The following is a 144,179-nucleotide window of genomic DNA, read 5'->3' on the forward strand; positions in this document are numbered from 1 at the left end:
GGAGTTCACGTGATTGAAGAGTGAACGTCAGCCTAACGTTCAGGATACTTTCAAATGATTTTGCCAGGCAACTTGTGTGGGCTATAGGCCTATAACTACTAGGGGCGGTTGGTGGTTTTGCAGGTTTCAGGAACGGTACAATCACGGCTTTTTTCCAAGCCTCCGTAATTTTTCCGTTACCCATATTTTATTGAATTGCAGAAGCGCGTTCACAGCAGCGTCTGAGAGGTGAGCGAGCATTTCGTAATGTATTTCATCAGGGCCGGGTGCCGTCTGTTTACCTGCGGACAGTACCGTTTGGATTTCGTGAAGTGTGATTAATGTATTATAGGACTCATTTGTACAGCCACTTGTAGGAAGTTTTTGTTTTTCAATTGTATGTTTTTGCTTCCTGAACGATTTAGTGTAGTGTGAGGAACTTGAAACATTAGAAAAGTGTTCCCCTAGTACGTCTGCCTGTTCCTGTATATTTGTTTGTGTGCCAGGAGCTGTTAAAAACGGAATTGTGACAGGGGAGAAGCTGCCATTTAATTTATGGACTTGTTCCCACATTTTTTTGGATGTGGTTGAACTGTTGATAGATGGTATGTAGTTCTTCCAGGAGGTTTTCTCAGCATCGCGACGGACGCGGCGTGCGTTGGCTCTTGCCTTTTTAAAGTTTACGAGATTATCATGGGTTCGGTATCTACGGAATATGCCCCACGCTTTGTTTTGTTTCTTTTTTGCTTCCCTAAATTCTTGCGTGTACCAGATTTTATGATTATGTCGAACCACTCCTGAGGACTGAGGAATAGCTAGCCGCACGGCATTAATAATACAGGTTGTGAACAATTTGTTTTGATCGTCGACATTTAAATCTTTTGAGCAACCTTTTTCCAGGCTGGCCTGTTCTTGAAACAGTGCCCAGTTTGCTAAGTGTAGCTTCCAACGACTTGGTTTGCTTGGGATGATCTGTGGTGGGGATGATAAGTTTTACAGGAAGGTGATCACTTCCGTAGGGGTTGTCAACAACATCCCATTTAAAATCTGTAAAAAGTGATGGAGAACTAAAGGATAAATCTAAGCAGCTCATTTTTCCAGAGCTCGGAGAGCAATATGTGTGTTTTCCTGTATTGAGCAGGCAGACGTTATTCGATAAAATAAAATCTTCTAGGATACGGCCTCTAGTGTCGGTTTGGTCACTCCCCCAAAAAGATGAGTGTGCATTAAAATCCCCTACTACTAAATATGGCTCTGGTAGTTGTTTAAAAAGTGCTTCTAAATCATGAAGTGTAACATTTAGCTGTGGTTCCAGATACACAGTACATATGGTAATTGTTTTAAAATCAAGGACGGTCACTGCTGCAGCTTCATATTTCGTTTGAAGCCTGATTTCGTGAGTAGCAGCACCATTTTGGACTATAATCGCGACACCACCAGAGAGCCTACTCGCTTGCTCTCTGTCACAACGAAATACTTTGTAGTTTTTTAGAATGTTCTTATGTTGTGGTCCTAAGTTCGTCTCTTGTAAACATAAAGCCACAGGAGAAAAAGTGTTTAGGATATCTTTTATGTCGCTATAGTTTTTGATAAGTCCACGACAATTCCAATGTATCAGGAACGCCATGTTTGATTATATTGTAGGGGTGTGGCTATAAATGATTAGGTTCCTCGTGTTTGAGGACCCGTTATTGGGGTTCTTCCTTTTTTCTTTCTTTCAAGAGAATTTTGCCTCCGCGGTTGCGGGGGCGGGCTGGAAGTTGTCTCCATGGCCTCTCCTGAGGCGCTGGAGTTCCGCGACACCGCGGGTGTGTGTGTTTGAGGCCTCTCCCGTTGGAGAAAAACCTCTTGGGCGGCCGACTTTATGGCCGGCGGGCCCGGATTAGTAGGTGGCAGGGCAGCTTGCGCTGTCTCTGCCTGGGGCGTGGGTGGCTGTGCTGAAGGCCCGGTAACTGTTGCCTCAGCAGCCGCCGAAGGTTGGTGTGGCGCTACGCCCCGTCGCACCACATCGGCGAAGTTACTTCTTCCATTGAAGGAGAATGTGTTTGTTAGCGCGATTCGCCTTCTCGCTTCTTTGAATGAAATATTTACTTCGGTTTTCAGCGTGATAATTTCTTTTTCTTTTTTCCAGGACGGACACGCCCTGGAGTACGCGGCATGTTCTCCTTCGCAGTTTACGCAGCGCGCCGCACCGTTACAGTTTTCAGTAGCATGTTCTCTTGAAGCACATTTGCGCAAGTTTTGCGGCCCCGGCAACTCTGTGAGCCATGGCCGAACCTCTGACAATTGAAGCATCTGCGGGGGTTGGGAATGTAAGGCCTTACATCTATTTTCAAGTAGCCGACTTCTATTTGTTCAGGGAGTCTGTTGCTGTTGAAGGTGAGGATCAGGTGTTTCGTGTCGATTTCTTTGTTGTCCTTCCGAATTTTGATCCGGTGAACGTCTATGACATCTTGGTCGGTGAGTCCTTCAAGCATTTCTTGTTCTGTTAAGTGTATGAAGTCGATTTCTGATATTACACCGTGGACAGTATTGAGGGATCGGTAGGATGTAACGGAGACAGGGATGTCCCCAATGGACGCAAGGTTTGACAGTTTGGTGTATTGCATGTTGTCTCGAAGTTCGAGCAGCAAATCGCCACTAGACATTTTTGACAGCTTGTAGCCAGAGCTGAGGGCTTCTGTCAAGGACTTTGATACTGTGAATGGGGACAAGATTCCTGCTGGCTTTTCTTTTACTTCACTGTGTATTACATGGTATTTTGGGAAGGCTAGTTTTCTTTTCTGGAAAAATTTAGTTGCTTCGGTCCGCCCTCTTTTGTAAGAGGGGCGATCATTTTGGGGGAAAGGAGGAGCCATAGGAAAAAATTGTATTGTTCAGCCACGGTGCTAGCCGCCCACCATGGAGCCCAACGAGGGGACGCGACAGGAACATGCGAACAAGTCCTGCACATGCCAGCTGTACATCGAGACTATAACCTAATAGGACGTAACCAAGGCAGGTTAGTCCCACAAGGTTAACCCTTGCCACGTACGAAAAGATGAAGTGAATAGAAGATACAAGAAGACAGGACAGGTGTGAAAGAAGAGGGTAAAGAAAAAGCGTGTGGAGGAAGAAGACAGGAAAAGGTGACTGCCGATTTCCCCCGGGAGGGTCAGTCCAGGGGTGCCGTCTACGTGAAGCGGAGGCCAAAGAGGTGTGTTGCCGCCACCGGGGGGCCGTAAAGGTCCAAACACCCGGCATTGGCTCAACCCCCAGGATCCCCTTTTCCCCGGACACGGCTAAGCCGCACACGGCTACACGCGGGAGGGTCCAACCCTCGTGTGCTCGGGTACGTGGTGTCGCAACGCCCCAAACGCCTGCTGACGCAGACGCCCCTGCGTGGAATTCTAGTGTGAATCTTTTCATTTGCGTAAAACAAATTGGTTCTGAATCCGAGTTTTCTTTTCGATCATTTCACCATATGTCTTTCTGATCTGTAAGTTGGGCAATACTAATAATGCCTGATTGTTCGTCTCAAGACAATCAGTTATGCACATTAAAGGCACAGATAGCACAACTGCGGGCTCAATGCACCTTTCGAAAAGCCCACCATCAGCCTGAATAGACACAACCACATTCGGCTATGAACGGCAAATTTGGCTTTGTGATCGTGGGTTCGTTCCTGAGCGCGAATGTCGCGTAATGCCGCGTTCAGGCTACGTACGGCACGTGCGGATCATTCGCACGGATCGTAAGCGTAAACGCAAAAAGCGCAACTAGTTTGTTCACACTACTGTTGCATTGAGCGGAAAGTACGCAACATTCGCAACCAGCCTGTGCGTAAATGTTCGAGTACCCCCTACTTTTAGGACAGGCACAGATACGACTGTTACGACGCCGCCAGTGCGCGAAGCAGTTTCGGTTTGCATCTTCCGGTCACGGAGCTTCCGGCCTCCCCAGATTCCGCGTTTTCATCCGGTGCCCGCCATCCCAGCAATCCGAATTGCACCGTTGTTCTTTGTGTGTCTATGCGGTTTACCGGTTTTATTGTGCTGTGTGTGCCCGTGGCTGGTGATGATACTAGCTTCGGAAGCCTCAGCGTGATCGCCATCCCAGCCATCCGGCGTGGCAATGATGTTCCTTGCTGCTGCTGCCGACTCCCTCCGCCTTTTCCCTGGTTCGCGCCGAACGCGCGCGGTGTCCCCGAGTGCGGTGCGGTTTTCCGGTCTCATTGTGTTGTGTACACTGCCCAGCCATCCGACGTTGCAACGCTGTTCCTTGCGTATGTTCGTATGTTCATTGCGTGTCAGTGCGGTTTGCCGATCTCATTGTGTTGTGCACACTGCCCATGGCTAGTGATGATGCTAAGTGCGGACGCTTCTTCGCTGTGCAGCGATGAATTACTAATTGAAGTGCGACAGAAGCCGATACTCTATGACCAGCGCCTGAAAACCTACCGGGACAAGCAACTGCAAAACGGCACCTGGTTAGAGATATCGAACGCATTGAAACAAAGCGGTGTTCTTTATTTTTGCATGTGCGCGAAACTCGTAGCAATCCACCGCTTCCTTTTGTCAAGAGAAGTGCAATTTGGGCGCTAGGCGAGCATTGGCAATGTTGACAACGGTGCGCTGTCCGTTTCGTCCCAGCGCATTGTTGCAGCCGATGCGTTACGTCGCCGTAGTATCAAGTGCCGCGCCTACAGCGATAGTTTTATGTTAAAGAGTCATCTAGACGTTTTCTCGGCGTTGTGTTCTCGCGTCACGCTCGGTGAAGCGGCACATTCTGGGGCAAAAATTGTAGGCCCTGAAATTGTCGCAGAAGTGTGGGATTGACTGCGTTCGTATCTGCGTCACACCTAGCACGGAATTGCGAGTTGTAGCTTGCACCAGCCGTCTGTCGGGAGGCGAATCATCAACCAACACACGCAAAAGTGTCTGTGGCAGTGGGTCACATTTTTAGTGTCTATGCGGACCAACTACGCTATCGCATTGTGACGCGTAATCAGTGATTAAGTGACGCGCTCTGTTTTTGTTGCTACCATCGCGCCGAACGCAAGCTGGCAGGCCGTGAAAAATTTTTCGAGCTAACTTACACGGCTGTGTGCACAAGTGTTCATAAACCTCATGTTGACCTATAAAAATGAGACCAGCGTAATATCACAGGAGTTAGGTTTCATTAGACGAACGTGTTTTTATCGTGTGCAATGTGCCCTTTATAATATGTGAACACCTTCGTTTCCTATGTGCAATGGAGTGGCAAAGTTGCAGCATCGCTGAAATTGTCTTTGACAAAAGTGCCTTCGACTACGAAAGACATACACCAAGTCTGGCAGCGGCGCAGCGGACGTTGCTAAATCATGGCTGCTGATATGCCCCATCTCATGTTCCTGGCAAACGCTATACAACGTCGAAGGTAAAAGGCAACTGTTAGCTTATTTGCTACTTAATAGGCGTGGCGTTTTGTTGATAAGCATGGATTATTTTGAGTACCAGCTGCGGTGGCCATATTTTGATGAAGTAAATGCAAACACAATCGTTTACCTGCACTTTCGCGTACGCTAACTCGCGCTCAGGTGTACAAAAATAATCAGTAGTCCACAGAACGACATCCTCTGCAGTCTAAATGTGGAATTGGGCCTTCGTAGGCGATCTGTTAATGGCACGTTCATTGTGCGTGTGTAGTAGTTGAATTTCTTGAGCCGCACCCATTGTTCCTACTTAACTGCCAGCACGTCAGGTGTAGAATGAACTACCAAAACACGAAAATGTCATTACTTGGGAATTTGTTAATTATTCAGGCAACATTCAGGCCCGTTTATCCCGTTCCTGCCGCATTTATAATATTTTACTGCTTTGTAGTTCGCATTCGTAGTTGCATTCAAGTGTTAAAAGAAAATGTTCACCAGCAGTACAAGTAACCGGAGCAGTGGTTTTTTACTGCAACTTACAATATTCCAGAGTCCTCGGGTAGTGTTTCTGCTCCATTCTGCCCTGACAGGGCTATCAAGACCAGAACAATATTCAGAAGCTAAACCCAGTATGTAAAATGAGGCATCATTTACTTGTCAGTGTTAACAGGAAGCTGTATAAAGAGCCCTGTGTGCCACAACATTGCATGTGCTGTTCTCTTTGTAATGTTCAATTGCTTCAGTTTATGCACGAATATAAGCGTTTCATATGATGTTTTTTTTTCCTCTGCCATCCACAGTCTGGCGAGACAAGGTACCTCAGCTGCTCTGTCTCTAGGTCAGTCAATCTAGTCAGCCAGTGACTCAACATCGTCGGTGGAGGGATTGTGCCGCACATGCTACATTGACAGTACACAAGATGCATCAGTGCCTCACGAGGTGCTTCAAGTTTTGTCCACTCCAGACGCTTCGTCAGACCCAAGCAGCAAGGTGGATTCACGGCCTGTCGCCAGCGCACCAGTGACATCATCAGTGTGTTCAGACAAAAGTTATGCGCAACCTAATAACTCAAACAAGCCTGCGAAAAGAAAACAAAAAGACCTTGATAATTTGATGATCACGACACTCGCGGCCAATCGCCAGCTACTGAATGAATTGACGACACCTGCAACGTCAGCAGATGAGGATGAATATTTTCTGTTGAGCTTGAAAGGTCTTTTAGATAAAGTAGATGGCTGCAAGAAGGAGCACGTCCAGCTGCAGATATATAGCCTATTAGTTGAAGCAGCATACCCTACACATGCTAGATCCATGAGCACATACTGTAGGCCCGTACCTCTCATGCATTACAGCTGATATTTGTGGCGATTTTTCATGCCCTGCTAGGTGTAAAGCCGACTTACTGACATCGTAATCAGTTCTTTGCTCTGTGTATTGAAAAGGAATGATTCAGTGGAAGCTTGTAATGTTTTTCCTGAACCACTGCAATGTTCAAGGTGAAATGGGCAATAAACATTCTGCGGAACAAATTTCTCTGCATTATTTTCACAATTCTTGTTAACTAGACACTCCTGTATGTGTGCTAGCTACTGGGGAAAAATAATGGTTCTAGTATTGCTGGTGCTTTAGGAAAGGGGCGTAATGTTGGAAAAAGTGATGTTAGATCATTGACTTTTACGTGAACAAAAAGAAATTTATTACAATATTGCTCTCAACTTATACCCGTTGATATGATTCAAATAGCCAGCAAGTAGCAGGGGCGTCGCCGGGGGGGGGGGGCTTATGGGGCTTCAGCCTCCCCCCCCCCGGAAATGTTTTCGTGTTGCCATGCACCGCCGACCAAAACAACGCCTGGCGCCGGAAATCATTCTGGCTTTTGTCTAGAATGTCCTTTTCACGCTCTAATAGGCATTTCAGCGCGAACATTGAGAAATCGGGCTGGATTTCGTGGCAACGCCCATGCACGGGAGTCACGTAAAGGCTAAACCCCACGAGAGCGATTTTGTGCGCGACAGCGATGAGCGCCGGTTTCGACCGACAAAACGGGCCGACGCTTGAACAGATCGCTCGGTGTTGTCGCTCGATCGCTGGGTTCTGCAAATCTAGAATTCGCCGCTCGTCGCCCGGAAGTGCTATGAGCGACTAGCCAATAGCGCGAAGCCGGAACTGGATGTACATCACTCAAATACTATCGATTGTCGCACGGAGCGAGCAAACGATTGAATTTTTATAGTGCAAGGAAAGAACCTACTGCAAGACCCTCAAACATGTTATGCTGCCTTTTACAGTAAAATACGTCAACTTAAATTAATCAAGCACACGTCACGCAAGTTTCGGCGCGTATATTGCTGCCCTCCTACCGGCCACACCGGGTAGACGTCGCTCAAAATCGTCGCTCGCATGGGGTATGACTTGTAGGCGACGCGCCAACGCGACAGCCATCTCCGTCGCATCGCTTGTCGCTGTTGCGCGCAAGATCGCTTGCATGGGGTTTACACTTGAAGCAAGGAGCCCCATTCGAGCCCGTCCGTCTGCAGGCTTTATTGGTGCCGAGCGTGATACTGTTCAGATATGCCATGCATTACAGTCCAAGCTTCGCTAGCTCAACCCCATGTGCTTGGCCCTTTCCTTTGTCTTCAAGGCGTGCCACAATTTCCAACAGGCCTATCACTAATCGGTCAAAAACCATTCACTCCTTTCATCAAAAAGGTCACAAGTAGTTATAATGCAAACATCACAGACTTGTTAACAACATAATAATTCGAGTTCTATTTGAACAAGTTGATAAGCTTGGAGTAGCTGCATGCTGGTCATCGCATTATGTGTAGAAATGTGTGAACCTGAGCCTCTTGAGACTGTTCATTTCATCAGCAGGAAAACAGTAATCAATGTCCTTCACTGAACGAATTATTTCTAATGACAAGTGATGTTTTACCATGAATTAAGTATGTGAATGAAACCTGTAAATTGGCCCTGGTCAATGAGAAACAACCCCCCCGACTTCAAATTGGCAAGTTCCTACAGACACAGATGTGCAAAGTAACGCAGCAGCATACACATCACGAAAAAACTTGATAATACAAACACTACACAAAAAAGCTTGTTCTCTCCCGAGACTTCAAATGCATATAATGTTACCATATTTCTCATCTTGGGACAATGTTTCTGCCAAGGTACAAGTCCAGCATGTAAGGCTGAAACTGGCCTGTAGCTTCCATCATTTGCAACTGCCCTGAACATTTAACGCAAAAGCAGTATGTATGGCGATCAAAATGTTCAATTTCCATAATTCTTGTTAGTACATAAAGCTTGCCTCTTGCAACAAAGAGAGACTCAATTCTGTAAAACTCTGGGCCTGCATTTTGTTTCATAAGGACGCTTCGACATCTGTAATGGCAACGGTCAAGGGTTGCACGGTGCACTTGATGAGCAGTTGGCAAAACCTCTCGCACACTCTGGAAGAGCATACCACACAACTTGCTTGCTCTGTACTGTCGAAAGGCCCTCATACAACTGATAGCTGTGCATTTGGTAGCTTTGCTTCAGCTGGTGCTGCATAGCAAGTGTAAATGTAAAGTTCTTAAAATTTTTTACGGCTGCGGCCAGCTTCTTGAACTGTTGATGACTTGCCCCAAACCTCATCGACCACATATGTTTAAGAGGTCCCACCTCACACAAAAATCTTGGGTAGTGCACAAGAAAATGCAACTTTGGTATCACTGAAGCTCGGCCATAGCACTTCACAAATTCAGTGAGTAATGCCTGCACCAGCACACTCAAGTATGCGAGGCTTTCAGCTGGGATTTCTGGTGAAAACACAATGTCAAGCATTTCTCTGAACTGCAACAGAAGCTCCCAGTCCTCATTGCTCTCTGGTATCTTTCCTCCCAGGATCAATGTAATTAACCTGAGCAGGCACCACTTATTTGAAGCTGTTCCTGTTAAACCAGCATTTCCAGTGATGAAAGTCATGTTAAACGGCAGGGGCTTGTTTTTCAAGTCATTAGGACCATTCAAATGCAGACAGATCAAACAAGTCTTGCTTGGAGAGCAAGCCTGAAGAAAGAAGTCATTTCAGACCATGACGCAGCACACACTCTGCTCCTCCTTCTAAGATGTCATGCATTATATCTGGGGCTTTGATTGATTGATTTGTAGAGTTTATTGGCGCAAGGGCCAGATGTGGCCAAAGAGCGCCAAGTCGATGATCCGTGCTTGTCAATGTTATGTGAGTGTTGATTGTGGGGAGTATATGATACACGGCTGCATAGTGGCCTAAAATATTCGCTAAAAGGTGGAAAATATACATATGGTGCAATGTGACTGTAACAGGGCCTAAAATTTATTCGCTCTGAAGTGCGTAAAATACAAGCATAAAAAAATGACAGTGATTGATGGTGTCTGCGATGAAAATAGATATTTCACGAGATATGTGATGGCTGTAGCACTAGTGTCTCAGCAAGGCCTTGAAAGCAAGGGCTGGGAGGCACGTGCTCTAGAAAATGCTTTCATTGCAGCTACGACCTCCAGGTGGAGGCCGTGCTACAAGTAGCCTGGCCAAATTACATTTAAGGTGTCAGTTTCAGTTAAAAAGTTTAATACTGTTCTAAAAGTAAAAAGGGGTTCATTGCTCAGAAAGAATGCTGGGTGTAATGGTGTGTGTTGGAGATAAGCGGAGGGTAAGTACTTTTTCCTTTCTGCCTCTATTTCAGTGCATTGGACAAGAACATGAATAACTGTAAGCCTGTTGCCACATTTGGTACATGTCGGAGGTTCGCTTCCCGTCAAAAGGTAGGTGTGAGTGGCGTACGTATGTCCTATTCTTAATCTACACAGAAGTATTTCCTTATGTCTGGCTGTTCTTTCAGTTATCCAGTTCCCTAATTTTGGTTTGATAACGTGTAGCTTATTCAATATTGCATTATCCCATTGATCTTGCCAGTACTTCCTCAATTTATGGCGTAAGAAGGGCTGAAGTTCTGTTGCTGCTATGGGTCTATTCACATCCGTTTCATTAAAGACGACTGACGTTGCACTTTCGTCAGCAGCTACATTGCCTTTTATGCCCCTATGGCCAGGTACCCAACATAGGACGATGTTTTGGTTGTACAGTAATGCTAGGCATAGTTGTGTGTATAGTTCATTAAAAACAGGGTTCTTATGTTTTCGAAAACTCATTAAGGCCCTCATTACGCTTAACGAATCTGTGAAAATGATGGCCTTATTCAGATTTGTTTGTCTGATGTGCTCTACAGCTGAGAGTATTGCGTACGCTTCAGCCGTAAAAATACTTGTGTTAGGATTTAGAGTACCGGAGGTGGAAAAAACTGGCCCAACAGCTGCATACGCGACACCAGCAGATGACTTCGAAGCATCCGTGTAAAACTCGGCGCAGCAGTACTTCGCTTGGAGTTCGAGGAAGTGTGATAGTATGTGTGCCGCAGGTGCATGTTTCGTTATTGCAACAAAAGAGATATCGCACTCCATGGTCTGCCATTCCCAAGGCGGTGGAAGGCGAGTGGGAGGCACTAGAATATTTTCTGGGAAGTGTATGTCTGTTTTTTCTGGCATTGCTTCCAAGCGCAGGCTCAAAGGAGTTCTAATAAGTGGGCTGTTATGGTAAAGTCTGGCAGCGGAGAGGTCGCTAACGATGGAATGGCATGGATGTTCGGTGTCTAATTTTACCTTAGTGTAGTATGGTAAACTTAGGAATGTTCTGCGTAGATGTAAGGACCATTCGTTGGACTCAACATAAAGACTTTCAACAGGGCTCGTTCTAAAGGCGCCTGTTGCCAGTCGTATACCGAGGTTGTGGACTGGGTCAAGACTCTTTAGCGCAGTCTCTGTTGCGGAGTGGTACACCACGGCTCCGTAGTCGAGGCGTGATTGTACGAGACTCTTATACAGGCTAAGCAGACACTTCCTGTCACTGCGCCAAGTTGTTCGAGAGAGCAGCTTGAGGAGGTTCATGGTCTTCAGGCATTTTTCTTTAAGATATTTTAAGTGGGGAATGAAGTTAAGCTTTGTGCCCAGGATAACACCTAAAAATTTGTGTTCAGGACTAACAGTTAGTCTTTCTCCATTAAGGTTAATGTCTGGTTGTGGTAGTACACCTCTCCTGTTTGAAAATAAGACATGTGCTTTTTTTGGGGTTCAACTTGAAGCCATTCTCGTCCGCCCACCTTGAGAGTCTATTCAAGCCAAGTTGTAGCTGCCTCTCGCAAATGCTAGCATTGCATGACCTGAACCCTATCTGTACATCGTCCACATAGACGGAGTAGAAGAGCGTGCGAGGCAATACGGTGTGGGGGGAGTTCATTTTAACAATAAATAACGTACAGCTCAGTGGTACACCTGTCTCCTGCAAAAATGGTCGAGAGTGTACGTTGCCAACTCTAACACGAAATGTCCTGTCAGAGAGATAGCTTTCAATTATTCTCAGCAGGTTGCCGCGAATGCCCATTGCAGAGAGATCCCGAAGGATTCCGAAGCGCCACGTAGTATCATACGCCTTCTCCATGTCAAGAAACACTGATAACACAAGCTGTTTGTGGAGAAACGCTTCCCTGATGTACATTTCCATGCGTACAAGCTGATCTGTCGTCGATCTGCCTTCTCTAAAGCCACATTGATATGGGTCTAATTTCTTGTTAATTTCTAGATAATGTACCAGTCGACTGTTTACTATCTTCTCAAAAACTGTGCATAATCCTATTGAAAATCCCATCATTGCCCATCATGAAATTTATGCTGGGCATGATGTAAAATGTGCTGAGTATGGTGGAAAACATGGTGGGTATGATGGAATTCATCATGGGTATAGTGGGTGGATGGTGGGTACAGTGGTACATGGTGGGATGTATTGGTGGGATACATACTGGGTGACTTGTCTCAATGCTGGGCGTGTTGGGTGAATGGTGGCTACATACTGGGTGAATGGTGGGTACATACTGGGTGACCTGTGTAAATGGTGGGTGAATGATGGATGTGCTGGGTGAATGGTGGATGTACATAATGGGCATCGCGGAAATGATGGGTGAATGGTGTGTGTGCTGGGTGAATGGTGGGTGTACTCGGTGGATCGTGGTACACTTAGTGGAAGGAAAATGAGCGAATATATGTGACAGTGAGAACATAATAGGCGTCAATGGTATATATATAGCGACACACGCAGCGATGATGGCGGGCGCCTAATGTGTATACCTGGTTGTCTGATTTGCCAAATGGTAGCACTGCATGTAGTCCCATTTCTTACTTATATAAACATGCATGCACATGTATACTTTTCTATATAATAACATGTGTTATAATGTTCCAGCATAATATTTCATGATGCATTCCTAATTATTAACTATTGTACCCTGGCTGCTTACCTTGTGTCTAGTATTTGCTGCTTATTTTATTAATTATGTTAATGATTTGAGTTTAAAGAGACCTACATTGAGTTTAATTCAACTTGAACATTGATGGTGATGGTAAACCATGACATGTCTGTGCTACGTACTATACTGTACTGGCTATGGTAAATTGCATATATCCATCAGCATAGTGCGAAGCACTTTCTCAGTGTTGGGAGACCAATAGCAAGCATGGAATCCTTATGGCAGACTGAAACTTAATTCTTGCATAACTTATGTCTAATGGGTACAAATGACAATCATACATGTGTGCCATATAAAACATGCGATGTTGAAGTTTTCAGACGGGTAGCACATATAGTGACCAACTAAAATTATCAAATAGTTGAAGCACAATGTCCTTTAGGGCAGCCATTTGTAAAAAGTGTGTTGTCAAATCGTCCTGCAGGCTGTATGTACATCAGCAAAATTACATAAATCAGGTTGGCTGCAATATGCTTTTTTTCAATGCACGGTCTGGGCCTCTACATGTATAGTTTCAAGGTGCCAAAAGAACAAAGTGCTACAAGGATGTTTATCTTCGGACAAATAATGTCAAGTATTGAAGCTCTTTAGTCCTTTATTTTGTACAGTAATTAATGATACACAATTCAAATATGCTACATTTCACACGAATGAATCTTGCTCGTCGATGCAATGGATGATGATGATATGTGGTGTTTAATGGCGCAAGGGCCAGGTTTGGCCAAAGAGCGCCATAACAAGTGGTGATGTTGACGATGTATTATGGAGATGTGACTTGGCTGTAAACTGGCCTAAAAATTGTCGCTGTAAAGTGCGTAAAATCTACGTGCTATAAAATTATGGCGATGACTCATGACGAATACTTTGAACATTAAAATCCATCGTAAAAGTATGATGCAGAATAGAAGATATATGAGATAGTAAAATTACCTGGAGCACTGCTGCCTCACCGGAGCCCTTGAAGCACAAGGGCCTAGAGGCGCGTGCTATACGAAAGAGCTATCGCAGCGGCATCCTCTGAAGAGAGGACCCGCTACGAACATGTGGGGCTAAAAACATGCAGGACAACATCTTTCAGGAAACTTAGAACTGCGTTGGTGTCAAATAGCGGTTCTGGGCCGAGTAACATTACCGGATGTAGGGGGATGTGCTGCCGGTATGCTAGGGAAAAATGTTTCCTTCTTTCAGGTTCGGCTGCCCGACACTCCAGGAGGACGTGCAGGACGGTCAGCCTCTCCCCGCATCTACCGCAGGTTGGAGGATCATTTTCAGTGAGTAGAAAGTTATGCGTGCCAAATGTGTGTCCTATTCTCAGGCGACAGAATAGGACATTTGTTCGCCGTGATTTTGTTACGGGGGGCCAAGAACCTAACTGTGGTTGTATCACGTGCAGTTTGTTATTTATTCCTGCGTCCCACATACGTTGCCAGTGATTTCGCAGTTTCCTTCTTAAAAAAGGCTTCAGGTCTGTGACAGGGACCGAAGCAGCAGGATTAACTGTATGCAAGGAAATTGATGTGGCCATCTGGTCTGCTAGAACGTTACCCTCGATGCCCCTATGTCCAGGCACCCAGCATACAATGACATGCTGGTTAGACATATACGCTCTACAGAGAATGGAATAGAGCTCAGTAATTACGGGGTTTCTGTGTTTATAGTGTGACTGCAAGGCTTTCACTACGCTTAGGGAGTCTGTAAATAAAATTGTTTTTTGAATATTTGATTTTCTGATATGTTTCACAGCCGACAATAGAGCATGGGCCTCAGCCGTAAATATACTTGTTTCAGGGTGCAGTACACCGGATTCCGAGAAGGATGGACCAATGGCTGCGAAGGACACCCCGGCATGCGACTTAGAAGCGTCTGTGTAAAACTCTGTGCACGAGTACTTGTACTGGAGCTCCAAGAAATGCATTTTGATATGTGTCTCTGACGCATGTTTAGTGACCTCTACAAACGATGTGTCACACTCTATCAGCTGCCACTCCCAGGGCGGTACTAGCTTAGCTGGAGGCATTACGCGTTGTTCGAGAATTGGGACATCCATTTCCTTGCTAAGTTCTCTTGCACGCAGTGAGAAAGGAAGTCTCATAGAGGGTCTGTTATTAAAAAGTGTTTCACACGTAAAGTCGTTAATGGTTGTGAAACATGGATGTTCCTTATTAGAGCGAACCTTGAGAAAATACGTTAAGCTGATGTTAGTTCGCTGACGATGGAGTGGCCACTCATCCGACTCTACATATAAACTTTCAACAGGGCTTGTCCTAAATGCGCCAGTGGCCAGACGGATACCCAGATGGTGTACGGGATCTAACATCTTAAGCGCGCTCGGTGCGGCAGAGTGGTATACTACGGCACCATAATCTAACCGTGATCGAACTAGGCTCCTGTAAATATTCAATAAACACCGTCTGTCGCTACCCCACGTTGTGTGGGATAGTATTTTAAGTAAGTTCATTGTTCTAAGACATTTTTCTTTAAGATGTTTTAAGTGAGGAACGAAAGTGAGCCTGGAGTCAAGAATAATACCTAGGAATTTGTGTTCTTTGTTGACAGGAATTTGTTGTCCGGCCAGTTCTACACAAGGATCGGGGACCAGGCCTCTCTTTCTTGTGAAGAGAACACAAGAACTTTTGTGGGGGTTGACCTTAAATCCGTTTTGGTCTGCCCATTTGGACACTTTTTTTAATCCCTGCTGTACCTGTCTTTCGCATACTGCGAGGTTGCAGGATTTGAAGCCTATTTGTATATCGTCTACGTATACAGAATAAAAAATGGCAGGTGGTAGTGAAGCACGTAGTTTGTTCATCTTAACAATAAAGAGAGTGCAGCTGAGCACGCCTCCCTGGGGTACACCAGTTTCCTGGGTAAAGGGACGTGACAGTGCATTGCCGACTTTTACACGGAAGGTTCGATTGGACAAATAGCTTTCAATTACTTTCAACATATTTCCACAGATGCCCATTCCCGACAAATCTCGCAAGATCCCGTAGCGCCATGTTGTATCATATGCCTTCTCCATATCGAGGAATATGGAGAGGAAATACTGTTTGTGTACAAAGGCATCGCGAATATATCCTTCAATGCGCACAAGATGATCTGTTGTTGACCGCCCTTGTCTGAAGCCACACTGATAGGGATCGAGTATATTGTTGAATTCAAGGAAGTGTATGAGTCTGTGATTAATCATTTTTTCGAAGAGCTTACACAAACAATTTGTAAGAGCTATTGGGCGATAACTTGCTGTCAAGGAGGGGTCTTTTCCTTGCTTCAGGACAGGAACGACAATCGCCTCTTTCCATGTAGATGGGAGGTATCCCGTAGCTAAAATAGTGTTGTAAAGTGTGAGTAGTGTAACTTGTGTGTCAGCATGTAAGTTTCTGATCATATCATACATGACTCTGTCAGGTCCCGGTGCAGTATTTTTGCTGAAAGGCCGGTTATAGGGTTCATTCTGCCTGGAGTTTCTAATTATTGGCTTACATTCTTCTATTTGTTTATATTTGAGAAAGGACTGAGAATAATGGGTTGAGCTCGAGACGCCCTCAAAGTGCTCCCCAAGTGAGTCTGCCTGAGCTTGCAGGGTATCGCCTCGTGTGTTTACCAGAGGGAGTGATTGTGCTTGTCGCCCTATTATCCTAATAACCCTGCTCCAGACTTTGGCCTCATCTGTGTACGAGTTGATGCCCGATAAAAACTTCTGCCACTTTCTCTTCTGGCCTGTCGGCGGGTTCGCCTGCCTTCGGATTTTACTTTTTTAAAGTGGATAAGATTTTCTGCAGTGGGAGAAGCGCGTAGCAAACCCCACGCTTTATTCTGTTTTTTACGTGCGATCCTACAATAGTCGGTCCACCACGGGACACGCCGTTTGCAGGACAGGCCATTTACTTGTGATATGCATTTAGATGCGGCATCTATTATAAAGGCTGTAAAATACTCCACAGCTGCTTCAATTTCTAACGAGGAGATGTCATGCCATGAGATACCAGTAAGAGTTCGAAATTTGTCCCAATCAGCTGTCTCAATCTTCCACCGAGGTGCCTGTGGTGGATATTCGTTTTCTTGCGGCGTTCGTATTAGTATGGGGAAGTGATCGCTTCCGTAAGGGTTCTTTGTAACTTCCCATTCGAGTTCGGGCAGAATAGAAGGAGAGACTATGCTGAGATCGATTGAAGAAAAGGTTCTGTTTGCTAGAGAGTAATATGTGGGTTCCTTCTTATTCAGAAGGCACGCACCACAAGAAAAAAGGAACTGTTCAACAAGACGACCTCGCGCATCAATACGAGAGTCGCCCCACAGGGAGCTGTGCGCATTGAAATCGCCAAGGACAAGATAAGGTTCCGGCAATTCGTCTATAAATGACTGAAATTCATGTTTGTTTAATTTGAAGTGTGGGGGTACATAGAGCGAGCAAATGGTGACGAGTTTGTTTAAAAGAACAGCTCGAACAGCCACTGCTTCAAGGGGCGTTTGTAGCTGCAAACGCTGACAGGAAATATTTTTATGAACCAAAATGGCAACACCGCCTGATGATACGACAGCATCATCGCGATCTTTGCGAAACGTGACATACGGTCGGAGAAAGTTTGTGTGTTGTGGTTGTAAGTGTGTTTCCTGTAGACACAGCACTTTTGGATTGTGTTTTTGGATAAGCTCTTGCACGTCATCAAGGTTCTTGAGAAGTCCTCTGACGTTCCATTGAATTATTGGTGTATCCATATTGGTGGTAAATAAGTGCTGTGTATACGGAAACAGAAGTATTAATTACAGAGATTTCAGAGCTTAGGTTCCAGAGCTCTTTCGAGGCCCTGTAACCGGGGTTTTACTCTTTTTGAAGCGTTCGAGGGAACCTCGACGCTCCTTAGGCGCTTGGTGCGCCTTGAGGATAGGTGTTGTGTCCATTGCCTCTTGTGAGGCGCCGGACACGTGCTCTTGCGAGCGAGAAGGTTCCCGGGAAAGTCTCGCCTTGGAGGGCAAGACCCCTGCTCCCACCAGCCCGGAGGTCGATGGGGCACCCTGCGGGATTTGGCTGCGCCGGCTGTTGCCAGCGCTCGAAGGGACCTGGGAAGATGAGGCAGCCTCGGCTACGCCCACCTTCGGTGTCGATGGTCCCTTCTCCTCGGTTAACGGAGCAGCGCGAGCTGCAACCGCCGCGGGGGCAGAAGGCGTAACTGCCAACTCACTGGGTGTGGGTCGGTCAGTCGCCGGAGGCCGTTGTGGCGCTGCCCCCTTACGCGCCACATCGGCAAAGCTGCTCTTAGACAGGTATGACACCCGCCTGCGTGCCTCTTTGAATGATATGTTTTCTTTTACCTTGATTGTGACTATTTCTTTTTCTTTCTTCCAGGACGGGCATGACCGCGAGTATGCGGCATGCTCGCCATCACAATTAACACAATGTGGAGTGTTCCGACACGTTTCAGAGGAATGTTCGTTGTCACTGCACTTGGCACAAGTCAGCCGGCCTCGACAGTTCTGTGAACTGTGGCCGAAACGTTGGCACTTAAAGCATCTGAGAGGATTGGGAATGTATGGGCGAACACGAAGTTTGATATAACCGGCCTCGATGGACTCGGGAAGGACACTTGAGCCGAAGGTGAGTATCAGGTGTTTCGTCTTTATCTCTTTTCCGTCTCGCCTCATCTTAATTCGTTTAACATTGATAACATTCTGGTCACTGAAGCCCTCCAAGAGTTCAGCCTCAGTGAGCTCCATCAAGTCATCGTCAGAGACAACACCACGGGTGGTGTTCATCGTGCGGTGCGGGGTTATAATTATCTGGGTTTCCCCAAATGACACTAGTTTTGACAAGTTTTCATATTGTTTTTGGTCGCGGAGCTCCAAGAGGAGATCACCACTTGCCATCCTCGACGCCTTATAACCAAGACCAAAGACTTCAGTCAATGACTTAGAAACAAGGGAAGGGTGAGATCGTTCGTACTGGTTTATCTGGTTTTGCAGAATGAATCACATGGAAACGTGGGAAGGATTCTTTTTGGCGGCCAAAAAACTGGAAGACTTCATCGGTGCGCCCTCTTTTCTGAGGGCGATCAGGTAGCGGAGGGAAGGAAACAGCCATGTGTGGAAGTGTAGTTTTCGGCAGCAACGCTAGCCACCCACCATGGAGTCCAACAAGGGGACGCTGCAGGGCCTGAAAAACAGGGCCTGCAAACGCCAGCTGTACGTTGCCGCTATAACCCAATATGATATAACCAAGGATGGCTACTCACACAAGGTTAACCCTTGCTGCCAGAAAGGTCGGAAGTAATAAAGAAGTGAGAAGGAGACAGGAAAGGTGGGAAGTAAGGAAAAGACGAAGGTTGTAGGGAGAGAGAGACAGGAAAAGGCAACTACCGATTTCCCCCGGATGGGTCAGTCCGGGGGTGCCGTCTATGTGAAGCAGAGGCCAAAGAGGTGTGTTGCCTCCGCCGGGGGGCCTTAAAGGTCCAGACACCCAGCATCGGCTCAACCCCCAGGATCCCCCTTTCCCCAGACACGGCTAAGCCGCGCACGGCTACACGCGGGAGGGGCCAACCCTCGTGTGCTCGGGTCCGTGGTGTCGCAACCCACCAAACGCCTGCTGACGCAGACACCCCTGCGGGGGATGCAATGGAGGAGGGCCCAGATATTAGAGTAGCTTTTCCTATGTACATAGCAGGAATGTAACTGTCAATCAACAAGCTATAAAACATACATTATAGAAGACAAAGCATTACACTCCAATCATGAATTAAGGCATTGGTTTCAGAGATTAGGCGTATGCTATTCCACTAAGCACTACATTACAATGTAGTTGTAGTGGATTGCTCCGATTAAGAAAAAAAAAAACAGAACCCACCAGAAAAAATATATCTTTATGAAGGTACACATTAAAGCAAATCCAGCACCTTGTTTTGTGCAGTACGCTAAATATGGAACCATGCAGACTTTACGAGAGAACATGTAGTGATAAATTGACATTGTAGAGCAAGCTTAGCACATATCCTACATTTTGTTAAATGCATGCCATTTAATTGCAAGATGAGTAGAAATATCTTTAATTTAAAATCTATAGTTTTTGCAAAGCTTAATTGGCAATAACAAGTAGCTGTATATGCAACAGGATATTAATTATTCTTGAAGTGCAACATATTTAGGGAATATAGAATTACTTTTAGAAGGTAATTTTTCCCGGCTATAGGATAATTGTATTTGTTTTCCTGCTTCTTTTTCCGTTATTGAATGTGCTAGACATACCATCATATGTATTTCCAACAAAGCACAAATTAGTCTATGCATTTTGTTAACATTCTTCTACACATCTTGGTTAGGCAGAATCCACTATAGTGCATAGAGGCCTCTGCAACATCCAATTTCATGCATAATCCCAACCTACCCAATGGCCACTAATTTTCTTATACCACAATCTCATAAAACAATTCTGTGCAATGCTGTCACTATTGACTGCATTTCCATCTTTTTGAAAATCAAATTCTGTTATTGCAATGGACCACAAATAGTCCGTCCTATGCATTCTATGACATGCCCATTTCCTATATTGCAATAGGTCACCAGTTGTCCTACACATCGAATGATGTGCCCTTTTGTCAAGCTAATTCTGAAGAGCTGCACTATTGCAAAAATGCTTTTTTGCAAAGCGAAGTGTCTGATGAAAGGCAAACCTTGATACTTGATGGTCAAGGCTCTAGCATTGTACACACCTATCGAGACATTCTAATGTGAATTTTGTATTCATTCAATGGGGGCAAGAGTTATAAAGAATTACACTTGGTGCATTTGTTCAAAGGCTACTTTTCAATGTTAACTGCCTCCTAAATACCGAGTGATTGCAGAGATGTGCATATGATGTGCCACAGCTTCTGTAGCAGCAATTGTAGTATTCATTTTGTAGTACATATTTTATTGCAATTAGGTGAGATGTTTCATAAAGAATAAGTAGCCTTATCAATACAAAGCAGCCATGAGGAGAAAAGTCGCCGTATGTCGGAAGGTGTGGACTGCCTCCTAAGTGGCAATTTCTATTCTCGGAAGTCCAAGCTCAATGTGAAAGCCAGTGTGAAAGCCAATGTGAAATTGTGCTTGTGCTCGTCAAATTCCTGTCCTTCGTCATTCAGTTTGCGCGCAACAACTATTTATTATGGAATATTACTAACTCGCCCAAACCAGTACCCTCGTTACTTTCAGACACACTGTTTGAGCATCCCCCTTGGCAGAATTCGGTAGATGCTGTCTTTGGTGGCTACAGAGACAGTGTGGCCGATGGACGCGAGGTCACTGGAAAGTACTCGAAAAGAACTTGTTCTTGGGCAAGTTTGTGCTACACATATTGTTGCTGGTACAAAGTAGAACATGAAGCAGGGGAAGAGAAAAAAGTAGAGCTAGAGAAGCTAGGAACATGTTTCGTAATCACTGGAAAATCTTTGCTGCTGGCTCAGAGACCTCCAACTATATATGTACATATTAACTTTTCTACTAGAAGCATATGTACACCCTACAACTGAAAAAAAGTTGGCTTTGAAAGATTCATAGGATGACCAAATTTTCCAACAGCACTATCTTTGCTTTAAAAAAATAGGAACAAGAACCTGAAAGATGAATAAAATGGCAAACATTAAGACGCTTGGTATTATATAAAAGAAAAAATGTGTTTCCAGAAAAACGGCCTTATACATAAACTTGCATGGCAGATGCATGGCCTACCATGGGACATTAAAGGAACACTAAAGAGATATACTGAATCAGCTTAGGATGATAAAGTGTCTTGAAAAGACTAGTTTCATTGATTTTGCAGTGACAGCTATGGTGATCATTAGAAGAAAAAAAATGATGATCCGTTTCCTTTTTCAATTTTACAATGAAACACCATGTCCAGACATCAGTGTGACATCACAGATTGCAAAGGATTTGTTTGTATTACAGCCATTGTAATTCAGCAGTCTTGAAATTTCATGAATTCTGTCATCGGCTTTCAGAAAACAATTAATGCATGTATATTTACAGAAATATCCATTAGGCTCGAGCAGGCGTCGAATTCTATAACGTCGTGGCAAGCTGGTGCGAAAAACTTAAGACAGCATCGCCACTTTAAATCTTTCCAGGCACATATAGCATGTTCTGATGCATGAGTGCCTTCTTGGTAAGTTGTGACTAAATGTACATCCTGCGTCTCCCACCAATTCCTTGACAGGTATGTTAGACAAATCCGGCACTATTTTAGAAGTACATGTGACATTTCTTAGTGATTATGCCTTGTTTATTGTTAGGATACATCAAGCACAAGTATGCTCTACAGCTAAATGGATGCTTGTGTCGTGTTAACACTTATTCTGCACATTAAAGTACAACATTACATATATGCCTGTTTCAGCGCAGCCCACTGTTACGTTTCGCCTACGACGCGCGGTAAGCCGGCGCGGATGCAACGGACGCCGGGGCTTCGTTCAAAGCGGCGGACATTTTGGCCCGTTCAGCGCCGCCGATACGCCTCCCCGCCAAGTGCGTCCAGGCATGTTTCAATGCCACGTGTCTTCAAGTGTGTGTGTGTGTGCATGTTGGTGCCCACGCTTGTCAAAGCGCGGCAGCCGGGGAGAGGAGCTCCCCAAGTGCGAAGCGAGGAGGTCTGACCGGCGCCGGCCCGGCGGATGCGTCACTACACTCGTCTCAACCTGTCTCTCAGCGTATCCGTGCCCCGTCACGTGCGCCTCTGACGAGACGTTCCTTCTTGCCCTCAACTGCGAGAGTATAAAAGCAGCTGCCCCCGGACGCCAAGAGAGAGGCTCCGATTTCTTCTGTTGAGTAACGTGCTCTCCCATCTCTCCACTTCGGTCGACCTGACCGGCCGCTCTTTTGCGATGCTAGAATAAACAAGTTGTTCTGTTAGCAGTCGACTCATGCTTTGCCAGGACCTTCGGATGCTTCCATTTGTGCCCCAGGCCGCCAGGCCAACGCTACCCTTGGGGCTTGCGACCCATTTGCAACAACGGGTGTCAGCGCTGAGACTGCAACACCACATAGGTTGATGTGCTCGACATTGCAGTAACATCTGCTACATCTGCTTCCATAGCATTGATGCGTGCTTTCACAGCTAAAATATATTTAAAGAAAGGAAAACAAGAAAAAAAGGAAAAAATTAACCGTAAAAATAATATGCGACGAAAAATCGAACCCTAGACAGCAGCGTGAGAATTCGAGATATATGCTGGGTACCTGGCCATAGAGGTCCCCGCAGGGGCGTCTGCGTAAGCAGGCGTTTGGTGTGTTGCGCCACCACGTACCCGAGCACACGAGGGTTGGACCCTCCCGCGTGTAGCCGTGCGCGGCTTAGCCGTGTCTGGGGAAAAGGGGATCCTGGGGGTTGAGCCGAAGCTGGGTGTTTGGACCTTTAAGGCCCCCCGGCGGAGGCAACACACCTCTTCGGCCTCGGCTTCACATAGACGGCACCCCCGGACTGACCCACCCGGGGGAAATCGGTAGTTGCCTTTTCCTGTCTCTCTCTCTCCCTCCAACCTTCGTCTTTCTCTCACTTTTAATCTTTCCTGTCCTCTCTTTATTTTCGTGTTACTTCCGACTTCGTAGGCAGCGAGGGTTAACCTTGTGCACTATATCCACTCTTGGGTATATGTATTCGGTTATAGCGGGGTTGTACCGCTGGCGTGCGCAGAACTGAATATCTCCGTCCTGTGTCGTCCCCTGGTTGGGCTCCATGGTGGGCGGCGGCCATCCCTGCCGAAAACACCATACTCCTAATGGCCACTTCTTTTCCTCGACTACCTGATCGCCCTCAAAAACGAGAGCGCACCGAAGATATTTTCCAATTTCTTGGAAAGAAATCGCAAAACTTCCCCCGATTCCATGTAATTCATTCAAGCAAACCTGAAAAGACCATGAGAATGATTTCTCCTTTCCTGGTATCTAAGTATCTCACTGAAACTCTTGGTACAGGCTATAAAGCATCCAAAATGGCTAGCGGCGATCTCCTTTTGAAACTCCGCGATCCAAAACAGTTTGAAAATCTTCCTAAAGTTGAGTCATTTGGGGAAATCCCAGTAACAGTAACCCCACACCGAACTAAGAACACCAGCCGTGGTGTTGTTTCTGACGATGATATGATGGAGCTCACAGAAGCCGAACTGTTGGAAGGCTGGAGTGAGCAAAACGTGATCAATGTTAAAAGAATCATGCTAAGGCGCGACGGGAAGGAGATAAAAACCAAGCACCTTGTACTGACTTTCTCCTCAAGCATTCTGCCTGAGACACTCGAGGCCGGCTACGTAATGTTACGGGTCAGGCAGTATGTTCCAAATCCTCTCCGCTGCTTCAAATGCCAGCGTTTCGGTCACAGTTCCCAGAACTGCAGAGGCCGGCAGACATGCGCAAAATGTAGTTCTCGCGATCATGCCTCTGAAACATGCGAAAACGCTCCACACTGCGTGAACTGTGATGGCGAGCATGCCGCATACTCGCGGTCATGCCCGTCTTGGAAGAAAGAAAAAGAAATAGTCACAATCAAAGTAAAGGAAAACATATCATACAAAGAGGCACGCAGGCGGGTTTCATACCTTCCTAAGACCACCTTTGCCGAAGTGGCGCGTCAGGGGGCAGCGTCACAACGGCCTCCGGCGGCTGTCCGACCCACAAGCAGTGAGTCGGCAGTCACGCCATCTGCCCCCGCGACGGTTGCAGCTAGCGCTGCTCCGTCAACCGAGGAGAAGGAACCATCGACCCCGAAGGAGGGCGCAGCCGAGGCTGCCTCAACTTCCGAGGTTCCTTCCTGCGCTGGCAACGGCCGGCGTAGCCAAATCCCTCTGGGAGCCCCATCGACCTCCGGGCTGGTGGGCGCAGGGGTCTTGCCCTCCAAGGCGGGACTCCCTCTGAAATCTTCCCGCTCGCAAGAGCACGTGTCCGGCGCCTCACAAGAGGCAATGGACACTACACCCATCCTCAAGGCGCACCAAGCGCCTAAGGAGCGGCGAGGCTCCCTCGAACGCTCCAGAAAGAACAAGACCCCTATTACAGGGCCTCGAAAGGGTTCTGTAATCTAAGGCATCCCGTCCGTTTCCGTAAACACAGCACCAATTTAATTTAAATATGGATACACAAATCATTCAATGGAACATTAGAGGTCTCCTTACAAACCTTGATGATTTGCAAGAACTCATCCACAAACATAATCCAAAAGTGCTGTGTTTACAGGAAACACATTTAAAATCCAGACACGCAAACTTTCTCCGTACGTATGTTACGTTTCGTAAAGATCGCGATGATGCCATCGCATCATCGGGTGGTGTTGCGATTCTCACACATAAAAGTATAGCATGTCAACCTTTACAGCTTCGAACGCCCCTTGAAGCAGTGGCGGTGCGAGTTGTTCTGCTAAACAAACTCATCACTATTTGCTCGCTTTATATACCCCCACATTACAAATTAACTAAACATGAATTTCAGTCCTTTATAGATGAACTACCAGAACCATATGTTGTTCTTGGCGACTTCAATGCGCACAACAGCCTGTGGGGCGACTCTCGTATAGATGCGCGAGGTCGTCTTGTTGAACAGTTCCTCTTCTCTTCTGGTGCATGCCTGCTGAATAAGAAGGCACCCACATATTATTCTCTCGCCAACAGAACATTTTCATCAATTGACCTCAGCCTAGTTTCCCCGTGTATACTGCCTGAACTCCAATGGGAAGTTATGAACAATCCTTACGGGAGCGACCACTTCCCCATACTGATAAGAACATCCAAAGAAAACGAATATTCTCCACAAACTCCTAGGTGGAAGATAGACACAGCCGACTGGCAGAAATTTCGATCTCTCTCTAGCATCTCATGGGCTGACCTGTCTTCTTTAGAAATTGATGCTGCTGTGGATTATCTTACAGCATTCATAATGGATGCCGCGTCAAAATGCATATCCGAAGTAAGTGGTTTGGCATGCAAACCACGTGTACCATGGTGGAACAGCGAATGTCGGACCGCCCGTAAGAATCAGAACAAGGCGTGGGGGTTGCTGCGAGCTTCTCCCACCGCTGAGAATCTTGTCAACTTTAAAAAAATAAAATCCCAAGGTAGGAGAACCCGCCGACAGGCCAGAAGAGAAAGTTGGCAGAAATTTTTATCGAGTATTAACTCGTTTAGGGATGAGGCCAAAGCCTGGAACAGGGTAAATAGGATTAGAGGGCGGCAAACACATTCACTCCCCCTGGTAAACACACAGGGCGATACACTGCAAGACCAGGCAGACACACTTGGGGAATACTTTGAGAGCGTGTCAAGTCCAACAAATTATACACAGTCCTTTCTCAAATACAAAGAAACAGAAGAACGTAAGCCATTAAGAAGAAAAGGTCGAGAGAATGAGCCTTATAACCATCCTTTTTGTACTGCTGAATTGAGAGCTGCCTTGAGCGTATGCAACAGCTCCGCACCAGGATCTGATAGAATCATGTATGAAATGCTCAAAAACTTACATAATGACACGCAGGTTACACTACTCACACTTTTCAACACCATTTGGGATGCAGGGTACCTTCCAACCGCTTGGAAGGAAGCCATTGTGGTCCCTGTTTTGAAACAAGGCAAGGACCCTTCCTCAGTGGCAAGTTACCGCCCGATAGCCCTCACAAGTTGCATCTGTAAGGTGTTTGAAAAAATGATTAATCGGCGACTCATCCATTTCCTTGAACTGAACAAAATACTTGATCCTTATCAGTGTGGCTTCAGGGAAGGGCGCTCCACAACTGATCACCTTGTACGTATTGAAGCAAACATCCGTGACGCATTTGTACACAAACAGTTTTTCCTATCCATATTCCTCGATATGGAGAAGGCATACGACACAACGTGGCGATACGGGATCTTAAGAGACTTGGCAGAAATGGACATTCATGGTAACATGCTAAACCTCATAGAAAGCTATTTGTCCAATCGCACATTCCGTGTAAAAGTCGGCAATGTGCTGTCACGTCCTTTTACACAAGAAACTGGTGTACCCCAGGGAGGCGTGCTCAGTTGCACACTTTTTATTGTTAAAATGACAACGCTTCGTGCTTCTTTACCACCGGCCATTTTGTATTCCGTCTATGTGGACGACATTCAAATAGGCTTCAAATCCTGCAACCTCACAGTATGCGAAAGACAGGTACAGCAAGGCTTGAACAAGGTTTCCAAATGGGCAGACCAAAACGGATTTAAGGTCAACCCCCACAAAAGTTCTTGTGTTCTCTTCACAAGAAAGAGAGGCCTGGTCCCAGATCCTTGTGTAGAACTGGGCGGACAACAAATTCCTTTCAACAAAGAACACAAATTCCTAGGTATTATTCTTGACTCCAGGCTCACTTTCATTCCTCACTTAAAACATCTTAAAGAAAAATGTCTTAGAACAATGAACTTACTTAAAATACTATCCCACACATCGTGGGGTAGCGACAGACAGTGTTTATTGAATATTTACAGGAGCCTAGTTCGATCACGGTTAGATTATGGTGCCGTCGTATACCACTCTGCCGCACCGAGCGCACTTAAGATGTTAGACCCCGTTCACCATCTGGGTATCCGTCTGGCCACTGGCGCATTTAGGACAAGCCCTGTTGAAAGCCTATATGTAGAGTCAGATGAGTGGCCACTCCATCTTCAGAGAACAAACATCAGCTTAACATATTTTCTCAAGGTTCGCTCTAATAAAGAACATCCGTGTTTCACAACCGTTAACGACTTGACGTGTGAAACACTTTTTCATAACCGACCCTCTATGAGACTTCCATTCTCACTGCGTGCAAGAGAACTTAGCACGGAAATGGATATCCCAGTTCTGGAACAACGCCTAATGCCTCCAGCAAAGCTAGTACCGCCCTGGGAGTGGCAGCTGATAGAGTGTGACACATCCTTTGTAGAGGTCACTAAACATGCCCCAGAGACACATATCCAAATGCATTTCTTGGAGCTCCAGTACAAGTACTCGTGCACAGAATTTTACACAGACGCTTCTAAGTCGCATGCCGGGGTCTCCTACACAGCCATTGGTCCATCCTTCTCGGAATCAGGTGTACTGCACCCTGAAACAAGTATATTTACGGCTGAGGCCCATGCACTATTATCGGCTGTGAAACATATCAGAAAATCAAATATTCAAAAAACAATTTTATTTACAGACTCCCTAAGCGTCGTGAAAGCCTTGAAGTCACACTGTAAACACAGAAACCCCGTAATTACTGAGCTCTATTCTATTCTCTGTAGAGCGTATATGTCTAAACAGCATGTCATTATATGCTGGGTGCCTGGACATAGGGGCATCGAGGGTAACGTTCTAGCAGACCAGATGGCCACATCGATTTCATTGCATGCAATTAATCCTGCTGCTTCGGTCCCTGTCACAGACCTGAAGCCTTTTTTAAGAAGGAAACTGCGAAATCACTGGCAACGTAAGTGGGACGCAGAAGTAAATAACAAACTGCACGTGATAAAGCCACAATTAGGGTCTTGGCCCTCCGTAACAAAATCACGGCGAACAGATGTCCTATTCTGTCGCCTCAGAATAGGACACACATTTGGCACACATAACTTTTTACTCACTGAAAATGATCCTCCAACCTGTGGTAGGTGCGGGGAGAGGCTGACCGTCCTCCACGTCCTCCTGGAGTGTCGGGCAGCCGAATCTGAGAGAAAGAAACATTTTCCCCTAGCATACCGGCAGCAGATCCCCCTTCATCCAGTAATGTTACTCGGCCCCGAACCGCTATTTGACACCAACGCAGTCCTAAGTTATCTGAAAGATGTTGTTTTACATGTAATTAGCCCCATACGTTCATAGCGTCTCCTCTCTCCAGAGGATGCCGCTGTGAAAGCTATTTCGTATAGCACATGCCTCCAGGCCCTTGTGTTTCAAGGGCTCTGGCGAGGCAGCAGTGCTCCAAGTAATTCTACCATCTTTTATATTTTATATTTTTCATCATTCTTCTACGATTGATTTTATTGTTTATAGTATTCGTCATTAGTCATCGCCACAATTTTATAGCACGTAGATTTTACGCACTTTACAGCGAATATTTTTAGGCCACTTTACAGCCAAGTCACATCTTCCATAGTACATCGTCAACATTACCACGTGTCATGGCGCTCTTTGGCCAAACCTGGCCCTTGCGCCACAAAACACAACACATCATCATCATCATCAGAATTCGAGATACTACTGCTACGATACCGCTGAAGTTTCATGAGCTGCATCTCCAGTTCTAATATTAACTGCTACCTAAAGCTGTTGGGTATTTTGAAGGCACATTTTTGTGCACATTACGCATATTTTTTCCTGGCCTTTTATTTATGACGTATTTACCAGCCAGAGCCACTTGTATATGCCTCTTTCGTTACAATAGCAAGCCCTCCTCTTCGCTAGCACTAATTGGCATCGAAGTTCACTGCAGTACGTACTGCTTGCTCTTATTTGTGCAGGATCCTACCTCGCATATGTGATAAAGGGGTGGTATACGTGTGTGATAAGCAGTGAGGAGCTTTGCGGAACGCAGTTGCATTAAGAGCGTGCACCTTATGGATATGCCATTTTGCCGTAGCTTTAGACACTTCAGTTGGGTAATGAGGAATGGTTATTTACTAACACAGCTTAATTCATTTTTCTCTTTAGTGTCCTCTTAATCCCTTTCGACCTTGTTTGGGAGGTCACAAATGAGCATCTTATCTTCTTGCACAAAGTCTATGCACAAACAGCTGTCAAGAATTTCTTCAGGGAAGAACGCATTGCGTGTTCCATCACATGAAAGGAAGCACTCCTTTATGTGAGGAGGAATGGCACGAATGTCTGCTATGATCACAGGTCTGCAGATGACAACGCAGCGGCCTGTCTCTTCAAGCACAACTATCTTCTCAATTCGTGCATAGCACCCAGCGTCTGTACGCACAAAGGTTGTATCCGATTTTGATGGTCTTCTGAATCTAGTGCTGTGGAAAACTTGCTTATTTTGTACAAACCGCTCATATTCCACAGCAGAGGACACAGCCACTTCACACCGATAATACACTGCATCTTGCTCTTCAGCACTTAGCACTGTGTTTTTACCTATGCCCAAGAGCGATAGGCCATCAACACGGCAAAAATTTTTTACCGGTGCATATCCAAGGAAACCATTGCACAACCTTTTTTCTTCAGAAAGTAGAAGTTGCCTTTGAAGTACACACTGTAGCTGCTGAAACATGATGATTCGCTCTATAATTTGGTCTGGAAGGCCCTTTGCTGCAGAAATCTGCCACACGATGTATCCATTTCCCCCTTCAAACACGAAGGCAGAATGTGCCCAAAGGGGCCCAAGAGAGCGGGCGCAGTTTCCAAGGTGGAGGAGTGCATGGACATTATACGTCATGAATGTCACACCATATAATGCCTCGCACCTCGACACGAAGTTCCTCAGAAGAGACTCTGAAAAGTAAAATAGCATTCAATGACCCAACTTTTTTCTTTTTTTTAATACTTTTGGTTAAACAATGCATAAAGGCTTACACAAGTACTGTCACACTGCCCAATGTAAAAACAGGCATACAGGGCTTGTGCACAGAACACAGTGATAATTAGGAGGAATACAGCGCCTTCACAAATTTCGAAACGTAGTCTCAGACGCCTCACCACATCCAACCATGGCTTTTATTTTCATATAAAGTTGGGTTATAATCTGAAGTAGGAGCACTTTATGGCAATCAACAAGAACTCTGAACCTTTAACAAGAACTTGCTCTGCAATACTGGGCTAGCTGGTGCATAGCCTCTAAAGAAAAATGAATAAGTGAAACAACAAATATGGGCACAATAGACAAAATGAGTGCTCTAGCCAGAGATGGCTGTGGAGCGCATACAAGCACATTAAAAAGTAGGTGCAGAGTACTCGTAATAAACTTTTACGATAGACAGACACTATGACTACTGTGCACTGCTTCAGGAGCAATGTCCCGCTATTCCAAAAGCTATTGAGGATAGTGGTTTCATGGTGTTTTGGTGCCTACGATAACCCTCCCCCTACCATCACAGAAAACTTCATTGCAGCAGGAACAAATGCTACTATCAGGAGCAAAGCAGGGGTGATTGCAACTGGCTTGAGCTGGTTAGGCTAGCTAAATATATGGAAGTTTAGAAAAGCTTTGCTTCAAACATTGCCTTCACAATCAAGATGTACAAAGGATTGCTTTTTTCTGCCACAGTTAGCGAAAATAATTCTTGGTAACACCTTGCTAGTTTATTTTTCCAGAAACAGCACCCTAAAGGTAGATCCCTTTACAATATATCTAGTGACTTGATCAGGTTCTTACGGATGGCTACCATATTCAATGTATTTTGTTGGGTGACGTTGATGCTTTCTTTAATTTCAATTCATTTATTTTATTGAAGTTAATTTTTTTACTTTAATTTAAATTTAATTTTAATGCTTACTTTGTACCACAGTCAAGGATTGCATGGCCAAGAATGAAGCAGTTCTGTTACAGCATTCAGCTGGTATGTCTGTCAATGATATGAGCTCTTTAGAACCTTGAGTTGACTTTTATCACCTTTAACAAAAATGTTTTTACAATGGCATTGGTTGCACCAGTTCTTGCATGGCTTCTATCTTGCGTCATACTTTCTTATCATGGTAAAAACAGCGCAAAAATAACGGCAACACAACACAGAGAAATACACAGCACAGGCGCTGAACTAGAGACTGTCCTGTGCATTTCTCTGCCTTGTGTATCCGTTAATGTTGTGCTGCTTTTACCATGAAGATAAACCAACTCGCCCAGTTTTACACTATTTTGCAGTTCATTTCTTATCATGCGCAGGCAGTGCAAGTTCGCAACCTTTGTGCTGACACAGGCAAGGTCTTACAAAGTTCTTACGTATGTATTAACAGAACTTACTCTGACATACGAACAAAAAAAGTAATTCCAATCATTTTTAAACACACAACTAACTTTCACATGAAGGTGAGCTATTTCAACAATAACTTTTGCAATCATTGGACAGCAACCTGGAGGTATCCTGAGAACATGTTCGTTTGTGTTATCAAACAAGGGCTCAGAGAAGGCTGCTACCATGCTACCATATGATAGATACACTCCAATATAACTCTACATATGAAGTCCATGCTGCTAAGGCTGTGCCATCCATAATGCAAGGCAGTTTTAGTTACCGAGTTAACAGATTAGGTTCAGCAGGCTTCCTCTGCTTAGTTTGATTACAGTTGCCGAGAATATCCCAAATATCCTGGCCACTGAGTTTGTGCACGGGAGAACATTCTGTTGATCAGGAATAATGGGGGTACACATTTACAAAACACGCTTCCGGTCTGGCAGCTCACAGTCACACTCCTGGGAAATCAAGATGCTAACAAACAGTGGAACTATGACAATTCAGGGAACTTGTAAAAGTGCACCTTACAACAAAGAAGGCCACTGGCTGCATCAGTGACCTTTCGATTTTTTTGCCACCTTGCAGAAACAGAATTCTCCGGCATTATGCATGCCATATAATTAAATTTTAATGTGTATTTCTTATGTGTAAGAAGGTTTCTCACATCAGACGCGTGTATATGTTCACTATGCTAACTTTGAATAAAGCAGTGATTATGATGCACATGGTTTTGGTCATAAAAGAGCTAAAAAAGTTAGCAGGTTAGCTCATAGACTATCAACCTACTTCTTGTACTGCTATGTACAGCATGGAGTACCTGCAGGCAGTACCATAAGCTCACATAGGCCGTAGAAGAATCGACACTTGGGCAAGTTGGTACTGTTTGAACTTCTTGAATGGGCAGCACAAGATAGCAAACACAGAAGGCAGGAAACACACAAGACAGCGCTGAACTCGCAACGAATTTTATTAGAGAGCATACACATGCTTGAGTACAACCTATATCCACATGCTCTCCCATCGATGGCGCCATTATCAGTGCATAGGCAAACAGAAAGACCCTCTAATCTAATGCTATACTATGAAGCAGTTTAAAAATGCAAATTCACTGTCATGCAAATTTAATGAAGGCATGATAACACAACGCAATCTTTTTTTCCTGATATGGTAGGCCTCAATATTCTCCTTCTTAGTCTTATTGCTATGTGTGGAAACAAGTGTGGTGGTTCACAGATTGGAGCACACCCATACTCAGAGCAATGCTGCGCGACATGTGAGTAGGCATCACCCGCTAGCGAGCACCTATGTTCCGACATTCTAATGTTCAGGCATCAATTTGTTTGGCCGATATAGATGTGGCCGCCGGAAAACAGAAGCCGGTAATGAACATTGTGCATTCCATTCACAGTGTCCAGGCGGGGACGTGTGCTAACAGTGCAGCCTTTCCTAGCAACAGTGGAGGCAGTCTGTGCCAACTACCTATCAATCTTACTGCAAATTTTTCTCATCTTGTTAGCAGCAGAAAAAAGAACCTTTGCATCAAACCTTCCTGCTGCATTTATGAGGCTGTACGATAGTTTTTCTATATGTGGAATTCCAATTACTGTTTCTACTTTCTTTGGAATGCTCTGAATTAATCATTTTTGTGGACGCTCCTAATTTTACAACTTAACAAGCTTCTGCACGGTCACGCGGGTGGAGTGCTACTGAAAACTGCTGCTATCAAACGCTCAGGTAGTTTTAAAGAACTCTCAGAGCTCTGGTGGAGGTTGCAAAAGTGCGGAAAGTAGGACCGAAAATGCAATGCAATTTTTTACCATCTTTGAATGTGCGGAGTTAAAATTTAAAATCGGTTTTTCTGACTTTGGGCAATACATCCAGCACACACGCTTATCAGTTAGTCTAAGCCTCGTATATAAAAATTGTAGCTAGTTCTTAGCTGGCAATTCATGTGTCAATTCTAACCCTGAGCCACATTTCTGGAACACTTGGAGCTACGTTATCAACCGTTTGTTGGAAATTAGAATTCTTCACAAAGACCAGAAAATCATCAAAATATCTTAGCACTTTGATCGTTTGGTCATCTAGATTAATTTTTATACTTGTATCAACCCTGCCTAGGAAAATGTTAGCACCAGAGCAACTTTGGAGCCAATGCAAATGCCAGATTTTTGTTGGTATAAACTTTCTTTCCATTCAAGAAAAGTTGAAGCTAAGTAAAAAGACAGAATCTCGAGTTACCACTGCCGCTAGAAAACTTGAGCTCATTGTTGTCCTCGGTGATACACAGCTCAACACTTAATCATCATGTGGTATGTTATAGTATAGGTCTTGAACATTGATGCTAAGAATGTTGCAATACCAGGATTAGATTCAATGATGAAGCTAACGAGATCATAGCTAATGAGACCACAAAAGGGTCTCTGATCACTAATGATTGCAAATGCCTTAGTAAATAGGCCTACACAATCGGCTGCCACATATCCCTTCCTGTGACTATATTTGAAATGGAATGTCAAGTTTGTGAGTCTTTGCAGCGAAGAAAATATCCAAGTTAAGCCTTTTCCCTTTTTATACTGATGAAGCTAGCTAGCTGCCCAATGTTGTGACTGGAGCAGCGACAGTGCGCATTATTTAACTTTAGCAGGCTCCAGGTCTACTGCTGTGAAATTATTTTCTGAGTATAGATCTATGGCTTGAATCTATGAAAACACCATGACTCTTTCCGCACATAGCAATCAGACTATGACGAAGACTATTGAGGCCTACCACATCGGGAAAAAAGGATCACATTGTGTAAGCATGCGTTCATTAAATTTGCATGACAGTGCATTTGCATTTTTCATCCGCTTCATGGTCTAGAGTTAGATTACAGGCTTTTTCTGTTTGCCTGTGCACTGATAATGATGCCATCGATGGGAGAGCACATGGGTATAGGTTCTCCTTAAGCATGTGTAGACTTTCTAATAAAGTTGCGAGCTCAGCACTGTCCTGTTCTTCCTGCCTTCTGTCTTTGTCGTCTTTCACTGCCCCTACAAGATGTTCTCACATATCGGCTTTTGAGTTCCAACTTGGCTTGTATGCATGCACTGGCACTTGCTTTTGGGCCTTACCGGCTTTGTGAATTTCGAAACTGGTAAGTTCCTCTTGAAGCAGCATATATATAGCCTCGCAAAGCTTGGAGAGGTGCCTCCAGTACTTTTGAGGAAGAATCTCATTAAGGCAAGGCAAAGCATAGAAAAGGAGCCAGTGCCTCCATTCAGATGCCTTCCAATGGCTTCTCTCTTGAATGGACCGTGGCAGTCGTGTGATGCAGTGAGGTGGCTTGATGGACAGCAGCCGCAGATCTATTCGGGAAAGTGCTGATGGTGCACCTATAAAAGGCAATGCCATGAAAGTTAATTTCATCAGTGTCACAACAAATGTGGGTCAACAAGTGCTCAAAACAGATCAAAATAAACAGCATTACATGCCCAAAAACTGTCATAAGGAGGTCTAATATTTGATTCTGAGGACATATTAAAACATTAAAACTAGCTAGGGCTCAGTTAAGAGATATTTTGTATGTTATATATATATATATATATATTGGTTTCTGGGGTTGAAAGTGAATTGGTGGAAAACATAGATGAAAAACTATAAAAGAAAAGTGATGGAGCAGTGCTAGTGGTGTGGCCAGAATTTTTTTTTATGGGGGGGACAGGGAGGGAGGGCCCCAACTTGATCAAGGATCAGGCCCCGTATTAACCAGGGGCGTTGGCAGTGTGCCACCCCCTGGCTACACCCCTCAAGCTAAGCAATTGCAATGATGACCTTTTAAGTTGCTTTATTCATTTCAGTTTTCCGAAAGAGTTGCAAGTACAAACAAATATGGCAGCCCCGGTTGATTGGATATTTCACAAGGTAGCGTCGCACACATGTTAAGACACTAACAATTGCCACTTTTGGTAAGTGTGAATCCGGACAAGTGCAAAAGTCCTTGGAAAGTGACTTAATTAGGAATAAATTACTGTGAAATGAAAGCTCATCTATACCACAGATTGAGTGGGCAGTGCTGCTAATGCTATGGCTCATAAACACTGCACGCATATTCATACCTGCCAACCTATGGACCTCAAAATTCGAGAGATTCACCTAGGGGAAATGTGTGTGTGTGTGGGGGGGGGGGGGGAGTAACGACGACAACAAGAGCAGTGAAGTCAAATTTTTTTCCAGGGCTAGAGTAACGTCACAGACTCGCCTGAATGACTGGCACTGGCCATGTTCTGCAACAGTGGAGCCTTTCCCCTCTTGATATGCTTCCCTGCAATATTTTGCTTCTGTGTCTTCACATCACACTCATATACAGCGGCAACACTGACTTTAGAAAACGCGGCTATAATGCAACACATATTCCACCAATGCCACATGCGCAATCCTCAATGCATTCCTTGATATGGAGTGAATCCAGTTAGACCACAGTAAAATTCCGAACAAGCGGCCCCACCCGTGCAAGCCCCCCCCCCCCCCCCTAACTTTACTGTCAATTTCATATCTCCGCACCGTTCCGGGAAAGCGGCCCCTCCCCCCGCCCTTATCATGCGCCGCGCCTTAGAAACACTGGTCCGCCCTATCAAGTCCAAGCAGCTAATCCAATCCTTCCTTTCAAGCATTTGCATGCTCATTCGCATGCACCGTCTGTCGCCTTGTTTTGGCGTTGTGAAGTTCACGATGCCGATGCATTTGTACACAGGGGAGAAGAAAGTTGAGGTCGTACAATGGCATAGAGAAAACGGAAGAAACGTGCACCAAACATTCCGACATTTCGAGCTCGACCGCAAATGGATACGGGAATGGGACAGTAATTTCGAGAAATTTCTGCAGCAAAACTATGGGAGAGCAAAACTTCGAAGAAAGCTGAGTAACGGCGCCCCAGTTTTCAGTGAATGCGTGGACGATGTGCTCTTTGAGTTCTTGCGAGCAGGAAAGAACGGCAGGACATGCCGCTAGTAACGGCTTCTCTCTGAAGAGTCTGTCAGAATAGCCAACAACATGCAGTTAGGAAACTTTGTAGCTTCCAGCCATTACATAAGTTGATGGAAGCAGCAGTTCGGCATGTCAATGCGCCGTTCTACGAACGAGAGCCAGAAGACACCCGAAGAGTTTTCGGAGGCAGCAAGTGCCTTTCGGTCTGCCGCAAACTCCCTGCAACGGCGCAACGACTACACGTTGTACAACATCGCCAATATGCACCAGATGATGGTCCGAATAGACAACCCAGCCAACAGGACAAACAACATGGTCGGCGAAAGCACCATATAGATCGCAAACACTGGATGTGCCCGAAGAGGCTTCACGGTTCGCCTAGCCGAACGTGCCACCGGCCACAAGCTCCCAGGATTCGTTATTTTCAAGGAACTGGGAAAATTCCAGCCAGGGTCTTCGCCAGCCTTCGCATACCAGGTGAGAATGTTCCTTCTTTTTTTTCAATGGGGTGAGGAATCACACGATGTCACTAAGTTCGTTCTATCAAAACGCTGACTTTTTTTTCTTTCACTCGTAGCAAATGTTCGTCTCAACGCCACAAAAACGGGCTGGGTGACGTCGGAAGAGATGCAGGAGTGGCTGTAAAGGATCTGGGGCCCAAACGTCGACGACATGTGGCGTTTACTGGTACTGGACCAGGCGCCCATCCATAAAACGTAAGCTGCCAAAAATGCTTTCGAGGAGCCCGATACCGATGTGCTCTATGTGCCTGCTGGGTGCACAAGCATCCTGCAGCCGGCTGACGTCTACTGGAGCAAGCCTTTCAAGTCCACCCTACGGCGTTTGTGGGAAGAATATATACACGAAGAAGACAGGTCGGCCAAAGGAAACCTGAAGAAGCCGTCGTGCCCGCATGCTCTCGATTTTATTGCCGAAGTGTGGGTTGCTGTACCCAAGGAGACTGTGGCATGCTCCTTCAAGGGATGCAGCTTTACTAACGCACTCGATGGCTCGGCGGACGGCGACCTGCATGGCGGGCTGCCAGATGTTGGAGCCGTGGCACCAGAAGACCAGGGTGGACTTGAAGTGGAATGCTGTGAACTTTTTTTTGCGACTGACTCGGAGGAGTCTTTCGATGGTTTTGAAAGTGATTGACATAGCAATCATGAATCTTTCGCTCAAATGAAGTTCATGTTCCTAGAAGTAAACAAAATGTTAAGTGCATGTGTACTGTGCTTTTTTTTCGTGCTGGAAAATGTTGCCGCCATACTGAATTTCGGTGCCGTTCCGGGATAGCGCGCCCCCCTACTTTGCCAGTGATTTCGACTTGCTGGGGGGGGGGGGGGGTGGCGCTTGCTCGGAATATTAGGGTAGTTAAGCCCACAGTGCCTACACACAAACGGCTTGTATTTAAATATAATGTTGGCTAGCTACCTAGCATATCATTGTAATTGCGTTGTGGCTGCGCGGCATGATGCATTTTTTCTTTCGCAGTGAGGTTGGGAACAATTTCTTGGGAGATTTATACGTGTGCCCGTAGAATCAGGGGGATTGCTCGGAATTCAGGAGTCTCCTCGGCAAATAGGGAGAGTTGTCAGGTATGCATAGCAACAGATGCATGCAAAGGCAATGAAGACAGCAATGCACATTTTTGAATGTCAAAGAAATGCATGTAGCCAAGACTAGGGCACTATTGTGCACCACGTCTCTTTAATTGTCACAGTGTTCAACGCATTCATGGTTCAACTAACGCTTTCAATAAATCATTTCTGCCGACTGCCATATCGGATTGGAATGTACTTCCTGACGCTATCGTCAGTGAAACAAGTTCTGTAGAATTTAAACTGTTATTATTACACCAGTTTTGTCCACAGGCCCAGTAGTAAGCCCTTTTATCGGCTTTTTTATTTTCACGTGTTTACTGTGTTTACCAGTTCTTGCAGTCTGTATTAATGTGTTTTATCTTTGTGACCCATGGTTACCATCCCTTAAGGGTAAATAAATGATGATGATGAAAATTATCCAGTGAAAACACACCTAAGTATTTATGCCAATTGTGAACTAGATGCAGAAATATCAAATTGATGATGCAAAGTCCCATGATGTATTTTCAGACAATTCCAATTGATTTTGTCTGCTGTGTGAATACACCGTATTCTACAAGTCAAGCATCTTGTAGGTTCACCTTGTAAGCCATATAATACAAAATAAATGGGAATGGAAAGGGTTACTTTACCAGAATAGAAAGGCTGATCAGAGTTCGAACTTGATAGAATTGTTTCCGTCAGCTGCTTTGCAACACCTTGTAGTACGCAGTGCATATATTCAACGCTGTATCCGTTCACAAGGTCCAGACCTGAACAAACAGAATTTTGCGTCAGCATACATAAACACGAAATTTTACTATCATGCTTACTATGAACTTTAACGCATGGTCACGTGGCAAGGCACTCTCCCAGGTTGGATAGTGATGCCAATGGGCACCATGCCCTCAGCTTAAAGGGATACAGAATAAAAATCGAAGAATATAGAGAAAGCCCCACAATTGGATTCCTAAGACACGATTGCTATACTATATAGTCATTATTCGGGTTACTTTTGAGCGGATGGCTTTATTTTTGACGCTCTATGAGCGGCCACCGCGTCACGCGCAAAGCGCTCCCGACAACAAGCCGGCGGATGTGACGTCACACCTACCCTCAGCAGCCGCGGAGCGAACTGACCGGCTGCGCAGTTTTGTTTTCCTCGCGCTGCGCATTGCAAAATGCAAAGTTCAAGTGAGAGTGAAAGCATGAGCGGAGATTATGACTCCGACTTGGATGAGCGGCCTACAGAACGACAACGAACGATAAAGGCGTATGCCTACGATCCGTCCGCGTCGTCAAGCGAAACTGACGATGAACCGCCGCAGCAGTCCCCCCCGCGGTGCCGAGGGAGTCAGGACCAGCAACGTGGTAAGTGTTTACACTGTGCATTGCATGTACACGCGTTCACCTCGAGAGATCAGGGGCGGCATCATAAGTGGAAACCAGATATAAACGCGGTTCCTGCGGCTCGGATCGCAAGCTCGCACCTGTCACGAATGAGTTAGCGAAACGGGCGCATGCCTCATTGACAGTGTTGCATCCGTGGCGGTGCGCCCAGCGTGATTCAGTAACGCAAACGCTTTTCCATGTTTGGTTTCAACCGAGCGAGGACGCTTATGCGTCAGGCTATGCAATGTCAGGCGACGTAAGGAAATTAGCGTTCTGCGCAAAGCGGCTTGCTCCACCCGCTTGGCTGTATATGTTATGGGTAGCTGCTAGCGCTAAAACATGAAAGCTGCCAATGCCACAATACAGGTGCCGCGAGTACACACTGTACAAAAAAAAAGTAGAAATCGTTGAAGATATTGACGCGTGTAGGTGCGGCCGGCGGCGTGAGCATAAGTCGGCTGCCGACTCGCGCGCGGCAGGCGCTTGATGCGCGCAAGTAGCTGTTATTGAAAATAGATGCGATGAAGGAACAGGCGAGGATTGAAGCCAGGCATGTGCAGCGACTGAAATGCCTCTGTAAGCAGGGAGCGTCTTGTTATTCACCGAGTGAACGGGTACATGCGCAGCGGTTTCAGCGTCAAGCCTGCGTTCATTCTGAAGCCCTCTTAGCAGTCTTTTTTGCTTTTGAATAGGTGCTGTTGTGGCGACCGATGCGCCGACATGCCGACGGCAAGAGAGAGAACAAGCTGCAAAGAGCAAGATCGAGTGGTGAAGGCCACCGAGCACTACGAGTGCATTACAAAGCACCCACTTTTTTATCTTTACTGCCTCAACGAAGATGTCCTCGAGCTAGAGTACATCGAGCTGCAGTACTGCAACCCTTACAGAGCGGGGCAAAGGGACCAACATGAGTAAGCAGAGAGAGAGCGCATGAAAGTTTAAAGTAATTCATTGTTTCGTGAAGAGTGATTCTGCATGTGCAAGCCAGTAAAACGAACGCACAAGCAAGCATTCTTTTTTTTTCAGTAAATACAGATACACAACTTACAGGCAGTTTGTCTGGTGGATACATGGAAGACTGGGCCAAGGAAGGAGGGTGGTCATCCCAAGCTGTGTGGTTCACAGATTGAGAGAAGAATTCCCTTCAAGAAGTGGACAATACACCGGTTACTTGGACCCATGATTGTCGTCCAGCAAATGGGCGTCTTGCGCTGGAGTTTGAGGTATAGTAGCGGCGCCTGGTGGCGGCGCGGGAAACGACATCTGGGTCGTACCAGCTTGGGTCGTATTGAGCCCTGGCTGTGGCGAAGCACGTTTCTAGGCCGAGTTTTGCGTCGATTCGCACTTTCTTCTGCCCTGTTGCGAGTGCGAAAAGGCTCGTCACTTCTCACAGACCACGTCGACCACGCTGCGAGCTGGTCGCAGCCTATAGTTTAACGAAAACGGCCTCTCCGTGTGCCGTGCGACGTAATGCTGGAAGCAGAAGAAATAGGCGACGCCGATCAGGACGGACCTAGCTCAGCATCCGAAAAGCGTCACCGTCAATACTGCTGCGTCGTGGGCTGCCATGAGCAAGAAGGCCTGAATCCCAACATCCGATTTTATCGCTTCCCTTCAAGGCCTCACGAAGCGGAGCGTCGGGCGCGCTGTATAACTGCAGTTCGTCGCGCTGGGTAAGCGAAACTTCGCGCCATGCTGACTGCTTCACCTGTCTTGAAGCTCGCTTAATTATAGATCTGCGTTTTAAAATTCGGTCTTTTGCACCTACAGTCCCGACGGCAGACCGACATAGCAGCAGACATGGCTGGTGATTCACGATTCGAAACCCGGCCACAGCGACAATTAACAATTCGACCGGTGCGAAGTGGTGAAGTGCCCAGGTGTGTGCAAATGACCACAAATGGCTGGGCTAATTCGGTGACAATTCACTACCCCACTACGAGCAGCACAGGTTTGAGAGATAAATGTGCTCATACTTGTCCTCAAGCCAGCATGTTGAGGCAGCGCAGCAAGATAGTATTGATTACAGCAGATCGATTTTCGAGTGTTGTCATTAAAAGCTACATCAAGCGAGCAGCTCACGAGCTCGCGCTGCAGCACGATTCGCACGTACGTGCGAGCTCATATGCATTGCATAAGTTATTACCAGTTACTAAAAGGGACAGATGGCCGCTACTACAACGCAGGCATAACTACTTGTTTAGCGGCATGCAGTCAACAAAGATTGCAGGAGACCCGCCGTTTCGCGGCATGTCGAAAGACCGCTGCTGTCGCAGCGCGTACGATCGTGCGCCCGAGCAGTTCATACATCGCGGCATGTCGAAAGACCGCTGCCATCGCGGCGCGTACCGTCGTGTGCTCGAGCAGTTCCGTACACATGATGTCTGCTTATCGCTGCTGTGGATTCATTTACAGCAAGCATTTCCTCGCGTTTGTGCGCCTGAATTTAGCAGCGTGCAAACCTTACCTGAAGTTCCACTTCGTACGCGACTCGCTTCACGTGCGATTGACACCGCGCTAAAGCTTCGCCGCTTAATTCTTGAACGGCATACACGTATTCGGCACTGCATAATTTCTTGCTTTTACGCAGCGTGCCACTCCTGAAAAAATCTTCGGCGCCCGATATTCGCTGTAGGCCGTGATACAACACAACCGAAAGTGGCGGGTCGATATTGTAAACGTGCTTTCCGAAGCAGACGACCGAGCTTGGTACGACCCATTTTAGGACAGAGGGCGCTTTTTAGCACCTTTTTCGCAGCGCCCCCTGGGCAATGCAAGAGCCCCATAAACACACAGATGTGAAATTGTCTTTGAACTGATTGTGAATTGAGACCATTTACTTCATAACTTCACGCTGGTTGCACTAGCACCACGGCTTGATTACATGCCATGATTAAATCGTTCTCTTCGTGCGGAAACAAGGGCGTCCTTGTCAACAGGCTCAAAGTTGCTAGACAGCGTCGGTGGCACTGTAGTGCTAGCCTGTCGCAGGGCTTCCTTGAAGGAGCTCGTCGCCATGCACAGCTCAACTGTGCAGTCCATGAGTTGTTTGACATAATCTGTAAGAAGAAATTGAGTTAACGCATGTTGTAATTTGTAATGCACCGTCCATTACCATAGGTGCAAGCCTTCTTAATAGGTGCAGCAACAGGCACTTTCGTGGACTTTGGATACTTCACCAGGTACCTGTGCTGGCCTTTGGTAGTGGCGTGTTCACGTGCACTATTTTCATTGTAGTGCAGCGCTGCAAGGCGAGTCCTGAAAAAGAAACATGCAGTCGGCAAACGCATCACAACTTGCTTCACTAGCATTTACGTACAGGGCAGTATTTACCTTGCAACCATGCTTTGGTAGTGGAAATGTGTTGCTTTAGGAGCAAACCGGATTATGGTGCTGTGGTATGCCTCAACTGCAAATGTCTGTACTGATGTAGACAACTTTGGTATGTCCTTCAAGAGAGCCTTGTTGAGGATAATGCTCTTTATCTTTTCGTGTGCTCGAGAGCCTGTGGTAATTTGCGAAATAAACTTAGTAATAATATTTTCTGTAACAAAAGCATGCAGACAGTAGTACCTTCTATGAGCCATTTCTTTTTTGACTGCTGATCATGTTGGCACTTTTCATACAGGGGGTCATCGTGGCAGTGCACATCAGCAATATGACGTGCCAGCGAACACCACTTTGGCAAAATTAAATCCGGTCTGCCTTCGCTTGACACTGCGCACCAGTATACATGGTTAATAATGCCTTTTACCCAAGGCTGAAAGTCATTATACTTCTTTAGCTTCCCAGCGGCAGTGAGCTTCTTTAGCGCTGCATGAAATACAGAGAAAAGCTTGAAACAAGTAGGTGAACTCTGAAACTGATATGTTCTCTGACGAATAAGTTTTTTTTTTGCAATGATTTGTATCAGAAATCTGACATTTAGCAACGTGCCAACAGTCATAGTTGTGCTCAAAAGTTCCCTCTTTAGCAGCAAACGCCTTAATTTGGGAATGTCGGTCAGTCACCATGACGTCAATCACCATGCCATTTGCTTCAAGAATGGTGAGAGACCTTTTGAGGCCCTCGAGCTCCATGTTGCTGCTGCCCTTTGTTTCGTTAGACTGAAAAATTAGGAGAAAACAGTGAATGACTGCACCCATTCACCTCAGTGGACTGCCGAATGAACGAAACCTGGGATTCAACCTGGTGCAAGACATACCTACGTGCACAGTTTCCACATGCAAGACCTTGTTGCGATCAATGTCGATCAGTGAGTAAGTGCCATACTTGGCAGAGTGACCCGGCGAATCAGCTCTTCCATCCCCAGCAACACGCAGTGGCTTCCCAGCAAGTTCTTCAAAAAGCAGGTTTTGATGCTTAGTCCAGACCGTCTATTAACGATTCTATGTCTCGTCTGTGAAGGTGATAATGTGGTGGTATATACAAAGAGCAGATGGTTATGAGTTTATTTGAAAGTACGGCTCGAACGGCCACTGCCTCAAGGGCTGTTTGGAGCTTTAAATGCTGACACGCTACACTTCTGTCAGCAATAACGGCTACACCGCCAGATGATGCGACAGCATCCTCGCGGTCTTTGCGAAACTTAACATAGTTTCGGAGAAAGTTTGTGTGTATAGATTTTAAGTGTGTTTCCTGTAAACACAGCACTTTTGGATTGTGTTTTTGTATAAGTTCCTGCACGTCATCGAGGTTTCTGAGAAGACCTCTGACGTTCCATTGAATTATTTGTGTATCCATATTGGGAGTTAATAGGTGCTGTGTGTACAGAAACAGAAGTAGTGATTATGGAAATTACAGTGATTAAATTACAGAGCCCTTTCGAGGCCCTGTAACGGGAGTTTTGCCCTTTCTGAAGCCTTCGAGCGAGCCTCGCCGCTCCTTAGGCGCTTGGTGCGCTTTGAGGACAGGTGTTGTGTCCATTGCCTCTTGTGAGGCGCCGGACACGTGCTCTTGCGAGCGAGAAGTTTTCAGGGGGAGTCCCGCCTTGGAGGGCAAGACCCCTGCGCCCACCAGCCCGGAGGTCGATGGGGCACCCTGCGGGATTTGGCTGCGCCGGCCGTTGCCAGCGCTGGAAGGGACCTGGGAAGTTGAGGCAGCCTCGGCTACGCCCACCTTCGGTGTCGATGGTCCCTTCTCCTCGGTTGACGGAGCAGCGCTAGCTGCAACCGCCGCGGGGGCAGAAGGCGTAACTGCCGACTCACTGCTTGTGAGTCGGACAGCCGCCTGAGGCCGTTGTGACGCTGCCCCCTGACGCGCCACATCGGCAAAGGTTTTCTTGGGCAGGTATGATACCCGCCTCCGTGCCTCCTTGAAAGTTATGTTTTCCTTGACTTTGATTGTAACGATTTCCTTGTCTTTTTGCCAGGAAGGGCACGACCGCGAGTACGAGGCGTGCTCGCCATCACAATCAACACAATGTGAAGTGTTCTGGCACGTTTCGGAAGAATGTTCTTTATCACTGCACTTGGCACAAGTCAGACGGCCTCGACAGTTCTGTGAACTGTGGCCGAAACGTTGGCACTTAAAGCATCTGAGAGAATTGGGAACGTATGGTCGAACACGAAGTTTTATATTACCGGCCTCGATGGACTCGGGGAGGACACTTGAACCGAAAGTGAGTATCAGATGCTTCGTCTTGATCTCTTTACCATCTCGCCTGATCTTAATTCGCTTAACACTTATGACATTCTGTTCACTGAAGCCCTCCAAGAGTTCAGCCTCAGTGAGCTCCATCAAGTCATCGTCGGAGACAACACCACGGGTGGTGTTCATCGTGCGGTGCGGGGTTATAATTACTTGAGTTTCCCCAAATGACACTAGTGTTGACAATTTTTCATATTGTTTTTGATCGCGGAGCTCCAAGAGGAGATCCCCGCTTGCCATCCTCGACGCCTTATAACCTGGACCAAAGACTTCAGTCAATGACTTCGAAACAAGGAAGGGTGAGATAGTTCTTACTGGTTTATCTGGTTTTGCAGAATGGACGACATGAAAACGCGGGAAGGATTCTTTTTGGCGGCCAAAAAATTGGAAGACTTCATCGGTGCGCCCTCTTTTCTGAGGGCGATCAGGTAGTGGAGGGAAGGAAGTAGCCATGTGTGGACGTGTAGTTTTCGGCAGCAACGCCAGCCACCCACCATGGAGTCCAACAAGGGGACGCTGCAGGGCCTGAAAAACAGGGCCTGCAAACGCCAGCTGTACGTTGCCACTATAACCCAATATGACATAACCAAGGTTGGCTACTCACACAAGGTTAACCCTTGCTGCCAGGAAGGTCAGAAGTAATAAAGAAATGAGAAGGAGACAGGAAAGGTGGAAAGTAAGAAAAAGACGAAGGTTGTAGGGAGAGAGAAACAGGAAAAGGCAACTACCGATTTCCCCCGGGTGGGTCAGTCCGGGGGTGCCGTCTACGTGAAGCAGAGGCCAAAGAGGTGTGTTGCCTCCGCCCGGGGGCCTTAAAGGTCCGAACACCCAGCATCGGCTCAACCCCCAGGATCCCCCTTTCCCCGGACACGGCTAAGCCGCGCACGGTTAAACGCGGGAGGGTCCAGCCCTCGTGTGCTCGGGTACGTGGTGTCGCAACACACCAAACGCCTGCTGACGCAGACGCCCCTGCGGGGTATTTCATTTTACCTTGATTATACAGTATAGTCTGCAGAAAAGAGTTGAAAAGCACAGTGGCCGTTAGTCTCTGCAACCATTTGGCTGAATATGGGTGAAAGAAAGGTAGTTCAAGGAAATTGTCATAAATATAATTGTGACCAGCTGATTGCAGTGCGATTTTTAAATTTTCAATTAGGTTGTACATCTATGTGTAGCTTCATGCATTTGATGTTGTTGGCTGTTGACTGCAGTTGAATGTGACCAGTGAACTGTGGTGCTCTTTTGGTTTTAGACATTCTGGAAGCCCTGAACGCCAAATTAAAAAACATGAGGGAACCTTTTCCCAGATTAATTAAGGTTGAAGATCAGCCGGGACCTCGCAAGCAAAGGGTGAGTATTTCTGAGAACTAGTAATTTGAAGGTCTAGTCATTGCTTTCCCACTATATCTTGATACCACCAGGACCTTGCATGCTAGTTATGTGGCATCCGAAGCTTGAGCAAGATATCAGTGAGATAATGATAGAATTGTTAGCTACTAAAAAGTTCTGCTGATACCATTCAGTGTGAAAATCGGATGTTATGCAAAGCATTTTGCAGCTACCTGCCTATTGAGCATTCCAACTGAGCAAAACCAAGTGGATGAGTGAGTTTTTGTAAATTGAGTAGTTGTGTGTGGGTTGTGAGTGTATGCATGTGTGAGGACAGCAGCGTAACGATGACCATGTTGCAAAGGATCATAAGGCAGCAATGGCATGATCGGCCATTGCCATTGCTGGCTGTTTGTCACATCCTTAGGATATGGCAATTATTGGGTTCTGCGGTAGTGGGCAAACTAAGGAGAGACACTGATTGTGATGTCATCGGTGACTGTCATAATTGTTCAGGCTTCATGCAGGGTATGTGAAAATGATGGAACTTGTACTCCAGTGAAGAGTGAAAATGGTGGAATTTGTACTCCAGAGAAGAGATAAATATGATTAGCCTGGTAGTCACGAAGTTCAGTTACTACACTGCGTAAACTGCTATGAAAAGAGTACTAGGAAAAGTGGGCCGGTCCCAAGGAAAGTACAACAAGGCACCTAAAGAACGAGCGGTCATAGAGAAAGAGAAAGAAGACAAGGAAAAGGCGTGTGCTACATGCACCGGGTGTTTCAAAGAGCTGGCTGGCTTTAGAAGAGGAGAAGTATGCGTGTGATTGTGACCTAGTGGTTGAAGCACCAAGCTGCTGTGCTCAACAACGGTAGAGGTGTGATTCCACCATTGGGCCACATTTTCTTATTTTTAAAGCGAGGCGAGACAAGAACCTGCGCACCTACCTACTACGAATTGTAAAGAATGAGACAAAGAATGCTTCATATTCAAATATGCTTATAGGATTATAGGTACTTAACCTTGAGGTAACATTTCATTCCTACTCTGATCCTGCCTGTGTAGAAGGAGCCAACATCAAGAGATGCTAAAAAGCAGCAGCTGGCAGCCACAGAGGCTCTGCACGAGAGGATTTTGCACCAGCATGAGGCAGGAACAAAACATTGAGGACTATTTTGGAACCATATTATGTGGCAAAATGGCCAGAAGCACAGTATTCAGTATTTTATAGTGATCCATATTTTTTTGCACTGCTTCAATTTTCAGTCCACTGAATCGCAAACGGAAGAGCTGGTGGCTGAGCTCAAAGCCACAATTGAGAAGCAGGCGAAGGAGCTCAAGAAAGTTAAGCTTGAGCTCAAGGAAGCCGGAGAGCTAAATAAAAAGCTTACCAATGCGTTGCTGGAAAAGACTGGTGAGTACGTTATGCACTTCTCAGGTAGCCTATCACCCTGCAACAGGAAATAGTTACCACCATGATCAAATTTCTTCTAGGAGGCACATTAAAAAATTGCAGGGGCTTTGCTTGCTTATACAAATTGGTGCTCATTGGCTTGTAATTTTACCATGAGTGCTGGAGAGCACATGCACTTTCTTATGGCCTCTTGCTGCTGGTACTTCTTTGCAATGAATAAGAATATGCTCCTGTTAGATATTCAAAAAAATTGTGTGGATAACGAGCTATTGTTTCATCATGCCAGCTACGTGCAACGCTGCCATAGAAACGTCTGCATGTGCAAAAGGGACGAAATAACAATGATTTTATAGATCTATTTACTCTGTGCTCCCTTAGCAGAAATCACAATATTGGACTTGAATGAGAAGAAGGGGAACCGACGGGCCTTATTTTTGTGTATCATAAACATAAGAAGCCAACAGATAATTATGTTAATGAAAGCGTAGGGGAAATTATTTGTAGTTTTAATTGAAGTGTAGGAATGGTAAAGCAAAGGGAAATGTAAGGGATGGAAAGCAACTTGCTGCTCGTGGGGACTGAGCCTACAACATGCAGTAAATGCACGCATTATGCAAAGATCGTGGGTTCGGCCCCCACCAGTCGCAAGTTGTTTTTTCATCCACTTACATTTTTTTAAATTTATTCTTTTTACATTTAAATTAGATGTACACCGAAATGCTCCCTATGCTTTCCTGGACTATAATTTGTTGGTTTTTTATAATTTCACTTAGTCATTATGTTTTGCTAGACAGCCCACCATGGTGGCGTTGTCGCTTTCGCATTGCGCTGCTAAGCCCGATGGTGCAGGATGAAATCTCGACCACGGTGGCCCCATTTCGGTGGGGGCAAAATGCAAAAACGCTCATGTTTTGTGCAGTAGTGTGCATTAAAGAGCTGCAGGTGGTCAAAATTAATCTGGAGTCCCCCCCACTATGGTGTGCCTTGTAATCATGTCATGGTTGATACGTAAAACTCCAGAATTTAATTATTTTAATAGTTTGTTAGATGACCTGCAGCATGTAAAACGATTGTAAAATTCCCAGCTGCTTCTTTGTGCATTTTTCACACACAGTTCACGTTCATAAAAATTGCTATTCATATTTATATCCAGGATAACCCTTGCTTGATGCCAAGTTATTTGTTATTATGGTCACTGTTGACATTCCCTATTCATACCTGGCGACATTCCCAAATTTTTCTTGAGTTTACTAGTTTAAGCTTATTATCAAAGTAATTGTGGGTAGAAATACTGAAGCCACTGGCCTAACAAACTGAATCTGAGCAGATTGATCATGTCAGTGACATTTCGTACTGATGGTACCTCAGTTCAGCTTGGTCAAGGAAATAAGCACCTTTAGTGACATAGCGCCTGTGGATTTCACCATGCCTTCCTTTGTCATGGTGTTTCTAACTCCCTTTTGTCAAGATTTACGAACAAGCCTACATCGCTACCCTTGCATGATGGCATGTTCTTCATGCTGGGGCATGAAGAAGGTGTACACTGACTTTGTGTACTCAATTTGTGACCTCTTCATGTTGCTGAAGCAGTGGCAGGCAGTAATAAACTTTTTCTGTAGATTTAGGTGTACAGCAGTCATTCATTGGCAGTTTACCTGAACAGTGCATTAATGAATTTAAATGCAGAGGTTGCTCGGGGGAAAGCCCAAGTGGAGGAGGCCGAAGCCAGTGCCCAGGCCAGAAGGGATTATGCACAGAGCAACTTGTCTGTGGGCTACCGGCAGCCAACAGAGGCTTCAGGTCTGCCTCAACAAACTGCAGGCCAAGTGACCGACACACCAGTATCTCTGAATGAAGGTACTGTTATTTCTGTGTGGCTATCTGGTTTTGGATTGCCGACTGGCCTTTCTTTCTGGGCCAGTGCAGTGTTAATCAGGTTAAAAAAAGCCCCTTTCTGAAAGAAAGATGGTTGAATGTGACGCTTTCCCCAATGCAAACTGAATCAAAGTCCAAAGCCAACGACCACGCAAGGAAACCATTAAGTGCTGAGCGACCCGATGGTACGCATATGTGATTTGATCTTGTTTAGGATTGCATTTTTTTAGTGTTGAAGCTGAATGAAGACACATTTCGTTAAGTTCCACAGCCTTTATTTTAGATCGTGTAGCCATTGATTACGCGCACGCACACACTTGCATAGTATTGCATTGTGATCGCTGGTGTAGACGGTCAGAGACTCTGCCATCGTAACATGACACAGCCTGCTTGCAAATGTGAGATCACCGCTGGAACAGTGTTGTGTCATGGGTCTCTGTAGCATCTTCAGTTTCAACGTGTAGTGATCTAGCATTAAACTCAATACATTTGTCATGCTTTTTTGCCACATCGATGTTAAAAGGTACTTGCACACAAGGATCAGCGTACTGTGGGACTTTCAGGCCTTTATTGTTTCTGCGATAAATGTTTCCGAGTCGCAACGAGATGTGTTCGGTCTAATGTACAGGCTCGTCCACTCTTAGGGTGAACACTGCTCACCGTGGCCGTGCTCCACGGGGCGCCAATGCGTCCGGCGCGGTGGCGCATCGAAGCGAAGCGGCGCAGGTGCACACGTACCTGGGGGAGGTGCTTTGCGTCGTCTGCTACAGTGCAGGAGCGCGCCGCTCTGGCTTTGCTGTAAAGTACACTTCGGTAGACCCAGGTGACTGAGCGACCGAGGCGGCGCTGCGGGAAGGTGCACTTCACTAACTGGAGCATTTTCCAGCTGGTTCAGTCTACAGCTTGTGAACAGCCTGCTTAATCAATATACATTAACAGAAACAAGCTTCTCACCACATAAATCACTTAGCATGTTTTTATAAGTGATGAGGGTAAAAATGCAGTCATTTTTTCGCGCTCTTTATTAGGCTGGGGCGCAGAGGCGACCCTTGATAGTCGTAGACCGAACCGGCTGGAAAATGCTCCAGTTAGTGAAGTGCGCCTTCCCGCAACACCGCCTCGGTCACTCAGTCACCTGGGTCTAGTGAAGACTACTTTAGAGCAAAGCCAGAGCGGCGCGCTCCAGCGCTGTAGCAGACGACGCGAAGCGCCTCTCCCAGGTCCATGTGCGTCTGCGCCGCTTCGCTTCCTTCGATGCACCGCCGCACTGGCGCCCGCGGAGCGCGGCCACGGGGAGCCGTGTTCACCCTAAGAGTGGCCGAGCCTGTACATGCTTATGATCACAAGACTAGTAGACATCTCGACTGCACAAGTGTCTCCTACATAGCTTCTGCATGCTGGTGCCGATACACCGGATTGGCCTTAAGGGCATGATCGCGCTTAATTTCGCTTAAGTTCATGTACGGCAACCTTTTCTTCTGCCGTGCGCTGCACCCACGGCCTACCCATGGTGATGCCGGGGAATGCATTGCGTGACGTGTGTAATGCAATGCAGATATATACAGCTCGTCTGAGTAGCGTGGCGTTGAACCACCTTTCTTTAAGACACGAGAAGAAAGGGGGTTAATCGAGGGGCCCGATTTTTATTAGTCATATCATGAGGAGCCAACAAACACTGAAACCAAGGACAACATAGGGGAAATTATTCGTGCTTAATAAATGAAATGAAGAAACGATAAATTAATGGAAATTAAAGTGGATGAAAAAACAACTTGCCGCAGGTGGGAACCGAACCCCACAACCTTCGCATTTCGCGTGCGATGCTCTACCAATTGAGCTACCGCGGCGCTGTTTCCCCATCCACTTTCTTGGGTATTCATGTGTCCTAGTAGAACCCTGGGAGTGTTAGCCAGCGCCACCACTCACAGACCATGGCGGTGGACGTGGAACGTCCTTTTCGCCGCAGGTGTCACGAGAATGTTATCTTTTTGGGTGAAGGCAACTGGTCGATAAACCCGCATATGCTACCTGAAGCCATCAAGGTAGCCGGATTCGAGACCCTCGTTATGTAATGAACGAGAAGAAAGGGAGTTAACCGAAGGGCCCGATTTTTATTAGTCATATAATGAGAAGCCAACAAACACTGACACCAAGGACAACATAGGGGAAATTAATGGAAATTAAAGTGGATGAAAAAACAACTTGCCGCAGGTGGGAACCGAAGCCACAACCGAACCCGCGAAATGCGAAGGTTGTGGGTTCGGTATTATGGCAGGTGTGATGCAGTTTACCCTGAGAGCATGCATCAATGTGGCTTACTGCATCTACAATTTGCGTATGCACGTCTTGTGTTGTCATAAACCTTAGACACCATAGCTGACTGTGCTTAATGCCTGCGACCGCCATCAGATGCACGATGCTCATAAAATAAAAGCAATATTGTAAAATATTCGTCTTGATAAAAAATTATGCACAAACCATTTGATTGTTATCAATGTGAGCGAATAGTTTGAATGAGCAAGTGAATTACATTCCCTTATCCCTTTAGCACCTACCCCTAGTGAGCGAGCAAGCGACAGCCTCTCCTCCTCTATCTGGCCTCTCCTGGTCTCTTGCTTGAAAGCACACACCCTCTCTCACGTGCCTGCAATGAACAAGCTAACGAGCAAAGTTGCCCCTTGCTTTTCGCCCCTCTCCCCTTGTTCTTGGCTATAGTAGGTTGCCCAAAGTCATGCAGACCCTTTTCCTCGGAGTGGTTCCTCTCCTTCCCTTGCACATACACCATTGTACTTACCACAAGAACTGCCGTAAGAGTGCGAAAGCTATCCGCTTTTCAAAATCTGAGCTCTCCAATGGGTACCAAATGCTTCACACCTTGCCTCGTCAACTATAGACTAGTGACATCCTACTAGACGTGCTGGAAACCTGTGCACATAGTACAGCACATGGCCTGTGTGTGCGCTCTGCTGCGCGGACAACCATGTGTAGCCACAGTCCGGGTAGAAGAGAATATTGTTCTCGGGCATGCTAAGGGGGAGGGCAAATGAGTGCACGTCTGCCGTGCCTCTTCTCTTTGAGCACATGCTTGATCACATTGCAATGCGTTCACACCCTCTCCAGCTCATTCTTCACTGAAAAATCGTGAGCTGTCGTTCTCAGAGCCACCTTTGTGTGCCTCGCGGCCTGCGCAACCTTTCGAATGGTGTTTCCTGCATACCACACCGGTGCGCACGCTTCGATGGCATTTGTACTGCTCAATCTTGGAAAAGCTTCTACGTGAATGTCTTGCAGGGGGCAAAGATGGGCCATGAAAATACCATGTGGAATTGAAGCCGAAATTCACGAGTGGAACGCAGGTTCTGCTAACCGTAATGCTCAGGACTGTGCAGGGTGCAACAACATTGTGTATGAATAGGACGTCAGTAAGACGTGTCATGCAGTAGTCATCATCTGGAACAGCTGGTGTACATGACAATTCGACATACGTTGCAGTGTTAAATGGTAGGCGAACGAACTTGCTGCAATATAAGCAAGACGGAGGTTTGTCATTGGATTTGCAGAAAGGAGACATTAGTAGGTGGAGGACACCAGCGGAGCAAAGTCAGAGCAGAATTGACAGAAAGAAAATCAAGTCCAAGCATGAGGACATTGTGCAAGGCCCGTAAGAATAACCACTTAGTGACCAGCAACGGTAACCAACAACAGCGACTATCGCACTGTCTGTCAGTGGCACATACATTTCGAGTTGTGGGAGGTTGTAAGGATCTTCTTGCGACAATGAAAACTGGCATTTATAACGGAGACATGCACCTCAGTATCAACTAAAGCTGGCAAGGACATTGTTGACGTGGACTTCAAGAGTGTTCCGGTTGGCATAAGGGAAACAGAGGGTTTTAGGGCAAGGGCGACAGTGCAGCTTCAACTTGAGAAGCTGTGCAGTCTGGGCCGACTGCACGTCAATGCAGAATCACTCAGAAATGTCAGTCTGCCTATGTGATGTTTGTCCGCATGCTCCCATGATTTCTGCCTGAAAGCCTGCTATGACCACCATATGTTTCAATCAATGTTGTCATTGTTTGCAGTGGAGGCCACAAACTTGCCAGGCACAGTAGCAGAGGCCCCAACTTCCGGGAGTGCACTTGCACTCTCTAGTGCAGTGGACCCAGGGCTGTCATCCCCTCAAGGTGGATTTTTTTCCACTGTTGATGGAGAGGTGAGGCCAAATTTCTGTATCACTAGGTCTTCATAGATATGCTTTCCAATGGAATGTCAGGAAAAAAAGGTCCGTGTGTCATCGATTATTGCCACAAATAAGGAATGTGAGGTGAATGCTTATACAGGAAATCTCAATATAACGAAATTCAGGGGACCACGGTAAATTGTTGATTACTCTGAAAGATCGTTATAGTGAAAGCCCCAAAATTAACCATTCCGCCCATCAACCTATCAGTTCACAAGTTCTCACCATATGAACTATTCACAATAACATCGCTGTTGGCTCTGACGGCGTGCTGCTGCTAATTTCCACAGATTCCGCTGCCATGCACAATGAAGCACCGTATAGTAAGAGTGACGCGTGCAAAACAAGACGCTGACGCTGAGAAAATTACCGACAAAAATGTAGCTCTATGTCCCCAAAGCGCAATGTTTCTTGCTTTTTGTTTGTTTTTCACATTTCTTGCCGTGGACACCACAAGTGTCTCGCTCGAGGCGGACATCTGAACTATGTCAAAGTGCAAGCAAGCGTCAACAACACTGTCTGGAAAGTGCAAACTGTGACCGTGTGGCATCCCCACGAGTACAGAGGTTACATTTCACTGTGCATATAGCTAATCCGACCGCATAAAAAAGCGCGGAAGAAAGGTGTGCACAGAAAGAAGGGTGAAAAAAAGGGAGACATGCCTCCGTTGCTAGGCGACATTTTTCTGGTCGGAGCATGTGCTTGCAAAACCTTATGCGCCGTCGGTTCCACCTGCCCACATTCTTTTTTTCTCTGGTCCCATCTCACGGTTTTCGGAACCCACGCGCCGTGATGTCCACTCTCTGTGCCTTGTCTGCTAGCCTACTGTTTCGGCTGCTGTGAAGAATACACGGAAATCTAAGAATCCTCACATTTCGGAATATTAGTTTGTAGTACTGAGGTCTTAACATCAAAGAAAACTGAATAGCAATCACTATTCTTAAAAGTTTGGTATTCTGAAGTTCGTAGTACTCAAATATTTTTACATTGAAACTGCAAGAAGTCAGCAGGGGATTTCTGAAAAGTTTGTTAATGTGGTGTTCATAGAAACGAGGTTTCACTGTGCACTATTGACTCCGAACACACTTCGGCCTCAAGAGAAGTCAGCCTCACGTTTGTTACTTGGAGGACAGTTAAAGCTCGATAATGGTTTAGCTTGAACTGGGAAACTTGTCATCAGCACAAAAAAAGGGGCATACGGTAAGGCACAGATATTGCTGAGCACAACCACTGAACGTCAGACCTTTTATTTAAGCAGTATAGACACTTTAACATTAGGAGATAAGATCCGCATGCTGATCTTATCTCCTATTTTTGCATGGGACCTTGCACCCTTGAAAAAGCTTTCACAGGGCCTGGAAAGTCCTTGAATGTCCTTTAATTTTTCTCTCGGAGACCTGCAGAAACCCTGGTTTAGGTATTTCCAATAATTTTGTGTTCCGACAATGGTGGAGGGCTCACCCATTGTGCAACAGTGAAGCTTCCATTCAGCCAGCTTCATGGGGAGGGGGATTAGGGGCTGAGAACGGAGGATGCTTTCTTCTGCCGTGCAATGCAACTCCTAGCTTTAGCTGCACTTTGTACCCTATTGAAAAATTTGTATGAGAAATTGAACGAGATGTATGCATGTCGTACAGATTTGTATGAGAAATTGAACGAGATGTATGCATGTCGCACAGATTTGACGAGAAATGAACGATATGCTATGCATATTGAACGACCTCGTATAAGATGAGCGAGATCTCTATGATGTGGTACGCGCACTTTTACGAAGTGCACGAGATTTATGCGATGTGCGATAAGAATGCGTAGAGAAGTGCACGAGATTTATGCGATGTGCGATAAGAATGCGTAGAGCTTGTATGACGTGTGCGATAAGAATGCGTAGAGCTTGTATGACGTGTGCGATGTGCTGTGTAGACCTGACGAGATTATGTATGAGGTGTGTGAGGTGGCATGCGATGTGTGCGCACTGTAGTCGTATGAGCAACATGATCTTTGAGGATGACTATGAATTGCATACAAAAGCTCATCAATGACAGCGAGATTTATGATGAGTTGTTTGTAGTACATGCAAGAGCATGATCAATGTGCTGTATGACACTGAACGATTGTGACACATATTTACCAGAGCAAACGAGATGTTCAGAGTTCAACTTCTGGAATTTCATGCAACGAACACATACAGCCCCATCAAAGCAGGTGTCGGTACTTTTGATGCAATGATTTTCACTTGGGGACATAGTCTCGGATGAACGCTTATGGCGATACTACTGCCTTTGCATAACGCATTCCTCAACCAACCAATAAGCACTGCATATAGCACAATGATATTGTCAAAAGCTATCATCAGAGAATGAATCCCTTGTTCAGAGTAGATCTGCCTAAGATTTTAATGCAATATAGGAGTCGGGTACCATCAAAGTTTCATAATAAAATGCTACATGTTTGTTTGTGCACACAATAAAAGAATCTGGCAATGTGATTATAGCGCATTGGAAACACTTCAAACAAGGACGAGTTGGCAAAGGAGTTTATTGCAGGCAGTTTGATCCATGACAGAAGACGCATGCACTTTGTCACATCCTAATAATATTGCTTGCATCAGAGATGTCAGTCAGGGATATTCATGGACTTAATGCGTTGTACAATATCACCGTAGTGTTTAATGATGGAAGTGCACATGCCCAGTGTACAGCAATTATAAACAGTGTGAAAAATGACTTTGGCAGTCATTCCTTGCATCAATGCCTGTAGATAGAATGGACAGAATTGGTTGTGAGTGAGAACACATATTGTACCTTGGGATTAGCGAAATAGTTCTGAAAAAGCTTGAAACAACAAAGAAGTTTCATAATCCTTATGGTGATAAAAAATCAGTACAGTGCAAGTTCACGGGAATGAGTATTGGTGCATGTGAGCCAGTGTGTAAGAGCTCGCCTAATAAACAAACAATAAGCATAAGAAATTGTGCTTTTCAGTGAAAAGGTCACTCTGTTTCACGTTCCTTCAACTTTGTATCTGTCCCGCTTCAGACAGCACATGCACTGTGTCAGCTTCTCTGTAGATGACACTTTCTTTGAAGCAACATGAAGTACCTCACGGACAAAAGGTTAACAAAAGGTGCTGTCCTGCAGCATATTGGACCTTTTGTTAACCTTTTGTCCATGAGGTGCCAGGAAAAATGAGTGGGCAGCTGGAGTACACACTACTTCTTTTACAATAAGGCATTTGCGTTACATATATGTCATTTAACAAGCTGTATTATACAATGCATTTATATGTAAAAACAGAATGGTTACATTCAATCACTTCATTGAGAACAATTAAGGTTTGTGCTGGATATAAAAACTGTTCATAGCAATCTGCGACCCAATCAAGTGGCGTTAAAAAGACTAGTGAAGACCACAGATTATTCCACATTAATACTTGAGCACAAATAAGCAGTTGTGTGCATGGATTGAGAGCAAAATTGTATGAACCATTGAAGTGGTGGTCAAACAGCACCGCTGCGCTCTATGTACACTCATTGATATTGAAGAATGGCAATTCCTGAATCCCCATCATGGGTTTTACCTTTTTCTTTTTCATATAATCGTATGTGGTTTTCATTATTTCTTTTCTGTGTCATGTCCCCAGCAGCTTTGCGTTCTGTTTAGTGCATGTTCCAGGACATATGGTATTTTACACAAACTGCAAACACGCACACATGTGAACTGGGGAAAGCTGGACAGGTCGATACATTGTCTACTCTTTGGCTGTGCTCTTCAACCAAAGTTTTCAAACATTGTTTGGCATTGCCTATGTTTCCCAAGAAAGAAAGCTGAGTGCATATTCCACCCAAGCTTTACTGTGGGGTCGCATTTCATTGTTGGTGGCAGCCAACGTGTAACATGCAAATTTGTAGTTGCAAGTTAACACTTTTACCATTTAGCATGTAGTATGATGTATTACCACCAGGTATGACACTGTACATACAAGGAACTGTTCGCATTCTCTCATCACAGAAAACTTGAGCCAATTGACTTAGTGCTAATGCGCGGGTAACTGCGTTATGTACTATGTTTTCAGCATAGCACAAGTTTTAAAAATGTGCTTCAGTCCCATCACACAGGTGCAAATGCCACAAATTCCCACAATGCAGGTTTTCTTTATATGCTCAACTTTAAAATTGCTCTGCCACCAAAAATGCCCACACGACTGTGGAAACTCTATGTGACTCAAGCAACAACACATCAGAGTTTCCAGAATTGGCCTAGTTCAGACCGCATCATCTCCGGGACCAGCCCAGTTTACTAAGAATGCATCAAGCATTGGCTAGTTTACTCAGCAAGAAACTTGCCAAGTATACTCAGTAAGAAACCGACTGAGCAAACATCCCTTGCAAAAGCCAAAGAAAGCTTTGCGTAAAAATGATGCACTTGGACAGTACAGAAGTTTCAGACAAAGGTACGCCACCACTGGAGAGCTCAGCCTAAACACATTACATGTCTCCTAATGCATAGCTTACATACATAAGCTCAGTGCAGTGTTATTAAGAATTTACAGTACTACATGCTTATCAGTGGACAACATGTACCTTATAGTCTGAATTCCTTCAAACTAGTGCAGGCAGTAGCTGTGATTTCAGATTTCCATACGCAACAGAACTATACTGGTGCACCTCTTCCGGGAAGAGGATTTAATTATCGGCCATCAAAGTATTTCTCCAAATATAATGGCTTATAAGTGTGACGGCTCATCGTCAGAAACAGGAATAAGTTTTCACAATGTGGATTACGAAACAAGATACAAAAAGGCTAACTATTGATGAATTAATTAATACTACAAACACTATGTTGCAGTGACTTACTGTACAAGAATACAGTAAGACATCGCTAAACTGTACCTGCTTAAACAGCAGTTTCATTTTAAACGTAGTAAAGTGAAGTCCCCAACTCAGCGGCTATTCAACATAATCTGTTTTGTATTCGCATAAACCGTTCCAGTTTATTGCGTACGTATTGGTTAACACAGTGTTTGCACTTTTCCTAGCACAATCACGGCGGTAGGTCGGCCAGGCAGAATGAGCCTGAGATCAGAACGGCCTCGAAGCACGAACGCAGAAGCCGCTTGGAAGGGTGAAGCCACACTAACATCAACATTATTTCGGTGCCGAGCCAGATAGTGCTGTGGCATCGTGCAAGCTAGGACTTGCGTCATGCCAAAGTTTGGACAAAAACCAGGTGCTCAGCATAAATGAAAAATTGGAAATTGTTTGTGCTACCGAACGTGGCACAAAGTAGGCGCTGGCACGCGAGAAGGATCTACCGTTCAATATGGTATGTGGCACTTGGAATGCGAAGGAGAAGATGCTCGGCAGTGCTGCTGGGACCGCGAAAAGACGTTGGCTACGAGATTAAACTTTTTGAGGTTTGTCTTTTCACCATCGTTGCCTCTGTTATTGCTGAAGTGTCCCCTAACGACAGTGATGAGGACGACACAGAAAACGACAGCACGGGCGGTTCAGGCCCGACAGTGGCAGAAGATGCGCATTACGTCAGCCTCATGCGAGTGTTTGCCGAGATTAAAGGAGTTTGATGCTGCTGTCGTCGCTGCTAGGCTGCCGCGGCATCAAACGAATATAACAGACTTTCGTCGTGCAAAATGGATAATACTGCATGTTTTTTGCCCTTTTATTGCACTCTCTCCGAGTTCCGTTTTTGACAGGTAAGTGAGCAATCTCACACTATTTCAGTTTAGCAGTACTGCCGTTTAATACATACTTTTTCCAAGCTCCGGCCAACTACGATTTAACAAGGTTTCACTGTACATGTAAATTTAACATTCTCATGTACCGATACTGAGACCTACAAATGCAGGTAACATAAAAGTTAAATATTTAAATTGTGTTGGAAACATGAACCAACTAGCCAATGTGCTACAAATATGGGGCAGGAAAAACAAGTGTACTAACATATGTGCAGTGTTTTAATACCGTAATTACTGGTCGATACTTCTAAAAAGAAAATGAAGTACGGAAGCAAGGGGTCGGCTTAGATTTGAGTCGGTGGTTTGGCCGCAACTGCCACATACCTATCGCCACCTCACCGTCACAGACTTGTAGCAACATATGCGTGCGCCATAGTGTTCTCTGGAAGCGATCGTTCAGAGCAGGTTGTCCAAATTTTTTTCAAGTGTTGCGCTGTAGCCTCGTGCCAGCCACTGTGGTGGCACTGACCAAGTGGTGCCACTACACTACAGGCTAATGGCAAAAGGTCGTTTTACACATGGAGAAAACCTCCAACCTCCAAGTACAGCACGAGTTCGGCATGGACGAAAAGAACATGCTACGGTGGCGGAAATGGAACAAGCTTTCCAACTGCAGTGCAGCCCGCATGGGTTTCACCGGACCACAGAGGAGTCAACACCATGAGGTGGAAGATACGGCGTATTCATTAGGGAACAGAGAGAAGCAGGAATGCACATAACGATGGGGATTATACAGGCAAAGGCAAGGGAGGTCACCAATGCTAGGGGTATCACACAAACCAATTTCAAGCGCAGCAAAGGCTGGGTAATGCGTTTCATGAAATGTTTCGGCTTCAGCCTCAGACAACTGGCTTTCGCGTGCCAGAAACTAGCCAGCGAATTCTGAGGAAAAGCTCATGGCATTCCAGTACTAAGTCATTGAAAAATGGCGGCAAAAGAGCTATCAACTGGAGCAGATTGCAAACACTGACCAGACACCGGTGCTCTTCGACATGCCCATGGCATATACACAGTAAACGAAGAGTGAGAGATCAAGCTTAGGACAGCAGGTTATGGGAAGAAGTGAAAAAGAGCAATGCTGTGCTGTTTTGTTGATGGACGGACACAACACACTACTGGCCAAATAAAAGTTCCCCAGGAATGTTGTTGCGCACGTTCACGAGAAAAGTTCGATGAACAGCGCCACGATGGACTGGGTGAAGACGATTTGAGGCAGCCTGCCCTACAGTGTCAGCGCTGCTGTCGTGGCCGTCACTGTCGCTATCCGATGCACGTTCATGACGATCGCCTCATCAGTTAGAAGCATTTGGTTTCCAAATCTATAGCAGTGTGCCTTTTCACCAGCAACGTAGTGCATTGCTGATGATCAGCAGGCAGATCATCCATCTTCCATTTCGGCAGCAACTCATACAAGGCTGAGAAACAACATGGCCAGGAATGGCTTCGATGCAACAAACAGAGACAACTACGAGTGACTTAATCCATTAGCAGAACTGGGCAGAATGAGGACCATAGAATAAAGAACCAACAGTGAGGACCCAGCCATAGAGATGGCCCAGCGAGCAATCTGGAAGCAGTGCCAGCAGTGCAGTTGGCGTGGTCCATTTGCGTTCTGGAGTGGCGAGGCACAGAGCTATGGCCGCAGCCCATTCTTGTTCGGAGGGGTGGAAGGGCGACGGGAGAGATGCGCGAGGCTGGTGTGAATCTCTCATGGAGAGAAGCGCGCGGCGGCAGTTGCAGTGGCGGGCAAGCATGCAGCGGCTAGCATTTCACTTTTTTTTCTTTTCAAGGATGTCAGATTCCATTACCTTTCAGCACGGACATTCAGCAGCCAGAATCCATCGTTATAACCGATAATGCGGCATGGGGCCACTGTAGAAAGCAGGTTATTTCCCCACACAAAACATACAAAAGTTGACAGTGTAGCAGCTTTTTGTTGTCCTAACCGATATCTTTATAAGTGGGTTCAACTGTAGTGTCACCCTCAATTGCACACTGATTGGCTGGTTGCCAAATCGTCATTGCCAAATCACCTATATAAAATGAGCACAAAGCATACAATCACAAACTTCAAGCGCACAAGGCAGTCATATTGCCTAGAAACGAGACAACAGCCAGATACGTAGGACCTCGATTGCTACCTCTACATATGTCCACATTCAAGGGGACATCAATGAGTGGACAGGCTTCTGAGAACAATTTGACCCAACTATTCACCTCAACTGATTTGACATGTTCCGCCAAATTTGACTACCTAAAGTGTTTTCTGGCTGGTGATGTCGCAGCAGCAGTCTCTTGTTTGCACGCACTTGTAACATGCTGTGTGCATGCCACCTCACTGTCGAAGGAAAGATTATTCAGGACCACTGACGGCACTTTGACATCGTTAGAATGAGAAGTCATACAATGACACACGTGGTCTGCAACGATTGTATGACGCCGCGTAGCTACACATCCATTGCCTTGGCACTCTATGTGTACCAACTCTAATGTATCCAGCTATGCTCATTGATATCGTCCAGCAGGCTCTACTTACGACAAAATTCTTAGCTTCACACGAGGGAAGACAAGTCACACTATGAGGGTACACTTGTGTAATAGTCTTTCTGCAAAAGCCTGCGAGTCACTTTCACCAGCACCTTCGTCAGACACCGAACTAAAATATGTCCTACTGTTTATGCAAGTGGACCTGGAAAGCAGTGAGTAATGCGTGTCACCATCTCAACTACTACAGTAGATCACCATATTGACAGGCAACTTAGTGGTACACCCATGGAATGTAGAAAAAAGATAAATTAAACAAACAAGGCCAGCCAGTGTAGGCAGAGAAAAAAGTCAGTGGAAGACATCGGTGCTACGTACGCCATGGCTCCCATCAGAGTATGTTCATTCAGTCAAATAAATAGTGCATGCCAGAATGAGCAACTATAACTTCATTGTGGAATAAACAAAAGATTTGAATTTGTTCCAAGATAAACTTCGAAAACGCAGACCCATACTGACACTGTACTTATGGGATTCTAACCCACTCAATTTTCACGAGATTAAAGTAACAAAATAAAGTTACGTATGAATGCAACTCGCCAGATTTATAATAGAAAAATATAGCATGCCCTAAACGTTCAGGATCAGAATACGAGACATGTAGAAGTTACCTTCACCAAAGGGAATTTTTTTATATATATATGAGCTTTCGTAATGAAAGTGCTGCATTGTCATTGAAGTTTGGCCTTTATTGGCCACAGATACCAAGCACACAGGGGTGGTAATCTCAAGCAATCACTTTTAGAGGGAATACTGACTTTCAAGGGCTGTGGTGCTGTGCTGCTAAGCACGAGGTCGCAGCAGCCACATTTTGATAGGGTGGAATGCAAACACGCCCATGTGCCGCATATTCGGGGCACGTTGAATATACCCGAGTGGTAAAAATTAATCCAGAGTCCCTCACTACAGCGCACCTCATATTGAGATCATAGTTTTGGCACGTAACACCCCAGAAGTTAATTCAGATTATATGCAACTCTGCATCTGACTTGTCAAAGTATGCGGCAGCGAGCGTTCTTGCAGATACCGAGCTTTCCACAATGCCACAAACGCTGGTGGCCATACACACAGCTTTTGTTTTATATAAGTTCAGGTTATTTTTGAACGCAGTTTCTCAGAAAAAACGTGCTAGTTAGATTTCCGTAAATACAGTGACGCAGAGACTTTTGTTTTTGTACTTCAGTTCAATCCCATTCCACAATGTTGGGCAATGCACATACATACTGCTTGCTTTCAGCCTCAAAGTCTATAAACAAAGCCGGCATTGCAACAGAAGCAGGCTTTAAAACAACACAAGTGTCAACAGGCGACAACAAACACTCTTGGATGTGAGGAGGAAAACCATCAGCATTTTCACCAATTCCCAGTTTCTCACAAAGCAAGAGAACCACGCCAGAAATGCCGTCAATTACATGCAATATATGGGAAACTATAAAAAAATTTCCCATCATGGCTTGCAACGACAGAACAGTCACTTTTCTTTGCTTTTCTATACTGCTGGCTGTGTATAATTGTGCCTTCAAAGCTCATTCTTGAATATTCCTCAATTACAGCACATGTTGTGTCCAAGAAATTTTGCACAGATTGCAGTTCCCGCTCGGACAACATAGCTGTAACTGGTGCTCCAAATAAGCATACATTATCAATTCGAGTCACTTTCTTAATAGGAACATTGCCAAGCAGTCTTTCGCAAAACCTCACCACATCATGCGGAAGAGAAAGCAAATGCAGCGCAAGCTCCAGCTCTCCTTCCAGAGTGACTCTCTCCAGTATTTGTGTCGGAGCTCCTTTTGCTGCCTTTACAATCTTTGTGAGCTTCCCATTCCCTGTTTCGAAGGGAAACGCTGAGTTTGCCCAAAGGGGACCCAGATGCTCCACGCTTGACGTCAGATGGCGAAGCTGGTGGACGTTAAAAGTCATGAAGCGAGTCCCATAGAGGTTTGCAGCTCTGCACACAAATGATTCAAGCAGGTGACCTAGAAAAAATAATTGTTTCATGTAAGAGTATTGTTGAAAGAAAGCTTTGAGTAAGCTTGTCAATGCACGTGTAAATTATCACATCTCCAATACTTTCATCCACTTAACGTGTGTCTCTAACAAGGTTTAAATTAGAGCATCCCCATGTATCAAGAGTAAAACTTTACATAATGGGGGACACAGAACAAATACACTCTGACATAGCTTGAGCATCTATTGTTGTTGTTGATGTTGAGTTTAATGGCGCATAAGCAACTAAGGCTATCATGCGCCAATCGCAAGGTATAATGTAGGAAAAAGCTGGGTAACCTCAGAAGGTCCTTTTCTGATAGAGGACCCCGAGGATTCCAACAAATTAAATAAACACCTCAGCTTTCTTCTCAGACATGAGAAGGTGGATGAGGTGTGTCACTGGATGTAAAAGAGAACAAGGTCACGCTTTACAATTTTTCAAGAAAACCGGCTTCTTTTAAAAAGCTAAATACATGTATTGTCCCAACTAGCGCATCTTCACCTAAAATCAGTGAAGGACGGAAAGGAATACGTTCGCTGTAAAATGGCGTAAAATATTTTTTTCTCAGTGTCTCAAGTTGTCTGCAGGAGAGTAAAATGTGGGTCACTGTAAGTTCGTCTCCGCATTTCTCACAAACTGGCTTGTCTTTTTTTGTCAGCAAGTAGTTATGGGTAGTGTGTGTGTGGCCAATGCGGAGGCGAGATAAGACAACTTCAATAAAACGTTCTTGGTGTGAACATGACTTCCACTCTTCTATGATGGGTTTTACAAGGCGTAGCTTATTGTTCGTTTGATTGTTCCATGCGGACTGCCATTTTTCTTTCAGTTTATGGCACACTAATTTCATGCAATCTCTGTAAGGAATTCTTATGTTTTTTTATTTCCTTATTTCGAGCTTTAGCTGCACTCTCGTCTGCTTTCTCATTTCCACAGATGCCTACGTGGCTCGGCACCCAACAAAATTTGATGTTTTGTCCCCGCCTAATGGCTCCTGCTATGTTGTGTAGGATGTCACCGATTATTGGCAGAACTGCATTCCTAGGCTGAAGGGCTGTAAGTATGCTTAGTGAGTCTGTATAAATGATGCTGTTTTCAATGTTTTCATGTATTATTCTTTCCATAGCCATGGAAATTGCATGACCCTCTGCAGTGAGAATTGATGCACATTGCGGCAGCCGTACGATTTTTTCCCAGCTATACTGTATCACAGCACATCCCACATAGTGTGCAGCTTTGGAACCATCGGTATAAAATGCTGTATATTCCGCATATTTTTCTTTTAGTGCTAAATATTCTTGTAATATATGTTCCTGCGGCGTTAGTTTTTTCTGAAATCGTGTTAATGCGAAGTCAGAAACAGAAGGTAAGCAGTACCATGGTGGCAGTGGTTTGGGTTTCTGGGCAATATTAGGCAGTGTGTCCGTTACATCTAACTTGTAATTTCTCTTCAAAACGGAGAAGGAGTGGTCTTATAGCCTGGGGTTTGTTTGTAAATAATATTCTAGATGGGCATTTGTTAACTATTGGGTAACATATATGTTTTGGCAAGGAACGGATTTTTAGAACATATGAGCATGTCAGCATGCTTCTTCTGTCGGCAAGAGGGGGTTCGTTAGTTTCTACATACAAACTGGTTATTGGCGACGTCCTGTAGGCACCAGTTGACAAGCGTAAAGCTAAATTGTGTACTGGGTCCCGTCGTTGCAAATAAGATGATCTGGCAGACCCATACACTATACACCCATAGTCCAAGGACGGCCGTATGACGGAGCGGTATATTTGTAAAAGGCATGCCCTATCAGAGCCCCAGCGTTTCCGTGAAAGGACTTTAAGTATGTTCAGTGCTCTAGAGGCCTTGTTTTTCAAAGTGTTTATGTGGGGTAGGAAAGTGAGCTTTTTGTCAAAAGTAATGCCGAGGAATTTGTGCTCGTTTTTTACTGGGAGTTGGGTTTCATTAAGGTGTAAGGTGGGATCAGGCTGTAAATCTCGTTTCAGCGAGAACATAACAGCTACTGTTTTCTGTGGGGAAAACTGGAATCCATTTTTATCTGCCCATGCTGATAGTTTGTTTATTGTTAACTGTAGTTGCCTCTCGCATGTTGCTATGTTTGATGATGTGCAAGCAATCTGGAGATCATCAACATAAACTGAATACATAATGGATTTCGGAATTATTTGTGCTAGGGAGTTCATTTTTACAATAAAGAGGGTAGTGCTTAAGATACACCCTTGTGGTACCCCATTTTCTTGACTGAACTTCCTTGAGAGAGTTGAACCGAGGCGCACATGGAAGGAACGGTTGGACAAAAAGTCACGCAGGCAATTTAACATCCTGCCACGAATGCCCAGGTCTGCTAGGTCGCGGAGAATGCCATACCTCCAAGTAGTATCATAAGCCTTGTCTAGATCGAAGAAAACGGCAAGGCAGTGTTGTCTATGGATGAATGCCTCTCGGATTGTGTTTTCAAGTCGAATGAGGTGATCAGTTGTAGAGCACGTTTTTTTAAAACCACATTGATGGATGTCAAGTAGTTCACGGGAGTCTAAAATAAACGTCAATCTAATATTCAGAATGCTTTCGAAAGATTTCGCCAGACAGCTGGTAAGGGCTATTGGCCTGTAACTACCGGGAGATGTCGGTGGCTTTCCGGTTTTCAAAAAAGGTACACTAATAGCTTTTTTCCAGGCCTCCGGTATTTTCCCTTGTAACAGTATCTTGTTAAAAAAATGCAGAAGTACATTTATAGCGGATTCGGAAAGATGTGCCAGCATTTCATAGTGAATTTCATCAGGCCCTGGTGCAGTTTGTTTCCCTGCAGACAGTACTCTAGTGATTTCTTGATGAGTGATTAAACTATTATACGGCTCATTTATGCTGCCACTAATCGGAAGCCTTTGCTTTTCAGCCACGTTTTTATATTTTAAAAATGACTCGGTGTAGTGTGAAGAACTAGAGACTGCAGCGAAATGTTCTCCTAATATGTTGGCCTGTTCCTCTATACTTGTTTGGATGCCAGGGGTTGTCAGGAGAGGAATTGTAAATGGGGAGTAGCTACCATGGAGCTTACGTACCTGCTCCCACATTTTTTTTTATGTGACTGTGCTATTTATTGATGAAATGTATGCTTGCCATGACGTCTTTTCGGCATTACGGCGGACGTATCGTGCTTTAGCTCGTGCCTTTTTAAAGATTAGGAGGTTGTCCTGAGTTGGATATCGGCGAAGGACACTCCAGGCTTTATTTTGTTTTCGCTTTGCTTCTTTGCATCCCCGAGTCCACCACACCTTGTGATTTTGTCTCACCACTCCTGAAGTCTGGGGAATAGCTAAACGGGCAGCGGCTAAAATACAGGTTGTGAATTTTTCATTTAGGTCATCGACACTAAGATCTTCAGAAAAGACTTCATCTAGATTGGCCTTTTCTCTAAACAGTGTCCAGTCAGCTGCTTGGAGCTTCCATCGTCGTGGTTTGTTTGGAATGATTGCAGGTGAGGATGGAAGAGTGATTATGACTGGTAGATGATCGCTTCCATATAGGTTATCTATGACGTCCCATTTAAAATCGTTAAAAATAGAAGGTGAACTAAAAGATAAATCGATACAGCTCATCTTTCCTGAGCTTGGGGAGCAGTATGTTGATTTGCCAGAATTCAACAAACAAACATTATTGCTCAAAATAAAATCTTCTATAATTTGGCCTCTTACGTCTGTTTTCGCGCTTCCCCAAAAACCGGAATGCGCATTAAAATCCCCAACTACCAGATAGGGTTCTGGTAATTGTTGGAACAGGTCCTCTAACTCATGAACGGTTATTTTTAGGTGTGGTTCTAAATACACAGAGCACACCGTAATCGTTTTGTAAGAGAGGAAAGTGGCTGCCATAGCTTCAAATTTAGTTTTTATTTTTACTTCACGAGCTGCAATGCCACTTTGTACAATGATGGCTACCCCTCCTGAGAGCCTGTTTGCCTGCTCTCGGTCACGGCGAAAGACTTTATATTTCTTCAGTACACTTGTATGCTGAGGACCTAAGTTCGTTTCCTGTAGGCACATTGCTACAGGAGAGAAAGAATTTATGATCTCTTTTATATCATTAAAATTATTTAGGAGTCCTCTGCAATTCCAGTGTATTAGGAACGCCATATTGATTTATGTGTGTGGGGTCGGGATACGTTTAATTGGTTTTCGCCCCGTGATTCGGGGGTCTTCTTTATACGCAGTATCCAAGGAGTTCTGCCGTCCCTGTGACGTTGACGGCACGGAACCACCCTGGCTCGTCTCCATCACCTCATCAGAGGCGCTGGAGGGTCGTGCAGACTGCACGTCGGCACTTTTTTCAGACCTCCCCTCGTGGGCAGAGGCCTTGAGGCTTGCCAACTCGAGGGACGGCATAGCCTGCTTTGCGGCTGGCGGAGCAGCGTGAGCTGCAACCACCGGGGGCGAGGATGGCTCCTTCCCAGCCTCACTATGTGTGGTCTGGGAAGGTGCCGGAGGCCGGTGTGGTGGATCGCCCTGTCGCACCACATCGGCGAAGTTCATGTTCGGTTTGAGTGAAAACTTGTTTTTAACTAGGATGCGGTTTCTAGCGTCTTTGAATGAAATGTTCTCAATTGTTTTCAATGTAATGATTTCTTTTTCTCTCTTCCATGAGGGACAAGATCTGGAGTATGCAGCATGGTCTCCTTCACAGTTCGCACAGCGAGGTGCTGCTTCGCATATTTCGGAAGTATGGTCTTTGGATGCGCATTTCGCGCAGGTTTTGCGCCCACGGCAACTCTGGGAGCCGTGGCCAAATCTCTGACAGTTAAAGCAACGTCGAGGGTTCGGTATGTATGGGCGAACTGCAACTTTCGTATACCCAACTTCAATTGTCTCTGGAAGTGTGCAGCAGGTCAAAGTCAAAATTAGGTGCTTGGTAGGTAACTCTTTGTTGTCTTTTCTTATCTTAATTCTCTGAACATTGCTCACATTTTGTTCGGAAAGACCATTTAACATTTCTTCTTCGGAGAGATCCAAAAAGTCAATTTCAGAAATCACCCCACGCACTGTGTTCAGCGATCTGTTCAGCGATCAGCGATCAGTGTTCAGCGATCGAAATTGAGATGGGGATGTCTTCAAACGACAAGATATTAGCAAGTTTGCACACTTGAGCTTTGCTTTGGATTTCTAGCAGTAAGTCACCGCTAGCAAGCTTTGTTACTTTATAGCTAGTGCCTATGGCTTCTTTCAGACATCTTGCAACTGAGAACGGAGATATCTTTCTAGCCGGTTTTTCTGGCATTTCACTGTGTATCACGTGATACTTAGGGAAGACTTCTTTGCTTGTTTGGAAAAAATCAGCAGTGACATCGGTCCGCCCTCTTTTCTGAGGGCGATCTAGTTTGGAGAGAGGAGGTGCCATGGGAAAAATGTATAATTCGGCCGCGGTGCCAGCCACCCACCATGGAGCCCTACAAGGGGACGGGAGAGGAACTTGTAAGCAAGTCCTGCCCACGCCAGCTGCACAGCGCAACTATAAACAAATATGGCTGAACTCAGGACAGCTCACCACACAAGGTTAACCCTAGCCACCCAGGAAAAAAGGGAAAATGCAAGAAGAAATGAGAAGACAGGAGAGTTGTGAGAAAGGAGACAGGAAAGTGAAAGATATAGGGGAGGACAGGAAAAGGCGACTGCCGATTTCCCCCGGTCGGGTCAGGCCGGAGGTGCCGTGTACGCGAAGCAGAGGCCAAAGGAGTGTGTTGCCGCCGCTGGGGGGCCGTAAAGGTCCAAGCACCCGGCATTGACTCAACTCCCAGGATCCCCTTTTCCCCGGACACGGCTAAGCCGCGCACGACTACACGCGGGAGGGTCCAACCCTCGTGTGCTCGGGTCCGTGGTGTCGCAACACACCAAACGCCTGCTGACGCAGACGCCCCTGCGGGGCTTGAGCATCTATTATAGTGTCTGGGGATGTATCTACAATAGTTACATGATAACTGCAGTCCAATACTCAACTTGAGAAAACATCCACCCCTGTTGGCCGCTTCACTATCGTCCTTTCTCTGTCCCTTTTCATGAAATGTATTTCACGCCACAATCAAGCATAGCTATGAAATGTGCACAGATTGAGTGTTTTATCTTCCTGCATCGCATTTTGTTTTAGCATTCACACCAAAAAAAAAAAAAACAGAAAAGAAAACAATGTTGCCATGGTTGTCAATGAGAGTGAAATTGTAATGACTCAGACAGTCTAATTAAAGGCTTCATAAATTTCAGAAGCTATGGCTACCAGAAGAAACCAGCAGTGCACAAAATTAGGATAGTTGGTGTAGCACAGCTTCAGAAGTGCAGCAGTGGAACAAAACAAATGCAGTTCAGAGCACATAAAATGCAACTTAATGTAGTGCAGGACCAGATATAAGTCTTTTCTGACTCTTGTTTACCCTCCTATAGAAGTTAGAGTGTGTGCACAATGCTCCCACATCTGTGCGACCTCAAATACCAGACAAAACACAGCTGCCAGAAAATCGTGCAAACGAGGCTGCGGGAGCACTTTTTCACTGGGTGCACTGCGGGGTACAGGGACATCGAGGGGAATATGCAGAGTGAATGGACGATCAGAAATGCACCTGTCACAGTGGTATATAGCGTGCTGTATAAGTCATGAAAAAAAAGTAGTGTCAGGAGAAAAGCTTTGCACTAGAGGATGCATTTGTTGTACAAGATTCCATCCAGGGACAGGCACTTTTAGGGCCTTTCACTCTGCTATTTGAGTGAATCAGAAGGCTATATTGCAGAGCAAGGTTGAATTCATTGACAAATCCAAGCCTTTGCCATAATCAGTGTCGCTTTGGGCTTGCTGATTACTTCAGCCTGCAAGTATAGTGGTTAGCTAAGATGGAAAATGACCACCTAGCAAGCTTCCACAGAATTGATTGGCTAAGGCACGTACTATGTGATGCTTTGATGATGCGCAAAAGGTTGTGTAGGGGACAGAGTAGTCTCTGCGCCTCTGCTCTAACCAAAGGTGTGCACATTGTTGCTCTTTGGCTTTTCAGTTTGTGTACAGTAAGTATGTAATGTGTATACTGACATAACATTCGCATCATAAGATTACCCTAAACAATGCTCTCGAAAATTTCGATTTTCGTTTACCTATTTCTAATAATGACATCCCTAACTTTGGTCTGAAGCAGACTTGTGACCAAATGGCCATGCAGTATTTTTTTGCCGAGATTAAAAGCTTTTACTCTTGCACACACGTTTAGAGCTAATGCACTTAACAGCTGTCGCTGGGGGCTGCAGGTTTGATGAAGGACCAACTAACGACTATGACAAGGGAACACTGGCAGCAGGAGAATAGTAATAACAGGCTGAGTGGTAAATACTCTTAAATATAGAAGCAAGATAGTCTAAATGCAAGTAAACAATTTACCTGCACACTGAAGATCAGTTGGTGAAATTTCACTCTTGAGCAGAGTGAAAATGGCTTCGGCCAGCATTGACATGTGCCTCCAGAACCGCGGCGGCAGCACTCCAGGTACTGTTGGCAGAGAGTAGTAGAGCAGCCAGTTCTTCCACTCGCTCGCCTTCCAGAAGCACCTGTCTGCCAAGGACCGTGGCAGCCGTGTGAAGCAGTGGGGTGGGCAAATACTCAGGAGACGTTTATCCAGCTTGGCTATAGTTGAAGGAGTACCTGCACAAAAATAAGCCGTAGTTACTACCACAAATTCCATCTATGCCATGAAGAGGATGTTTGCCTCACCTGTTACAATACTTGCAATGGTTGGGAATAGTGCAATCATATGCCCAGTTTCTCAAGTACCAAGACTAGATGTTAACCATGTCTTAGTAATAGCCTAGTTTTCACGCAATGCCATGTGGACACAAACACATAAAAAAACTACAGACTCCGCATAGTATGGTAGCTGTGGCAAGGCCACAAATATTTATAGCAATCCAAGCATTACGCATTACTAAAACGACATGTATTAGTGCTTGGTGCATTATAGCCAATGTTGGCTGCTGTGATATGAAACCTATACTATCATCAATTTTCTTGGTGCACAGAGAAGCACATTGCCTTTACAGTTATATGACATCCAGAGGCTTGCAGTGATGCCTAAAACCAGCAAAAGATGCAGAGAGCGAGTGGGACTATGCTAATCCAGGGACAACCAAATTAGGAAGGCACACTCAGCTTAGACAAAGACACTGCCTCACCAGAACAGGAATTGGCCACTCTGGTACAGTATTTGGCCACCCCCTCCCTTAGGATTCCTACAAATAACCCATGGGCCTCAGTCCCCAGCAGCTACGGAGCACCTGACCAATGCGGTGGTCAACGCAGCAGAGGCTGCTAAGCATCTCTGGGTCTGGACAGGCCGCCAATGGAAAATGACTCTGTCAACCTTTCACAGCCGGACTCTGTCTAGTGAGGCTAGCTTAGTAGGACTCTTTGAGGAACTGTCACATATTGTTTGGGATATCATCGGTCTTAGTGAGACTAGAACTGGTGACGCTTATACGTTGCTGAATAACTGCCATGTCCTCTGCTATAGAGGTCTCCCAGATAAGAAGCAATAGGGGGTAGGATTCCTAATCCATAAGGTCATGGCGGGCAACATTGATGAATTCTACAGCATTAATGAGAGGGTTGCAGTACAAGCCTATGCTCCAACATCCAGTCACAATGATGATGAAGTAGATCGGTTTTATGAAGATGAATTAGCGATGAGAAAAGTGCAAACTCGGTATACTGCAGTAATGGGCAACTTCAATGCAAAAATGGAGAAAAAGCAGGCTGGGGAACAGGCAATTGGAAACTATGGCATCGGTTCTAGGAACGCTAGAGGACAGATGCTGGCAGAATTCACAGAAAGGAATAAGCTTCGAATAATGAACACCTTTTTCAGGAAGCGTAGCAATAAAAAGTGAACCTGGAAAAGCCGTAATAGTGAAACAAGAAGTGAGATTGATTTCATACTGTCTGCCGATCCCAGCATAGTGCAGGATGTAGAAGTGATAGGTAGAATAAAGTGCTGTGGCCATAGGTTAGAAAGGGCTAGGATTCACCTCAATTTGAAGAGAGAAAGAGCAAAATCGGTCAAGAAGAAACAGGTCAACCTAGAGGCAGTAAGGGTAAAAGCAGACAAATTCAGGCTGGTACTTGCAAACAAATATGCAGCCTTAGAACAGAGAGACGCTGACATAGAGGTAATGAATGAAACCGTAATTGGGCTGGATTCAGAGGCAGCAATTGAAGTGAGAGGCAAGGCACCAAGGAAACCAGTAGGCAAGCTCTCCCAAGTAACAAAGGACCTAATGAAGAAACGACAAAGAATGAAAGTGTCGAATTCAAGAGATAAGGTAGAATTCGCGGAACTGTAAAAACTGATCAAGGCGAAAATAAGTGATAGTCTTAACTATAACATGAGAAAGACTGAAGAAGCCGTAAAAAACAGACACAGCCTGAAATCAGTGAGAAGGAAACTTGGCATAGGACAAACCAAGATGAATGCACTAAAAGATGAGCAGGGTAATACCATCAATAATCTTGAAGGTATAGTAAAGGCAGTGGAAGAATTCTGTACTGACCCGTACAGTGCCCAGAGGACTCGGGAGAACTCCATTCAAAACAGTAAAGAACAGAATACAGAAACTCCTATAACTCGCGATGAGCTGAGAAGGGCCTTACAAGACGTGAAACAAGCAAGAGCGCAGCAGGAGAAGATGGAATAACAGTCGATTTAATCAAAGATGGAGGAGACATAACGCTTGGAAAACTGGCGGCTCTTTATACGAGGTGACTATCGACTGCAAGGGTCCCAGAAAACTGGAAGAATGCAAGCATTATACTAATCGACAAAAACGGAGACGTTAATGATGATGAACATGCAGACGCTGGTAATACTGCAATGACGTGTTCAAGTTTCTTTAAGCCACATGCTTACCATAGGTCTTAGAACATGCAAGTCACAGAATATCGCGTAAAATTAAAGAGGTACTAACAAAAATATTGGATTGTGTCTTTTCTGTCAACAACTCAGCCGACAACTCAGCAATCAGCTGTTTTATAACTAGTTCAACCCAGCTCGGCTAAATCTGTCAATTTCGGTTACGTGTACTTCTTACACAAAGGCATTCCTACTGTAGTCTGTAAACATTTCCTTTTCAGTGCTATTTCCAGGCAGGTATCCACAGTGGACCAATTGCAAGTTTTAGTGGGATATTTTTTACAATGCTCGGCACTTCCCAGTATACAGGAATGGTTGATTGTCCCCTTTTTTTCTTTTTCTGCAATTTAGGGCATGGCAAGCGCATTGCATTACATAAGTATTCTGACTTGTGCGCAGGATATGTAATATTTCCAAAAAAAAAAGAAATGTTTGTATGTGTGTAACATCAGTACCAGCTAAATCATGGATGTTATCAGGCATACTCTTGTCACATGCACTGCAAGAGCGAATTGTTATTTCCCTTCAAAATTGACTTATCTGAACAAAATATAGAATTCAATTACTCCACTTTAACAAGTGAGCACAGGTACATACCGATGTAGAACGGCTCCTGGGAGTTTGCACTGTCCAGCCAAAACTCGGTAAGCTGCCTTGTCACTCCAAGCAGCACACAGTGCATGTAGTCAATTGCCTGGCTCAACACTGGATTGAACAAATTAAGGTTCATCAGGGGCGATGGACCCTTGATGCCATTCACTGGCATATTCAGCTCAAGGGCATGATGATGATGATGTGTAGTGTTTTATGGCGCAAGGGCCAGGTATGGCCAAAGAGCGCCATGACAAATGGTAGTGTTAACGATGTATTATGGAAGATGTGACCTGGCTGTAAAGTGGCCTAAAAATAGTCGCTGTAAGTTGCGTAAAATCTACGTGCTATAAAATTATGGCGATGATTAATGACGAAGACTGTGAAGATTAAAATCCATCGTAAAAGAATGATGCATTGTTTAAAATATGCGAGACGTTAAATTGCTTACAGCACTACAGCCTCGCCAGAGCCCTTGAACCACAAGGGCCTAGAGGCATGTGCTTATTAAAAATAATTATCGCAGCGACATCCTCAGAAGAGAGGAAGCGCTACGAACGTGTGGGGCTAATAACATGCAACACAACATCTTTCAAAAAACCTAAGACGGCGTTGGTGTCAAAGAGTGGTTCTGGACCAAGTAACATAACAGGATGAAGGGGGATGTGGTGCCTGTATGCTAAGAGAAAATGTTTTTTTCTTTCGGGTTCGGCTTTCCGACACTCCAGTAGGACGTGGAGGACGGTCAGCCTCTCCCCGCATCTACCACAGGTTGGAGGCTCGTTTCCCGTGAGTAAAAAGTTGTGTGCCAAAAGTGTGTCCTATTCTTAGGCGGCAGAATAGCACATCTGTCCGGCGGCATTTTGTTACAAGAGGCCAGAAACCTAATTGTGGCTTTATTACATGCAGTTTATTATTTATTTCTTCGTCCCACATGCGTTGCCAGTGGCTTCGTAGTTTCCTTCTTAAGAAAGGCTTCAGGTCTGTGACAGGGACCGAAGCAGTAGGATTAACTACATGCAATGAGATTGATGTGGCCATCTGGTCGGCTAGAACGTTTCCCTCGATGCCCCTATGTCCAGGCACCCAGCATATGATCACATGTTGGTTAGATATATATGCTTTGCACAGTGCGGAGTAGAGCTCATTAAATACTGGATTTTTGTGATTACAGAAAGACATCAAGGCCTTCACAACACTGAGGGAGTCCGTATAAATAATTGATTTCTGGAGTTGTGATTTATTTATATGCTTTACGGCCGACAGCAGTGCGTAGGCCTCAGCCGTAAAGATACTAGTTTCCGGGTGCAGTACGTCGGATTCCGAGAAGGATGGACCGACGGCTGCATAGGATACCCCGTCGTGTGACTTTGATGCGTCTGTGTAGAACTCCCTGCAGGAGTATTTGTGCTGGAGTTCCCGGAAATGCATCTTGATTTCAATCTCTGGGGCATGCTTTGTGACTTCCACGAACGATATATCACATTGTATGAGCTGCCACTCCCAAGGAGGTAGCAGCTTGGCTGGATGCATTAGGCGAAGCTCGAGGAGTGGAACGTGCATTTCTTCGCTAAGCTCCCTCACTCGCAGCGAGAAAGGCTGTCTTACGGACGGACGATTGCGAAAGAGTGTAGCACATGTCATGTCATTAATGGTACTAAAACAGGGATGTTGGGGGTTTGAGTGGACTTTCAGAAAATATGTATGGCTGATGTATGTTCTCTGCAGATGAAGTGACCACTCATTTGATTCTACATATAAGCTTTGTATGGGACTCGTTCTGAAAGCGCCAGTGGCCAGTCGGATTCCTAGATGGTGGACTGGGTCTAGCATCCTTAATGCGCTCGGGGCGGCAGAGTGGTAAATCACGGCGCCATAGTCTAGTCGTGATCGAATGAGGCTTTTATAGAGATTCATTAAGCACTTCCTGTCACTACCCCACGTAGTCTGGCATAGAAGTTTGATTATGTTCATTGTTTTTAGACACTTTTCTTTGAGATGTTTAATGTGGGGGACGAAGGTGAGTCTGTAGTCAAGTATGACACCTAGGAATTTGTGTTCTTTGTTTACAGGTATCTGTTGTCCACGCAGTTCTATGCAAGGATCTGGGATAAGTCCTCTCTTTCTTGTAAAAAGAACACAAGAGCTTTTGTTAGGATTGATCTTAAACCCATTCTTGTCTGCCCACATTGACACTTTGTTCAGGCCATGCTGTACCTGTCTCTCGCAGACTGCGAGGTTACAAGATTTGAAAGCTATTTGAATGTCGTCCACATAGACAGAGTAAAAGATGGCGGGTGGTAGTGAAGCACGAAGCGTGTTCATTTTCACGATAAATAGCGTGCAGCTGAGCACGCCTCCTTGGGGTACACCCGTTTCTTGCGTAAAAGGACGTGAGAGTGCATTGCCGACTTTTACCCGGAAGGTACGATTTGACAGATAGCTTTTTATTATATTAAACATATTACCGTGGATGCCCATTTCTGACAGGTCTCTTCAGATTCCGTAACGCCACGTTGTGTCATACGCCTTTTCCATATCGAGAAATATCGATAGGAAGAACTGTTTATGTATAAATGCGTCCCGGATATTCCCTTCAACACGCACGAGATGATCGGTTGTGGAGCGCCCTTCTCGGAAGCCGCACTGATAAGGATCAAGCATTTTGCTCTGTTCAAGGAAATGAATGAGTCGCCGATTTATCATTTTTTCGAACACCTTACAAATGCAACTTGTGAGGGCTATCGGGCGGTAACTTGCCACTGAGGAAGGGTCTTTGCCTTGTTTCAAAACAGGGACTACAATGGCTTCCTTCCACGCGGTTGGAAGGTACCCTGCATCCCAGATGGTGTTGAAAAGTGTGAGTAGTGTAAGTTGCGTGTCATTGTGTAAGTTTTTGAGCATTTCATACATGATTCTATCAGATCCTGGTGCGGAACTCTTGCATGCGCTCAAGGCAGCTTTCAACTCGGCAGCACTAAAAGGGCAATTGTACGGTTCATTCTGTCGGCATTTATTGATGAGTGGCTTGCATTCTTCTATTTGTTTATATTTTAGGAAGGATTGCGAATAATGATTTGAGCTTGATACACTCTCAAAGTGCTCCCCAAGTGAGTTGGCCTGGTCTTGTAGGGTATCGCCTTCTGTGTTTACCAAAGGGAGTGCATGTGCTTGTCGCCCTCTTATCCTATTGACCCTGTTCCAGGCTTTCGCCTCATCCCTGAACGAGTTAATACTCGATAGAAACATCTGCCAACTTTCTCGTCTGGCCTGTCGGCGGGTTCGCCTGCCTTCGGATTTTACTTTTTTAAAGTTGACTAGATTCTCTGCAGTGGGAGAAGCGCGTAGCAACCCCCACGCCCTGTTCTGTTTTTTACGAGCGATCCTACAATCGTCGTTCCACCATGGGACACGTCGTTTGCAGGCCAAGCCTTTTACTTCTGATATGCATTTAAATGCGACATCTATTATGAATGCTGTAAAAAACTCGACTGCAGCGTCAATTCCTAACGAAGACAGGTCAGCCCATGAGATACTAGTTAGAGATCGAAATTTCTCCCAATCAGCTGTCTCAATCTTCCACCTAGGAGCGTATGGTGGATATTCGTTTTCTTTATATGATCTTAGCAGTATAGGGAAGTGGTCGCTACCGTAAGGGTTGTCGGTAACTTCCCATTCAAGTTCAGGCAGTACAGACGGGGAGACTATACTAAGATCTATTGACGAAAAGGATAGGTTTGCAAGAGAGTAATATGTGGGTTCTTTCTTATTGAGAAGGCACGCTCCAGAAGAAAAAAGGAACTGTTCAACAAGGCGGCCTCGCGCATCTATACGAGAGTCGCCCCACAGGGAGCTGTGCGCATTGAAATCGCCAAGAAGAGCATAAGGTTCTGGCAATTGATCGATCAAGGAGTGAAATTCAAGTTTGTTCAGTTGGTAATGCGGGGGTATGTAAAGGGAGCAAATGGTGATGAGTTTGTTTAGTAGGACAACTCGAACCGCCACTGCTTCAAGGGGCGTTTGTAGCTGTAGAGGTTGACACGCAATACTTCTATGAGTAAGAATCGCAACACCACCCGATGATGCGACGGCATCATCGCGATCTTTGCGAAACGTAACATACGTACGGAGAAAGTTTGTGTGTTTAGATTTTAAGTGTGTTTCCTGTAAACACAGCACTTTTGGATTATGTTTGTGGATGAGTTCTTGCAAATCATCAAGGTTTCTAAGGAGACCTCTGATGTTCCATTGAATGATTTGTGTATCCATGTTTAAGGTAAATTGGTGCTGTGTTTACGGAAACGGAGTGGATGCCTTATATTACAGAGCCCTTTCGAGGCCCTGTAATAGGTGTTTTGTTCTTTTTGAAGCGTTCGAGCGATTCTCGACGCTCCTTAGGCGTTTGGTGCGCCTTGGGGACAGGTGTAGTGTCCATTGCCTCGTGTGAGACGCCAGACAAGCGCTCTTGCGAGCGAGAGGTTTTCAGATGGAGTCCCGCCTTGGAGGGCAAGACCCCTGCGCCCACCAGCCCGGAGGTCGATGGGGCTCCCAGAGGGATTTGGCTGCGCTGGCCGTTGCCAGCGCTGGAAGGGGCCTCGGAGGTTGGGGCAGCGTCGGCTGCGTCCACCTTCGGGGTCGATGGCCCCGTCTGCTGGGTAGACGGAGCAGCGCTAGCTGCCACCGCCGCGGGGGCAGATGGCGTGACTGCCGACTCACTGGTTGTGGGTCGGACAGCCGCCGGAGGCCGTTGTGACGCTGCCCCCTTACGCGCCACATCGGCAAAGCTACTCTTAGACAGGTATGCTACCCGCCTGCGTGCCTCTTTGTACGTTATGTTTTCTTTAACTTTGATTGTGACTATGTCTTTCTCTTTTTTCCAGGACGGGCACGACCGCGAGTATGCGGCGTGCTCGCCTTCACAGTTTACGCAGTGGAGAGTGTTTTTGCAAGCTTCAGAATTATGTTCGTGGGCACTGCACTTCGCACAGGTTTGACGGCCTCGGCAGCTCTGCGAACTGTGGCCGAAGCGTTGGCATTTGAAACATCTAAGGGGATTTGGCACATATGGCCTAACACGGAGCTTGATGTACCCGGCCTCTACAGACTCGGGCAGAATACTTGAGCCGAAAGTCAATACAAGGTGTTTGGTCTTGATTTCTTTACTGTCACGCCTGATCTTAATTCTTTTAACATTGATTACATTCTGGTCACTGAAGCCCTCCAAGAGTTCATCCTCAGTGAGCTCCAGCAAGTCATCGTCCGAGACAACACCGCGGCTTGTGTTCATGGTACGGTGCGGGGTTACTGTTAATTGGGTCTCTCCAAATGACACAAGTTTCGGCAGCTTCTCATACTGCTTCTGATCTTGGAGCTCCAAAAGGAGATCGCCACTTGACATTCTGGACACCTTATATCCTGTACCGAAAACTTCGGTCAAAGTCTTGGAGACAAGGAACGGTGAAATGGATCGCACTAGTTTGTCTGGTTTTTCTGAATGAATCACGTGGAATCGGGGAAAGTTGAGGACTTGTCGTCCGAAAAATTGAAAGGTATCTTCGGTGCGCCCTCGTTTCTGAGGGCGATCAGGAAGTTTGGGGAAAGAAAGTTCCATGAAAATGTATAAAAATTCGGCAACAGCGCCGACCGCCCACCACGGAGCCCAACGAGGGGACGCGGCAGAGCTTGCATGCAAGTCTGCACGACGCCAGTCGTACGCCGCCACTATAACCAAATATGGTGTACCCAAGGTTGGATAACCACACAGGGTTAACCCTTGCCGCCAAGGAGAAAGGAAGTAAATAGAAGAGAGAAGATGACAGGAAAGGTGGAAAGTAGGAGAAAGACGAAGATTGTAGGGAGAGAGAGACAGGAAAAGGCGACTGCCGATTTCCTCCAGGTGGGTCAGTCTGGAGGTGCCATCTATGTGAAGCTGAGGCCGAAGAGGTGTGTTGCCTCCGCCGGGGGGCCTTAAAGGTCCAAACACCCAGCTTCAGCTCAACCCCCAGGATCCCCTTTTCCCCAGACACGGCTAAGCCGCGCACGGCTACACGCGGGAGGGTCCAACCCTCATGTGCTCGGGTCCGTGGTGTCGCAACACACCAAACGCCTGCTCACGCAGACGCCCCTGCGGGGAGCTCAAGGGCAAGCTTCATGTCTCTCAGGACCCCTTCTTCTGTTGTCAGTGCAAAGTTCGTTTGGATGTAACGAGGAGTACCTGCAATGAAGGAAATGCCCATAAATTTTTTTACATACACCTAAAAATACAAATATTTATAGGAAATCCCACAATGTTTATTACAAGTGTGCTCATAGTGACATATTGGTGCTTTGTAGGGTACAACGTAGTAGGTTGCCTGACATTTACATTAATGCGATGCAGCACCTTATGCATCTCATGGCCCTTCACAAGTTAAACAGTAACAGGTAGTGACATGAAAGCTATGTTGTCAACTGCAAGCAATTTAGTACTTTCAACAAATATGTGCACAGAAATGTGAAGCATATGTTCTCTTTATTCTAGCAAGAATCTGCATAAATATAGAATGCTTGCAGGAAAGTGCCAGCCAATTTGTTCATCGTGTACTTGTCTCCATCGTGCCTTTCCGTCCTTTGTATGCTGTCGCGCCGGGCACATCATGGATTAACAACTAGCCCAGCCTCACACCTTGCTTCAGTAGATTTCTAGTTCATCACGTTGCACTGCACCAAGAACAGCCTGAACAAAAAGATTTTAGCATGCTCTAAGTCACCAAAAGGCCTCAGTGCAAACATGCCACTGACCTATATACAGCCCACTTGACATGACTTTGGTGAATCAGCGCACTTGGGAAAAAACACGAGTTCACATGAAAATGAATTATGAAGACATACACATGCACTGATGTATGTCCAAATGTCCAGGAGCAGTCCTTTTTTTCCAAGTGCACTGCTTCACCAAAATCATGGGTACCCAACTAGCCCATCAGTACCTATAAAGTAAGCCCGAATAGATCGGTTTTATCAATACACTAAATGCTACTGCCTCTGTACTGTGCTACCTTTTGTTACAAGCTATTGCCCACAGTGTAAATCGACAATGCAGCACTGTGTCCCCCCACTATAAAGTTGTTGCATAGCAGTTGCACTTCAAATAGGTGAACGCCGGAGCAGAGAGAACTTACACACCACTCCTCTATGGATGCTGTAAAACACAACATAATGCAGAGCATGCACCGCACTGTCAAAACATGGACAGAACTTTCGCATTCCATAAACTAGCTTAAGAAGAAAACCCAATGCAAGGAAGTCGCAAGTCCCCGCAGGGGCGTCTGCGCAAGCAGGCGTTTGGTGCGTTGCGACACCACGTACCCGAGCACACGAGGGTTGGACCCTCACGCGTGTAGCCGTGCGCGGCTTAGCCGTGTTCGGAGAAAGGGGGATCCTGGGGGTTGAGCCGATGCCGGGTGTTTGGACCTTTAAGGCCCCCCGGCGGAGGCAACACACCTCCTTGGCCTCTGCTTCACGTAGACGGCACCCCCGGACTGACCCACCCGGGGGAAATCGGCAGTCGCCTTTTCCTGTCCACCTCTCCAATCTTCGTCTTTCTCTCTCGCCTTTTTCATCTTTCCTGTCTTCTCTTCACTTCTTAGTACTTCCGTATTTCCTGGCGGCAAGGCTTAACCTTGTGCATTATGCCCAACCTCGGGTATAGGTATTTGGTTATAGTGGGGATGTACCGCTGGCGTGCGCAGAACTGAATACTTCCCGTCCTGTGTCGTCCCCTGGTTGGGCTCCATGGTGGGTGGCGGCCATCCCTGCCGAATATTATTATTACTTATGGAATCAAATTTCCCTCCACTCCCTGATCGCTCCATCAAGAGGGGGCGCACCGAAGATTCCTTTAACTTCTTCATGAGTCACAAAGAAACATTCCCAAAATACCATGTCATTCACAGTCAACATGAAAGCAAGACAGACCGAACAATATCTCCTTTTGTTGTGGCAAAATCATTGGCAAACTCCATCGGCCCAGGTTACAAAGTAACTAAAATGGGAAGCGGCGATCTTCTTCTTGAACTTCGTAACAAGACACAGTACAGTAAATTGTCAAAACTAATTGCTTTTGGGGACATTCCAGTTTCAGTAGGCCCACACAGATCTTTGAACACTGTCCGCGGTGTCGTCTCTGAAGATGACCTGCTTGATCTTAGTGAAAGTGAGCTACTTGAGGGATGGCAAGATCAAAATGTAGTAAAGGTCCAGAGAATAACGATTAGGCGCGACGGCAAGGAAATCCCCACAAAACACACAATCTTAACTTTTGGAACTAGCACTTTACCAGACTCAATAGAAACAGGATACTGCAAACTCCGTGTAAGACCATACATCCCTAACCCACGCCGATGCTTCAAGTGTCAGCGGTTCGGGCACGGTTCACAAAGCTGCCGAGGGCGCACTACTTGTGCAAAGTGTGCATCAAACGAGCACTCATCTGACACTTGCACTTCCACCACCCATTGTGCTAACTGTGACGGGGATCACCCAGCGTACTCCCGTTCTTGCCCATCCTGGAAAAAAGAAAAACAAATCATCGAAATCAAAATCAAACTGAACCTTTCCTTCCAAGAGGCGCGCAAGCGCTTCTCGATGAACCAGTCTAGTCCGTCTTACACCGATGTGGCGCGCCGGGGGGCAGCGCTACATCCTTCGGCGGCCGCCCAAGTCACACGGAGCGTGACGGCGGTCACGCCATCAGCCCCCCCGGCTGGAACAGCCAGCGCTGTACCGGCCCCCACAAAGGAGGACCAGCAGACCCTCGGGCCTGTTGGACCCAAGGCCACTGCGTGTGCAGATAGGCCCACCACCCCCGCGAACCTGCCCGCTGCGCAGGCGCTATCCACCGCCTCAGACGAGGTGATGGATACAAATACCAATCCTGCGTCTCAGACGCCGAAGGAACGGCGCAGCTCCCTTGAGCGCGCCCGGAAGTTAGAGAGATCGCGTTTCACGGGGCCTGGAAAGGTCTCGTGAGATAATATAATCCATATTTCTTAGACACACAGCACAAAACACGTACATTATGGATACACAGATAATACAATGGAACGTCAGGGGTTTACTCCACAACCTAGACGACATTAAGGAACTTTCACATAGGTACACCCCAAAGGTGCTGTGTGTCCAAGAAACACATCTTAAACCTTCACAAACAAACTTTCTCCGACAGTATGCCATTTTCCGGAAAGACCGCAACGAGGCCCTTGCCTCGTCGGGCGGTGTGGCCGTAATAGTAGATAAGAGTGTTGCTTGCCTACAGTTACCCCTTAAAACGCCCCTAGAGGCAGTGGCAGTCAGAGCAGTGCTTTTTAGTAAGCTGCTGACAATTGCATCTTTATACATTCCTCCCAACTGTCAACTCTCCAAAATTGAATTTGATAGCTTTATTCCGCAACTCCCGGAACCCTACATTGTCGTTGGAGACTTAAATGCCCATCATACCTTGTGGGGCGACTCTAGGTGTAATGCCAGAGGGTGTCTGATTGAAAATTTCCTATTCAGTACGGGTGCATGCCTGCTAAATAAGGAGCCAACCTTTTACAGCGTTGCACACAAGACATTTTCATCTATAGATTTATCCATTGTTTCAAGTACAGTCGTGCCGTACTTGGAGTGGAATGTACATAAGGACCCATACGGGAGTGACCATTTCGCGATTGTTTTAATATTAAGGAAACGGGACGAATGTTCTCCACATGTACCCCAGTGGAAAGTTGACTCAGCCAACTGGCAGCGATACGGAGAACTAACATATATGACCTGGGATGATATTCGTGCACTCAGTATTGACGATGCAGTCTCATATTTAACCGCATTTATTCTCGACGTAGCGTCAATATGTATCCCGCAAACAAATGCATCGCCTAATAAACGACGTGCTCCCTGGTGGAACGATGAATGTAAGGAAGCACGAAAGAAACAGAATAAGGCTTGGAATCAGCTCCGTGACTCTCCGACTATCGAAAACCTTATCAGCTTTAAGAAAATAAAATCAGAAGGAAGAAGAACGCGCCGCCGTGCCAAAAGGGATAGCTGGCAAAAATATATTTCCGGCATTAATTCATATACAGACGAAAGAAAAGCCTGGAACAGGGTAAACAAACTAAAAGGCCGTGAAACTCATCCACTACCATTAGTAAACACACAAGCAGACACTCTTGAGGAACAAGCTGATTGCCTAGGAGCATATTTCGAGCACATTTCCAGTACATCTCATTATACAGATACATTCCTAAAATACCAGCGACTGGCAGAACAGCTGCATTTGAGTCGGAAGGGCACATCCAATGAAGCATACAATCGCCCATTTGGAATGGCTGAGTTCCAGGCTTCACTGAACTGTTGCAACAAATCCGCTCCAGGAAGTGACAGAATATTGTATGAGATGATCAGACACTTACACCCTGAAACCCAAAAAACACTACTGTCACTCTTCAATTCCATGTTCTCTGCCGGCTACATTCCTTCTGCCTGGAAAGAAGGAATTGTAATCCCTATTCTCAAAGAGGGCAAGGACCCTTCCTCACCCAACAGTTATAGGCCTATAGCTCTGACAAGTTGTCTATGTAAATTATTTGAGAAAATGATTAACCGCCGCCTCATCCACTTTCTTGAAAGCAACAAGATACTCGATCCCTTTCAATGCGGTTTTAGGGAGGGTAGATCCACAACAGATCACCTTGTCCGCATAGAGACAAATATCCGAGATGCCTTTGTCCACAAACAATTTTTTCTATCAGTATTTTTAGATATGGAAAAGGCATACGACACAACCTGGCGCTATGGATCCTCCGTGACCTGTCTGAAATGGGAGTTCAAGGCAACTTGCTGAACGTGATTCAGAGTTACCTCTCCAATCGCACGTTCCGTGTTAGAGTTGGTAACGCTCTGTCTCGTCCATTTACTCAAGAGGCTGGTGTTCCACAGGGTGGTGTGCTGAGCTGCACTCTTTTCATTGTCACAATGAACTCGATCCAGACTGCCATACCACGCAGCATGTTTTATTCTGTATATGTGGATGACATCCAGATAGGTTTCAAATCATGTAACCTAAGTATCTGCGAGCGGCAAGTACAGCTTTGCATAAATAAATTCTGTATGTGGGCGGACAAAAACGGTTTCAAGCTAAACCCACAAAAAAGTACATGCGTCCTGTTTTCTAACAAGAGAGGTATACTTGCGTACCCCGCAATAGATCTAAATGGAGAGCGGCTATCTGTGAGCCATGAACACAAATTCCTAGGAATCATTTTAGACAGTAAGCTTAATTTTGTACCCCACCTGAAGTATCTGAAATCAAAGTGCCTCAAGACTATGAATCTTCTGAAACTCTTATCACGTACATCTTGGGGAAGCGACAGACGGTGCCTTCTAAAACTTTACAAAAGGCTATTATTAACACGGCTTGACTACGGATCAATAGTCTATAATTCTGCTGCACCAAGCGCTTTGGAAATGCTAGATCCTATTCACCACCTAGGTATCCGCCTTGCTACAGGCGCCTTTAGGACTAGCCCTGTGCAAAGCCTCTACGTCGAGTCAAACGAATGGTCATTAGACTACCAAAGGACATATTTAACTTTCTCCTACGCCTTGAAAGCTAGATCAGATGTTAAACATCCTTGTCATTCCACTATATGCGACTTGTCCACTGCTAGGCTGTTTCGTAAACGCCCGGCCACTAGGCCTCCTCTGTCCCTCCGGTTGGAAGCACTCTCAGAAAATACAGAGATCCCTCTTTTACACAATGTCCTAATGGCTCCTACACGGCTTCCACCGCCTTGGGAGTGGCAGACTATAAGATGTGACATCTCTTTCTTAGAAATATCCAAACAAGCACCTGAGGCTCACATACAATCTCATTTTCTTGAACTTAAAGAGAAGTATTCCTGTGACGAATATTACACAGATGCTTCGAAGTCTCCAGCTGGTGTTGCTTACGCAGCTCTTGGACCCTCATTTTCAACATCAGGGCCACTAAACCCACACACCAGTATCTTTACGGCAGAAGCCTACGGTATACTTTCGGCTATTAAACACATAAGGCGCAGAAATATCGCTAAGGCTGTTGTCTTTACAGACTCGTTAAGTGTCGTGAGAGCCCTGAGTAGCTTACGAAAGCATAAGAATCCCGTTTTGAATGAGCTGTATAGTTTGTTGTGCTCCGCATATATCGGCAACCAAGCGATTATTCTATGCTGGGTACCTGGCCATAAAGGTATAAAAGGCAACGTAGCTGCTGACGAAAACGCTACGTCAGTGAGTTTTAGCGACACAGATGGAAATATCCCCATTCCTGCCACAGACCTAAAGCCCTTTCTGCGCCGTAAATTGAGGAAACATTGGCAATCAGAGTGGGATACACAAACATTGAATAAGTTACATATTATAAAACCAAGATTGCGGAATTGGATAAGTGACAAAACAGCACGGTACAAGGAAGTACTTCTTTGCCGATTAAGAATAGGACACACTTACAGTACTCACTCCTACCTCTTGACTGGCGGGGATCCTCCTACTTGTAGTAGGTGCGGCGATGGCCTGACAGTCATCCATGCTCTTATCCAGTGCCCTGCAATAGAAACGGAGAGGAAAAAGTATTTCCCTTCTGCATATCGCGAAAATATACCACTCCATCCTGCATTTTTTCTTAGTGACGAACCGTTTTTCAAACTGCAAACAGTCTTAGATTTTTTAGACGAAACCGACATCCTGAAAATCATTTGGCCAGGCAATTTTTAGCACGTGAATAACAGCCCTGCATTCAAGGGCTCTCTTAAAACTCTGGAGTCAGTGTTGTTTTATTGCATAGTGTTTTAACGACAGCCCATTGCCATAGCCCACATCACTGCCTAGTCACCGTCATTATTTTAGCAACTACGCCACTTACAGCTACAGATTTTAGGCCCTTTTACAGCCATACCACATCTACCATGATGAGTTCATTGTGCATGTCATCCACAATACATCGTCAACATTACCACCTGTCATGGCGCTCTTTGGCCAAACCTGGCCCTTGCGCCATAAAACACCACACATCATCAAGGAAGTGCAAGTATGCTTAGAAGGTATCATCACACAAAGTAAAACATTATAGAAGCCAACGTGAAAACAACTTTGATCTGCAATGTTTGAGTCTAAGACTAGTTATCGTGCCAAGACATTTTCCAACACATCCTTATGACAAAATGGCGTATGGTCACTCAACTAGCGGGCACATCGGAATCAGAGAGAGCTAATAATTCATGAGCAATGTAAAAAACGCCATACCTTCGATTTGTTCTGCACAGGTCAGGCACCAGCAGCAGCCGAACCTTCCATTGAACTGTGTCTGGTTTGTCACTGCTGCACGGGCTGGCGCATCAACTGAACAGCAGATGGAATTAACTTTAGATCTAACCGTTTCTGTTCCATGCTGCCACACAACAGTTCCAACAGCCTGCAATGCCTCCACAAATTTTTCCATAAATACCATCATGTCTGGATGTTTGTGGCCAAACCACAATCCAGCCAGAACAGGGCTTTGGCGGCGCACACCTGGCGGAAGTTCATTTATAGTGAACTGGATGGGCCACACAGACGCTTTCGACGATTTATAAACAGGGCTTCCGTCAGTGTTGAATGTGAGCGTCAAGTCCTTGTGGGATATCTTGCCACTCTGTCTAAGACTCTTGTAAAAGGCACCACTGGTGATGTCACTCACTGAATCGCATTGCAATCCTTGCTCTATTTTTTCCATTTGGGCGAACAGAAGGTCCTTAAACTTTGCTATTGACTGACCAATTTGCTGCTTGATGTTCAAGATGCTGAAAAAGCAACCTGCGTTATTCAATAGCGAGACTTTCATATCTGCTTGCATGCTTGACAGCGCATTGTCTCTGAAGTTAGCTGCTCTAGTTGACTTCCGCAAAGTTGCAGTAGTAATGGCGATTCACGGCCGTATGCATCGTTGGATTCCACAACTTCCTGAGTAGATACTTGCTTCGATGAGACGCAACAACCCGTCCACGGTGTCCCAAGGCAGCCCATGCGCAACAACAAAAGCTAGAATCATTACAACTGCAGCAGCTTTTGTTGTTGTGGATCCAGGAAGGGTGCCCGTGCCATACTCGCGCAGAGCCGTTGCGAGCGCTTGGGCAACGTCTATCGGCGGTACTGGGTCGGACTGCCCGCTTTCGTTGCCTTCGTCTGGGGCCGGGCATGCATTGTCAGTCTGACGGCCAGCTGACGATGCGCCGATTTCATCGTCTGAAAGTAGCGGACAGTCGTCAAACGAGCAGGACAGATCAGGCTCGGCAATGTTCGAAGCATGCCCTTGCGCAACCGGCTGTGACATGTGACGCAACCTATAGCGGCGTGTCGATGAGGGAACGTGAAAAGGTTGGCCATCGTGGAGGTACATTTTCCTCTTCCGAGCGGGAGGCTCCATTGATAGGCGCGAAGAGACCACGGTACGGAGTAAGAAAAAGCTAAGCAAAGGAAAGCGTACACAACCGCAGAACAGCAGAACAAAGCAACTGTCAGGATACGCGTGCACTCACCGCCAAGATTCAGTGTTCGGAATGTAGTCACGTGGCCCCGATTGGTACGTTCGATTCGCCGTCAGTAGGGTGCCTCGATGCCAGCGCCGTCACCACTTGAACCAGTTCGCGAGGTGCTGCACCCTGCCATTCGTTTCAGCGGTGCAGCAATGACGCCCGCAGAACCACGACGTTCGTTTGAAAAAGTGCAGGAAAGGTGCAGGGCTGGTTCGTGATTTTGCTGCACCCGCTCCACGGTCGGTGCCGACTTGGTGCAGGTGCGAAGCAGCGGCGCAGCAGACGACGCAGCAGACGAGCACGATCGAGCACCGTTAAAACCCCGCTTGCGCGCGTCTGATGTGTCTGCGCAACTGTGGTGTGCATTTACGCCCCAGAAACCGATCATACCTCCAGTTCAGGACCTCTGAAACTTACGCACACCGTGTACATTCGTCAGACATAGCACAACGCCTACACCGCGTCTGCACCTTTGCATTCGTTTCGAGCGTTTCGCTGAGCCTGCACACACACACACACACACGCACAGATTATATATATATATACATATATATATATATATATGTTCCACAACGTTGATACATTCCTGACACAAATACCTGCATTATATAGACCAAAAAAATATTCTTAAGGACATTTGTCAATATTTTGTTACGATAAATAGTGCAAGATTTTGTAGTGCATGAACGTTATTCTGAATTGGCAGTCGCGTTTTCCGACTGACATCACGAACTAACTTTACTAGGAGTTTTGTAAATGTGCTTGGTTATTTGTGAAGCTGATGATATGTGGTGTTTAATGGCGCAAGGGCCAGGTGTGGCCAAAGAGCGCCATGACTAGTTGTGATGTTGACGATGTATTATGGAGATGTGACTTGGCTGTAAACTGGCCTAAAAATAGTTGCTGTAAAGTGCATAAAATCTGCGTGATATAAAATTATGGCGATGATTAATGACGAATACTTTGAACATTAAAATCCATCGTAAAAGAATGATGCAGAATAAAAAAATATATGAGATAATAAAAATACCTGGAGCACTGTTGCCTCACCGGGGCCCTTGAAACACAAGGGCCTAGAGGCACGTGCTATACAAAAGAGCTATCACAGCGCCATCCTCCGAAGAGAGGAGACGCTACGAACATGTGGGGCTAACAACATGCAACACAACATCTTTCAGGAAACTTAGGACTGCAGTGGCGTCAAATAGCGGTTCTGGGCCGAGTAACATTACGGGATGAAGGGGGATCTGCTGCCGGTATGCTAAGGGAAAATGTTTCTTTCTGTCATATTCGGCTTCCCGACACTCCAGGAGGACGTGGAGGACGGTCAGCCTCTCCCCGCATCTACCGCAGGTTGGAGGCTCATTTCCAGTGAGTAAAAAGTTATGCGTGCCAAAAGTGTGTCCTATTCTCAGGCGACAGAACAGGACATCTGTTCGCCGTGATTTTGTTACGGGGGGCCAAGAACCTAACTGTGGTTTTATCACGTGCAGTTTGTTATTTACTTCTGCGTCCCACATACGTTGCCAGTGGTTTCGCAGTTTTCTTCTTAAGAAAGGTTTCAGGTCTGTGACAGGGACTGCAGCGGTAGAATTAACAGTGTGTGATGCAGTTGATGTGGCCATCTGGTCCACTAGGACGTTACCCTGGATGCCGCTATGGCCAGGCACCCAGCATATAATTACATGCTGGTTAGATACATATGCTTTACATAGGACGGAATAGAGTTCGATTATTATAGGATTTTTGTGCTTACAGAACGACATCAAAGACTTCACAACACTAAGGGAGTCCGTATATATAACTGATTTTCTGAGTTTTGATTTCCTTATATGCTTCACGGTCGACAATATTGCGTAGGCCTCAGCCGTGAAGATACTAGTTTCGGGATGCAGTAAATCGGATTTCGAGAAGGATGGACCGATGGCTGCATATGACACCCCCTCGCGTGACTTCGATGCGTCTGTGTAAAACTCCGTGCAGGAGTGTTTGTATTGCAGTTCCCGGAAATGCATCTGAATTTCAATATCTGGAGCGTGTTTTGTAACCTGCATGAAAGATATATCGCATTTTATCGTCTGCCACTCCCACGGAGGTAGCAGCTTAGCTGGAGGCATTAGACGGAGCTCGAGAAGTGGAACATGCATTTCGTCACTAAGCTCCCTCACACGCAGCGAGAAAGGCTGTCTTATTGAGGGACGATTGCGAAAAAGTGTAGCATATGTCGTGTCATTAACGGTATTGAAACACGGATGTTGAGGATTTGAGTGGACTTTCAGAAAATATGCTTGGCTGATGTATGTTCTCTGCAGATGAAGTGACCACTCATTCGATTCTACATATAAGCTTTGTATGGGACTCGTTCTGAAAGCGCCAGTGGCCAGTCGGATTCCTAGATGATGCACTGGGTCTAGCATCTTTAGTGCGCTCGGGGAGGCAGAGTGATAAACTACGGCACCATAGTCAAGTCGCGATCGAATGAGGCTTTTATAGAGATTCATTAAACACTTTCTGTCACTACCCCATGTAGTCTGGGATAGAAGTTTCATTATGTTCATTGTTTTCAGACATTTTTCTTTAAGATGTTTAATGTGGGGGACGAAAGTGAGTCTGCAGTCAAGTATAACACCTAGAAACTTGTGCTCTTTGTTTACAGGTATTTGTTGTCCGCCCAGTTCTAAGCAAGGGTCTGGGGTCATTCCTCTCTTTCTTGTAAAAAGGACACAAGAGCTTTTGTTAGGATTGATCTTAAATCCATTCCTGTCTGCCCACATTGACACTTTGTTCAGGCCATGCTGTACCTGTCTCTCGCATACAGCGAGGTTACAGGATTTGAAAGCTATTTGTATGTCGTCCACGTAAACAGAGTAAAAGATTGCTGGTGGTAATGAAGCGCGAAGCGTGCTCATCTTCACGATGAAGAGTGTGCAGCTGAGCACGCCTCCTTGGGGTACACCCGTTTCTTGCGTAAAAGGACGCGAAAGTACATTACCGACTTTTACCCGGAAGGTACGACTGGACAGATAGCTTTCTATTAAGTTTAGCATATTACCATGGATGCCCGTTTCTGACAAGTCTCTTAGGATTCCGTAACGCCACGTCGTATCGTACGCCTTCTCCATATCAAGGAATATGGATAAGAAAAACTGTTTGTGAACAAATGCGTCTCGGATATTTGCTTCTACACGTACGAGATGGTCAGTTGTGGAGCGCCCTTCTCGGAAGCCACACTGATAAGGATCAAGCATTTTGCTCTGTTCAAGGAAATGAATGAGTCGCCGATTAATCATTTTTTCGAATACCTTACAAAGGCAACTTGTCAGGGCTATCGGGCGGTAACTTGCCACTGAGGAAGGATCTTTGCCTTGTTTCAAAACCGGGATCACAATGGCTTCCTTCCACGCGGTTGGAAGGTACCCTGCATCCCAAATGGTGTTGAAAAGTGTGAGTAGTGTAATCTGCGTGTCATTGTGTAAGTTTTTGATCATTTCATATATGATTCTGTCAGATCCCGGTGCAGAGCTCTTGCATGCGCTCAAGGCAGCTCTCAACTCGGCAATGCTAAAAGGACAGTTGTATGGTTCATTCTGTTGACATTTTCTCATGAGTGGCTTCCTTTCTTCTATTTGTTTATATTTCAGAAAGGATTGCGAGTAATGGTTGGCACTTGACACGCTCTCAAAGTGCTCCCCAAGTGAGTCCGCCTGATCTTGTAGGGTATCGCCTTCTGTGTTTACCAAAGGGAGTGCATGTGCTTGTCGCCCTCTTATCCTATTGACCCTGTTCCAGGCTTTCGCCTCATCTCTGAACGAGTTAATACTCGATAGAAACTTCTGCCAACTTTCTCGTCTGGCCTGTCGGCGGGTTCGCCTACCTTCGGATTTTACTTTTTTAAAGTTAACTAGATTCTCTGCAGTGGGAGAAGCGCGTAGCAACCCCCACGCCCTGTTCTGTTTTTTACGAGCGATCCTACAATCGTCGCTCCACCATGGGACACGCCGTTTGCAGGCCAAGCCTTTTACTTCTGGTATGCATTTAAATGCGACATCTATTATGAATGCTGTAAAAAACTCGACTGCAGCGTCAATTCCTAACGAAGACAGGTCAGCCCATGGGATACTAGTTAGAGATCGAAATTTCTCCCAATCAGCTGTCTCAATCTTCCACCTAGGAGCGTGTGGTGGATATTCGTTTTCTTTATGTGATCTTAGCAGTATAGGGAAGTGGTCGCTAGCGTAAGGGTTGTCGGTAACTTCCCATTCAAGTTCAGGCAGTACAGACGGGGAGACTATGCTCAGATCGATTGAAGAAAAGGTATTGTTTGCAAGAGAGTAATATGTGGGTTCTTTCTTATTGAGAAGGCACGCTCCGGAAGAAAAAAGGAACTGTTCAACAAGACGACCTCGCGCATCTGTACGAGAGTCGCCCCACAGGCAGCTGTGCGCATTGAAATCGCCAAGAACAACATAAGGTTCTGGCAATTCGTCTATAAATGACTGAAATTCATGTTTGTTTAATTTGTAGTGTGGGGGTACGTAAAGCGAGCAAATGGTGACGAGTTTGTTAAGGAAAACAGCTCGAACCGCTACTGCCTCAAGGGCCGTTCGTAGCTGTAAACGTTGGCAGGCTACGCTTTTTTGAATTATAATTGCGACACCGCCCGATGATGCGACAGCATCATCGCGATCTTTCCGAAAAGTAACATATTGTCGGAGAAAGTTTGTGTATTTTGATTTTAAGTGTGTTTCCTGTAAACACAGCACTTTTGGATTATGTTTGTGGATAAGTTCTTTCAAATCATCAAGGTTTCTAAGGAGACCTCTGACGTTCCATTGTATGATTTGTGTATCCATATTTAATGTAAATTAGTGCTGTGTGTACGGAAACGGAAAGATGCCTTAGATTACAGAGCCCTTTCGAGGCCCTGTAATAGGTGTTCTGTTCTTTTTGAAGCGTTCAAGCGATTCTCGACGCTCCTTAGGCGCTTGGTGCGCCTTGGGGACAGGTGTAGTGTCCATTGCCTCGTGTGAGACGCCGGACAAGAGCTCTTGCGAGCGAGAGGTTTTCAGAGGGAGTCCCGCCTTGGAGGGCAAGACCCCTGCGCCCACCAGCCCGGAGGTCGATGGGGCTCCCTGAGGGATTTGGCTGCGCTGGCCGTCGCCAGTGCTGGAAGGGGCCTCGGAGGTTGGGGCAGCCTCGGCTGCACCCACCTTCGGTGTGGATGGTCCCTTCTCCTCGGTTGACGGAGCAGCGCTAGCTGCAACCGCCGCGGGGGCAGATGGCGTAACTGCCGACTCACTGCCTGTGGGTCGGACAGCCGCCGGAGGCCGTTGTGACGCTGCCCCCTTACGCGCCACATCGGCAAAGCTGCTCTTAGACAGGTATGACACCCGCCTACGTGCCTCCTTGAAAGATATGTTTTCTTTGACTTTGATTGTCACAATCTCTTTTTCTCTTTTCCAGGACGGGCAGGCGCGCGAGTATGCGGCGTGCTCGCCATCACAGTTGACACAATGTGGAGTCTTCTGACATGTTTCGGAGGAATGTTCAGTGTCACTACACTTGGCGCATGTCAGCCGGCCTCGACAGTTCTGTGAACTGTGGCCGAACCTTTGGCACTTAAAGCATCTCAGAGGATTGGGCACGTATGGCCTAACACGAAGTTTGATATAACCGGCCTCGATGGACTCGGGGAGGACACTTGAACCGAAAGTGAGTATCAGGTGTTTCGTATTGATCTCTTTGCCGTCTCGCCTGATCTTAATTCGCTTAACATTTATGACATTCTGTTCACTGAAGCCCTCCAAGAGTTCAGCTTCAGTGAGCTCTAGCATGTCATCGTCCGAGACAACGCCGCGGGTGGTGTTCATGGTACGGTGCGGAGTTACTGTTATTTGGGTCTCCCCAAAAGAGACAAGTTTCGGCAGTTTCTCGTACTGCTTCTTATCGTGGAGCTCCAAGAGAAGATCACCACTTGTCATTCTCGACGCCTTATATCCTGTTCCAAAAACTTCAGTTAATGTCTTCGATACAAGGAACGGTGAAATGTTACGCACTAGTTTGTCTGAGTTTTCTGAGTGGATCACATGGTATTTAGGAAAGTTCTGGACTTGTCGTCCGAAAAACTGAAAGAGATCTTCGGTGCGCCCTCGTTTGTGAGGGCGATCAGGGAGTTTGGGGAAAGAAGTTTCCATGAAATATATAAAAATTCGGCAACAGCGCCGACCGCCCACCACGGAGCCCAACGAGGGGACGCGGCAGAGCTTGCACGCAAGTCTGCACGACGCCAGTCGTACGCCGTCACTATAACCGAATATGGTGTACCCAAGGTTGGATAGCCACACAGGGTTAACCCTTGCCGCCAGGAGAAAAGAAGTAAACAGAAGAGAGAAGGAGACAGGAAAGGTCAAAAAGTGAGAGATAAAGACGAAGATTCGAGGAGGGAGAGACAGGAAAAGGCGACTGCCGATGTCCTCCAGGTGGGTCAGTCTGGAGGTGCCGTCTATGTGAAGCCGAGGCCGAAGAGGTGTGTTGCCTCCGCCGGGGGGCCTTAAAGGTCCAAACACCCAGCATCGGCTCAACCCCCAGGATCCCCTTTTCCCCAGACACGGCTAAGCCGCGCACGGCTACACGCGGGAGGGTCCAACCCTCGTGTGCTCGGGTCCGTGGTGTCGCAACACACCAAACGCCTGCTGACGCAGACGCCCCTGCGGGGATTTGTGAAGCTGTACGCATTGAAGATTTGGGACTGCTAGCTGTTATGTTTGGCGTATCTTTTACCGCTGAGAGTTTGGATACGTTGTGCGCGCTTAGTTCTTCACGCACGACGTCGATACGATTATTATATACTTTCCTACGTTGGGTGTATCTTCCCCACACACACATTTCACCGAGACATATTCCAGCTTATGAGCAGAGGAAAAGTCACAGTACAGTCGGCTATGTGCGATACACATTTTCTATCTGATGTGGCCGGGCGGACCCTTTCAGCCTCAACTATAGCTTCATACAACAATAGCCTGCATCTAAACATACACACATATCGCCACAGCGGCAGGTACTGTGTGATTTAATTGCGTCTCGCGCGAATTACACGGTCAATAGTTCAATGCGACGATACAATAGATAACGTTGATTCACTGCATTACATTATTTACAGGGCTTTGGCTCTTCAATCGACTCAAGTGCCCTTCACTTTTTTATAAAAAGTGCGCATGCCGAGGACGGCATATATACCTGTGAAAAATGTATACCCTTAGGGTCACGTGAAATCAATATTTCCGATGGGCTGATGCGTATTAAGGTACAGTCGTGAGCAAGTAGCCCAGACGCAGAGAACGTTTAATATGAATATTAATGCGAACAGCATTATTGGCCCCGTCAGAACAGTAGTACTTCAGGCTGTCTAGCTATCGACCCACCAAGAATATCCACCGATGCCGAAGATAGTGCAGCCTGAAAATGGTGGGCCGTTCCAGTGAGCATGTGCAATGATTCTGTGCGCGCTCTTCAATGAACCTGTTCGATGCCAACTTTTGTGACTGTTTACATGTCTGTGGGCTTGCGCGTACTTCACGGCGGCGACGCCAGAAGGCACAACGTGTCCATGAGGAAGCGAGAGAGCTACAGGAGCCCGGCTGCAGGTACCCGCGTCACAGATGCGTTTCGGCTAATCGAATACTTTTATAGTCATATCGTACATGAGTTCTGCCCTATTTCTTGGTAGCTTGGCATGCAGGCTGAAATGAAGGTGCCTGTTCGACTAATGGAATTCATTGAGACGATTGCGTCGCACGGCGCGCGTGCTGTGCTAAACGATAAATCTTTTTGCTAATACCGTCGTCTAAGCACTTTTCCTCTCGAGTGTAGAATTATCGTGATGTGTTGAAAGCATGCGTGCGCATACCGAAGGCAAGATGCTTAATTGAAGTTTAAAGTATTTCTTCCCTCCTTTCCCTTTCCCTCTCTCTAATTTTTTGTATATGATGTATCACGTGAGCTTGGAGTTGCGCTAAAAAGAGAGGGACAGCTGCAGGTAGAAAGATATAATGGACCTAATAGTTAATAAACCTTCAGTGCCCCTTTGGGACACTTGTTACGTCTTACCATCAGCCACATTTAAATGGTGTCAGTACTCATAAAAATAGTAACGACCTTTTTTTTCTTTTTGACCAATATATACTGGCCGTATTTTTTAACTGCTAACAGCTCAGGCCTGAGCTATTACTCCGGCTCTAAGTTCAATCACTTCTGTGACAAAAATACCCTGACGATGTACCAGGCACACGCAACTAAATGCAGGCCACATGCACCACAGGAGGAAAGAAACGTATCGAAAATTTGATTCATAACGTACACTGCGGTTATTCAGGTTATCACACCTAAGCACGTGAGACACGAACAGATCTTTATGTTCCGCGAATCGGTCCGCGTGAGGGTGGAGATTCAATAATAATGACGGGTGGTGTCGAAATCCACGGCCCAGCGATGTCCTCATCAACGTAATAAACGTTGATCTTGAAGGCCATGCTGTTGCTTGCAGCAGAAGGCGGAAGTGGTTGCGGGAGTCAGAAACACGTCATAGACGTCAAATTCGGCGCTGAGGATCCTCAAAAAGGTATTATCAAGATAAGATAACGCGATATTTAAATGGTTCCTTAAGCATATTGCAAATAGGTAGTATTGAATCCATGGCGCATCGACAATTTCAATTGGTATTAGATCTCAAAGGCTATGCTTTTGCGGCCTGCACACGACGGAACTTTGAATACGGCATGGCCGACATGTGTTAAAGATTGTGCATAAACGTTTTTTTAATTTTTCTTTTCTCCACTGCCATGTGGCAACACAGAGCACACACATTCAGTACCTCCATAAATTCGTATACGGTGTCAGCAGTCTATGCATATTTACTACAAGCCATACAAGACTATAAAAGCGTGTGTACGTCTTTGTGCAAAGCCCTGCTACCCTAGCTCCTGCTATCGTCGCTGCTTCCCTCGCCATATTTCTGCATACGCCACGTTTTTTTTTTCATTCTTATATTCCTATTCCTATATATTCATATTTCCTTTTTCTATATCTCTTTTATATCTTTTTTATATCTTTTTTATATCTTTTATATTATCTTTTATATCTTTATTACTGTATCTATATATAGCTTAATTTCAGTGTAGTGCCGTGATTCTTTTTTCTTTTAAGTTTTCTCTGTAAGTGCTTATATTAATTTATTTGTATGTGTGTATTCAGTGTATAGTTCCTTCATCTTTAATTATATATATAACTTTTTTGATTACTTTTTGTACTTTTGTAGGCCTCGTATTTATTTCTTTGTGTTAGTGTGCTTTTTATATTTGTCCTTGGAAATGTCAGCGCCGACGCACGTGTATGTGGAATATGAGGACGGAGGCAAGGCGATCGTCTCGGTAAGCCTCATAAAGGATTTCAGTCCCAATGACATGAACGATTTGGCGTGCAACAAGCGCATTTATTGGAGAGACCATGGAAAAGGCTTCGAAGGCGAGGAAGGGTACTACTCCGGCAACATCATGGTGTTGGGATGTGAGTATATATCAACTTTCAACACTTCATTTGCTTCGCGGGGGTCGATCGCAGGGCAAAGTTGTGACTGGTGTTGTAGATGTCGCGGGGGGCTTTTCTCGTAGCTGGGTGCTTTTTTTTTTCGTTGCGACGATATATTGAATTTTTCACAAGTACTTCTCCAGGAGGGCACATGTAACAGGCAAACGGAGGCCTCAGGAAAGCACCTGAGATTATAGTAACAGGTGCAGATCGCGGTGCTTTGCGCTGCATTTCATGCAGCCTCTATGTCGCTAAATGAAGCATGCACACAGCGCTGTGTGTGCGTTCCTTTATTGGGTCCAGTTATCGTAACGAGTCCTGATCGACGAGATTAGTGCTGCGATGTTATGGCGATGACTTTTCCAACGTTATTCCTTCTCGCAACATCAGTGGTCATAGTGACGCTCCGACCGCGCTAGAGTGGCATAGAATCGGCGTAAGGCATTGTCACATAATCGCGGCCTATCTTAGCATACAACTCACGGTGCGATCGTGGTTATAACATAGGCGACTTATATGTCATTGATAAAGGAAATGGGAAAATAACTGAAAAAAATGTAGCCTTGTATGTGCTCGCCACGCGTTACTTGGTCTGAAATTGGGCCTCGTTGCCGACTCTACCGAAAATTTTAGCTCAACAGACCCTATGTTTCTCATTTGACACGCGCGACATGTGTTCAAAAGAACGGAAACCTGCTGCATCAAGACTTAATCTGTGTTAATTAACACACGTTAGCACGCAACATGTTAACGGATGTGATGTGAAGCAACAAAATGCCCATGCTGTAGTGTGCTTGTTTTGGGGCACTTACTGCTTCCGCTTGTTACTTTTCCTTTTCTGTATGTCTTGTAGAATCCCTCAGTTATATTTAGCGCCTAATGTGGCACCTAATAGCGCCTAATATGGCATTTGCGATGACCATCACAAATGCCATAATTTATTGTAATCAGCATTTTGTTTACATTATCCTTCAGGTGGCAAAGCTGATTTGATTGCCAGGATGTCGAAGCAGCACAAGCCTGTTCCCATGGACGTGTTTGAGCAATCAAGTGAGAGACATCGCCACAAGCAGAAGCCAGCCCTCAAGGTAATAAAAATGATAATAATGCTTTAACAATTGCAAAGTTTGCCGAAACAAATATTATGCAACTTAATTTTCCTCTTGCCATTTACATTATTACTAGGATGTACCAACAAAGGAAAAGCGGCGCCGACTAGAAAGTGCAAAAAAATCAAGAATGCAGAAGATCCTTAAGAAGAAATCTGCTGCTGCAGATACGGACTCCAGCAGTGAAGATGACTTGGTGCCCGGAAGATGCTGAAGAAAGCGGAAAATGAAATTGCAGGGCTCAAAAACAAGTTAAGAATATCCGAGCAGCAGCGGATTGAAGAGCGGCAGCAAAACCAGAAACTCCACAGCTTACTCGAGGAGAGGATGAGTGAGCAATAATTTATTTTTAAATGACGGTGTCACTTTGCTTAGAAATTTATTTTTGCAGTATTCTGTGTCGCCTCACAAGTGTGCTGCCAGTCCTTGTGCATGAATGGTGTTGTAAAATGCCTCAGCATGCAAGCTAAGGTTTTAGATTAATGCTAGTCAGTGGAATTAATTGTGCTATGTGTGGACATTTATGTGACAATTATGATTGTGTTTATGTAAATGTGCACCATGCAGATTCCATGGAGGCCTCCATAATTGAGGCACTAAGAAAAGAAGTTCGTGCGGCAAGGCTGCCTTCACAGGTATGTAATGTGGCATGTTGATATTTTATGGGGAGCAAAATTTCATGATTTTGAAATGTCAAATCAAGTCATGCACTGTTTCCCATGGACAGATTTATAAATTTAGTTACTTGACGATCTAGTTTAACCTTTTGCTGCCACAATCACACTTCTATCATGACATTTCCTTGGCAGCTGACATGATTTGCACCCATAGTACTTGATATAGAATTTCTCATCTAAGCAGCAGCAAAATAATATTTGTCGATCTAAGTACACGAGTCTAGCTGCATCCTAATAAACAACTAATAAATGACACTTCTGTATTGCTCATGCACTGATCTCACATTTTGCAAAACTTTAGCCTGTTTACCTTTAACCATGGAGGAAGGAAAAAGATAGGTGGGAGCATACCGCAACGCGATTGAAGCCAACCTGGTGACCCAACCTGTGGTCGCATGCCGAAGTTTGCGGCTGGTTTTAGTGTTCCCACTCTGCAGGCAGAGCCACGGCAAGGCAGCTGAACAAGCGTGCACCGAATAAATATTGGCATAGCTACTGGGAACCAAACGTCTTAGGAGATCTCGACCAAAGAGGTCACATGTTGGGCCACTACTGTGGCTTCATGGAGCGTTCGCTTGCCAAGGCTGGCTGCCTGACGTAATGCTCCCTCCTATATCTTTCCTTCCTCCATGCATTTAACTGCACAATTATCAATGCATATCTCTAAGCACGTGGGAATCTAATAGCTACAGCAATTTGTCTAAAGCAGCTAAACTTTTTAATTTGCAGTAAAGTTTTGTGTCAAAAACAAAACCCTACAAGCCTTAATGGCCTTACTCTTTTACCAGTGCCTATTGGAGAAAATGTAAATCGACTTCTGATAACTGTACTGTTCTTCAATTGCCCTTTAGGGTTGTGCTGCAAATGTTTGCAGCGATGATTTGCAGCAAACAGTCCGGGAAGCTCCCATGAAGCCATGTGAGGTGAGAACTTCATTGGCATTGGTATATTTATTTGTTAGAAATAACTATGCATTATGCATTGCTCATTATTTATGTAGTCAACTTTAAAACAAATCTAACTTACCACGATATGCTAGTGTAAACGTGATGGTATTGAGCTTTGGTGTCGTATATTTTATGCTGAATTATAATTTAAGGTAATCAAACCAAGGAATGGGGAGTGTGTGTTACTCAACAGCATTTCTAGTTTGCATATGCACGGCTTTGTTATGCGCTATGCACATTTCGTGCATGTTAGTGCACGTAATACTGTACTTATGGCTATATACTAGTTACTGTGGATAAGCTTTTCTTTGCTTCTTTGCACATTCCTGCTTGTGTACAGTCTAGCTTCTGTATCACTGGTGAGCACTAGGTAGCATTATTGTGCAATGCATGGAATCCTGCTAATATGTCTGCAGTGTAGATTTCTCAGCGACAAGATCATTACAATTGTTTTCTGAAATAAAAATGTATTCCGCAGTGCAAGAAATAATGTGTAAACTTTCATTAAGGGTTATGTTTCAATGCAGTAGCAGTATAATTAGCAGAGTGGCAAATTGAGTGAATTGGCATTCGTTGTCAAATAAACATAAGAGCACTAACAACAAGGGAGAAAAAATATACGACACAGGAAAGTGCCTGTAGCACTAGCTGTTACTTCCGTTTCAAATTTAGCTACAGTTATACCCACCACTTTGGTTCAGCCACTGCGACGTCCTACCACAGAGCACAAAGTAAAAAGAAATAATTATCAGTGTTGTGAGCCACAATCCAATGAAGCCAGAATTCAAAACAGCTCATGCATCGATTTATGTGTACATTGACGAACTTGAGGTTTTAAAAAAGTATCTGGAGCCCTTTACATGGCTTTTCTCATAATCTATGGGATTCACGTCCAAAGGCCAGGTTATTATATCTCCTTTGCATTAAACAGCCATAGGCAGAAAAAGCAGATACTCGCTCATACTTGCTCGCCTATATATTTGGAGGCTATGCACTCACTCGCAGTCATTGGCACTTGCATTCATGAAAGAAAGAAAATCTATTCCCGCATAGTGCAATACAAAATGGTATACAGTATCATGTGGCATTTGCAGTTGCTTGCATTGACACTTAATGGTGCCCAGTCATGATAATTCTTGCATCCACAACCATTCACTCACATTACATTCACTCGCACTTGTGGACAGCCACCTATTATACTCGCATTCACTGAAACTCGCTGCCACCAAATTTCATTCATAGTCGTGTTTATCAGCACTTGCTGTTATCCATACGTCCCCTCAAGCTTGTTAACACTCCCATTCATACACACATCCTTGCACCTATCATTACTCACTAGCACCCTCCTATGCCTGTGAAATAAGCGTGGAGCAAGTACGAGTTGGTATACTTGTGAACATTTTGACCTATACAAATTAAAAAGCTGGTGTTTTTCTTCCAGCGCAGCAATATGCAATAGTATAATTATTCACTACAAGTTTCTGGGGCTTCAGTAGTTCTCAACAGTAGTGATAGCATGTAGTGCTCTGCAGTGTTGCATAGTTGTCACACATGAGGCAACACATGGGCTGTAGTATTTCCGCCAGCAAGATAACCTTATGCATTCAGCTGAAGAGCACCATGTAGTGTGACACAAATTTTTACGTGGTTTAAAGCTTCAAATATTGGGTAAGCTTGCATTGAATTTAGACTGAAGAATGCACACACTTCAGGTTGTCCCCATGCAGCAACCGAATGAACAATCAGTGTTTGATGTTTCTCTTTCCTGTTGTGCTGTGTCATTCCTACATTCTGCTCCGAAGCAATCGTTTTTTCTAGCCCAGACATATGTTTAAGTAATAGCTGACAAGCACGCTTCTTGCTTCTCGGTCTAGATCTATGTGTTTTGAGCCATTGGCAAGGAAGGTGGCAGGTTAGGCCCTGTTTAATTTCAGAAAAGGGCTCAAAAAGAACTTTGCCATTGCTCTTAGACACTTCGCATAGCTTCTTTATAGTTCATGTGCTAATGCTGATAAGTCTGTGGCCTACACATTTAAAGAATTGATGTGTGGTGGTAATTGCAATGTGGTTGGTTCCTGGATTTCAGGATAATTTCATTCAGGAAAACTCCCGAATGGCAATTGATCAACAAGAGTCTACCACGCTGTATGAGGTATGTATACACAATACATGAAAGCCCAGCTAGTGTGTTTTGCATGGGGCTGCGAAAAATTAAGATCTGGAAATCTGAACAGCCAGAACGAAGACAGATTTGTACGCATTTAGTTTGTACTTTGCAAGCCTAATGTAGCAGCCACGGGACTATAAATGATATTGTTGCTTTCGCCACTTTATCTAAGAGAGTGGATGCTGAAGTGAGTGGGCGAAAGCACTGTCTTGTTAATTTTTAGCAGAATAAGATGACCTAGTGAACATTGTCTTTAGCTGTTTTGGATTGCGAGCACTTTTTTCTTGAAGCTAAGCTTTTTTCCTATATTTTTCTATCTCCCCTTTTCCTAAGCCTGTGTTTGGCATGGTTGCTGCTGCTGTGGTATCTTTGTAGGCATGATTGTGGATATGTATATGCAGGTTTATATGCAAAGATTGCAGGCTCCAGCACTTGGGCTGACATAGCTCTGTACGCTCTCGGACTCACTAATGCCAGTTAGTATGCTATATTGTGGATAAAAAGAAAGTTGCTATTTAAGATGTGGGTATAATGATGACTTGAAGGTATATTTAAATCACACTGACCTCTTAATGGAATAACATGTTATATCCAGTGGCACCTTGGGTTTAGGCATTCGGCATGTGCCACTGTGACCCAAGGGGGTACAGAATCATTAAATTTAGCTAGATGTGTGCCATACAAACATCATGATGTTGCTTTTGTCATTGTTGCATCGCTGCATGCAGTAGACATCTCACAATGTGTATCTGCATCTGCTTTGTTTGGCATTTGCAATATGGCATAACCTGTGAGCAGTGTAGTGCATAAAGAAAAAGAAATTGCATGAGACACTTGCGCACATATGTTTATGGTGAACAAAAAACATTGCATAATTAAAATTACAGGTCCCACAGGGTGAAAGTAAACACCATTATATGCAACTTTACTTTTATAGCACTTCATTAAGCATGTCACTAAGACTTTGCTTCACGTTGACTCCAGTGTGTCTTGGATCTGCATAATTATTTTTTGGTGTTCTGCATGGGCTCCCACACTGTATTGCTCAGTTGTATTTGTTCTCTAACCTGCATCTATTGTACACCCTTGAGGTACTCGTTGCTATGATGTGCTATCAACTTGCTATTTGTGTTCAGGATTTGGATCTCGGTACTGCCCCAGTGGATGGGGCACTGCCAGCTCATTGCGAGTTGGGAAAGCCCAGCTGCGTCCTTGGGCCTCGAGAAGAGGTGGCAGGCAGCCAGGTAGCCAGCCATGTGCCTTCCACCCATGTGCCTTCCACCCATGTGAGTGTATAGATTTATCCTGATAATTTGCACCTGCTAAGCCGCTATGCTTGCTAGACAAAGCCTAACGAAGTGTTTATTTCCTCTTGTTAAACATTGTGTCATACTGAAGAACTAACATTGCCATGAATGCACTTGCAGTTGGTCTGCTTGAATTTTCGAATCGTACTTTGTATACTAGTTTATGCCAACTCATGAGAATCGTGCTATGCGGATAGAGCTATCTGCCTCCTGCTCAGAAGGCACAGTACGCACCTCTTTGGCCTCTGCTTCATGTAGATGGCAACCCCAGACTGACCCACCCGGGAGAAATCGGTAGTTGCCCTTTCCTATCCTCCTCTCTAATCTTTGTCTTTCTCTTGCTTTCGATCTTCCCTGTTTCCTCTTGGCTTCCTCTTACTTCCACTTTTTCCAAACAGCAAGGGTTAACCTTGTGTGGGATAGCAAACCTTGGTTATAACAGATTCGGTTATAGTAGGGTACGTACAGCTGGCGCCTGCAGGATGTGTTTTTTCACGGTCTTGCATCATCCCCTTGTTGGGCTCCATATGGAGGTCGGTGGTTGGCGGTGCTGCCGAATTTCCGCATATATTTATGGCATGTTCTTTTCCCCCACTTGCTGATCGCCCTCATAAACGAGGGCGCACCGAAGAAGTATTTAGCTTCTATGGCCAACATAGTGAAAACTTTCCCAAATTCCATGTCATACATTCCGAGAAAACCGCAATGTCAGTGAGAATGATCTCCTTTTCTGGTGTCGAAATCAATAACCGATGTTCTTGGTCAAGGCTATAAGCTTTCCAAACTTCCTAGTGGAGATCTCCTTTTAGAACTCCGAGATAAAAATCAATATGAAAGGCTGCCGAATCTTGTCTTTTGGTGACGTTCCAGCGAATGTGACGCCGCATCGCACCATGAACACCAGCCGTGGTGTTGTATTTGATAGTGACCTGATTGATCTGACAGAGGCTGAACTACTTGAAGGCTGGGGTGACCAGAATGTGATCAGTGTAAAACGAATCAAGATGAGGTGCGATGGTAAAGAAATACAGACTAAGCATCTTATTCTCACATTCGGCTCAGGTGTTCTGCCTGAAACAATCGAGGCAGGCTATGTGAAGATCAGGGTCAGGCCATATATACCAAATTTCCTCCGATGCTTTAAATGTCAAAGGTTCGGCCACAGTTCCCAGAACTGCTATGGCTGAATAACCTGTGCCAAATGGCAGCGACCATGAACATCCGTCCGAGTCATGCGCGAACACTGCACACTGAATTGTGAAGGGGAGCACCCTGCGTACTCGCGGTCCTGCCCATCTTGGAAAAAAGGAAAAGAAACAATGGCAATCAAAATCAAAGAGCAAATTTCGTTCAAAGAGGCACGCAGGCATGTATCCTTCTTGCCAAAGTGGCGCGTCGGGGCAGTGCCACATCTGCCTCCAGCGGCTGTCCGGCCCGTACACAGTGAGCCGGCAGTGCCGTCACCTGCCCCCTGGGCGGTTGCAGCTGGCGCTGTTCCACCGTCCGAGATCAAGGGGCCATCGACCTCTGGGCTGGTGGCCTCAAAGGCCTCATCACTTAAGAGGCTTTCTCGACAAACAAATCGCTCTCAAGAGCCGGTGTCCAGCGCCTCGCAGGAGGCGATAGACACAACACTTAGTCAAACGGCACCACCAGCGCCTTAGGAGCGGCGAGAATCTTGACCATTCCATAACAGAGAAACATCGCATTATGGGACCGGCAAAGGGCCCTGTAACCTAACTTTTCTTGTTAGACACACAGCACTAACCTCGTTCCCATATGGATACGCAAATATTACAATGGAACGTGAGCGGACTTCTTCACAACCTTGACGATGTTAAAGAACTCGTCCGCAAATTCACTCCAAAGGTGCCGTGTGTACAAGAAACACACCTAAAATTAATGCAGACGAACTTTCTAAGGCAATATGCCACTTTCCGCAAAGACCGTGATGATGCACTCACCTTCTCAGGGCGTGTAGCCGTAATAGTCTATAAGGGCGTTGAATGTCGGCAAATAAATCTCTGAACCCCCCTCGAGGCAGTTGCATTACGAGCTGTGCTATTTGGTCAGCTAATCACGGTTAGTTTGATGTACGTCTCCCCTTCCTGTCAACTTACTAAAGCAGAGTTTCACAGCTTGATCGATGAACTTCCTCCACCATATGTAGTCGTGGTGATCTAAATGCACATAGGCCCATGTGGGGCAACACATGTGCGGATGCGTGTGAGCGCCTGATAGAAAATTTTGTTTTCTTCAGGTGCATGCTTATTGAAGAAAAAATAACCAACATACTACACTGTTACACATAAAATATACTCGTCCATAGACTTGAGCATAGTTTCGAGCTCACTATTTCCGTACCCGGAGTGGTCTGTTCTGAAGAATCCCTATGGGAGTGACTACTTCCCAATTACATTAAAGGTAACAAAACCAGATGCATGCTGTCCGCATTTTCTTTGATGAAACCTCGAATCTGCAAACTGGGAACTTTTCCGAGAACTCGCATATTTAGGCGGTGATGACAATTCTGATTTTAACGCAGATGATGCTGTGGCATACCTAACTGATTGTGTTATTGATGCTGCAACAAAATGTATTAAACAATTTAACGGACTGGCAAAGAATCGTCGCAACCCATGGTGGAATGACGAATCTAGGAAAGCCCTCAAAAATCAAAACAAAGCTTGGGGATTGTTTCACAATTCTCCAACAGCTGAAAACCTTATTTCATTGTGGCCAGAATATTGTCTCAGGCTTTTGCTATCCTGAGGTTTGACTATGTGTTAATTGAATGCCACACTAATGAACTTGTTTGGCGTGGGAAAATTTGTGTTTATAGCATTGAAGAACCATTTATAAAAAAAAAAACTTTTAATGTATCTCCAGATAGGTTCTGCTTACGTAGTTTGTAGTTTACTTTTTGCCAGTGGCGATGCTGGCTAGTCTTATAGCACGTGCTTGATGCACAAGCAATGTGGAAATGAGATATAATCACATTCACTGATTATGCATGCTTATTGTATGCAGTCTTCTGTAGGGTATTCTTTCTAATGTCAGGTTTGATATTTTTTGTGTAAAACAGAAATACTAGGAAAGGTAGGTTGGCTAATCACATAGGTGTGCTGCTTTTATTTCAGGGGCCAGTCCCAGTACCTGGAGAGCTGGGTGTGGAAGCTCCACTCTTCACACCAGTTGGTGGAAAGGCAAGCTGTGTTTGCTTATCTCAAACTAGTTTATGTCATTATAAACGAAAATATGTGCCGAGTACTTTACTCGGTACTAACTGTGGAGCTTAGTGTATGCAGTTGTCAAAGCAGCCAGTACAGCAGTGTTCTGGAGAAATAACAGGTGCTGACGTGCTAGTATTTCAAGTTCATTCGCAGTGCATATAAAGATTGCCATTATTCCACTAAAATTCGTATTTCTGGGAATGTACCACTCCTACAATGGTTTTATTCGTCTATTAAAATGAATGCTCTGCTAGCAGTGGTGCATTGCTGTGTGAGCACGAAAAGTCGACATCAGTCGTCTATGAGCAATGGTTTATGAGAGTACTTATGTGCATTAATACCTTGTTAACTGAAAGTAGTAAAATCTGGAAAACATTTTGAGATAGGTGAATTTTCCAAATAATCAGTCGTGGAAATTGCAGTGAAAAGTTGAGTTCGTTTTAAAAAATTTACTGCTACTGACAAGCTTTTCAACAACAGCTAAACATAAAGGTTTCAAAGAAATAAATAAAAACATGCCAGAGATATCACTCGGCTCCATTTTGTGGCCCTGCAGTCTTATTCTGTGCATGAAAAGTGCGTAGGGCTGGTCTGCTTCGTGGTAGCTCCTGGACCTAGAAAAGCGTCCTCGAGCCGCTTCACACATCGCATGAGCTGATCGTTCCCGACGCTGCATTTAACTTTATTTCGCAGCAAGTGAAGCACGTTTCTTGTTTCAGCAGATGTCGGCACCTTTTTAGGTCTTTCATTATCATTGCCTTCACCGCCCCTTCCGTTTGTAGCCATCCCAGCGATTTCGGTGTCAGTAAATTCACCTATCACCGGTACATCCTGGTTGCATAGCACACACTTGTAAATGCTCATGTCGCTTTCTACTATGCAACACACGTAGCACAGACTTGCAGGGAACCCTGCCACATAAAGCGACGTGAGCATTCACGAGTATGCGCTATATGCAAGCAGGGCATACCGAAACGCATGCTGCACATGGGTTTTTATTCTATGCTGTATAGACTAAAATTCAATGCCGCGAGCATTGTGTAGAATAAAAGTAAAACGGAAATTGGACCTCTGATGGTAAATCGCATGCGTTGCACAAAGCGAACACAACGAACTGTGTCAAGCATGCTATTTTGCCGGGCCTGCCTCTGCGCATGTCTCTCCCATCACATGATGTGCTACATGGTTGCTTGACAAAGTTGTTATGCCACTAGGTTCTGACTTCACATCCTAGGAAAGTGTCCACTTTGTGGTAGGTGCAGCAGTCTTGCGCGAAGTTTGTTTAACGGTCCTGCGGCAGAGTTCTTGTTCCACTCTTAGTGAAGATTTTGAGGTATCCGCTATTTGGTCCAAAAATAGTTCGATGCCTTAGAAAATTTCCACAGCCGATTTTTTTTTAGATATGAGATTTTGAGTTAACACGGTATTACTGTAGTATGATAAGGCAGCTCAGGAGTTCTTACCATGTTTACTAAGTAGTGTGCCAAGGCCTTGATTCAGGCTAGTTGGTCTCGTACTGGGAGCCTCAGTATCGGTTAAAATGCAGGGACAGATAAATGACTACCACATATAGTGCTAACTTCCAACTGCTTATTTTGGAAAGGAAGATGTCCTTTTATGGACTCTCCACACGTCCACAATGGTGTGACATCTTGTAAATGACAGCACGCAAACATCACTTTTTAAATAAGCAAGTTCTTTATGGGATGGTGACAGGGACGTAGTGCTGACGCACCTGTCTGCTAAGTACCGAGTATAAACAGCTTCTATTACCTCGCATGTCAGCTGTTGTCTGGCTCTGCCCACGATACTGCACTGGTCAAACAAATGTGCAACCACACTTTCTACAATATTGGGCCAGTGACTCACTGCCAAATTTCTTTACACTGTTATTATGCTCCCGTAGCCAATCATTCAGGCATCATCCTGTTTGTCCTACATAAGATTGCAGATTGCATTGCAGGTGTAAGTGGCAGATGACGCAGTGGTGTTTGGCAACAGCATTCGGGTTAGTCATCCAGCATAGCCTTGCTAGCTTGTTAGGTGCAGAGAATACTAGTTGTACATTCAATCGCTGGCCAATCTTTTTTGAGTTGTGTGATAACTTATGTATTTAATAAAAAGAAAAGCCTCGCAGTTAAAAAACAATTTGTCCTGGTCCGGGACTCGAACCCGGGACCACTGCCTTTCCGGGGCAGCCGCTGTACCATCTGAGCTAACCTGGCGGCTAGCAGATGGCAGGGCGAAGTCGAACTTGTTGACAACTCGAAGCAATTAAAGGCAAGAGTTTGACCTAATATTTCTGCTGAAAACCGCAAGGTAAATAGGGGCGTGCCAAGGCATTGATAATCCGCAACCGCAAATCATTCGCAGCCACGACTGTAGGCAACATTCAGTACGAGAAAAGAGAGCAAAAATCAAGTTGGTTTAAATTTTCTCGGCTGCTAATCAACCCCTTTTTTTTCTGCAAGAATATCTTGGCAATTGCTATGAACGGTTGGATGTCTGCTTTACCCTTTATTAATTACTTCTCTCCAACTTGCGGGTTTCTGTAGAACTATTAGGTCAAACTCTTGCCTTTGCTTCGAGTTGTCGACAAATTTGACTTCGCCCTGCCATCTACTAGCCGCTTGGTTAGCTCGGATGGTAGAGCGGCTGCCCCGGAAAGGCAGTGGTCCCAGGTTCGAGTTCCAGACCAGGACAAATTGTTTTTCAACTGCGAGGCTTTTCTTTTTATTAAATACATAAGTTATCACACAACTCGAAAAAGATTGGCCAGCGATTGAATGTACAACTAGTATTCTCTGCACCTAACAAGCTAGCAAGGGTATGCTGGATGACTAACCCAAATGATGATGCCAAACTCCACTGCGAAAAAAGGCGTGAAAATAAGTTTGTTGATTGTGCCTCGTGCATCATCGGGCAATTACACCTGCAGTGCTTTAGATTCTCTATGTAGGACAAACAGGATGATGCCTGAATGATTGGCTACGGGAGCATAACAATGTAAAGAAATTTGGCAGTTAGTCGGTAGCGTGCCATTGTAGAAAGTGTGGTTGCACCTTTGTTTGACCAGTGCAGTATCGGGGCAGGGCCGGACAGCAGCTGACATGTGGTCTAATAGAAGCTGTTCATATTAAGTACTTAGTAGACAGGTGCGTTTACATTGTGCCCCTGTCACTATACCATAAGGAACTGGCAGATACATCTAATATTTACGCAATCCTTAAAGACTGAAAGCTTGCCCGACGACTGGAAAAAGGCCCATGTCGTACCAATCTTCAAGACTGGCGACCGCTCCCGTGCTATAAATTATCGACCAATTTCTCTGACCAGCATTCCTTCTAAACTTCTAGAACATATAATCTCATCCAACCTAATGTCTCACCTGGAATCTATCAACTTTTACCCTCACCAGCACGGCTTCAGAAAACTATTTTCATGCGAGACCCAACTCGCCGAGTTCACCCATGACATTCTACATTTCATGGACCTTCATTTGCAGATTGATGCCATTTTCTTGGATTACTCAAAAGCATTCGACCGCGTTTCCCACAATCACCTACTTCAAAAACTTGCATCTATCGGAATCCCAAATAGCTTGCTTACCTGGCTTGAACACTTCTTAAAAGGGCGCACACAGTTTACCTCTGCAAATAACCATAATTCATCTCTTAGCAGCGTAACATCGGGTGTGCCACAGGGCGCTGGTTTATCGCCTCTACTTTTCCTCATCTACATCAATGACTTACCTGCTAACATTAAGAACAAATTACGTCTTTTCGCGGATGACTGCGTCCTATATTCCCCAATCAAAGGCTCGATTGAAATCGCCGCTCTACAACAGGATCTCGATTCCATCGCAGTATGGTGCGAGAAATGGTACATGCCGCTTAACCTTACTAAATGCAAAGCTCTGTCATTCACCCGCAACCACACCTTAACCAGTCATACCTACACAATAAATTCAGCTCCTATCAATCATGCCCCGTCTTACAAATATCTCGGCGTTCACATGACATCGACACTATCATGGGCAACTCACATTGACACCATCTGTTCTAATGCTTCACGCACCCTTGGATACTTAAAACGCAACTTAAAAGCCGCATCACCAGAAATAAAAAAGCTAGCATATCTAACATTCGTACGTCCGCAGTTAGAATATGCGTCACCTATCTGGCACCCTTCCCAATCATATCTAACCTATGACATAGAAGCAATACAAAATCGCGCTGCTCGGTTTATAACTTCCAATTACTCTCGTGATACCAGCATAACCGCACTAAAACGTTCACTTGAACTACCATCACTTGCTTCCCGCCGGATCATCTCTCGTCTCTGCTTGCTTCACACCTTTTATTACCATCCACACTCCAGGCATTCCCTGTTAAATCCACCCTTACGTACATCCTCTCGCTTAAGCCACAGTCGTCCTATAGCAAACATTAACACTCGATCATCTGCCATGAACACTTCATTCTTTCCCGACGCTATAACCCATCGGAACCATCTTCCAGAAGATATCGTGACATGCACTGACCGTAAAACGTTCCGAGAAATGTTAAATAACCACACTGCTTAATTGCCGATTCCACCAACCCTTACTCTAACACGATGTTCCCTTCTTTTTCACAATTGTTCCTGAGTTGTATTTGTTTATTGTTGTTCTTTACTGTTCTGTACATTTCTTCTAACATTGTTACAAGGATTAAAGCCCTCCCTTATGTAATGCCTCCGGGCCTTTAAGGTGAAAATAAATGAAATGAAATGAAATACGTTCTAGGAGAGAAAAAATAATAGAGTAATGCAGAATGTTGCAGGAAGCTCATTGCATAAAAGATATCTGATATAGTTTAAGTCCTGCATCTGTTGCGCTACCCAATAAAGAAAAACCCATGCTAACGGTGGTATCCTACATGTGCGTGGAATGTGGTTTGGTGAAAGTACCATGTGTTGAACAGTTGCTTATGCTATTGTGTAACATTTAAGAGCTTTTTTTTCAATGCCATGAAACCAGTTGAAGACTAGTGCCCTTTCTGTCCTGTCATCCTTTCTGCATTGTAAGACATTTCTTTTTTCCTCCAGAGGATGAGTACTTCTATTCAATTAGTTCAGCACTGCACGTGACATTAGGTATTGCCTAATGACTCGGGCTCTGAGCAAGGTGTGCGACTATTGTGCAATGCAAAAGAGCAAAAGCAGTGCCAGTGTCCAACTGAAATGACACAGCAAGTCAACATTGCCTTGTCATTGGGGGAAATTGTACAGGGATGCCAAAATGTGTCATGCCTTGTTGTGTCTTTATTCTCGCATTTGCTAGCTGCCTTGCATGACACTGCATTGGCCACCTGCCTTCAGGACGGCATAATTGCCCTCTGTAGTTGTGATGATCATGACCACGGTTTCGTTCGCAGCTGTTGTGACAAGTAGTAGTTCATTGTGACTTGGTGCAATGCATGCTGTCTCACAAACATGGTGGCTATCGAGGATAGTGATTGTACTGTGGCCAGGCTTGCATCCAATCAGCCAGTTACATTGAGATTGTTGTACAATCTGTTGTACAGCCAGCTCAGTGGTGAAAAAATTATCAGGATGGACATGTGGTAGTGAATAGCATGCCTCCGACAAAGATGCGGCCACGTCTTGTGCTATGACTGCACTGCAAAGAAAGTACTTCCTCAAGGCCCTTGCCGCTGCGAGCAGTATGATCAGTCGCGAAATGACATCTGCAGCTCCTGCACTGCTTATACGTGAAGTAGAAACAAGATTTGCGGATTGATTCAGTATAAAAGTGTGTTGGTGTGAACATTTGTTTTTTTTTTCTTTTCATACCCTTAACAATTCAGCATTTGGTTAATTCAGAATTTAGTTCCAGTCCTGTGAAATTTGAATGAATGAGGTTTTACTGTATTACACCCCTTCTTTCACCGCATGTGTAATTTGAGCTCACTGGGGTACTGCAAGAACTGTTTTCAGCCTCAAGGGTAAGATTGCTAGCTGTGGGACAAAGCAGCTCCTTAAGCGTGCAATAAGTTTTACTGTGGTTTTCTACTCTTCCCATCTGCTTCCCTAGACTTTTTCTCAAGTATAAATAAAAACCAGTATATCCCGTACAAAAGGTGCTTGTCGCTGACTGTGGGATTAAATGTGGTGAATCCTCCGAGGTAGAATTGTTGTCCCTGGGCCATTATCAGTGAAGCTTCATCGACTAGGGCTTCCTACAGTCAGGGCGTAAACTTTGAACCTTTTGCATATATCTTGGTTTTATCCTTGAGTGCCATCACTGTTTGGCAACCTACTTTTCCTTAATAACTGTTACCTTTTTTATCCATTATTTCAAGAACAGAGACTTTTTCTGAGAGTACATATGCTCTTTTGTATTTGAGTAATTAATCTCTTGCAATTTTTATCTTTCGTAGGTTCACATTGGAAATGGCCTATTTATCTGTGCCAACAAGTGGACGTGGGTCAATCAAGCAAAGACAGACAGCACATTTGCCAGGGAGGTTGCCCGGTGCCTGTGGCAGCCACATGAATTGGTCGGCAGGAGTGTGACGGGCAAAATTTGCATGCGCAAACTGAAGGAAGGTGGCGAGGCAAAGCCAGCATTAACACCAGAAAAACTTGGTGCAGTTCGAAGTAAGTAGACCCTGTCCTGCTAGCTCATGTTTTCATAATGATTGCGAATTGTTTTGAAGTTAAAGGAGCAATGCCTATCGCATGGTGCTATTTCTGCACGAATATAATGGGCTGTCGGTAAGATGGGGTTGTATAGAGGTGATCTTCTTATATGGGCCGACATAGTTTACATCTACACATCAGGGGCATGCATAGCTGTATGTGCATATTTAGTGATGCGCTCTCGCTAACAAAAACTATCACTTATTTTCTATAGTGGTATTATAGGTGCATTAATCTTTCCTATTAATAGTTCTGCACTGGCATCTATGCGGTGTTTTCCATCTGCATATTCCGCGGTGCGGTAGCGAAAAGCTGTGTAATTTGTGTAGTCACTTGCATGAGCTGGTATATACTTGATAATTTAATGTAAAATATGTGTGGAAATGTATTAGACTATTTCTGTGGTCTTTTATTGCAATTCTGCAGCCATTTATATTGTTTGTAAAACACGAACATTTCACAGAAATGGGAACAAGGCAATGCGAGGACGAGCGCTTGCTTTCAACTGCTGTGGTTAATGTTGAAATATCAATTTACGTGGGTAAAAAACTCATAAGCCTCCGTGTTCTATTTTTGCAGTTTCTCTGTGAGATGTTCACGCTTTACACTCAATATCGTGCCAGAACTAGCCCAATCAGTTACGCAGTGGAGCCACCTACTGTGCATGTCAGTTCCAATGGCTTGTGGAATCTAACAGAGCATGCTTTGTTTGCATTTTTTGTGCAGAGTCATACGAGCACTTTGTGGCGAAACATACAAGCGCTGTGGACACGGAGGCCAGGAGGCTCAAGGACTTTAACAAGCACCTGGCCACCATGCTGCGTGATGCGAAATAAAGATGGTTTGTGCTGCGTGCCCTAAAAAGTGTCCTCTTCGGAGCTGGCTCATTGCTCGACTGTGCGATTGAAATTCACTCGCTGCAGTGTCGGCAGACGATGTTACTGTGTGCAACTTCATCAGAAATATTGCATGAACAAAAGAACTCGTTCAACACAAATGAGAACACTTGTACAATGTAGCTAAATAAGAATAGCGTCTTTTGCATAGCTGAAGAGAACATTTTCATGTAGCATACACAAACGAGAACGATATCGTTGAGCGTAGCCATGCGAGAACGATATCGTTGAGCGTAGCCATGCGAGAACGATATCGTTGAGCGTAGTCATGCGAGAACGATATCGTTGAGCGTAGCCATGCGAGAAGGATATCGTTGAGCGTAGCTATGCGAGAATAATCTCGTTTAACATACCCATACGAGAACGATCTCGCTTACTGTAGCCATACGAGAATCTCGTTCAGTGACGATGTCCACTCGTACACATGTGACATACGATGTCGTTGAGTCTACGAAGCAATAATAGCGTGGAGAAGTTCTCGTTCAATTATCGTACATATTTTTTCAATAGGGTAGTGCAGGAAAAGGGTGTGAGTAGTGTGGCAAAGAAGTGAGAAACAGTGATGGCTTATTAGCAGTTTATCAAATGCCTTTATTTTTGCTATTACTGGAGCGCCATACGTAAAAAAATTCTCGCAGCTTAGATTCATGTACACTACAGCTCTCGCTAATAACAATCCAAGATATAACGAATTATTGGTTCAAATCACCACATTTCATTGCATTAATTTACAATTTTCTGACCATGCTTGTTGAAACTGCGTCCACATATAATGAACATATTCAGTAGCGCTGTGCTGTTACAACGAACATTTCAAGTAGAACTTGTTGCTGGGCGAGTTGGTTGAAATCTAATGAATACGCTGTTGCACCAAAAGGAAAACTAAAGACTTAGGAGGGACAGTAAGAAGCGACAAGTCAAGCACTGAACTTCAACTGATTTTATTCTTACAGCAAAGCAGGGAGAATCAACAAATGTGCATGCATACATCAGTATTGTCTAGAGCGATTACAGTGATGTTTTTAACAGCTGCATCTCGTTGTCGAAGAGGAAAACAGACATATCACTAATGCAACTCGTGCCTCTCTCTTTTATGCTTTTTTATATATTGCCACTTCTGCCAAGTATCTTAATCTGATGTAGTGGCTGGCACGTGCCTGCTACGCGCATTACCTTTATTAATTACAGACAATTCATGCTCCTGGGCCTGGTCATTGACACATTTCACATATGGTCTAGTGTGGTTTTTCTGGCATCCTGACTTTTTCTTATGCACGGACACAGTCCAGCCAACTTGCGTGGTGCTGAGAAAACTGGCACACCAAATGTAGTAGCATTGAGGCATATCACATAAAAGAGAGGCATGAGTTGTATTAGTGATATGTCTGTTTTTCTGTTTGACGAGATGCAGCTGTTGAAAACATCACTGTAATTGCTCTAGACAAAACTGATGTGCGTATGCGCATTTGTTGATTCTCCCTGCTTTGCTGTAAGAATAAAATAAGTTGGAAGTTCAGCGCTTGACCCGTCATTTCTTACTCTCCCTCCTAAGTCTTTATTTTCCTTTTGGCACAACAATGCATTCATTAGAAACATTTAAAACCTGGCCGCGGTAAAAGGAGGGCGCTTACCAAGTTCGGAAGTTTGAAGTTGTGACGGGACTTGGCGCATCCTCCGCTGCAGTTTAATCATGATGAAAATATAGCTACCAAGTGTGGATTTCAGAAGCCACAAGGGAATTCACTTGTTTTCAACCATGCAAGGGTAATCACACTTTCAAGGCATGTCTCCTGTGGGTTTCAGAACAATGCCATGTAGTGTATGATGGCGGTGGTCTTTGGAGACTGGCACGCGTAGCTCTCTGTCACGTGCACTGCACTGTTCTCCATGTGACACTGCTTGCAACCTTGACGGCACTCATTTTTGCACTGTTCACTGCGTGGCGCTGCACCTATTTGAAACAATTGTTTTGCTTTCTCTATCGATTTCGTAATTTCAAGGTCAGACTGTGAAATATGAATGTTTGCTACCCTTAAGGTGTGAAAATTTTATAAGTTTAATCCTTTACAAAAAAGTTAATTTCTTGGTGTGGTTGGGTTTAATCCCGTCGTTATAAAACTTGTTAGAGGTGCAGAAATTGGAAATTATGGGGTTGTATCAGAAATCGAAGGAGCTAACCTTTATAATATTGTTTTATACAGACGTGTTTTAGTGTTAAGAGTACTGCTCAGAAAAAAAAATCACTTCATATCTATTGCAGGTACAGATTCGTGTGGGGTATGTAATGCCACTGAGCAAGTGGCATTACATATTAAAATGTACATGTGATGCGAAGTGCACGATAAATGTTGCACGACATTTGTGGACGCCAGCAGAAGCAGGCGAAAGAAGCCTGACTGGCCAGGCCTGTCGTACAATGTCTGAGGCATCCGGCAAACTTCCAGCAACACCGGATAAAGTGGCTGCTGTAAAGAGTAAGTCAGCAGTCACCTCGTTTAAGAAACGTGACAGTATATATGTAACAGTTATCTGGATGAGTTAACATATTGCATGATATATGCACGACGCAAAGAAATGCCAAAGGAAGAATGAGGCAAGTGCCTATGTGTACTATCTTTTTCCTCTGCTGTATATCCACTCTGTCTCGGCATATAATTTAAATCTATCTGCAGTTATGAAAAGCAGCCGAAAATAATTTTGAGATATTCATTTCTGGCAAAAACCGTCCACAATGTTTCCCCCGTAATTAGTTTAAATGAAAAACAATTAAGAAAGTCAGGTGGCTACATGTGCCTTAAATTGTACATGAGGCATTAATTTTGTTAGGACCTTAATTGGCAGCTTGAATTACGTTCACCTGCTGCTTATTGTCTTAATAACAGAAGCGAGCATTTAAGCACCCCATTGTCTTTGAAAATTCTAATGTAGACTTGGCATGTGTTGTAGCTTTTCATGCTGCAGCTTTCATTTAACTGTTTTTGAAAAAATGCTTCTGAAGAAAATTGGGTTCCGACACAGCTTGGCAAATTTTATTCTCTGAAAAGAAGCTTTTTAAACCACTGCCTTCCAATGTGTTGACTGTGGTCACCTGGTCTGCCACTTTACAATCTGTAGCGTTCACAGCCATGCAATTGCAAAACAAAACACTGTTCTGATGATTGACATTTGTAAGAATGGCCTATCAGCACTTTCAGTGATCTCATTTTATTTGAGCATACAAGAATTAGAAAAGAAATGCTACACAAAGAAAGCACCTCGTACATTAGTCGCATGTACGCTGTGACATGGATAGCTGATTTTGTCCTACGCAAAGCATCCTATAAACTTTCATGTCTGTCGTCGGTGCCAAAGAAAGCGAGGTGGTGGGCATCACGCAGAGTTCCAGCATTCGCCACCAGCCTGGATTAGAATGGACGACTATATAGTGTGGCTGTAACTGGCATTCTTTTTCTGGGCAGATTCAGTTGTTTAATGGATCAAAGTACCAGTAACTCTTCTACTGGCATGAAAGACCTGACGCAAATTCCGTTTCCTAAAAAATGTTTTGAAAACAAATGAGCGTAAAAGATTGTTCTGTATTATTTCAAGATGCTTGTTTAGACTTTTTTCCATTTAAGTGTAGGTTAGCTTAGCAAAGTAGCGATATGGAGATTGAAAACTAGAACATAAGAAATTTGCGGATCCCATGAACTGTGAGAACCGATGTAAGTGAAGCTTTGTATGCTGTGTGCTTTGATTGACAATAATGACAAATGTGTAATTTCTTTAGCATGTAGTCCAATACGAGAGTGGTGAGATGATGTAAAATGTTTTCGTTGCATGCACCACTGCTGTGTGTGCATTGTCCACAGAACACACAGGAAGACGTGTTTACTTGAGGCGTTGTTGCAAGTCATTGTTCATAATCTCTGAGAGGGAATTGAGCATTGTCATGGCCTCACATGGCGCACCAAATTGTGGCACAAGTATGAAACTTTCATTGAATTATGGGGCTGTGCCTACTTGAATTAGTTGTTATAATTGTATGTATGCATTGATGCAAGCATTCGCGGTCTGCACCACATTTTGCTGTGTAGCGAAGACGCTCCTCTTCTGTGTGACACTTCTTTCGGGCCTGGGTGTCCTTGACACCGAGTGCATGCCTTCGAGCCATCCTGCTGGCACGTGTTTACGGCCTTCTTCTACATACATGACCAGCACACTGTTGAGACTCCAGCTCAAAGCGCTCTCTTCAGGCTAAGGACGATTGCAATGTTTACACTATCACTAGCCCAGCAGCTGCATGTTTGTCGCATAGGAATTAAAGACAGGCACACCACGTGCAGTACGGGCTAACTGAAATGCTAGCACAGCAGCGCTGGCCAGGATGTGCGGAGGTGAGCGCCATCTGATGGTGTTGCAAGAAACACAGCGGCACGCATGACAAAACCACAGCAGCAGGAGCGCCCGTAAAGTTGGGAGAAGAGGCAGAGAAAGCTTCACTTTCAAACATTGATTATAATTGCCATCATTTGCAGCTAAATAAAGCTTGCAAACCAGCCATGACTACAGCTTTTACATAAAATTGTTTGTCTATATATAGGGCAAATGCTAAATTTACTACCCGCTTGCCCCCAACTGCACGAGCAACAGGTAAAGGTAACAGGTGATGGAGTGGACAAACAAGGCAGCTTGCACCTTGCAGCTCTCCTGCATGCGTGGAGACAGTGTAGCCAAATTGTGGCCTCTCAATCTGACAGGAACTTGGGTGGTGGTAGAGCAGACAAATTATGCTTTGTGCAGGCTTTGAGTGCAGCTGCCATGCGACTAAACCTTGCAGTAAAGCCGACCTCCCGATGAGAACAGGCGTAGCTTTGGCAAAAAACCATGTAAATCTGCAAAACAATGTAATGCAAGTGTATGCATTCTCACTACAAATAAAGCTGCTCTGGCTTGCACACTGTGTAGCATATGTTTGTTTGTAATATTTTCTGCATTTCATTATCTGAAACATTGTTGAATCGATTTTTGCTTGAAGTGATTGCAGTAGATTTACTTCATTCCCTTATTGCTACAATTCATTGCAAAAACAATTTACTTCTACATTTATTACCCTCGTCCTTTAGACTGCCTGGAGAAGTACATCAGCCAGCATCCAATGGGGCCACCAGCACCACCTCCGGAGCACCGCATAGCGTCAGTGCGGAAGCATTTACGCAGCTTCTTCACAGAGGCAGGTCGCCAAGGAAAACGAGTCCGAAGGTGAATAGTTGAAATCTTTTTTCAATAAAATGTGATTATATGCCACACAGTATGGTGCTTTACATTGATTCTTTATGGCATGAAAATGGCCGCATATACTTGGCTACATGTAGGTACAGACTATACACTTTGCAAGACTGAAGATCACATGAAGATAGCCCGTCATGAGCCCGTCAGTGGCTGCTCCTTCAATTCGTTGCACAACTTGCCTTTGACCTGATGTGCCCATGATCATATCCAACATGCCGCCCAGCACCCACCGTGCCGCCCAGCACCCACCATTCCACCCGTCACCCACCATGCCGCCCAGCACCCACCATGCCGCCCAGCACCCAGCATGCCACCCATCACCATAATCCACCATAATGATGGGTGATGGATTCCACCATGCCCAGCAACGGGCAAATTTTCAATAGGGAAGCAGCTCGTCAATGCTATAGGCCTATAACTATTTGCCAAAGAAGGGTCCTTACCCGATTTCAATATAGGAATTATGATGGCCTCTTTCCAAGCAGAGGGAATGTGGCCGGACGACCATATAGAATTGTAAAGACAAAGAAGCGTTTTTTGTGTTTCAGGCGGCAGGTGTTTTAGCATTTCATATAGGATGCGGTCAGAACCGGGGGCAGATTTGTTGCAGCTGTTTAGGGCTGCCTGAGGCTCTGCCATGCAAAAAGGTCTATTGTATGCCTCGCATTTTGTGCTTTTCCGGTCTAGTGGTTTTCTTTCTGTTTGTTTTTTGTACCTTTGGAATGTTTCAGAATAGTGCGACGAGCTGGATATCTGTTCGAAATGTGCGCCAAGAAAGTTCGCCTGGTCTTCCATGCTGTCGCCTTGAGTATTCACCAAAGGCAGCGAGTAAGGCTGTCGACCCTTTATTCTATTCACTCTATTCCAAACCTTTGTTTCATCAGTGTATGAGTTAATGCCCGATATATAGTTTCTCCAACTCTCTCTTCTAGTTTGTCGCCGCGTTCTCCGACCCTGGGATTTGACCTGCTTGAAATTGACTAGATTTTCTGCTGTCGTAGAATCCCGAAGTAAACCCCATGCCTTGTTTTGCTTCTTTCGCGCTTTTCGACACTCATCGTTCCACCATGGAAGACGGCGTTTTGTGGACAATCCACTTGTTACAGGGATACATTTGGAGGAGGTGTCAAGGAGAAAAACCGTAAAATATTCAACCGCAGCGTCTATGCTTAAAGCACACATGTCGTCCCAGGATAAAGAAGCAAGATTTTTGAACTTTTCCCAGTCAGCTGAGTCAGTTCTCCAGCGAGGTAGTTGTGGAAGGCATTCATTAGAGATTGGTGTGCTTAGAACCACAGGGAAGTGGTCACTCCCGTAAGGGTTTTCAATAACTTTCCATTTAAAGTAAGGTAGAAGAGTTGGAGATGCAATGCTAATATCTATTGAGGAGTATGTTTTGTTTGCCAGATTGTAATACGTGGGCTCCTTCCCGTTCAAAAGACATGCACCTGAAGAAAAAAGGAACTGTTCAATCAGGCGACCTCTCGCGTCGCAGCGCGAGTCGCCCCATAGGTTGCTGTGTGCATTTAAATCTCCAAGCACAAGATATGGTTCGGGTAACTGATCTATTAATGTTTGGAATTGTTGTTTGTGAAGCTGAAAATGCGACGGTATGTATAAAGAGCAAATGGTTATCAGTTTATTTAAAAGTACAGCACGAACGGCTACTGCCTCAAGGGGTGTTTGTAGCCGTAAGTGTTGACAGGCTATAGATTTGTCAGCTATGATGGCTACGCCGCCGGATGATGCGAGGGCATCATCGCGATCCTTCCGAAAAATAACATACTGACGTAGGAAGTGTTTATGATCAGATTTCAAATGAGTCTCTTGGACACACAGCACTTTTGGAGTTAGTTCTTTAAGGATTTCTTGGACATCATCGAGGTTGCAAAGCAGGCCTCTGATATTCCACTGAATAATTAGTGTATCCATATTAAAATAAATGTTGTGCTATGTGTCAAAGAGAATGAACTTGATTTAGCTTACAGTGCCCTTTTGAGGCCCTGTAATTGGAGTTTTGTCTTTTCTGGAGCGGTCGACAAAGTCGCGCCGCTCCTTAGGCGTCAACTGCGCCTTCTGACAGGGTGTTGTGTCCATGGCCTCTTGAGAGGCACTGGACACGCGCTCTTGCGAGCGGTGTGTTTTCCGCGAAGGCCCTGTCTCTAAAGACAAGGCCTTGGAGCCCACCGTCCTGGTGGTTGGTGGGCTTCTCTTGACCTCGGAGCTGGGCTGACTGGTGCCAGCACCAGCAGAGGCCTCCACTGTGGACAAATTCGGGAGAGGTAGGGCAGCCTTCGCTGCTCCCACCGTGGGGGCGGGTGGCGTTGCAGCACGCTCGCTATGCGTGGCGCTGGCGTCCGCCAAGTGCCGTTGTGGTACTGCCCCCCGACGTACCACTTCGGCGAAAGATGTGCTCTGTGCAAATGTTGGTGAGATGCGTTGTCTTGATTCTCTGAAAGTTATGTTTTCTTTTACTTTATCGTAATTATTTCTTTTTCTTTTTTCCAGACTGCGCATGATCGTGAATATGCAGGGTGGCCACCGTTACAATTACTACAACGGGGCTCAGCCTTACAGTCATCTGCAGAGTGATCACTGATGCCGCATTTCGCACTTGTTAGCCGCCCTCGGCAGCTCTGGGAAGCGTGGCCAAACCTCTGGCATTTAAAACAGCGTCGCGGGTTGGGGATGTATGGTCGTACTCTGATTTTGATATATCCAGTTTCTAATGTCTCTGGTAACGTGCTAGAGCCAAAGGTAACCATCAGGTGTTTAGTTGGCAGCTCCTTGTTGTCCCGTCTGATCTTTATTCTTTGTACGTTTATTACATTTTCATCCTTCCATCCTTCCAGGAGTTCTTCATCGGTCAAGTCCATCAAGTCGATGTCACAGATTACGCCTTTGGCCGTGTTCATGGTTCGGTGTGCTGTTACACTGGCAGGGATATCTCCAAGTTGTACAAGGTTCGTTAGCTTGTCATGTTGTGCTTTGTCTTTCAGTTCAAGTAAGAGGTCCCCACTGGCCAGCTTGGTGATTTTATAGCCTCCTCCAATGGTCTCTGTGAGATACTTCGCCACAATGAATGGTGAAATCGTTCTTGCCTTCTTGTCAGGTTTATCACTGTGTACAACGTGAAATTTCGGGAAAGTCTGAGTGGGTTTGAGAGAAAACTGAAATGTAGCATCGGTGCGCCCCCTTTTAGAGGGACGATCGGTAGAAAAAGGGTTGGAAGTTCCCATGAAATATGTTGAGTATTCAGCGACAATGCCAGTCACCCACCTACCGAGCCCAACAAGGGGACAAGGCAAGGTATGTGGTGAAACAAGCCCTGCCATGCCAACTGTACGTCGTCGCTATAACCACATATGTTATAACCAAGGTAGGTCATACCACACCAGGTTAACCCTCGCCGCCAGGAATGTTGGAAGTTATCAGAAAAAAAAAAGAAGACAGGAAAGACTAAAAGGGAGAGGGAAAGATGAAGGTTTGAGAAGAGAGAGACAGGAAGAGGCGACTACCGATTTCCCCCGGGTGGGTCAGTCCGGGGGTGCCGTCTATGTGAAGCAGAGGCCCAAGAGGTGTGTTGCCTCCGCCGGGGGGCCTTAAAGGTCCAAACACACGGCATCGGCTCTACCCCCAGGATCCCCCTTTCCCCAGACACGGCTAAGCCGCGCGTGGTTACACGCGGGAGGGTCCAACCCTCGTGTGCTCGGGTACGTGATGTCGCAACACACCAAACGCCTGCTGAGGCAGACGCCCCTGCGGGGCTGCGACTCCTTAGACAATGTGGAGAAGTGCGTGCGTCGCAGGCAGCGAAATTGCTCAAGCAGAAGAACATGCAGGACTGTGTCATGCGAAACTAAGCTAGGTTCACTACTAAGGTGATTTTACAAATGTTATGCGCTTTTGTTACATCCAATTATTTAGCGGGCTTATGTTGAATTATGCCCGGCCACGGCGGCCGCATTTCGATGGGGGCGAAATGCGAAAACACCCGTGTACTTAGATTTAGGTGCACGTTAAAGAACCCCAGGTGGTCTAAATTTCCGGAGTCCTCCACTACGGCGTGCCTCATAATCAAAAAGTGGTTTTGGCACGTAAAGCCCCATAATCTAATCTAATCTCTAATCTCTATGTTGAATTATGCTGTATATCGAACTGATAGGCGTTTTTTTTTTTTGCGAGTTCGATATAGCCTGGTTCGACTGTATGTGTTCTTGTTTTCCAGACTGCCAAAGTTAATTATGAAAATAGATTGTAGTTTAGGCCTTGTTCCTTACAGCCATGCCATTCTTTTTGTGTGTGGGGTGCAACATATTGCATAAATGACAAGAAAATCCTGTATTTCATAACCGTGCTTGCCTTTCCAGGCTTCTGACATGGGCGACGCTGAAGATGACATGAGCCTGCTCATACTTCACTTTATTTCCTTAAAGACCCTCATGTGAGGGTATTACATAAGGGGTGGGACACATATAGGTTAACAACAGTGTACAGAAGAATTTTGAACGAGTTATACAAACAAAAATGATTATTGTGATGCAAGCGCACGCGTAATTTGGTTAAGGAACATAGATGGGCATGTGATGGCAGCAAGTTCTTGGGGAAGGCCGTTCCAGTCGCAAGCAGTCCGGGGGAAGAATGACGAAGCAAAAGTTTTTGTGTGTGCTCGTGGTCGAGACACCTGCTGCTGATGTCCGGTGCGAAGAGAGAAACGTGGTGGGGGAGGGCAGATGTAGGGTTCCTGTGATAGCTCGGAATAAAAGAATTTATGAAATAAGCCCAAACCAGAAATGTGGCGACGAAGTGCAAGAGTGGGTAAGTTGGACTGCGATTTCAAAGATGATATGCTGATATCAAAAGAGTACGAGGAATGAATGAATCTAGTTGCCCTGTTTTGAACTGATTCAAGTGAATTAGCAAGGTATACTTCTTTCGGGGACCAGATGGGCGATGCGTATTCTAATTTTGGTCGAACTAGTGATTTGTATGCGAGTATCTTAACATGCAGGGGGGCAGAGTGGAGATGACGCTTTAAGAAGCCAAGCGTTTTGTTAGCAGATGAAATAATATTCGCGATATGGCTATTCCACGTAAGATCATGACTAAGATGAACACCGAGATATTTATATGATTGGACAGGGTCGATAGGAACGTTAGAGATAGTGTAGGGAAACAGGAGAGGATTACTGTGACGGTGGAAAGATATATATTTGCATTTGTTTATATTAAGTGTGATTAGCCAGTCGTTGCACCAGTTTTGTACCAGATTTAGGTTATTTTGTAGGGTTTGTTGGTTAAAGGTGTCAGTAACTGTTTTGTAAATAACGCAATCGTCGGCAAACATCCGAATATGGCAATCTAATTTCTTAGGTAGGTCGTTAATATAAATTAAAAACAAAAGAGGCCCTAGGACGGATCCTTGGGGTACCCCTGAGGAAACTGGTAGTAAGTTAGACATTTGTTTATTAATGACAACTGATTGGGAGCGGTGAGTCAAGAATTCTTTTATCCATGCTAGTATGTCACAATACAAGTTTAGGCTGGAAAGTTTCAGAAATAGGCGGTTATGGGGTACCTTGTCAAATGCCTTAGCAAAGTCGAAGATTGCGTCGGTTTGGAGGTTAGCGTCAAGGTTGGCATGCAGGTCGTGAACGAAAATGGCTAGTTGAGTCTCACAGGAGTAACCTTTACGAAATCCATGCTGTGATGAATGAAAGAAATTATTTGAGTCCAGAAACTGCATTGTTAAAGAGTAAATGACGTGTTCCATGAGCTTGCAGGGTATGCTGGTAAGTGATATGGGGCGGTAGTTAAGTGGTGAATCTTTTTTACCCGACTTGTGCACTGGGACGACCTTCCCCACTTTCCAGTCGTGGGATATGATACCTGTAGAAATGGACTGCGAAAATAGTAAGCATAAAAACTTGGCAGACGTGTGGCGAGTGTTTTTCAATACCTTTGTGTTGATTTCATCAAAGCCGGTAGATGAAGAAAGTTTTAACTTATCTATAAGAAGGGATATGCCGGTTTCTGAGAACGTAACGGCTGGCATTGCAATTGTAGGGTCACTGGCTGTCATGAGGGGTGGTGGTTTTTGTTCTTTAGTGAATACAGATGCGAAGGCAGAATTAAATATGTTAGCGCACTCAACGTCTGAAATAACACGTCCAGAATCGTCAGTCAGGGTAACAACGCGCGAAGATTGGGGGTTTAAAAACTGCCAGAATTTAGTCGGGTTATCTGTAAGTATGTTTGGCAAATCGATGTGGTAAAAGGAACGTTTAGCGTTTTTTACTGCGACCAAATACGCCTCTTCAGCAGCGTAATACTTTTCCCATGCGCAGTCTGTTCTGCTCAGTACATGTGGAGTCAATGCAGAAAAAGGCAAGAAATGCCTCTCCGGACACCACTTACCTCTTAGATTCTATGATACGGACATTTGCCGAGAGGAGAAAGTGGATTTCGGAAGAAACGCCAAGTGTCAAGGACATTGTCGAAAAATATCCTGCCCTTGCTATTGGCTCCGTGGCACGCATTTGCTGTGCATTCTTTTTCACACAATGCACATTTTAGTGTGACCTAATGCATGCAGTCTTCAATGATTAATGAATTAATTGCTTGAGAACTTATAAGCTGCAGTGGTTGAGGGCTCTGCTCTGACCATGTCGCCAAAAACTGTTTGCATGAAGCCAAATCGGCTCTTGTTTTTCTTCAATTTCTGTAGTTTCATGGTATACTCGGGTCAATGTCCGTATATTCTTTCCATCTTATGGATTTTTACGTAACTTAATGTGAGCTTTCTGTAATACCTCAATTTCTGCCAATTTCTGTAAATCTCGACATTAAAGCATCAATTCTACCCTTTCTTCTATTCCTATCCTACTTCTCGAGCCACTGTTAAGGATCTTGTGATAAAGGAGGTGGCATCCTATTTGATTTACCAGGCACAGTTTTCCAATTGTAGATATACAAACATCACAGTCCTGCGAGATTATTCACCATTCCAGTGTCAACTTAAGGAACCAGTTACCACAGCAATTGAAGCACTTTTGTAGTATCTGACACTATAAAGATGCCTGGAATTCTTGCTCTTAATTTCTCGCTTTCTAACTTTGTACTTTTTAGGTCCTCCAGGAATTTAAAGCTATCACTAATGTGACCCTGCTTGATGTGTTGAGAGGAGTCCTTGAGCAAATAGCCGACAAAATTCTTCAAAGTGCGCAGAAGAAACGCCACCTTGAAGATTTTCTCATAGGGCTGGAGAAAATGAAAGATGGCATCCCCTAGCCGGAGCAGAACGGTATGTTTACTTTCAGCACAGGTACATTAACTTCTTGTTGTGCCACATGAAAACACTTGTATCATGAGAAGCCAACAAACAATGACACAAAGGACAACATAGGGGAAATAACTTGTATTTACGAATTGAATTAAAGAAATGTTAAATTATTTACAATGAAAGTTGATGAAAAAACAACTTGCCGCAAGTGGAGATGATGATGATGATGATGATGTGTTGTGTTTTGTGGCGCAAGGGCCAGGTTTGGCCAAAGAGCGCCATGACACGTGGTAATGTTGACGATGTACTATGGAAGATGTGACTTGGCTGTAAAGTGGCCTAAAAATATTCGCTGTAAAGTGCGTAAAATCTACGTGCTATAAAATTGTGGCGATGACTAATGACGAATACTATGAACAATAAAATCAATCGTAGAAGAATGATGAAAAATATAAAATATATAAGATGGTAAAATTACTTGGAGCACTGCTGCCTCGCCAGAGCCCTTGAAACACAAGGGCCTAGAGGCATGTGCTATACGAAATAGCTTTCACAGCGGCATCCTCTGGAGAGAGGAGACGCTATGAACGTATGGGGCTAATTACATGTAAAACAACATCTTTCAGATAACTTAGGACTGCGTTGGTGTCAAATAGCGGTTCGGGGCCGAGTAACATTACTGGATGAAGGGGGATCTGCTGCCGGTATGCTAGGGGAAAATGTTTCTTTCTCTCAGATTCGGCTGCCCGACACTCCAGGAGGACGTGGAGGACGGTCAGCCTCTCCCCGCACCTACCACAGGTTGGATGATCATTTTCAGTGAGTAAAAAGTTATGTGTGCCAAATGTGTGTCCTATTCTGAGGCGACAGAATAGGACATCTGTTCGCCGTGCTTTTGTTACGGAGGGCCAAGAACCTAATTGTGGCTTTATCACGTGCAGTTTGTTGTTTACTTCTGCGTCCCACATACGTTGCCAATGGTTTCGCAGTTTCCTTCTTAAAAAAGGTTTGAGGTCTGTGACAGGGACCGAAGCGGTAGGATTAACTGTATGCAATGAAATTGATGTGGCCATCTGGTCTGCTAGAGCGTTACCCTCGATGCCCCTATGTCCAGGCACCCAACATACAATGACATGCTGGTTAGACATATACGCTCTACAGAGAATGGAATAGAGCTCAGTAATTACGGGGTTTCTGTGTTTACAGTGCGACTTTAAGGCTTTCACGACGCTTAGGGAGTCTGTAAATAAAATTGTTTTTTGAATATTTGATTTTCTGATATGTTTCACAGCCGACAATAGTGCATGGGCCTCAGCCGTAAATATACTTGTTTCAGGGTGCAGTACATCGGATTCCGAGAAGGACGGACCAATGGCTGCGTAGGACACCCCGGCATGCGACTTAGAAGCGTCTGTGTAAAACTCTGTGCACGAGTACTTGTACTGGAGCTCCAAGAAATGCATTTTGATATGTGTCTCTGGCGCATGTTTAGTGACCTCTACAAAGGATGTGTCACACTCTATCAGCTGCCACTCCCAGGGCGGTACTAGCTTAGCTGGAGGCATTAGGCGTTGTTCGAGAACTGGGACATCCATTTCCGTGCTAAGTTCTCTTGCACGCAGTGAGAAAGGAAGTCTCATAGAGGGTCTGTTATGAAAAAGTGTTGCACACGTCAAGTCGTTAGCGATTGTGAAACACGGATGTTCCTTATTAGAGCGAACCTTGAGAAAATACGTTAAGCTGACGTTGGTTCGCTGAAGATGGAGTGGCCACTCATCCGACTCTACATATAGACTTTCAACAGGGCTTGTCCTAAATGCGCCAGTGGCCAGACGGATACCCAGATGGTGTACGGGATCTAACATCTTAAGTGCGCTCGGTGCGGCAGAGTGGTATACTACGGCCCCATAATCTAACCGTGATCGAACTAGGCTCCTGTAAATATTCAATAAACACTGTCTGTCGCTACCCCACGATGTGTGGGATAGTATTTTAAGTAAGTTCATTGTTCTAAGACATTTTTCTTTAAGATGTTTTAAGTGAGGAATGAAAGTGAGCCTGGAGTCAAGAATAATACCTAGGAATTTGTGTTCTTTGTTGACAGGAATTTGTTGTCCGCCCAGTTCTACACAAGGATCTGGGACCAGGCCTCTCTTTCTTGTGAAGAGAACAGAAGAACTTTTGTGGGGGTTGACCTTAAATCCGTTTTGGTCTGCCCATTTGGAAACCTTGTTCAAGCCTTGCTGTACCTGTCTTTCGCATACTGTGAGGTTGCAGGATTTGAAGCCTATTTGAATGTCGTCCACATAGACGGAATACAAAATGGCCGGTGGTAAAGAAGCACGAAGCGTTGTCATTTTAACAATAAAAAGTGTGCAACTGAGCACGCCTCCCTGGGGTACACCAGTTTCTTGTGTAAAAGGACGTGACAGCACATTGCCGACTTTTACACGGAATGTGCGATTGGACAAATAGCTTTCTATGAGGTTTAGCATGTTACCATGAATGTCCATTTCTGCCAAGTCTCTTAAGATCCCGTATCGCCACGTTGTGTCGTATGCCTTCTCCATATCGAGGAATATGGATAGGAAAAACTGTTTGTGTACAAATGCGTCACGGATGTTTGCTTCAATACGTACAAGGTGATCAGTTGTGGAGCGCCCTTCCCTGAAGCCACACTGATAAGGATCAAGTATTTTGTTCAGTTCAAGGAAATGGATGAGGCGCCGATTTATCATTTTTTCAAATACCTTACACATGCAACTTGTGAGGGCTATCGGGCGGTAGCTTGCCACTGAGGAAGGATCTTTGCCTTGTTTTAAAACAGGGACCACAATGGCTTCCTTCCATGCGGTTGGAAGGTACCCTGCATCCCAAATGGTGTTGAAAAGTGTGAGTAGTGTAACCTGCGTGTCATTATGTAAGTTTTTGAGCATTTCATACATGATTCTATCGGATCCTGGTGCGGAGCTGTTGCATACGCTCAAGGCAGCTCTTAATTCAGCAATACAAAAAGGACGGTTGTAAGGCTCATTCTCTCGACCTTTTCTTCTTAATGGCTTACGTTCTTCTGTTTCTTTGTATTTGAGAAAGGACTGTGTATAATTTGTTGGACTTGACACGCTCTCAAAATATTCCCCAAGTGAGTCTGCCTGGTCTTGCAGTGTATCGCTCTGTGTGTTCACCAGGGGGAGTGAATGTGTTTGCCGCCCTCTAATCCTATTAACTCTGTTCCAGGCTTTGGCCTCATCCCTAAACGAGTTAATACTCGATAAAAACTTGTGCCAGCTTTCTCTTCTGGCCTGTCGGCGGGTTCTCCTACCTTGGGATTTTATTTTTTTAAAGTTGACAAGATTCTCAGCGGTGGGAGAAGCTCGCAGCAACCCCCACGCCTTGTTCTGATTCTTACGGGCGGTCCGACATTCGCTGTTCCACCACGGTACACGTCGTTTGCATGCCAGACCACTCGCTTCGGATATGCATTTTGATGCGGCATCTATCATGAATGATGTAAGATACTCTACAGCAGCATCAATTTCTAGAGAAGACACGTGGTGTCGCAACACACCAAACGCCTGCTGACGCAGACGCCCCTGCGGGGCACACTTGAAGACACGTGGCACTGAAACATGCCTGAACGCGCGTGGCGGGGAGGCGTATCGGCGGCGCTGAACGGGCCAAAATGTCCGCCGCTTTGAAAGAAGCCCCGGCATCCGTTGCATCCGCGCCGGCTATACCGCGCGTCGTAGGCGAAACGTAACAGTGCACATTTGTATGGGGTCATTTCGTGCAAAACGCCCCAGACACGAAAAGTGACCATCATTGATTTTCTTGAAAAATATTGGGCTAGATGGCTATTGTGTGAATACGGTTTCACCAAAGTATTTTTGTTGAAGAAAATGTTTTGCTTACATGAGCGCTCTTTGAGATTTTTGCAAAGAAGTAAAAGTTGGTTGGAGGTACATATTTTTTATTCAGCTCCGAAACTAGGTGTAAGAACAGATTGTATTGGCATCCTTCTTTCATATGACGTCATAATTGAATGCATTTTAGAATTTTCCGTGTTTACTTGGCTCGGTAAAAAAAACAATAAAAGTTGCGTTTTCAGAAATCTTTTCCATAAACTTTATTGCCTTTGAGCTGCCATAATTTTTCTCCCATTCTCCCTCTTGCTATACTGTATGCTAAAAATACTTTGGAATTAATAATAAACATATTTTTTTAGAAAAATACCTGCAATGTTGGCAAGAAATTTAATTTCTTGTGATATTCAAGCCAAACTTAAGCATTGAGACCCTCCAGATCAAGAAATTTCGAATAGCTCAATATACGCACCGACCTGTTAGCTTGTGATTCAGGAATTTTCGTTTGAGTAAATTTTGTCTGAAGCGAGAAAACAATTTTTGAAGTCAACAACCAATATCACCAGCAGGCACTGGGTACATGCCACTGCTGTCGTCGTCTGTGTGTTGTCGTCTGCTCTTCTCCTCGTAATCTGCCACCCAGCAGTCAACAGCTAGTATACGGGGTGATCATTTTTCAGTTTTATGTAACTTTTAAAAATTGGCTACTGCAGATACCATAACTCTAGTCCTTGAGCTGAATTGTTCAGAGAGGTGGACACGCACCAGAAATCGAAACACACGTTCAACAAAATAACAAATGTTCGCTAATCAATTTCCTAATTGAAATATATATTGAAATTTACACATTGTAGCTGGTGAGATTGACAGGCATATCCACTTCGAATGAATTTCCAGAATGCCACCAGTTTCGATATGAGCCATCAAACTCTCCGTAAAGATTCACTGTTGGTCCGCTTACTTTACTTTGGCAATATGCTCTTTTATGCATTGAAGTACAAAAGTAACTGTATTTCATCCCATACTTTAGGAAGTATTTCGAAATCTGTGTCATTCTGGAAATTCATTCTAATTGAATACGTCTGACAATCAATATGTGCCGTACAATAACTAATTATGAAGTTAATTAGTGAGCGTTCGTAATTTTGTTGAAGATGTGTTTTGATTTTTGGTGCATGTCCACCTCTCTGAAAAATGCAGCTCAAGGACTAGAATTGCGGTATCTGCAACATGCGATTTTTGAAAAACTCCATAAAACTGAAAAATGATCCACCCGTATACTAGCCGTCGCCTGCTGGGCGGCAGATGACAAGGAAAAGAGCAGACGACAACACACAGACGACGACAGCAGTGGCATCTACACAGTGCCTGCCGGTGATATTGGTTGTCAACTTCAAAAATTGTTTTCTCGCTTCAGGCAAAATTTATTCGAACGAAAATGTCTGAAACGCAAGCTAAGAGGTTGGTGCGTATATTGAGCTATCTGACATACTTTTATCTGGAAGCCTTAATGCTTAAATTTAACTTGAGTATTGCATAATATTCATTTCCTGCCAACTTTGGAGGTATTCATCTCAAAAGATATATTTATTAATAATTCCAAATTACTTTTAGCATACACTATAGCAACAGGTAAAAACGGATATAAATTATGGTAGCTGAAAAAAATAACGCAGTTTATAGAAAACATTTATGAAAATGCAACTTTTATTGCATTTTTAGTGAGCCAAATAAACATGGAAAATTGTAAAATGCATTCAATTATGACGTCATATGAAAGAAGGATTCCAATACAATGGTCTAAAATAAAATTTGCAATTGCACCTAGTTTTATACCTGATTAAAAAGCATGTACTTACAACCAACTTTTGCTTCCTTGCGGAAATCTCAGCGCTCACATGATCAAAACATTTTTTGCAACTAGAATACTTTGGTGTAACCTTATTCACACAATAGCCATCTAGCCCAATTTTTTTCAAGAAAATCACTGATGGTCACTTTAGGTGTCTGGGATGTTTTGCATGGAATGATCCCATATCAATCTGCGACTAAGTGAAAACCGGTGCCATTTCTTGGAAATGCAGCACCTGCTGTCACCTAGAGTGAAACATATTTAATTAGCTGCGTGAAGTCCGTTTCCTACTAAGCTTACGCTGTCATTGGCGAGAGAACCATGTGTATGTGTATGCCTTGGGAGTGTCTGTGCAGTAAGGTTTTTTTCATACGTGCTCTACTCCTGACCATTCATCAGTGTAGTGACGATGCGCTGCTTCCGTTTCTACAAGCGACATGCACTAAGCAGTCCTGCACAAGGACACAGCAGCACAGTGTTTTGGTTATGATCTATTAAAAGCGTCTTGTGTGCCTGCAACTGTGGCAACAGTGCTTAGTGACTTAGTCATGCGCATGCTTCCCAAGCTTGAGGCAGGTGGCAAACACTATATCTCAGCATCGGCACCCCTGCTTGTGCAGAATGAACAAATGCCTGTGGCTACTAGTGTTTTAGGTTTTGTATATTCAAAGTTAGGGGATACAAACTGCTGTGCATATACCGTATTTACACAATTGTAAGTCGACTCGAACGTAAGTCGACCCCCTCCCCCATATCGCGTGACAGGAAAAAAAAAAGAGAGAGCATACCCGAGGGCGCATTCGATAACGAAATTTTATTAGTAGCTGACATTGTCACTGGACTACTCGTTTTCACTAGTGCTGCCATTGTCATCGTTGCTGCGGTCCCACAGCGCGTCGTGGTCCAGCGAAATTTCACATTTGGCAAACGACCGCACCAGGACATCTTGTGGAACAGCAGCCCACGCCGAATGCGCCCAACCACACGCAGCCGTCACGGAGGCTCTTTTGACAGGTCCGGTTGGCGTAATTTCACGGTCTTCTGCCGCCAGCCACTCGTTGTACTCACGGCGGAGCAGGGCCTTAAAATTAAGGCGAAGGTCCGGGCTTGTTTCATGACCATGTCGCTCTTCACTGGCAGGAACCGATCACGCATTTCAGCGACGTACGCCGCAAGCTTAGCCTACAGCTCCGGAAAGCGCCCAGACTTCGGCACGTGGGAAATTTCTCACTTGCCGTCACAGGTGAAAATATTGCTTCGCTGCAGTCGCCGCTCTCGCACCACCCGTTCAGAAACATCGAAATTGCGGCCCGCTGTGCAGTGATTTGTTTCTTCGGAGTAAAGGATGACAGCCCTCTTGAACGCTGCTGTGAACAAGTGCCCAACGATTAGTGAGCCTGGAGCACTCATGACGACTGGGGAAGCATAGAAGTAGCACGTAGCCGGCAGTCAAGTGGAACGCGTCAAAGTAATGCCAATGCTTTTCAACAGAGAAAGAGAAACCTGCGAGCGGTGTCTGCTCTTCCATGGACTACCGATACTCCCCGCAAGCGCCGCCGTTCTGAGGGTGCAGCCGCAAATGGGAACAGCGGCGCTTCCATCAACTATCGACACCCCCCCGTGAGTGTTGCATGCACTGTAAAACTCTCAAAAATGTTGAAAAACCCTTCCGAAAGCGAACAAACACGCGGGATAGCGAAAAGATACGGGTAGGGCCATAGAGCAAACATAAAATTGCAACTACGTTGTAGCTCCCGTTGGTCTCGCCTTTTTGGCGGGGCCATGTTTTGGTTTCGATTGTGAGTCGACTCCTCAACTTCGGACTTTCCAATTAAAAAAAGTGGTCGACTTACAATCGCGTAAATACGGTAGTATATAATGCAAACAAAGGAATGCAAAAGGAGTACAAAAGAGAGCAAGCAGAACGTTGGACTTCAGTATGCGGCAAGAGGCTAGTTCATGTTTCATATTTGTCGTATTTATTAATCTTTCTTTTTTACCACCTTGTTATTTTTCAGACTTGATGCTCACCGCGGCCATATTTGTGCTGCCCAGCCTGGTGAATGAACGGATTGAGGCGTTTGTGTGCAACCACGTGAGTTCTTTCATTCTTTTAGGGCAAATAGAACACATTAGAATGCTCACAGCTGCTGTAAGGTGCAATGGTTTTGCCATGTTTGGTTGTACCTTTGTATGTAAACAGGCTATCAAGGTTGATAATGGTGTAGGAGCATAGAATAGGCACCTTAGGTATAGCCATGTCTCGGATATTTCAAATGCGAGGCATTTTGTAAAACCAATGATTTATTATAAGCATAAAAGGCCTACTTTATGCCTGTTCTAAAGTTCAGGAAATGCATATTCCCACAGCAGCAGCAAAATAGATACATGAAATAAGCAGCAGTGCAAGGGGAAGCAACTGTTGCATTCATTATTTAAACGAGATGTCTTGATGTCTCATTAATAGGGCATTTCCTAAACTTCAGAATAGGCATAAATTATGCATTTTATGCTGATTATAAATCACTCATTTTAGAAAATGCCTTGATTTGAAAAAGCAACACGACTGTACCTGAGGTGCCTATGCGATGCGATTGATGTGAAAGTACAAAGATGGCAATTTGAAAGCAGGCATAAAATACACTTACTGTATTTAAAAAATAGAGAATGAAAACTTGTGCACAAAATTTATTGCGGCATTTATTTAGAGCAGAAAAGCATCTCTAAAACAATTTCTCAGAGAGCTAAGAAAGCAATTCATGGGCACCTATGAAACCGTATAAACTGTGTGTGCTCGATATAGAAGGCTCCTAGCAAAGTCGAGATCACTCATCAGCCCCTGTTGCCTTAGCAATCATCACTTCTTTTCACTAAAATTTATGTTTTTTACGTCCTTTGAAAAATAAATTCAGCGGAGAAAGTAAATTATGCAGACAGCTGGGGAGCATGGGGCTGTGCACTCCTTATGCTAAAGTTGTTGTGGTGGATGAACTGTGCAAGTTCACTGGTAACACAGGATGTACTTTCTGCAGTGCTTGTTCCAGCTCTGCACTTGCATACCGCTTCCAAATAAGTGGTAATTCTGTTTGGGTCAGTGTACTCTTACAAGGCTGCTTCTCAATACATTTTTCTGGGCACTGTAAAACTTAATGTTAAGTGCAAATTATGAAATTATAACTGCTCATATCAGCATCAATAAAGTTAGTGAGCTGATCAAAAAGCCATTGAAAGTTCATCTGATGAGATTTGTTCACCGAAAAGAATATGTGGGGTAGAAATTGGCAGAAAGACAAAAAAGATGTTTGCCAGACTTAGGGGAGAAAAATTTAAAATGCCTGAACCCTAGTCATGACGATGAGCAAAACGTGAACAAGGTGAATGCAGGAGCCAACGTTTCGACAAGTGGACTTGTCTTCTTCAAGGCCTTGAAGAAGTCAAGTCCACTTGTCTTGAATTTCCATCTCCTGCATTCTCCGTCTTTTCTCTGAACCCTAGTCATGTATTTTATTCTGAATACACATTGCTTTTTCTGAATGATATTACTCCTAAGGCCACTTGCAATGCATCACTCTTCCAGGAGCCCGAAGCGGTGCACGTCGTGCCAACCGTCACCTACACCGGCAACATTCTGGGGGTGCCAGAGTTTAAGGTCCAGCTGCAAGCGCTGGAGATCTAGGCGCCCAACCTTCTAGAAGCTGTCGCCACACAAATGGCACTGTATTGGACTTTCGATATTGTTTTTTGTGCAAAAGCACAGAAAACTTTCGACCTTCTGTGCCGCCTGATCGGCGTAAGCAGTGGCATACAAGCGACACCACTTGTCCGTGTGGCACAGACCTTGCTGCAGCAGTAATGTTGCATAGCATTTATAATGCTTCAAAAATAAATTATTTTTCACACCCCTACCCCACTTTTCTCTTGTGACAATGTTTTGACCAAGTTGCAGCATGCAACCCTCAGCCAAGGCAGACACTGAGAAGGCTCTATATGGAACGTGTGAGGATGAAACATTAATCCCCAGTGGAGGAACAATTCCTCCCTGGCAGCGCAAAGCTAGTGTAAAAGTTGGTCCTAAGGGAGAAAGTGGTGCTCCTCACTGGATCATCTGCGAGGATAAACTATTAGTCCTATAAGACAAACTGTTAGTCTGAGGGGGAGGATTGGAAAGGATAAAGATTTAGTCCTTGTGGGGAGTATGTACAGGCATAAATGTTTAGTCCTACAGGACGAACTGTTAGTCTGAGGGGGAGCATCTGGAAGGATGAACACTTAGTCTTTTGTGGGAGCATGTGCAAGGAGCATCTGTTAGTCCCCTTGGGAGCAACTGCTAGAGGAGGAAGAGTTGGTCCTTTTGCAGTTACTCTCGAAGGGGCGAATGCTTCGTCCTTGAGGGACTAATGGTTGTGGCAATGCACTTGCTCCCCAAAGAGACTAACCCTCCTACCCTTTTTAGTCCTTTTTGGCTTAGAGTGCACGCTTTCAGCGTAATGCGGGAGACACATGGTGCGATTTTCCGTGCGATCGGTCGTACGACCATTCGCATCGGCTGCCGCACTCAACGGTTTTCCAACAGAATCCGCCGCATGCGGCGTCGGATCGCACGCCGCGCATGCGACCGACGGGCTGAATATTGTCGTGCGACTGCCGCGTCGGTCGGACGGCCGCAGCCAATGACAGCGCGGCATCGACATGACGTAGCCCCCGACCTCCGACAGCCCTGCTGCTCAAGGGACGCCATTTTTTAATTTCTTTGACAGAAGCGGCACTACTCGGTCGAAAAAGAAATATGAACGCCGCCGAAGTTCGTGCCAACGAAAATGAAGTGTTAATTTCATTGGTTCGCGGGCACCGCGCAATGTGGGACCAAGCAAGCGTGGACTATAGGAATACGTCGCTTCGCACCGGAAGCTGGATTGCCGCCGCCAAGAGCTTAGGGCTAGCAGGGACGAACGGTGAGTGCTCAGTGTTTAACTACCAAACATCTATTCTGTAGCCCAGCAACGAGGTCAATTTATGTGTGTGCGCGCGCCCGCGTGTGGTGTAACCGCGCAGATAATTGTCATTTCATCGCCATGAGTCGTGAAAGTTGGCTGCCTGTTTCTGGCGTTTCGCAAACCCGTCCGTTCGTTTTGAAGGACGGGTTTCTGTAGCTTAGACCGTTCATTTAGTTGATGTTGCAGGTAAGCCTATTAATAAGCCGGTTATTATTATTATTATTCCGCGCGAATGTATCGTACTCTTTTCACGGCCTATGATTCCGACGGAGCTCCGCTCCGACTACTGGCGATTCGCTAAAAGGAACGGCATAACGGCATGGGAGTGGAATTGTTCAATTATTCCGGCCAAATACCGAAAACGTAGCGGTCACATAGACTCACTGAAAGAATGTTCACATAGCAAAGTAATATAAAATGCAGAGCTGGCCACAAGCTTATGCGGAACATGCAGCTCGCAAACAAGCTACATTCTCTAATGGTTTTGCCAGAAACCCTATAATTATGTTCATTGGAGCTTTAGTACAGGGCAGATGCATCAGGTGTAATTTTGTGTTCATTCTGTGCTCAGGAAAACTTCAGTAGCAGGTCAAATAGACAACTTATTGAATAACATGTCAACATTTAGGTGCTGGTAATACTATGGCGCTACTATGTGATTTGATTTAGAGAAAATGTATCAACTGTGCCTTTTCTCTGCAGATGAAATAGCAAAAATCAGCAAAAGATGGCGCAACCTGAGGGACACATTCGCAAAGAAGCTAAGTGATGCAAAAAAGAAGAGTGGTGCAGCCGCTGGAGAGCCCACATCCACGTGGAAACATTTCAATGATATGCTATTTCTGCGAGACACTCTGGAGCCGCGGCCGTGAGTAAACAAATCTTCACTGAACGCATCATCTTTAATGCATTATGTCTCTAAACAGGACGGGTGGTCACATGAACATTGAAAAGAATTGGAGCAGTCAACATAGGCAAACCTGCAAGTGTTTGCGTTTTAACCTACGGACATGAAAAAAAAAAGGGGGGGGGAGGTTGCCCTGAGCACACCTTTTCTTTTTTTTGGGGGGGGGGGAGGTGGGGGTGGATGAATGCGCTTTATTTACTCATATACTGATATTTATATACTTAGAGGAGCAGCAAGCTCGGCTGCCCTTGTATTAAGAAATGCATCTTAACTTTAAGCCCATGCTTGACTTGATATGCCGGCATGAATGCCTAAAGTCATCGCATTTTGTTCATCATGCCAGGCACCATTTAGAGCAAGGTTCAAGGCTTCAAGTTGTTTTTGTTGTCAGGGATTGCTTGCTTGGTGCAAGCAATCCCCAAGCATCAACATAATCTGCCATTATCTTTACTGCAGGACGAAGGCTGATCTTACCCGTGCTGCACTAGGCGGTTACAACTTGCAGCTGCAAACTGCCTAATTTCATCTCATTACCTCATTTCCTGCTTTCCTTGACTGCGCCTTTCTCTCGCCACCTATTCTGTAAGTCTATGCCCTACGCATTGCATGGCCTGCCCAACTGCAGTTTTTATCTTAAACTAGAATATTGGCTATTCAGTTTACTCTCCGATTTACACCACGCTCTTCCTGTCTTTTTATGTTACACCTACTAACATTTTTCATTCCATCGCTCTTTGCACAGCCCTTAACTACAGCTTCATTGTTAACCTCAACATTCTTACCCCATATGTTTGCACCAGTAGAATGCAATGACTGTACACTTTTTTTAACAATCCCAGTCAAGATTTCATAATGTCTGTCTTATGCATTCCAACCCACGCTTACATGCTGTAAATTTCCTTCTCATGATCGGGGATCCCATTGAGTAATTGACCTAGATTTACATTTTCTCGGTTTAAAGTCCTAACTCATTTGTTGCGATTCATCCCCAGTGTTGTGGAATGTCATCTACAAACCGAAAGTTGAGATATTTGCCGTTGATCTTTTAAGCCTTCCCAGTGTAAAGCTTGAATACTTACTCTATGCATGCAGTGAATGGCATGGCACTGTCTCCTTGTCTGACCTTCTTGATTGGCAATTTTGTACTTGTGCAAGAATAAGGTAGCTGTACAATATTTTTAAATGTTTCCCAAGAATTGATGATTGATTGATTTGTGGAGTTTATTGGCGCAAGGGCCAGATATGGCCAAAGAGCGCCAAGTCGATGATCAGTGCTTGTCAATGACATGTGATTGTCAATAGTATGATACACGGCTGTATAGTGGCCTAAAACTATTCGCTAAAATGTGTAAAATATACATATTGTGCAATGTGGCTGTAAAAGGGCCTAAAATTTATTCGCTCTGAGGTGCGTAAAATTCAAGTATAAAAAAATGAGAGTGATTGATCGTTTCTGTGATGACAATAGATGTTTCTCGGGATGAGGGACGATCAGTAAAATATGTAGTGTTTCTAGCACTAGTGCCTCAGCAAGGCCTTGAAGGCAAGGGCTGGGAGGCACGTGCTCTAATAGGTGTTTTCATTGCAGCTACGACCTCCAGGCGGAGGCCGTGCTACAAGTAGCCAGGCCAAATAACATTTAGGGTGTCAGTTTCAAATAAAAAGTTTAACACTGATTGAAAAGTAAAAAGGGGATCATTGCTGAGAAAGAATGCTGGGTGTAACGGTATATGTTCGAGATAAGCGGAGGGAAAGTACTTTTTTCTTTCTGCCTCTATTTCAGCGCATTGGATAAGGACATGGATAACTGTAAGCCTCTTGCCACATTTGGTACATGTCGGAGGTTCACTTCCTGTCAAAAGGTAGGAGTGAGTGCCGTAAGTATGTCCTATTCTTAATCTGCAAAGAAGCACTTCCTTATGCCTTGCTGTTCTTTCGGATATCCAGTTGCCTAATTTGGGTTTGATAACGTGTAGCTTATTACCTTCTGCTTTATTCCATTGATCCTGCCAGTACTTCCTCAGTTTATGGCGTAAGAAGGGCTTAAGTTCTGTTGCTGGTAGGGGCTTATTTACATTCGTTTCATTCAAGGCGACTGACGTTGCACTTTCGTCAGCAGCTACATTACCTTTTATGCCCCTATGGCCAGGTACCCAGCATAGGACGATGTTTTGGTTGTATATTAATGCTAAGCATAGTTCTGTGTATAGTTCATTAAAAACAGGGTTCTTATGTTTCCGAAAACTCATTAAGGCTCTTACTACGCTTAATGAATCTGTGAAGATGATGGTCTTATTGGGATTTCTTTGTCTGATGTGTTTTACAGCTGAGAGTATCGCGTACGCTTCAGCCGTGAAAATACTTGTGTTAGGATTTAGAGTACCGGAGGTGGAAAAAAATGGTCCAAGTGCTGCATACGCAACACCAGCAGATGATTTGGAAGCATCTGTATAAAACTCGGCACAGCAGTACTTCGCTTGGAGTTCGAGGAAGTGTGATTGTATGTGTGCCTCAGGTGCATGTTTCGTTATTTCGACAAAAGAGATATCGCACTCCATGGTCTGCCATTCCCAAGGCGGTGGAAGGCGAGTGGGAGGCATTAGAATATTTTCTGGGATATAAATATCTGTTTCTTCTGCCATAGCTTCCAAGCGCAGGCTCAAAGGAGTTCTAGTAAGTGGGCGGTTACGGTAAAGTGTGGCAGCGGACAGGTCGCTAACGATGGAATGGCATGGATGTTCGGTGTCAGATTTAGCCTTAGTGTAGTATGAAAAAGTTAAGAATATTCTACGTAGATGTAAGGAACATTCGTTGGACTCAACGTAGAGACTTTCAACAGGGCTCGTTCTAAAGGCGCCTGTTGCCATCGTATACCAAGGTTGTGAACTGGGTCTAGAATCTTTAGCGCACTCTCAGTTGCGGAGTGGCACACTACGGCTCCGTAGTCGAGGCGTGATTGTACGAGACTCTTGTATAAGTTAAGCAGACACTTCCTGTCACTGCCCCACGTTGTTCGAGAAAGCAGCTTGAGGAGGCTCATGGTCTTCAGGCATTTTTCTTTAAGATATTTTAAGTGGGGAATGAAGTTGAGTTTTGTGTCCAGGATAACACCTAAGAATTTGCGTTCAAGGCTGACGGTTAGTCTTTCTCCCTTAAGGTTAATATCTGGTTCTGGTTGTACACCTCTCTTGTTTGAGAATAGGACACATGTGCTTTTTTGGGGGTTCAGTCTAAAACCATTCTCATCCGCCCACTTTGACAATCTATTCAAGCCAAGCTGTAGCTGCCTCTCGCAAATGCTAAGGTTACACGACCTGAACCCTATCTGTACATCATCCACATAGACGGAGTAGAAGAGTGGGCGAGGCAATACGGTGTGGAGGGAGTTCATTTTAACAATAAATAACGTACAGCTCAGTACTCAACCCTGCGGTACACCTGTCTCCTGTAAAAATGGTCGAGAGTGCACGTTGCCAACTCTAACACGAAATGTCCTGTCAGAGAGATAGCTTTCAGTTATTCTCAGCAAGTTGCCGCGAATACCCATTGCAGAGAGATCACGAAGGATCCCGAAGCGCCACGTAGTATCATACGCCTTCTCCATGTCAAGAAACACTGATAACACAAGCTGTTTGTGGAGAAACGCTTCCCTGATGTACATTTCCATGCGTACAAGCTGATCTGTCGTCGATCTCCCTTCTCTAAAGCCACATTGATATGGGTCTAATTTCTTGTTAATTTCTAGATAATGTACCAGGCGACTGTTTACCATCTTCTCAAAAACTTTGCATAAGCAGCTCGTCAATGCTATAGGCCTATAACTATTTGCCAAAGAAGGGTCCTTACCCGATTTCAATATAGGAATTATGATGGCCTCTTTCCAAGCAGAGGGAATGTCGCCGGACGACCATATAGAATTGTAAAGACAAAGTAGCGTTT

General features: G+C 45.1%; 4 protein-coding genes and 1 long non-coding RNA gene across 5 annotated transcripts; 2 read left to right on the forward strand and 3 right to left on the reverse strand.

Moving 5' to 3' along the window:
• Nucleotides 1-28,947: 28,947 nt before the first annotated feature.
• Nucleotides 28,948-40,755, reverse strand: LOC129382874 (uncharacterized). The gene is made up of 4 exons (XM_072286946.1): nt 40,746-40,755; nt 38,836-38,955; nt 34,748-35,008; nt 28,948-30,177 (listed from the first exon to the last, which is right to left on the reverse strand). Exons 1-4 carry the CDS (start codon nt 40,753-40,755, stop codon nt 29,396-29,398), a joined length of 1,173 nt encoding a protein of 390 aa, XP_072143047.1. The 3' UTR covers nt 28,948-29,395.
• A 1,610-nt stretch (nt 40,756-42,365) lies between these two features.
• On the reverse strand, nt 42,366-43,653 carry LOC126524547 (uncharacterized). The gene is made up of 5 exons (XM_050172845.3): nt 43,515-43,653; nt 43,148-43,387; nt 42,908-43,079; nt 42,690-42,832; nt 42,366-42,633 (listed from the first exon to the last, which is right to left on the reverse strand). The coding sequence occupies exons 1-5, from the start codon at nt 43,651-43,653 to the stop codon at nt 42,455-42,457; spliced, it is 873 nt and encodes a 290-aa protein (XP_050028802.2). The 3' UTR covers nt 42,366-42,454.
• A 20,004-nt stretch (nt 43,654-63,657) lies between these two features.
• Nucleotides 63,658-75,071, reverse strand: LOC140216578 (uncharacterized). Its single transcript, XM_072286947.1, has 3 exons — nt 74,903-75,071; nt 71,785-72,045; nt 63,658-64,353 (listed from the first exon to the last, which is right to left on the reverse strand). Exons 1-3 carry the CDS (start codon nt 75,069-75,071, stop codon nt 63,782-63,784), a joined length of 1,002 nt encoding a protein of 333 aa, XP_072143048.1. The 3' UTR covers nt 63,658-63,781.
• Nucleotides 75,072-97,311: 22,240 nt separating this feature from the next.
• On the forward strand, nt 97,312-100,303 carry LOC140216460 (uncharacterized). The gene is made up of 3 exons (XR_011893142.1): nt 97,312-99,030; nt 100,027-100,139; nt 100,237-100,303. It is a non-coding gene; the product is annotated as an uncharacterized lncRNA (long non-coding RNA).
• A 63-nt stretch (nt 100,304-100,366) lies between these two features.
• LOC129382873 (uncharacterized) lies at nt 100,367-116,027 on the forward strand. Its single transcript, XM_055067102.2, has 8 exons — nt 100,367-100,491; nt 100,728-100,795; nt 101,689-101,760; nt 103,871-103,936; nt 105,088-105,237; nt 108,399-108,464; nt 114,914-115,133; nt 115,902-116,027. Exons 1-8 carry the CDS (start codon nt 100,368-100,370, stop codon nt 116,009-116,011), a joined length of 876 nt encoding a protein of 291 aa, XP_054923077.2. The 5' UTR covers nt 100,367; the 3' UTR covers nt 116,012-116,027.
• Nucleotides 116,028-144,179: the final 28,152 nt, after the last annotated feature.

Source organism: Dermacentor andersoni, chromosome 3 (assembly GCF_023375885.2).
Source record: "Dermacentor andersoni chromosome 3, qqDerAnde1_hic_scaffold, whole genome shotgun sequence".
In the NCBI taxonomy this organism is placed as follows: Eukaryota; Metazoa; Arthropoda; class Arachnida; order Ixodida; family Ixodidae; genus Dermacentor; species Dermacentor andersoni.

Excerpts from the sequence above, each read along its gene's own strand:
- LOC129382874 (XM_072286946.1), bottom strand. Across the intron at positions 35,009-38,835 it reads TGATCAGCCTTTCTATTCTG|GTGCACCATCAGCACTTTCC; the intron begins GTAAAGTAACCC and ends TGCCTTTTATAG. Across the intron at positions 30,178-34,747 it reads TTTCGAAATTCACAAAGCCG|AGTCTCTTCTGAGGAACTTC; the intron begins GTAAGGCCCAAA and ends TTTACTTTTCAG.
- LOC126524547 (XM_050172845.3), bottom strand. The coding sequence starts at position 43,653 with ATGGAGCTCGAGGGCCTCAAAAGGTCTCTCACCATTCTTGAAGCAAAT. Across the intron at positions 43,080-43,147 it reads AAAGAAATGGCTCATAGAAG|GCTCTCGAGCACACGAAAAG; the intron begins GTACTACTGTCT and ends AAATTACCACAG. Across the intron at positions 42,833-42,907 it reads TACCAAAGCATGGTTGCAAG|GACTCGCCTTGCAGCGCTGC; the intron begins GTAAATACTGCC and ends TTTCTTTTTCAG.
- LOC140216578 (XM_072286947.1), bottom strand. The coding sequence starts at position 75,071 with ATGCCAGTGAATGGCATCAAGGGTCCATCGCCCCTGATGAACCTTAAT. Across the intron at positions 72,046-74,902 it reads CCAGGAGCCGTTCTACATCG|GTACTCCTTCAACTATAGCC; the intron begins GTATGTACCTGT and ends ATTTTTGTGCAG. Across the intron at positions 64,354-71,784 it reads AACTGATCTTCAGTGTGCAG|GTCACCTGCTTGAATCATTT; the intron begins GTAAATTGTTTA and ends TATTTTTTCTAG.
- LOC129382873 (XM_055067102.2), top strand. The coding sequence starts at position 100,368 with ATGCTGAAGAAAGCGGAAAATGAAATTGCAGGGCTCAAAAACAAGTTA. Across the intron at positions 100,492-100,727 it reads CTTACTCGAGGAGAGGATGA|ATTCCATGGAGGCCTCCATA; the intron begins GTGAGCAATAAT and ends TGCACCATGCAG. Across the intron at positions 101,761-103,870 it reads CTCCCATGAAGCCATGTGAG|GATAATTTCATTCAGGAAAA; the intron begins GTGAGAACTTCA and ends CCTGGATTTCAG.